The 140524-nt window shown below is 43.6% G+C and overlaps 13 protein-coding genes across 22 annotated transcripts in view; 5 read left to right on the forward strand and 8 right to left on the reverse strand.

Annotated features, from left to right (window-relative positions):
• pola1 (polymerase (DNA directed), alpha 1) overlaps positions 1–8540 on the forward strand; it is a 105720-nt gene extending 97180 nt beyond the window's left edge. The window contains 1 exon segment of the mRNA XM_048266946.1: positions 8382–8540. Coding sequence (XP_048122903.1) covers positions 8382–8521 — 140 coding nt within the window. The 3' untranslated portion in view covers positions 8522–8540.
• Positions 8541–13104: 4564 nt separating this feature from the next.
• On the reverse strand, positions 13105–20815 carry arxa (aristaless related homeobox a). The gene is made up of 5 exons (XM_048266431.1): positions 20558–20815; positions 19470–19989; positions 17722–17767; positions 15871–16196; positions 13105–14621 (listed from the first exon to the last, which is right to left on the reverse strand). The coding sequence occupies exons 1-5, from the start codon at positions 20742–20744 to the stop codon at positions 14372–14374; spliced, it is 1329 nt and encodes a 442-aa protein (XP_048122388.1). The 5' UTR covers positions 20745–20815; the 3' UTR covers positions 13105–14371.
• An 8534-nt stretch (positions 20816–29349) lies between these two features.
• On the forward strand, positions 29350–37774 carry hgd (homogentisate 1,2-dioxygenase). The gene is made up of 14 exons (XM_048266965.1): positions 29350–29476; positions 30418–30489; positions 30614–30702; positions 30950–31055; positions 31958–32017; positions 32370–32461; positions 33147–33181; positions 33313–33392; positions 33560–33659; positions 33909–34030; positions 35886–35990; positions 36886–37012; positions 37135–37316; positions 37455–37774. Exons 1-14 carry the CDS (start codon positions 29462–29464, stop codon positions 37596–37598), a joined length of 1329 nt encoding a protein of 442 aa, XP_048122922.1. The 5' UTR covers positions 29350–29461; the 3' UTR covers positions 37599–37774.
• A 381-nt stretch (positions 37775–38155) lies between these two features.
• Positions 38156–39728, reverse strand: ndufb4 (NADH:ubiquinone oxidoreductase subunit B4). The gene is made up of 3 exons (XM_048266970.1): positions 39523–39728; positions 38797–38940; positions 38156–38298 (listed from the first exon to the last, which is right to left on the reverse strand). The coding sequence occupies exons 1-3, from the start codon at positions 39697–39699 to the stop codon at positions 38236–38238; spliced, it is 384 nt and encodes a 127-aa protein (XP_048122927.1). The 5' UTR covers positions 39700–39728; the 3' UTR covers positions 38156–38235.
• A 425-nt stretch (positions 39729–40153) lies between these two features.
• c16h11orf65 (chromosome 16 C11orf65 homolog) lies at positions 40154–43024 on the reverse strand. 3 transcript variants are annotated; one of them, XM_048266966.1, is made up of 10 exons: positions 42965–43024; positions 42564–42607; positions 42241–42367; positions 42059–42151; positions 41887–41940; positions 41578–41787; positions 41339–41472; positions 40934–41104; positions 40568–40623; positions 40154–40397 (listed from the first exon to the last, which is right to left on the reverse strand). In XM_048266966.1, the coding sequence occupies exons 2-10, from the start codon at positions 42593–42595 to the stop codon at positions 40204–40206; spliced, it is 1071 nt and encodes a 356-aa protein (XP_048122923.1). In that variant the 5' UTR covers positions 42596–42607; positions 42965–43024; the 3' UTR covers positions 40154–40203. The 3 variants fall into 3 exon arrangements, with proteins under 3 accessions (XP_048122923.1, XP_048122924.1, XP_048122925.1); XM_048266967.1 differs by lacking the exon at positions 42965–43024 and adding an exon at positions 42858–42941; XM_048266968.1 differs by lacking the exon at positions 42965–43024 and adding an exon at positions 42728–42831.
• An 888-nt stretch (positions 43025–43912) lies between these two features.
• On the reverse strand, positions 43913–55468 carry zmp:0000000991 (mucin-12). Its single transcript, XM_048266941.1, has 5 exons — positions 55274–55468; positions 53052–53185; positions 52202–52352; positions 49204–49246; positions 43913–48800 (listed from the first exon to the last, which is right to left on the reverse strand). The coding sequence occupies exons 1-5, from the start codon at positions 55387–55389 to the stop codon at positions 44298–44300; spliced, it is 4947 nt and encodes a 1648-aa protein (XP_048122898.1). The 5' UTR covers positions 55390–55468; the 3' UTR covers positions 43913–44297.
• An 8182-nt stretch (positions 55469–63650) lies between these two features.
• On the forward strand, positions 63651–71511 carry chodl (chondrolectin). Its single transcript, XM_048266942.1, has 7 exons — positions 63651–63954; positions 66746–67058; positions 67570–67727; positions 67993–68043; positions 68430–68519; positions 69576–69672; positions 71154–71511. Exons 1-7 carry the CDS (start codon positions 63855–63857, stop codon positions 71236–71238), a joined length of 894 nt encoding a protein of 297 aa, XP_048122899.1. The 5' UTR covers positions 63651–63854; the 3' UTR covers positions 71239–71511.
• Positions 71512–75280: 3769 nt separating this feature from the next.
• On the reverse strand, positions 75281–78231 carry lyz (lysozyme). The gene is made up of 4 exons (XM_048266628.1): positions 77938–78231; positions 77534–77689; positions 77194–77269; positions 75281–75459 (listed from the first exon to the last, which is right to left on the reverse strand). The coding sequence occupies exons 1-4, from the start codon at positions 78068–78070 to the stop codon at positions 75381–75383; spliced, it is 444 nt and encodes a 147-aa protein (XP_048122585.1). The 5' UTR covers positions 78071–78231; the 3' UTR covers positions 75281–75380.
• A 2537-nt stretch (positions 78232–80768) lies between these two features.
• On the reverse strand, positions 80769–113106 carry abcc13 (ATP-binding cassette, sub-family C (CFTR/MRP), member 13). The gene is made up of 24 exons (XM_048266947.1): positions 113102–113106; positions 110918–111005; positions 110012–110073; positions 109737–109875; positions 108791–108957; positions 106369–106546; positions 104747–104995; positions 103910–103975; positions 98928–99065; positions 97055–97201; positions 94032–94116; positions 93307–93358; positions 92281–92341; positions 91334–91553; positions 90721–90875; positions 89898–90053; positions 88834–89039; positions 88339–88465; positions 87464–87565; positions 86559–86702; positions 85149–85307; positions 84390–84556; positions 82496–82690; positions 80769–82247 (listed from the first exon to the last, which is right to left on the reverse strand). The coding sequence occupies exons 1-24, from the start codon at positions 113104–113106 to the stop codon at positions 82127–82129; spliced, it is 3189 nt and encodes a 1062-aa protein (XP_048122904.1). The 3' UTR covers positions 80769–82126.
• A 926-nt stretch (positions 113107–114032) lies between these two features.
• Positions 114033–118894, forward strand: zgc:112408 (uncharacterized protein LOC550260 homolog). Its single transcript, XM_048265927.1, has 7 exons — positions 114033–114145; positions 114234–114343; positions 114778–114847; positions 115657–115739; positions 116241–116444; positions 117129–117263; positions 118676–118894. Exons 1-7 carry the CDS (start codon positions 114079–114081, stop codon positions 118862–118864), a joined length of 858 nt encoding a protein of 285 aa, XP_048121884.1. The 5' UTR covers positions 114033–114078; the 3' UTR covers positions 118865–118894.
• A 2738-nt stretch (positions 118895–121632) lies between these two features.
• lipib (lipase, member Ib) lies at positions 121633–128304 on the forward strand. 3 transcript variants are annotated; one of them, XM_048265924.1, is made up of 10 exons: positions 121633–122034; positions 123452–123831; positions 123940–124048; positions 125167–125268; positions 125784–125873; positions 126023–126190; positions 126287–126376; positions 126488–126596; positions 126755–126928; positions 127671–128304. In XM_048265924.1, the coding sequence occupies exons 1-10, from the start codon at positions 121974–121976 to the stop codon at positions 127756–127758; spliced, it is 1371 nt and encodes a 456-aa protein (XP_048121881.1). In that variant the 5' UTR covers positions 121633–121973; the 3' UTR covers positions 127759–128304. The 3 variants fall into 3 exon arrangements, with proteins under 3 accessions (XP_048121881.1, XP_048121882.1, XP_048121883.1); XM_048265925.1 differs by having other exon boundaries at positions 123455–123831; XM_048265926.1 differs by lacking the exon at positions 121633–122034 and adding an exon at positions 122546–122590 and having other exon boundaries at positions 123455–123831.
• Positions 128305–128525: 221 nt separating this feature from the next.
• On the reverse strand, positions 128526–138423 carry zgc:112982 (uncharacterized protein LOC503771 homolog). 6 transcript variants are annotated; one of them, XM_048265919.1, is made up of 11 exons: positions 138325–138415; positions 137061–137107; positions 136330–136956; positions 134928–135605; positions 131040–131209; positions 130830–130926; positions 130652–130712; positions 130230–130360; positions 129882–129990; positions 129229–129343; positions 128526–128995 (listed from the first exon to the last, which is right to left on the reverse strand). In XM_048265919.1, the coding sequence occupies exons 2-11, from the start codon at positions 137099–137101 to the stop codon at positions 128982–128984; spliced, it is 2043 nt and encodes a 680-aa protein (XP_048121876.1). In that variant the 5' UTR covers positions 137102–137107; positions 138325–138415; the 3' UTR covers positions 128526–128981. The 6 variants fall into 6 exon arrangements, with proteins under 6 accessions (XP_048121876.1, XP_048121875.1, XP_048121878.1 ...); XM_048265918.1 differs by having other exon boundaries at positions 138231–138410; XM_048265921.1 differs by lacking the exon at positions 137061–137107 and having other exon boundaries at positions 138325–138422.
• Positions 138424–138970: 547 nt separating this feature from the next.
• The window catches only part of LOC125309487 (MAP7 domain-containing protein 2-like), a 17675-nt gene continuing 16121 nt past the window's right edge, over positions 138971–140524 (reverse strand). The window contains 1 exon segment of the mRNA XM_048266451.1: positions 138971–140504. The gene's annotated coding sequence lies outside the window, so the exon portion shown is untranslated.

The following is a 140524-nucleotide window of genomic DNA, read 5'->3' on the forward strand; positions in this document are numbered from 1 at the left end:
GGGGGGGGGGGGTGGGGGTTGGGTTAAGGATGTTCAGCTCCTCGAGTCGACAGCCCTAATTCAAGCGACGGATTCAATCACGGAACGGCGCGGAATGCAAAGCGCTCCAATCAGTTTGAGGGAGCCGAAGAGAGTGAGCGAGCGAAAGAGAGAGGGAGAGAAGCCTCCTCTTGGCCAGTGAGCGAGCGGGCGAGCGAAAGAGAGAGGGAGAGAAGCCTCCTCTTGGCCAGTGAGCACTCAGTAATAGCGTTGGCTGTGTTGATTGAAAACAGTTTTTAGATTTTGGAAAATGATAGGGCCAGTAATTGGCGAGAAGGCAAAAGGATAGCCCTTCATAAATAATAGGACATGGAGCATATATTTCGCCCCTGGGCCCCGGTCTGAAGGGGGATCCGTCCTGAGCGCCGCTCGTGCCTGAGCCATTGGCGGCCGGCGGCTCCTTACCCACAATCCTCTTTGATTGATGTCACTTGATTAAAAAGGACCTCTTGGACTAGGCTGATATATTTCTTTTTTTTTTTTCCTCCTGGACCGTGCCAGTTGTGGCCGACGAGGCTGAAGAAGGCGAAGATAAATATAATGTGTAATCAATAGATGACCACTCAACACAGGAAGGGCTGGAGGGGGTGGCGGGGAGTTTGGGTGCTAACATGATTATAGACTTGGCTTTTCCTTCTGAATGTTTTATTTCTTTACTTTTTCTTTTGTTGATTCCGTCAGTAATTGGCGATTGTTGTTTTTTTTTTATTATTATTTATTTTATTTTTTTCTGACTGCTGTGCCGCTGCCTTATCAGCCCAGATGATTTATGCGACCTTTCAAGAAATCAAGTATTTAAAAATATATATATTTTTGTTTGTTTGTTAAGAATTGATATTTGGTTGATTTTGTTAGTGATGACAAAAGATTTCCAAGGAGGGTGGGTGTACTCTGAATAGCTCCAAACCAGGCCATCTTCATGACGTTTTGACATTACATGAATGGGCTCTAACACACCCAAGTTAACATCACACACACACTCACTCTTTCACATATATTCACTCTCACTCTTTCTCTACTTCTCTCCTCCTCACTCCACTTCCCTTCCACCGCACGACGCCACGCTGCACACATTACGCATGCAGCGCCCTGCGCACACCCTGTGTCAGTCCAGCAGGTCTCAGACTGGGATAACAGCATTGTAAGTTATTGGTGTGGGATTAGCCGCTCCGTGGTGGCTGTGCATCCTACACAGAGAGGTAAAGTATAGCCTCAAAGGTGCTTATCCCCCCGCACGCCCCCTCGTCTGCCGCCGTGATGCCACGCATTACTGCATTACCGACTGCAGAGATACGGCTGTTCAGCGGTGAAAATTGCAAGAGCGCGTTTTAGCCGTTCACGCCTCTGCTGCCCGGAGGTTTCCTTGGGTTCATTTAGACCCCAGGGATGACCCGCGCGCGGCTGGACATCTACTGGCTTGACTGAGGCATCATGTTGTGTGGCTGCCTCCTTTGCCTGTTCTTGCCTTCACCTTCTCTGGGTCTTCACAGCACAACCTCGCCAGCCTCCGTGAATGTTTTTTTTTTTTTTTTATATATCGTACCCCCGTGCTCAACTGTGGAGTAGCACGTTTGAGTGGCGCACACACACGGGAGGTAGTGTGGATGTGGAAACTGTTGAGGCGTCCGTCCTGGTGGTTTTCCACAGAGAATGTTCCAGCCTCTGAGTTTCGGGTCCTCTTGATTCATGTTGATGTTCTTGACCATAGACACACACTGACACACACTTACACACACTTACTTTGTTTGTGATGGCTACTGTTTTGGTACTGTTGCATAAACACTTATTATTTGATGTAATCAATAGTCCTCATTGTGAAACAATCAAGTGTGTTTAACCCCTCACAGCAGTGTTGGTGGTGGTGCTGTTTTGAGTTTTTATTGTGTCGCGTTGTGTGACTAGTGATTCGCTATCTGCCATGCTCAGTGTACCAGCTAACAGTGAAAGCCCACAGAAGAACTCGGACGACAATGAGGAGACGGAGAGTAAAACGCGTACAATAGAAGACTGCGTGGTTAAAAAAAAAAAAAACTTACGAGTTTCAAACACACTCCCAATACACACAGACAAACGTGTGTATATATACACACACACTTTTGTAGAATTGGTGCAGAGTCACAAACGCATACCCTACCCCACCCCACTCCCCATAATTCTACCAAACTCGCTCTGCACCGTACACCACCCCCCCCCAACCCCAACTCCACTCAGGGACGTTTAGTGTCGTATCTGGCAGATTTTCTGTCTGTCTGATGAGCGAGGAATTGCTTTTAAAGTGGGCATTATGCCAGACCCGGCCACACAATAGAAAAACCAATCTCTCCCCCTCCACCAGCACCAGCACCACCCCTCCTCTCCTCTCCGCTCCGCTCCCCGTCCTATTCTGTCTGCTCCGCTGTTATTGTGGCTTTGAATGGATTTCTGGTGCATTTAGCCCGATGGAAGATGGCCGAGAGTGGGCGCTGGGCAGTGCTGGCCAGGGGAGGTTCTGGGGGGGAGGCAGGGGGTTGCTTGGCGCTAGCCACAGGGTTCAACAGGAGGGCCTGGAGGGGTGAGCAGTGGTCGTGGAAAATAAATGACGTCGGCCTGATGGAGTTAAGTCCGGAGAGGTGTTACGATTACTCAGCGCTGGAGACTGAGGTGGAGTGACCGCATCAAGGTGTTGGCTGCGCTTCTCTGTACTGTCCAGCAGGGGGTGTTTTGAAGGCTGTGGATCTCAGTCAGAGTGTTGAAGTAATGAGGAGGTTGTGAAATGGTGTGTGGTGAACGCATGATTGGTTTGTATGTCCAGTCAATGTCTAATGGTGGAATTGCCCTCGGAACGGCAGCTTTGTAACTATCTGTACTGTTCACCCTCTTGCCTGCTACTAGTGCAAGAAATGCTCCAGGCTCTGAGGAGTTATAACGCCCACCTCTCCCCTCTTTATCTCCCTCCCCCCCTCCGTCCTCTCCTCACGCCGTCCCCATATAGAGGCCCTGGAAGGCAGCCATTCCCACCATTAGAAGGTTCTGGAAGCGAGCCAAAGCGCTGACCTCCACTCATCTCCTCCGCTTGTTTTCGCACGCAGACTTCCAGAGCTGCATCGTATAGCCTGCGCCTACTGGCAGGATATTGAGCCGTATGATTGGCTCTCAGGCCTGCTCGTCTCTCTCTCTCTCTCTCTCTCTCTCTCTCTCTCTCTCTCTCTCTCTGCCAGGGAGGACATCAGAGCTCCTCACAACTGGCCATCAAGAGTCGCAGCTTCATATTTACTGCCCTCATCAACAGTCGCAGTGGGCTTGTCTTCGTACAAAAAATAAAAAGAAGCCAGAATCACCTAAACTCACTGTGTGAGTGTATACACTGTACACACGGGGTGCTCATTTGTGTGTGTGTGTGTGTGTGTGTGTGTGCACGCCGGTATGTGTGTAAAGCGAGAGATTAGATGCAGGCTGTGGATCTGATCTACATGTAGACTGCGGTCCACCGCCTGATTGCAGCCACTGAGTTAAATGTGGAGGCAATTTCAGCCCCTGTGGGAGTCCTTCCATAATAAAACATTTTCTTTCCCTTTTGAAAAATTAGATATCCCATATCAATGACTTCCAAATCATGTTGAACTCTGATTTCATTCTTTCATGAAGAGCAATTCATCGCTCGCCTTTTTAGTCATACCCTTTAACTCTTCCACTCTGCACACACTCTCTCTCCACCTCTCTGTCTCTCTCTACCTCTCTCTCCACCTCTCTCTCTCTCTCTCTACCTCTCTCGCTCTCTTGCTCTCTCGCTCTCTCTCTACCTCTACCTCTCTCGCTCTCTCTACCTCTCTCGCTCTCTCTACCTCTCTCTCTACCTCTCTCGCTCTCTTGCTCTCTCGCTCTCTCTCCACCTCTCTCTCTCTCTCTTGCTCTCTCTCTCTACCTCTCTCGCTCTCTCTCTCTCTTGTACTCTCTCTCTCTCGTTCTCTCTCCACCTCTCTCTCTCTCTCTCTCTCTCTCTCTCTCGTTCTCTCTCTCTGGCTCTTTCTGAGTTCCTCAAGTGTGGGCAGTGTGATTACGCACACACAGTAATGTAATTTCCTCGCATTTATAAAATAAAAATTGTCCTTTATCAGTGTAGGGATAATGCTCAATTTGCCAGCTAGCTCTTCCACCTCTTCATGGTGGAATATGCTTGCCCTCCCCTTCCTGATCACCCCCCCCCACACACACACACACACACAAGACATGAGACACACACTCACTCTGACACACATATATACCCCCCACACACACACACACACACACACACACTGCCAGCTCCAGAGCTGATGGAAAATCTGCGGGTACGATTGTCAAATCAATTATTCATTCTGTGCAATTACACTCGCACAAAGAACTTTTCTCCGCTCCGAGTGATGATTAAATTAACAGCTATTCCAGCTGCCTGATAACATCTAATAGAATATTCATAAGAAGCCCAAATGGAATGTATGATCTCCATTAACTTCATCATGCTCACTTAATTACATGCTTGTTATTGTATTTACACCTAGTTAGAGCCCACGGAGGCTGATCCACTCTCTGTAGCAGTGGCAAAGCACGCGGACCGCAGGGCGAGGAGAGCCGGCGATCTTAGCGAGGTCCCCTCCACTCATCACTTTCCTTCTCGCTTTCTTTCTCTTGTCTTCTCCTCGTCTGGGCTTTCTTGCTTTCTGTCTCTTTCATGTGTCCTCTACCTCCAGTGCATCTATTGTACTCCGGTCCAATAACCCCCCATTCATACATACTCTCTCTCTCACACACACACACACACACACACACACACACACACACACACACACACTTTCTCATGTTCTCTGGCAGTTTTAGGAATGCTATTTATTTTAAATACGACCCCTGCAGGGCCACGGGCGGAAGCGAGGTCTCTGACAACCTGCGTGGCTTTTAAGTTGCTCTCTTATCCATTCCACACACCGTGATTGAGGGGAGAAAAGGAGTGAAGAAGACTAGCAGGAGAGGGGTGGGGGGTGGAAGAATTATTTTCTCCCTCCTTTCAAAAATGATGACATGATTGCTTTCGCTTGATCATGCACCATCTTTTTTCTCCTTTCCTCCCCCCCTCCACCTCCCCCCTCCCCCCTCAGGTAAATAGTCCCCCCACCCCCCCTCCTCTGCTACACAAGGTACTGTTCAGTGTATTCTCTCTCTTTCACTCGCTCACTATCCTCACCCGTCTCCCTTTCGCTGGAGGTAAAACACTTGGTAATGGTTGCCGATGCTGCTGTGGGTATGCTGCTGGTGTGCGGTCTCCTGTCCCAAGAGAGATCCATCTCCCTTCTTCCTCGCGCTTGCAGGATTAACCCTTGTTATCCACAGGGTGGTCAGCCTCGCTCCACTCAGGTGGCACACCTGCTAATGCACCCATTTGACAAGAACCAGCGAGAGATAAAGAGCACGAGATCGCAATAGCGTAGCAATGATGTGGAGGGCAGGGTCAGACGGGAAGATAAGCCATCGCCCTGCTGTAGAGAGAGGGACTTGGAAGGGATTATGATATCCATCAAATCTTGCAAACCCTCAACATGGTGGTGTCACTGGTGGTGTCCTACAAGTCAGTTGTCTTTTGTGTGTTGTTTTGTGTCTTGTTTTGTGTGTTGCTTTGTGTCTTGTTTTGTGTGTTGCTTTGTGTGTTGTTTTGTGTCTTGTTTTGTGACATGGTGTGCTGCACACAACAAAACTTCTTCTTTTTGTCCCCAGAGTGGATTTGTTACCAAAGAAGCCATTTTAATTTTTACCCTCACCTGTTTGATGACGTTAACAAGCAATACAATGCAGGATACATACAATATATGCCTCCAGGCTGCACACAGGGACTGTCTCATCAAGATGGGTTGGTAGCCAAGACAGATCCCTTGTATGCAGGCTTATGTTTATAGTTTTGTCAAAAAGCACGCTTGTGTTTTGGTTCCGGTTGATACAGTAGTGTTCAGTCACACTACGCTACTATCAGACCACCAGATGTTATGGGTCTCTTCTGAAGAAGTTCCATGTTTTGTGATTTTGGGCAGGACTGCTGTATGCAGCATTGGAAGTCATGCTCTATTGCAGTGGTCACCAACCTTTATGAACCCAAGATCCCTAACCTCGCCCTGAACAAAGTCAAGGTCTACCATGAAGCGTCAAAAGAGAATCAAAGCTAAAATACTTCCAATTTAAGGTCTTTTATTTAGGCAAATGTATCAGGTCAAAAATAGCCTATCAACGCCATACATCCTCCACCCCCTTATAGGCTACAGGCATCAATGAGATAACAACACTTAACATAGTCTTTATATATGATTTTCTAATGGAGTAGGCTAAGTGTCTGTGACAACTGCGTCATGATAAATTTGATAATGTTTGATCGCTGTTTTGGTATGAAGCATCTTTCACGTAATGAATCGCACTCTAGGAAGTTAAAGTAACCGTGAAGTAATGTGGCCAAGACCTACAACGGCATCTCCGTGTCTGTAGCTGTCTGTGCCGCGTAGGCTACTATGCGTGTCGATTGCATTCTTCAAATAGAGAACAAATTCCTGACAGTTCCTGATCCTAAACATTCGTTTTCTTTTTCTGTCAGTTAGCAGTTGATATAGAAGCACATAATTTGACTTAAGCAGTGACAAGTCCTGTTGCGAGAGGGAGAGGAGAGAGCATACCTGCAAAGTGATGCTGTGCGTGTGTGTGTGCGTGCGTGCGTGCGCGTCTGCATGTTCGGTTCAAGTCAGATGTTGGTCCATCTGGTCCCGCTTTCACGCCGCTCCATTATTAGATTAACGTTATCAGACAGCGCTGTAAAATATGTGCAGGCATTTCTCGCATTATGATGGCTAGAGTTGCGGGTTTTGAATAAATCATGCGCTATACCCACAATTCTGCGCTGATTTTTAGGCCCTGTAAACGTTGGCGACCTGCAGGAATTTGGTGACTGACTGTGTTTTTCCTGTTATTCTCGGGACCTACAGTCCTAAAGATCTACAGGTCTAAAGATCTACAGGTCGATCCTACAGTCCTAAAGATCTACTGGGCAAGTCCTACAGGTCTAAAGATCTACAGGTCTAAAGATCTACAGGTCTAAAGATCTACAGGTCTAAAGATCTACAGGTCGATCCTACAGTCCTAAAGATCTACTGGGCAAGTCCTACAGTCCTAAAGATCTACAGGTCGATCACGATCGACGGGTTGGCGACCACTGCTCTAGTGTAATGTGATGTAGTGTGCAGGACGGCTGCAGTATTGGAAGTCATGCTCTAGTGTGATGTGATGTTAGTGGGAGACCTGAATGCTGACATCAGTGGGTTTAGCGGCGTCACCACCAGTGGCACCAGTGTCCTCAGCTCTCAAATTCTAGCCCTGGATCTCCCCGACAGAGCTGCTGCTCTTGCAGATTACCCAGTCCGACAGAGCTGCTGCTCTCGCAGATTACCCAGTCCGACAGACAGGACTCTCGCAGATTACCCAGTCCGACAGACAGGACTCACGCAGATTACCCAGTCCGACAGACAGGGCTCTCGCCGATTACCCAGTCCAACAGAGCTGCTGCTCTCGCAGATTACCCAGTCTGACAGACAGGGCTCTCGCAGGTGATGAGCGGCCGCGACGCCAGCTGACTCCGAGCTGCGGCCTACGGCTCCTCCATCAGCTCTGCTCTGTAATTCATGGCCCCCCCAGTGTGTGATGGCCCTGGGTATCGACCCGCGTGCCTGGCCTCGGAGCCCCCTGCCAAGTGGCATCGCGTGTTCATCCGCACGACTCGGCTGTGTCTTGGTCTTTCCGGGCCTCTTTCCTGCGGCCATCGCACTTAGCGGATCGCCAAATCTGTATTGATTCCTCCACTCTCTCTCCCCTCCATCCCTGGTCCCGATGAGAGGAACTACCACGAAAGCCCAATTTCTGAGATGTGCTCGATATTGAGCATGCGCTTGCTTTCTCTCCAACTCTATTCAGGGTGGGACAAAATGTAGATACGCCAATATATCATGACTTCTTTTGTGATGCCTTGTTGATATGCTGCCACCAAATATCAATATTTTATACTAATATATTACGTTCATGTAACACAGCCATATTCATGCATAAACATAACCAACACAGAAATGTGCAAATCTGTTTGTTGCATCCTAAAAGTGGTATTTTTGCTCATTTAAAAAAATATATTTGTACATTTTTAAGAGGCACTAAGCTAAAACTCTGTACACTTAGTACAGGATTTCAATGTGAAATGAAGTGAAGAGATACATAATTTTGCCGTAATGTCTCCTGTTCTGTTCTGTGACATATTTGCATGCTCTGCATCGTACATGTTTACATATATTGCTCACTGGCGTCCTTGTCGTTTTCAGCGATAGCGAAGGGCCGCTGGGCGCTGGAGCGTCAGGCGTATAAGAAGCTAAAGGACGTGGTGGACCGCGCCCTCGCCTCCAGCAGCTACTCGGAGGTCAACCTGGCCAAACTCTTCCAGGCCTTCACCGCTCTCAAGTAGCACCGCTGCGTCTCTCTCTCCCCCCTCTCTCTCTATCTCTCTCTTCCTCTATCTCTCTTTCTCTCACTCTCACTCTCTCTTTCTCTTTCTCTCTCTCCCTCTCGCTCTCACTCTCTCTTTCTCTCTCTCCCTCTCTGTCCCTCCCTCCCTCTCTCTCCCTCCCTCTCTCTCCCAAACGTGTGGGCACCAGGCCTGATGTGCGGGTCTGGACTCCCAAGCCTGCTTTTACCTCATGCTGGTGAGACTCAAAAAATCAGAAAGCTCACCACTCTTGTGCTGTCACCTCAGGTTTAAAATTCTGTGTATGTATATAACAAAAGTTATAAAAAAAGTTTCCATTTCAAGGACTGGGTGCTATTTTTATTGATGAAACGTCTCAACAAAGCCTCCCTTAATCCCTTTCATTTTATAGAACCGACCACATGAGGTTTGAGTAGAATGACTCCAGTTCTCGGCCAGTATCTAATCTGAATTAGGTCATCCTTGAGTGCCGTGGACTATTAACCAGCCGTGGCATTACCCTCTCCTTTTGTGTTATTTAAGGAACTGCATAGTATGACCACGTTCGGACGAGGCACATGTGAATACGCTTGGGGGTCGCAGGTCATGTTCTAATGGCGGCTGGGTGCGTAATGACCACATCTCCAGCCATCTTGGGCTATTTGAGTCCAAATCAATCACCTTGACCCCTCCCCCCACGTTCTCATCGTCCGTCTAGTTCTTCTCACCCGTCTCTCTTTAATCGGCGACGATTCCCTGGCGAAACTGGCTCGTCATGAGAGGATAAAGACCCTCTCAGGTGGACCCCCTCCGCATCACCCGTGTCACAAAAAAAACCCTATGCACTTTCCCCCCTACACACACACACACACCCCTACGTACCCCGGGAGTGTCCAAGGGAATATCAATCACGACTAAGTTACGGGCAGATTGGAGCTCGCGGGCCTGCTTGATGGGATCTGTGGATCCCTGCCCTGTAATGACATCTCATCACATAACCCCCCCACACACACACACACACACACACACACCCCCACCACTACCACTACAACCCCAGTCCCATTCACTGGCCAGCAATTAGCCAATGACACATACAATACCCACAATGCCTTTGATTCTGGAGATGTTTCTTCCAATTTTACTGTGATTGGACCCTTGTTTGAATGAGTCTCGTTTGATGCCTTTGGGCTTTTTGACTAAAGGCAGAGGATTGAGGTGGTGGCATTTGGGTGGTCTCTATGGTCCAGCAGGTGTCTGAAGTCATATCTATGTCAAGTATTAGTGTGTTAAGTTAGCCCTTTGTTGCTTTTGTGGGAGGAGGTTTTAATGTCGTGTGCATTTAATGTCTGCAATGTTTTGTCCATTTCTACATTTATGTTGCTGATTTGTCTTTGTTTATTCTGTAGTAACCAGATTGTGTTGATAAATTGTGTAATATGTTTTGATATATGAACTTAAATAAAAATGGTTAGTATTGTATCTGTTTCTCTGAATATTCACTTTTTTTCTGCAATGAATGCATTTTAGAGTGCCCATTCCAAGAAAATACATTTTTATAGCGCCCTTGGTGTGTAATTTGGTGTTTGGAAGTCACTTAGCCTGGGTAAACCCAACCAATTCTGTAAGTGCATTGTGGCTGGTGTCATCCAGACTAGTGGATAGTGTAGATTACAGAAAAGTCTGTATTTTGATGTATTTAGTCAAATAAACGCTAAAAAATATATCAGACTTAAGGAGTTAGACAAGGTGACTGGCGAATGGCGCACACCTTGAAAGACTCCACTTAAAATCCGAAAATGAGTCGCGACAAAAGAGAGGCCTTGTGTAGGGTATTCAAATATTTTATTTATTTATTACTTGTGTAGCCTACCTAAGATCTCGTCGGTTGTGAGCTGGTATTGTACTTAACTTCAGATGGACTACTAAATTCCCTTTGGCACTTTATAAGATTAAGTTATCAATTAGGCCTACTCTCGGATTTCATGCCCAACATTCCTCGAAATCGGCCAGCGCATTATCACGCGGGCGAGGCTGTTTCCAAACTACAGCACTCAATAGCAATAAGGCTTTGCATTCATTTCAGCACTAAGCTAATACGAACAAATCGTTTTTGTTATGCTAAGCTTTATTGCCTGTCTTTTTGACCAGAATAGTTGTGTTGAGCAAAGCGATGGACAAGGTAGTCTTTGATGAGGGAATTAGTGGCCTATTCTCCCCCCATTATTCATAGCGTCGTGGAATATGTAAGTACCCGAGGTGTCAAAAGGAGAAGCGGTCCTATTGCAAAGTGCTCCCCTTGTTCGCCTGAATGGGGGGCTATGAGATGATAAACCGCTTAATACACCGAGCTAATTGGATGAGGGTAAAAGAGACGGGGGAATTACGGCCAGGCAAAGGAGGACCGAGTGCCAGTGGCGAACTATTCAGCCTTTTCACCGTGATTTCTCCTCTATATGACTCCAAAGCGAGGCGAGGGGCTCATCAAAGCGCCTTTAGAGCGGGTGCTCCGCCTGTCTCGAGCCGTGTCCGAGAGGAACTGGGGTTTGATTGCCCAGTGTGCCGAAGCACAGGCCGGAAGAATTTGAAATCAACATCGAAATCAAACATGGACTGAGTAGGCGATGGATTTGGAAGTAACACACAGGGCGCTTTTTATGCCTTTAAAACGTGGCTCCTGCTGCCGCACACAGATACGGAACGGGTAATATTTAACTTGTAGGCCCACCTATTGTGGGATATAATGGGAAATATTGGTTAGTCCACAGAATTTACATTTCTACCGTTGCGTTTATTGTTATAGGCCTAGCTATGATAACTATGACTATTGGATTCCCATTCATTAAACAGTGAGCGGAAAGGGATTAGGCCTACGTCTCAAAGTTGTCTACTTTTTAATTTGCCCTATAGGGCCCGCATATCCTCCATTGAGAAGGACATTCCCCAGATGCTATGATCAAATTGAGTTGCTATTCATTAGAAAAAAAAGTTCACAATGAGATTAAGACATTCTGTGAAATCTCATAAGCGTCCAACAGGAGCACGCACCAGTGGCCTTGGAAGAAACAAAATTGAGTGCCCAGCGCTCACCTACTGAGGGGCTGTGGCAGTGGGGAGAAAATTGCTTTCTGTAGGCTAATATTGCTCCCTCTGAAGTCCACAGATTTTAATGCCGGCCGTGTGACCGTTAACATTGTCTCGGTGCAAGTCTGAAGAGTAGGTTATCCTTAATGAACGATGTTTACGTGCTTAATGTGCAGATGTGTAATGTGTGTGTGCGCTCACACCCAGAGCTCAGTGCGTCCCCTTAGTCGCTTTATTTCCTTTCTCCTTGATCCTGCTTGTGTGCTGCGTCGAAACGAGACGGATTAACGGTTGTAAAACAAGGAAAGAGAAAGCTTTTCATTGGACTGAGCAATAAAGAAGAAAATTAATCCGGGAGGTAATTTCACGCGATTTGGTTCAGCACCATGGACGGGTCAAATGGGGAAAATGACGGCGTTGAAAGGAGCGCATTGATTGCGGTAATGGCATCGCCTCTCCTGTGAGTTCCAACGGAGAGGATTTGGGAATTAAATTGGGAATCTGAAAGAAAGACTTGCTGATAAACTGGATGTTACTTCATTAATGAGAAAGAACTCACAGCAACTGAGTTGGCATTACAGCTGTTAAAACCAATTTAGGGCCTTGAAGAGTTTTGAAAGCATGTTTTGTTAACTGTCAAATAAAATGGTTGTATAATTGAAATCCGTCGCTTGTGTGTAGTATTCACACGTTCAGACTCTCTTCTATGGATATGGTGTGTTATTTAGGCTATCGTTCAAGGTCATCAAAGAGCTCCGCTGTCCTATTGCTGTGAAATTCTTGTGTGTTTGCCAATATGTCTTGTATTCAACAGCAAAATTTGCCCACGGCCCCACTTTGATGTTGGATTGTAATGTCCCTCATAGCCACCCCACCACAGCTTAATACGCACACTATACCTTATCGATCCTTCCCTTTAATAGGCTACAGTCTTAAATGGTGTATCGCTATAGACAGATTTAAGATTGCTATTGCTTCTTAGTATAATGACACGGCTTTTGTTAACCTTACTTGATTTTAGTTGATTTCCTTTAGAGTAGGCTATAAATGTAAAGAGGGTCTAATGTATTTAAGTAAATACGCAACTAGGCTACATCATTCCAGAAGAAAATGCATCCTCAAACGTCCACAATGCTTCTTTGCTGAAACATAAAGTGGCAAATGTCTAATATTTCACTATGCCTGGACCAAACATTAAAACACCTCTCAACATGTTTAAATTAGCCTGTGGTGAACGTTTAATATTTAAAAAAATAAAATAAAATACTGGCTAATTCATACAATTGAGTGATGACAGTGTGGTCAGAATTATGCATCTTATTTCACCTTGGCTACTGAACCTATTTTTATTATTACCATTTTAAAAGATCTGCTTCAAGAGTAGTGCCTAAATGAGTACCACAAATAAGGAAGTAAATCATGTCATCCTTATTTGGCCTGCATCGCTTCCCAAATAACATTATCTGAATAAATGTGCAAGAGACTGTGGAACAATCAAAAAATTATGTCACCAGTTTTTATTTAGTTATAGTTTATCAGGCCTAAGCCAGAGTCATTTACACTCACTTATCAATAAAGCAACCTCTCTTCTCCATCAAAATGCTCTTGAGCAGAGAGTGAACATAAATTATAGTCTAAAAACCTAATATCTCATTAACATAGGAGCTTTTCTACTCAGAAACAGTCATACAATACTACATCAAGTGCATCTTTTTCAAACTTTTTTTCTCCAAATATACAAGACTCTGTTAATTTTTTTTCTTTCTTTTTTTTTCTTTCCACTTTGCATTATTATGTACATTTGCTCATCACAGTTGCGTGAGTGAGGCTGTGTATTTACTCTAAACATCACATCATCTCTGTCTTATCTGTCAAATAGGATTGCAATATAGCATAATCAATCCAATTGGGGGTTTTAAAAATAAAAAAAGGTCCAAAAAACAGTGTATTTAACCTACACAAATGCTCGACAGGTCAGTTGGACAGAGGTCGGTGTGGAGACCTAAACTATAATGATGGATCGACTGACTAAGGCCCGAGGAGAGAGTCTGGAGAAAGTCTGACGTGGTGACTGGGTTTCCCTTTGGTATATTGACCTCTGGTGCACAGTGAACAAAGAGCACAGGTCAGCCTGATGCCTGCTGAGGTGAGGCGTACTAAGATGACCTCCCATGTAGCAGTACACTCCTCACCCCACCTCACCCCCACCCCCGTGGCCTGAGGGTTCCTGGTCTGTTTGAACACTAGGTCTCATCAGGCTAGATGTATTTGTGAACACACACACTAAGTACATTGCTAACAGGAAATGTTCAAGTCTATGGTGGGTTATAAAAGATGTGTGTTGGGGGGCGGGGGCTGGTTGGTGATGGTGCATTATGGGTAACTGGGTTCTGGGGCCGGTGGCCCTTCTCGCCATGACATGCGTGCTGGATTTGCACAGGCCAACCAGAGGTCTCCCCTGGCAACAGGTTCACACCACAACCTGTCCCCCCCCCCAGGAGAGGTCAGTTCAGAGAGTGGACTGCCCGTATGCGGTCTCTGTATGTTGGGTGGGCAGTGGAGGTCGGATGAAGGATGGATGCCATGGCAGGCTGGCAGCTCTCAGCCTCTAGCTAGTGCCAACTGCAGCTCAGTGTTGCTAGAGTTTCTATGGATTTGGTCTTGCTTTAGTTTGGAAGGAGGTTTAAGGGAAAGAGGGAGGGGCGGCAGGGTGCAAGAGGGTAGGTAGCGAGGCGTGGCAGAGGTCCGGTCCGGTCCGTGGGGCCCGGCTCAGCACACCTCCTTGCCCGCGGCGCCGGACGGCAGGATGTTGAGCTGCGTCAGCTGGGCCGAGTGCTCCTTGGCCTTGAGCCGGAGCGCTGCGATGCTGGAGGCCCGTCGGTCGGCCGCGTGGGAAGATGATGGGTCCGAGGGGAGGGCGGGGCCTGGCTGGACCTGGCTGTCCACGGGTGGGACGGGCTGACGGAGGAGAGCGGCCGCAGTGGAAGCATTAGTCAGGGGACCCATACTGGAGAAGAGTCTGGGGGCAGGCAACAGCACAGCACAGCACACACACACACACACACCATGGTTAAGGTTATGGCTCTGGGCACAACACACACACCATGGTTAAGGTTATGGCTCTGGGCAGAGGCTTTGGTCCGAACCGACATTCAACAGTAACAATGAACATTATTGTCAAAAAGGAAACAGTTGAAAGTAGTCCTATATCCTGTGTAAAACATCAAATAATAGTAAAACTGCCTACCCTAATATTTTTTTCCAGTTCCACAACACCTTGACCACACATTAAAACACCCCTCGAAAATCCCTCAACCTCTCAGAAGCACCATGTGCATAACATATTCATATAAAACATTTGATGGATGTCATACAGAATATATTGAATATTAATATATTTAATGCATTAGACACAAAGGGAGCTTAAATACTTTTTAAAAATATATATTTATAGCTTCAGTATAACTTGTCGGTTTGAGGTGTAGGGTTCCAAAAAGTTGTACAATAATAGAATGCAATGAGTTGCTTGAATTATAATACCTTCACAAAACACTGAAAAGTTTTCAATACTGAGATGTCTGTCACTTTTTGACATTGTAGATAAGGAAGATTTTGTGCTATTCAGTCATCAATTGGCAGAGCTGAAATGAAATTGTAGCTTGTTCTCTTTACTTTGAATTTTATTTTTATTTTAATATGATCAGTTATCAGATGTTACACGAATGTGGTGACCCTACCACATTTGGTATGGTTGGCTTAAAAACCCCTTTCCGCTCCCTGGTCCTGTGAGCAGGTGTTGATCTGTTGCTGGCACTTGTAATGTTTTCTCTGATCTAGAGCTTAAAATCATTTAACACTGCCCTGGGAATAAATTGCCACCTTCTCCAGCAGCTTGTGTCTCAGCATCAACCACTTGCCAAATTAGCTTCTTCGCTGCCATAATCTAATTTTGCATATCAAAGAACACTGCTGTAGCAGCTTCCTGTACACAGGAACACACATCCACACTCACTCAAAACTGAATTTTCCCTATTCGAATGCAGTTTCCTTTGAATGCATTGAACTGGAAGCGGTAAATACATGCCACATCAGATGGGTGACAAAATGAATGCACAGGTTTCCAAGATTGAGTTTTTCAATATTTAGGATATGGTGGCTTGCAAGTGGGCAAAAGTTACATAAACTGTAGGCCTATTCACATGAGTGAGGAAAAATACCTGTGAATGGTGAATGGCATATAACCAAAGCAAACACATGTAAGTTCTTACCTCCCAAAGGTGGGCCCGATGAAAGCAGGATGTCTAAACATGGCTGTGCCCAAGAAGGTGCCCAACCCGAGGGGCGTGGCCGGGGGCAGGCCGGAGCCGTTGTGGGGCGGAGCCAAACCGGGGAAGGCAGCGGCAGCCGCTGCAGCAGCCGTCCAAGCCGACTCCAGCGCGGGGTGGTGATGTGGTGGGAATGGCCCCCCCTCCAGGTAGTGGCTTAGGGGATGCGCTGCTGCCAGGTGTCCGGGGAAGGGGAGGCCGGGCGGGTGGGTCTGCACCCCAGCTTTCTCGCGCTTTCTCCACTTGGCCCGCCGGTTCTGGAACCACACCTGGGAAAACCAAGTCAGAGTTGCTAGTCAGGCATAATGTTAGCCATTTATAGTAGGCCAAAATAATAATAAATTATTATTAATACATAAATGAGGGGTAGGTTTTAGGTAGGCTAAATGTAATTCATAATGGACAACAACATGTTGCATACTATATAAAAGTTCTAAAAAGAGGTGATATTTTTTAATCATATATTTGAATAAATAATCCAAATGTATCTGGGAGCAGAAGCATAAGTTCCTCGCCTCAGTAGTCTACCCACAATCTGTGGCTCCGTTTAATGAGGTGACAAATAGGCGGAAAGTCAGCAGTAATTACACAGGGTCTAACCCACTCCCTTCTGGGCCGTTAGCTTAAGATCGCTAATTAAAATCTGGTTTAGACAGCCCCAAAACGGGCGAGGGTGCAATAATTTAGAACCATGTTAACAAAAGATCGGGAAATAACAACTAAACAGAGTCTACTAACAATTAATGCGCTTTAAATTAAATTCCGCATGTGACCTCCAAAGGCTATTTAACTTTCCCACGATCTACCCCCCATCCATCCAAAACTGCTGCAGTTTGTAGGTCTACGGCCAAAAGCATGGCCCGCAGGCAGGGACTGACAATGGAGAAAATGTCAATAGTAGGACAGTAAGTAGGGACTCGGGACTATGGAGATATATCTCTCCTCTAACACCCACTCCCCCTCCCTACTCTCTCCAAACACACTTGCTTAAGCGCTGCCCTGTTTGAAGCTGTTTTGTATTGCATGGCCCCTGGGGAATTTATGAGTTTTATCACCTCCAGATTGAGCCCGTTAAGTGATTTGTTCACCTACGGCCCCAAACAGACATCTGTTGTTTTATGTGTTTGTACTGTCTCTCTGGTTATGAGAGTTGGTCTTGAACATGCAAAGCACGCCGTGAACAGACAGAGCGGAGGGGGCAAACACCTTTAATAGTCTCTCATTCGCTCCAAGTGCAAAGCATTGGATCAATGCTGGTCTATTGCAATCACAAAATGGGAAATCAAATAGCATTATCCTGCTCCCCCCTCCCTCTCCCTCGCTCCGGCGATGAGAATTCAAACACCATTTTCTCCCTGAAATAGCCATGTTTGCTCTCACGCTAAGTGCGCTTTTATGAATCAGGGGCGTCCGCGTAATTGCCACTAAAATGTCCGCCTTATAGTATTTAATAACTTTCGATAACAGGAAAGAGTTTTTCAGCATTTATGGCCATTTAACAAAGTTTGGAATAAACACTTTCACTCGTATGTGCTTGTAAGATATTTCCTGATAATATCCATTGCCGGTGGATGTTTGTTCTCCCTGATAAAACTTTACAAGGGAAGTGTCCGTTAATAAACATGACATTTAAAGACGTCATGTTAACTCCAGACCACAATTTACAAAATAAGTGCGCAATACGTCAGCTATCTGATGTTCTTTATTTGAATAGTTAAGTGTCGTTAACAACGGGCTGCAATGCCTACCGATTTTATGCAACAAATCAAACATCAGCAACAAGGCACTGCTTACTTGTACGCGTGCCTCCGTCAGGTCCAACCGCATCGCGAGCTCCTCTCTGTAAAGAAATAGAACGGAGGGAAGGAATAAGAAAGAGAAAATAGGTTTCCGCGCGCGCGCCTTTAACTGAGATCTTGCAATTTTACATTGACAATGGCAGAAAATTGTGCCGGGCAAATTTGAAAAGCGTAAATGTGGCCAGTAATTTGATGATAATCGAAATAGTATGGTGTATATTGTTAAATGGTGCACTTGTGCATGGGGCTTTTTTCCAGGCGCATTGTAACAACATAATGGCTTGAGTAATGACTCTTACACAGCGATCAAGCGTTTGCTGAAAGCATACCTGTCAAATTGATTGCATTAATCTGCTACGAATGAATCGATTAAAAAAACGCCAATGAACTTGATCAACGTGCACGGAACATTTTGTTAAAATGGAATTTGGTGTGTTGTCATCTATTAGCTGCCTTATCTAAAGTGTATCGCCGGTATTATATGGATTATTTGCTTATCCGAAACGCGATAAGACGCACCACCTGTTCGTTCAGATTGAAAACAAAAACTGTCTAGACATATCATATAATCTTAAAATGTTTACCATGTTTATGTCCATATAGCTAAAGGTAACATAAACACCTTAGAGTATTCAGACCATGGCCAATTATTGTGCTGCACCCAATTGATGTTAGAAAGATGCTGCTGTCATCAAATGCCAAGTTGCATTGCATATTTCATTGCATACTTGCATTTAACAGTGTACATACATTTTTTGCATGCGTTTTGGCGCACATTTTCAATATTGTGAGACACAAAAATTGTGAATCAGTAAACGTCAGTGTTACAACTAACAAACGCAAGGCTGCAGCCTTTCAGATAACAATAACAGGGTATCTGCCACGACTCCTCATACATACTCACTGAACTAGTGTTCACACGCTACACACTCACTGAACTAGTGTGTGACACTATTGTTCCAAAAGTAACCTCGCAAGTCAGGACATTGTCCACAGTGTCTCGAAACCTCGTTATAGGAAAAGGCTGTCAGGAGATACATGATGAAATGACAGGAACAACGACTAATTGGCCCTAAGATGGTCATATCAATATCAGTCATGACAATACCGCACACATAGTCTGACATAAAACGAGTTAGTGCACATTTGGCGCTATTGTTCCCCTTCCATAAGAGCTTGGGTTGAATGACATATTTTGTTCCTGCGCATTGTTGTAGTGAAGTAGAATATTACACTGCCTCTGATTTCTCCAAAACAAGTAACCCAAGTGAGAGTCCAAGAAGCCCATTCAAAAAATGTGCTTTTATATATAGGCCTATGATATCATTACATATGTGTAAAATCAATTTACTCTATATTACCATTTTGTACTTAATTATCACCTCCATATGCGGCCTGTAGTATAAATACGCGTAAGATGTTTACTAAAATAATTTCTAGGCCTATAAATTGCTCACATAATTCAGGTTGTGTAATTTTAAAAAAAAGTTAAAATAATACCCTTAAAATAATACCCTTAAAATAGGACTATATACAATAGAATATTGTACACGAAAATAATAGACACGACATTGGCCTGTTTCACATTTGTGCTGCATTTATGCTTCTGTTTGCGTCATTCTTAGAGCTAATCTGAAAATTAGTCGGTTATTATTTCGATGAAAAACAATTGTCGATTCATTGTTTGATAATATTGTGCCGGTTCTAGCGCAATTTGGCGTCCACCTTTCAAGTAGGGCCTACCTTGTAAACACATCTGGGTAGTGAGTTTTCTGGAAGGCCCTCTCCAGCTCCTCGAGCTGGTAGCTAGTGAAGGTAGTCCTGTATCTTCTCTGCTTTCTCTTCATCATCCCCTCCTCCGAGTCACTGCCCGCCGACAAACAAACGCTGTCCTCGCCATCTTTAACATCCCCATCGTTTTGTAGACTCTCTTCGTCCTTCGGAGAGAGTTCCGCGTCTCCACACGTCTCCTCTTTCACAGCGTCCTCTTCGAACTTCAGCGTGCTAAGTTCCACAAGCTCTTCGGACCCGTTCTCTGCACCTTGCCCTTCCTCGTTGTGACTGAAAGACGCATTCTCTCTGTAGGATTTGCTGCGGCTTATGCTGACTTGTGGGGCTTGGTTGATTTTGAGGTTTTCGCAGGCCTGGTCCAAAAGCCGCTCTCTCTCGACACGCTCTGAGTGGTCATGATAACCTCTGGAAGTGTCAAGGTATCGTCCCCCAGGACCGTATAGCCGGCGTAGTTTTGGTGGCAGGTGCATGTCTGAATAATAAGAATAGTCTAGAATTATATTTAGCAAAAAGAATCCCATGCAAAATAGCCTAACTAAATTCCATATGGAAAGAAAAATCGCTAATGGTTTGTAGTTTGTAGGTTTTTTTTTCCTGTGATCAAGGACTATGATATTGGTAATGGGAAAATTTATTTCCAACTATTTTACTGCAATCCTAATAAATAAATAAATAAATAAATAAATAAATAAATAAATAAATAAATAAATAATGCTATAGGCTGTACTATTCCACGTGCAGCATTTAAGCTTTCGTGGACACGTAACAACAAAAAAACGAAGACTGATACAGTAGCCTACTAAATCTATATTTCAATTTCGAGGTCTCTGCAAGATAGCTTCGTAGATGACATTTCCATTCTGCTGGTAAGCTGTCAGAACTTGTCAAACGTGTCACGCTGTTAAAATCTGTGGAAATAAATCGACCGCGCTACATCTTGCTATTCTACAATAGAAACATAAAATCTAAGACATGAGCCTTGTGTCTTAAAGCGTTGGAATTGGCTTGTTGAGGTAGTGCCATTAGTTCTGCGATCTTACCCTCAGCACCTTGGTCGTTCTCCGCTCTCGACGGCAGCGCTGGCAAACTTTGTGCTCCAAGCAGTCTGACTTTGCACGGGCTTTTCCTCCCGAGGATACTGTCTATGCAGTACGAGGAGAGCAGTGTAGGCGATTTGCTTTTGCACTCGCCTCTGTCGTGGACGTCTTCGTGGTACGGACTGCTCATTTTGGTCTCTCTTTTCTCAGGTGCAGTGGGTATTTGAAGGAGTGAGAAGCTTGTCTCGCTCGCTCTGTCTCCCTCTCGGACGCTAATAACATATGCCGTGAGTTGCTACAGCTGCGTGCTCCATTCTGTTACATTGACGTGTATCGTCAATCTGATTGGTTCCCGGGGGGAAAGGGCGATCTTTATGTATTTTGACATTAAGGTTCATTTACACGAATCGAGCTAATCGAAAGAGGATTGTCCAAGCGGAGCATTAAACTATTCTTTCGTTCAAACTTTCCTACTAAAATTCACCAGCTTCAATAACACATATGCTCCAGTGGGGTTTTCTAAAGCCTACTGAAATAAAATGTTTTATTCCATTGGATATAACGCTATTCTGCCATTGCCATTTCTTTACATCACATATTTTACAATTTATTTATATTTTATTTGAATAAGATAAAAGTAGGCTATGTAAATATTATTAATAATATAATTATTTTCATTTTTATTGTTATTAGTAGTAGGCCTATCCTATTTCATTTATATTATTCCCATAAAAGTAGCCTATACCAAATGTGAAAAAATAAGTTAACCATGTAGAGAAAATAAGGTCATTTTACTCTCATATATATATTGAATCACAAATAAAGGTACAAAAATGTGATGAAATCTTTATTTTCTCCTGCTTCGTGATGTAGATGTTACATCCATTAAACTAGCAAACCTGTGGTTTGCCCATGTTTAGAAATGTATGGCGCTCAATTCATCCAAACGCAGGTATAATAGAATTGTCTATGAATTATAGACAAAAACATGCAGAAAATATCACATGGCCTATTGTAGCCAACCATCCGCCATGAAACATCACTCTCCCGACACACGTTGACGAAACACACACACACACACACACACTCACACACGAACGCACCTAGCACACTAATTGCCTGGCCTCTTCGAAATTGTTGTGGCGATCAGATAGCCTCAGATGATTGACTTAAAAAGTGAGGGCGGCGGTAATGGAGCCTGGTGATGCCGCAGGTAGCAGGACACGCTTAGACTGAAGATAGATTGAGAATGTAATTTTAAATGAAAGTCCATTTAACCTGCTGTGAATGGTGTGACCCCGAACATCGCTCAAAGCCTTCACAGCAAAAAAAAAGGATAATTTTCTGAATTCAATCCCCAAACTCCAACAAGCTGCCATTTGGGCTACTTTTTATATTTTCTTTAGACGTTGTCAACTTTGTAAGAATGAAAACCTAGGCCATTGAAAACATAAATGAGATATAATGGCACGAAATGTCTTTAGTTCTGGTGTGTTAACTTGCCATATGTCAAGATGTCTTTTTTATATTGCCTTTGTGATTCACTTACAGAATTTGGCTTTTTCTTTACATTACATTACATTACATTTGGCTGACGCATTTTTAGCCAAAGCGACTTACAACATGGTAAAGTTTAAGTTTTAAAGCAATTCTCAACAATTTTAGGACAATTTAAAAAACGGTAGAGTACAGTAAGAATAAGTGCATCAGTGAGTGCTGTTTTTAACAGTGACGTGTCAGTTTAAGACGGCTGGTGAGTGCTAGGATCAGCAAGACTTGTTGTAAGTGGTGCTATGAGAGGAGATGTTCTCTAAAGAGCTGGGTCTTCAGGAGTTTTTTGAAAATGGAGAGGGCTGTCCCTGCCCTTTCTTGTAATGTCCACATATGGCATAGACATTTACAAAACCGGTGAAATGTGTGGTCGGAGAGACGAATATGGAAACATATCTTGCTTTGTGTGTAATTAGGAATCTTGGTTATCAGATGAAACATTATAGCAAAGGATGCATGTCTGCGTGTTACTGCAAATAATGTATTGCGTTTATTGAGTCACATTTTTTGTTAGAGCAGTTGTATGGAGATCAACAGAGTAATGGCAATAATAATAATATAAAGCGTTTTTATGTGGTCACAAACAGGCGCGTAATACAGACGGGTATTTAAAGTCGCTATGTAATTTGGGGCCACAATTTGATTCATTTGTACGCGCACTGTTATTAACCCAAGAAAAGAAATGTCAGCGACTATTACCGCCAGCAGGACATCCGCGCTTTGTTTAAATGCACTAATTACACGCATACATTGGGGAAAGCGCAATTTCCACATATTCAATTTTCTGTCTATTTAGTGCGCCACATGTGGATGAGCAGTTAGGAGGTGTCCGTCACTTCAGCGAGCCCCTATTACCGGATGCTACCGTGTGTCATATTTTCCCAACAGCCTAACTTGATAATTTCCACAATAATCTGCTGATGTTTGGTGAGGCATTGTGTACGCAGTGGCGCACAACAGAAGGTTGTGGTCAGGCTTGTGGTTGGCCTCATAACGCATCACAGGCATCTAATGTGGTGGTGCATGCTCTCTCCACAAGATGCTCCAGAGCCAGGCAGTGGCCGAGGCCACATTTATGACTGCAAGATCAGTGTGTTGGTGAAGTGTGTGTGTCTGTGTTTTGGGGGATTGGGGGGGGGGGTGAAGTTGTCCCAACTTCTGTGATTGGGTCTACCTTTCACCTAGCGCCATCTACTGGCTGACCATAGAGGTATTCATTATCGTCAAGCGCTAATGGAGACCTGACGGGTGTAATGTGTCTGACAGTAATTAATCATTAACTGGTGGAAAAGTTTGTGTCTAAATTTTAATTACACATCTTTCCATTGATTATCCCTGATTTTAGATAATTACTCCTAATTGCACATTAATTAACGCATTTTTAACTGTCAATTTGGCTGTTACCCATCACGCTCCTGTTGACTTGTTCTAACTCCTACATCAGATTTATGTAGGTCCATACCCGAGTGTGTGTGTGTGTGTGTGTGTGTGTGTGTGTGTGTGTGTGTGTGCGCCTTCTATCAGGGCTTATCCACTGGCATGACATAATCATCAGAGCTCCTCGTTTCATGCGAGCACCGGCCTGTGCAGAGCACTCTCATCATATGGATCGCGGACGCGCACCGGTTTACCGTGGGCGCTTTGATGACAGCCCCGCACTAGAGGCGGCATGTCTGCTCTCAAGTCGCTGTGGCATAATTGGATGCTGCTCTGGTTTAAAGTGCGAACAAAAAAGACGAGCTTTTAGACGCGCGCGTAAGCAAAGTTAATTAGTAGTTATTAACACCCAACATAATGAGAGTGCGAGGGAGTCAATTTAATGACTTTGTTAGTCCAAGTTTAGAATGGCATGCATGAAACGGAACGACAATAGCAATCCCATACGTGGTGATCATCAGTAATTTTCAACAGTAATACGCGCTAATAAAAACAAAGGGCTCTAATTTCGCAAAACTGACTCGATAATTTGAATTTATGCAAGACAAGGGCATTTAGAAAAGCGATGTGCGCATTTAAGCCTATTAGCCTGTGCCGTCCTCGGTGTAAAGTGGAAAACTTCGGGCAACGCCACAATTTAGACCCCCAGAACCCTTCACTTTCAAAACAATAGTCCTAATGAAATGATAAAATTGAAATGGATTCATTGCGTAACGTTCAAGCGCAATAGTTGGCCTATTTCAGCATACTTAGTTTGGCCTCTTTGTGAAACAAACAAGTGTGCCATTGTAATATGCTATGTTTCTTATAACCAGAGTAGGCCCCTATGTGGGGTTCAGAATAATTGCCTTATGGCCTAATAAGGCATTACGTACTGGGACGCTTTATCATTTGGGTAGACTTAATCATGTTCCTATAGGGAAGCCTTTGCTATTTGCGCCGTGATATAGCTACATCGCATTCGTTTAGTTCCGGGATATTGCTTTCTGCTTAGCATTCTTATTGATTTTTGCAACATGAAGCATGGAATGGGCTATCTTAAAATGCATTCAGGTGAGTAGGTCACAAGTAGGTCATTCAGGTGAGTAGGTCACAAGATGAGTGGCTACCAAAGCTGACCATTTTTCTCTCCTTATGAGCTCTGATCATAGGGGCACGAGAGCTCTCATATGATGCCATATCATAAGGTTTTGACACGTGCACCGTGGTCATAGTTTTACGGCTGATATGAATGACTTTTCCCTTCATTGAATAGGCTATTAAAATAAGAATTCTGAAATTTAAGAATGACATTTTATTTCTATTAAGCCAATCATCCAAATATATGCAAACTAATATGTTTTTCTCTTGATCTTATCAAGACCTATCGCTCCCACTTGAATATGAAGAAGTCCATTTATTTAGCAAGCATCAATAACACTCTCAAATACCGCAATGCAAATCACAGTTGATTAGGACAAATTAAGGACTTCGCTGATATCTGACCTTGTCTGAGTTTTATGTAAATGATCGAAAATCACATGATGAATAAAATTCATTTAAATATTCAGAGATTCACAAAGAAATGTATTCAAGAAAGGCAAATAGACTGTTCATTGACCTAACCCCCGGGTATTCGTAAACCCTGGCATGTAGAGCAGGGTCATTTGGACGGAACAGTGCGCAAGAAAATGCCGTGAGAAGGTCCTGCTTTTGTCACATAGGAAAACAGCTACAATGCTATTATTGAATGTGTTTAATGAAAACCATTTAGTCATTTGGCCATAACTTTCAGTATGAAATCACCATCACATCACCATAAAATCTTAATAATTAGAAACAGTTCAACAGCCCCAACATCATCATGTGTATGTTGATGGTATAAGGAAACTGAGAGCACAGAAAAAGATTTTACTGACACCTTGTGGTACAATTATGCCACAAGTTAATGGCTTGTTGAGACCTCATCTGTGTTTTTAACCATTTTTCGGCAGTTTGAAATAGCAACTTTAATCAGTTATAGCCTATTTCTCCCAGGCAGTTTGAAATAGCAACTTTAATCAGTTATAGCCTATTTCTCCCAGGCAGGTGGGAACAAGACACTCAACATGTTTCAGCGAGTGAGGGAAGACTTTGATGGTTTAGCGAAGCATGCCATGAAGGGGATTCACTTCTGATGGTTCCAGATACTTATCACCAATAACAACCCCAGTGGTTCATCAGACATCATCTCAAATGAAATTAGTTTCCCGCCATGCGCTGGGATGTCAGCTCTGGTCTGCAGCTGTGATTGTAATGACGGTGGTGGCAGCGGCTCTCTCTGGGCAGAGGGGTTCGGAGGCAGCAGTCCGGCCCTTAGCTATTGTCCCAATGTGATGCCAGTTATTCTGCTCCACCTCTTCTCTCTCTCTCTCTCTCTCTCTCTCTCCCTCTCTCTTTGCCCAGATCCAGACACACACACACACACACACACACACACACAGACACACACACACACAAACCGTCAGTGTTGGAGCTCCCTTAGTAATCAAATTCATTTTGTTTCTCTGTTGCTGGCGGATGAGGAGCGGTCAGGGGTGGCTGACAATATGTAAATACACAGTGAGCGATTGTGAGTGTCCGTGCATGCATTTGTGTGTGTGTGTGTGTCCAAGCTAACTTGAGTGAGCGCTGCTGAGAGCCGCACCTCCGTGGCGATGAGAGCAGTCTTAAGACCAAAGGTGTGGTACACGGCGCCAGGACCAGGCCACCTCTGGGAGGGTCGAGCTGGACCACAGGGGAGGGGGGGCAGAGGTGCCAAGGGAGCATCATTAGGTTCATGGTGGTCCTGTATAGGGGTGGAGAATTTGACTTCTCTTCGCCCCCAAAGACCTATTTAGTGGAAGAAAAGCAATTGGGTTGTGGACTGCAGGTTTGATCTGCACGATGGGAGGCAGTGCAGCCGTGCAATCTATATTGGATTTATTCCTGCTCCATCTCCAGGTGTGTGGCGCCCCTGCCGCGAGGAAGTCATAACAGTAAATTCTGAGACACTACAGGGGTTATCATGCCAGAGTGAAGATGGATCAGAAGTGAGAGAGAGAGAGAGAGAGAGAGAGAGAGAGAGAGGGAGAGAGGGAGAGAGAGAGGGAGAGAGGAGAGAGGGAGAGAGAGAGAGGGAGGGAGGAGGGGGAGGGGGAGGGAGAGAGGGAGAGAGAGAGGGAGAGGGGGAGGATGTTTGTCCCAGCATAGTGCATTTCTCTTCTGCGCTTCCCTCTCTCCGTGCCACCATGTTTTCTTCTCCTCGACAGCATGAGTGAGTTAAGCACATGACCTACCAGGCACGTAATAAGCTTGAGGCCTCTGAGCCCCAGGTGGATGGTGGCGAAATGCAATCATATTATGCATGTTTAAATGGAATACTTGCAGGCCGGGATTCTCAGTATCTCCATCTGTAAGTGTTGACCACGTCCACTAAGGTCTACAGGCCTACCCTTTGTGATGACCAGTTGACGTTTGTCTCTTTGCATGCCATCTGCAGTGGCTAGCATCATTTATCATCGGGAAGCTTTCAAATCTCCCCCCTTATATCAGCAATCTCCCTTTGTGCAGAGCCACTGCAAATCCCTTTGATGAAATTGATAAAGCCCCTGACTAACTACCAGCAACAATTGCCAATAGACCGCAATGAGATTTCCATTTCAGGTGATTATGTTTGTGTGTGCGCATCTTTTTCATGCCTGTCTTTTTCTTTGTTTTGTTTTTTATTTCTTCAAAAAAAACTCCACATCTTTATAACCAAGCAATTCCAAAGCAATTTTCTCAGTGGGTGGAGAGTGTAATTTTCTATTCTGTGACATTGTGATGCGTAAGAAACTAGGAGCTGTTGATAAAAGGCGGCTTGAAAGTGTGCGTACAGTGCTTTAATGGCCTGAGTGCGCGCAGGGGGAGGGAGGGGGAGATGTCATGGAGGGCACCATTTAATGACTTCAGAATAATGCCTTTCTCATTAGGGCGAGCACGGAGAAACTGCCAGGGCCTGAACCGTGAGAGCGGAGCGTGCCGCAACAGTCTTTATCTTCATATTAAACCATTTGCATAACATTAGCGCCGGCTCAGGAGAGACTCGGACGCCGCGTTGCACTTCATTTTAAAAAGGGTATAGTGGATGTCCCTGAAAATCTAATCAGCGCTAAGTGGACTAAGCTGGTGAGTTGGTGTGGAAGCAGGGTGTTAAGAAGGTGAAGGCACACCGTAGTCTGGGAAGAGGCCCACCTACCGCCCAGACCAACATGCACTGCAGCGGCCACTTCTCATGTACTGTCTAGTGGCTTTTAGTGATAATTATTAGACATTATTATTACTAATTGAGGTTGAAATGTCACTGGATTTAAAATGGGTTGAACTTAAATGGACATAAGCCCGGGGAAGGTTAAGTAAATAAGACAGCAGCCAGTAGGCCTGTGTGTTGACCCCCGCTGCCTTTACCTCTCCGTACCCTTTCTTCACTTGGATGTGTTTTCTTTCCTTATTCTGTCTCTCTTTGTGACCTCAATTGGCTATATATAGGGACTTGTGTTATAGCCTGCAGAACCCATGCATAAATCATAAGAAATGCATAGTTTTGGCCCACATCATAGCCAACTCTAATCTGACCAGCTTTGACTGGTCACACATAGGGGAGAAAATGAGACCCACAATTGTAAGCGACTCTTCCCTCAATCGTTTGTCTGCAAGCACCCTATCATGTGTCATATGCAGTTCAATCGCATATCTGTTCTCCATAACGTTTTCATTTCTGTTTTCCAAGCGTTCTGTCCCTCAGAAGCACATACAAACACACTCAGGATTCCATCAAATAAGATGGCGGTAAAATTAAAATCAGTCATTTTTACCCCGAGGAGCGGATCAATTTCCGCAGACTGGGTCGAGATATTTTCCGGCATTAGGCTTTCTCGTCTTGAGCACAGCACCTAAACTGCCTGACAGCGGGAGCTCCGGCACAGCTGCACGCTTCACTAGAGAACAGTTACTTCTGCCGCTCCGAGTTTATTTGCGCCTCGCTATGGGAATTGCCATCATTTACCCCGCCAACCTACCAGCCAGTTCAGTACACCCTCCCTCCCCTCCACCGCAAAGATGCAGAAGAATTATTTTTAAAAAAAAATGGCGGAATAGAATACAATGAAACATGGAAATTGCTTCCTCGTGATAGAGTCTATTTGCTATTTGTCTATCGCCTTTTTTCATTTATTGAAAAGAACAAAAATGCATTGAAATGGAGGCCAGTGTTCTGTCTTGGCAAACATACACCAACAGGCCTAGCATATAAGGCATCATATGGACCCTTTCAAGAGAGTTCCATTATCAGCATCATAGTTGGCCCCACAAGACTTCCTTTTTAACATTCCATTTGTTATCTTAATGCAGAGGAAGTAGATTGGGGCCCAAATAGAACGTTCAAGCATTGTTTTTGTTTTTATTGATGAAAGGGTCTATAAGCCATCATCATCACTTTGCGCCACAGTTTCACTGTTACCCATAGCAATGTGCGATGATTTCAACCAACACATCATGCACATGCTAGTCAAAATGACTAGAATGAATAAACACAGTGGCTATCAGCACTTCGTCACGTAGGCTTGGTACTAAATGAACTTTAATCTGACCATATAAGAGTAGTGAATTTTGTCTTGGACAGAGAGCAGGTCAATTGTTTGCCCACCGTTTCAGTGACCACCAGCCCGCCCCACCCCCGACGCGCAATCCAAAACCTTGCTCAGTTTACGTCACGAAGCATGTCTGGATTCAATTAAACCCATATTGAGAAATAGCATATATTTACCCAGAGCCTCGCTCAGGCTCTCCTTCGCGTATTCACGGAGCAGCGGGCAACTCGTTGAGAGTAGGCTGAAGGAAAACTTCCTGCAACTCTGCTGAAGTTTAACAGCAACGCGCACAATGGCCAGTCTTACGGTAGGTAGACTATTACAACGACACACTGATCGAACGCTTCCTGCATACCTTTTTAAAAGGTGAAAGATGCTTTTACAACATTAAACTGCGACGTTTCATCCAGAGTTTCATTCTGTTGCATTTCATTTCTCCCATGCTTTTTACAAATTTCTGTAATTTAATACCGTCTTGGTCATACATAGTGCAATCATATGCCTCAAAACGAACACGAGTATTTGTATTGTTATTTGTAGAGTTATGCATTAATACACAATAATACGTTGTAAAGGGAAAGTTATTCATAATAGTTAGCATCCAGAATGGCTTTGAAGTTGATCATCTGAGGGGCGTTCCCAGTAGCCAATCAGATTGCTGGAAACAACAGCTGCCCAGATGTCAGGCACGCACGCCTTGTAGCCCAGGCTAGTTATGTACAAATCTTTCCTTGTCTTTGCGCAGCTAAACATCAAACCTGTGTGCGTAATTGAACAGTTGCACAGAAGCTTCTTTGAGTTTGGTATTTGGTAAAAGAGACTATAGATGTCAGTTGTTCCATAGTAGTCAGTGAATTACAGACATGCCCGTTTGGATATGGTATTAACAACACTGTTTGAATGCTCTTTTAGATTAGTTTTATAACTTAACAGAGCCCTGGATATGTACAGTAGGTTACTTTAGATCACACATACGATGCACTTGAACCTATATGTCTGACCTGTTGTGTATGTATTGAAAACAGCTTTTGGAGAGATACTTGCAGACCCAGCATGACTCAGCGAGATTTTTTTGGTTTTTGATGAGGCCAAGTTGGGCTGCCCCTCAGAGCCAAACCTCACTGTGCTCACAATTGAACTATAGTGGCCTGCATCCTCATAGCCATCACTAATATCATACACTTGTACTACACAAATTACACTGCATACTGCCTGCTTCATGAATTATTCTGGATTCTTGACTTTTAGTACCTTAGTGGCTTTGGGAATGAGTTTGCCTCTGAAGACCCTCGTTGTCCTGGAGCTCTACCTGAAGGCCAGGTAAATGCCAAAGCTGCTCATCATTACCAGCTCCTTCCTCCCAATCTTTCAGTCCAAAACCTCTATTTGTTACAAGCAGTCTTGTTTGAGTCTTCTAACAGAAAACCTTTCTATTGGCTTCTAGAACAACCCCCAGGTGTGTCCTTACGGGCTCTATGCTGAGCAGCTCTCAGGCTCGGCATTCACCTGCCCGCGGTCCTCCAACAAGAGAAGGTACTCGCCCAGCTCACACTTACTGTGCAGGATGCTCCTATCAGTGTCTTTCATTTCATTTTCATTATTGTAAGGACACTGTAATCAACAATATTTTATTGTAAGCACACTGTAATCAACAATATTTCATTATTGTAAGCACACTGTAATCAACAATATTTCATTCTTGTAAGCATACTGTAATCAACAATATTTCTCAGCCCTCTTGAGTCAAATATTTATATTTGGTTGTTGTTTTTGTCCTTAGTTGGTTGTATCGTATCCTGCCATCTGTTCGGCACAAGCCCTTTACAGCGATGAAGTGTGAGGACCTAACCGAGAGCTGGAATGAGGTTGACCCTGACCCCAATCAGGTAGCCACAGGCCTGCTGGCCATTAAAGGGACACCAGGCAACGTTTTCGTGTTAATTTATCATCTTCGTATGGTTAAATGACTCATTAGAGGGCGAATGAAGACTCTCTCGCCCGCCCCTACTGCCTGTAAGAAGAATATCCCACTTGCAAGTTTGGTGTATCCTACCCTCCGACCGAAGCAGGATCAGTTTACATCCTGCATACAGCACAGAGGCAGGTTAACGAAACTCGATTGCGATTGTTGCAAACGTGTGTATAATGGCAGAGCCGGCGAAGAAGCAGCGAAAACCTTTGACGGAAGATGCAAAGAAAAGGAAAGCGAGGGGGAGTTTCGTAGAGAAAAAGCATCAGGCTTGCCTGGTGTGCCTTTAACATTCATGGACAATTCGCTGCTTGCTATGTCCAAGATAATGTTCCCCCTTCACATGCTTAAGGATACAAGGATACAAGGATAGAAGGAAGTTTATTGTCACATGCATATAGTTACTGGAAGTAAGAAATGCAGTGAAATTATGTCTGGTGTCAGCCTATTTGTGCATTTATGGGGGGTAAAAGTGCAGTAGAAGAGGGGTTTAGTAGATTAAGGGCAAGGGCTGCATAAGAAAGGTGGGGGAGGATTGGGATTGGGGGGGTGGGGCACCAACAAGGAGCACCCAAGAGCAACAGGGGCAAGGAAAAACTCCCTTACCAAGGAAGAAACCTTGGGCAGATCCACGGCTCAAGGGGCTAACCCAACTGCCAGGGGTCTTGGTGTGTGTGTTGGGGGGATGACAAGGAAGATGGGATAGTGTGCTGTGTATGTGGGGAGAGGGCAGTGTGCAATATGTGTGTTGGAGAAGCTTCCTCATGAGACAACTCAATTCCTCAACAACTCTGCTGTGCTCTGATTCATGTGCCATAGTTGCGGTGGTTGCCCTTTATCATTCCCAAAGCCTCAGAAAAGAAGGTGGACTTTGTGGCGGTAAGTACAGAATTTATACTGTAAGTGAAAATGGCTAGGTGTCAGATCAGTCCTTATTCCACAATATGTTTCTTTATTCCAGATTCAGACTAAATCTTAAACATTAATGTAAAAAAAAAACTCCATTTAGTGCATGGGGATGCCATAAGCAGATCATGAGTTTTGATCCAACAGCACATGCAGGGCGCAGCATTTGTAATAGAATTCCCCATGAAGTCTTGCCATTCACTGTTTGCTTGTTTGGTGTCAGCCCTTGTGCATCTGCATTTAGCTTCATTCCTCTGTGTTACTGTCTGTGGTACCAGGGTCTGCATTTAGCTTCATTGCTCTGTGTTACTGTCTGTGGTTCCAGGGTCTGCACACCTTGTGTGGAGCAGGTGACTCCAAATCCCGAAATGGAATCGGCATTCATGTGTACGCCTGCAATACGTCCATGACTGACAGGTTGGTGTTTAGAAAGCAGTACATTTAGTATTAAGTGTGCCACATAGATGATATGTCTTTGATACACAGGGCCCTAATTTAGTAGTTAAGAGGGCCCCTTTAAGTAGTTAAAGGCATAGTGCACAGGCACTCAATGAGTAAAGCTATCTTGGGCAGGAACTAAAGCTATCTTGTGGCAGGAACTAAAGCTATCTTGTGGCAGGAACTAAAGCTATCTTGGGCAGGAACTAAATCTGTTTTGGGCAGGAACTAAAGCTATCTTGTGGCAGGAACTAAAGCTGTTTTGGGCAGGAACTAAAGCTATCTTGTGGCAGGAACTAAAGCTGTTTTGGGCAGGAACTAAAGCTATCTTGTGGCAGGAACTAAAGCTATCTTGTGGCAGGAACTAAAGCTGTCTTGTGGCATGTGGGAACAGTGAGCGGACCCACCTATGTTTGTGCGTAGGATCATTACATTTGCAAATAGATTTTGCCACGTTATCAATTTAGCGTTAGTTAGACTATATTTAGATATTGCCCGTCATTTTGATTAGGGCCTGCAGTGTTTTTTGTCAGTAGAGACCAGATATCAACATACATGATCAGATGATCAAATATGCATATTGTTAACCAACATATCCTCTATGTCAAAGAAAAAACATCTTTTTGATTAAGATCACATGACGAATCTGTTCTTTCCTTTACAGCTGCTTCCAGAATTCAGATGGAGACTTTCTGATCGGTAGGGTGGAACGTTCATCTGAAATAACTGTATTACCCATTTGAATTGGTGGTTGTAAATGCTATTGATTTTGACGTTTTGACCAGATGTGGACGGTATGCACAATTCTAAGATTATATGTGTTTTTCCAGTGCCCCAGCAAGGTGAAGTCCTCATCACAACAGAGTTTGGGAAGATGACAGTTGAGCCCAATGAGATTTGTGTTATCCAGGTAAGGCAGTCTAAGAACACAACAGAAGCTAGTTCATAACATGAAAGATCTCAGGAATGCCTTCTTAAGTAGGCCTATAGCTTTAGTGTTTTTAGTTACTTCCTCACAGCCTTCATATCTTATTTGTCTGGCTTTAATAATCCATCAGGATTTCTAATGTTTTACAGCAAGGGATGCGGTTCGCTGTCAATGTGTTCGGAGAAACCAGAGGGTACATCCTGGAGGTCTATGGTGCCCACTTTGAGCTCCCGGATCTGGGGCCAATAGGTGATCATAGCACTGTGCTGCAAGCAGAACATACACTCCAAAACACAGTAATCACACCACTGAATCCAATGGGTACTCATTGTATTGATGCCAATAGGTGATCATAGCACTGTGCTGCAAGCAGAACATACACTCCCAAACACAGTAATCACACCACTGAATCCAACGGGTACTCATTGTTGATGTCAATTGACACTGCCCAGGGGCCAACGGGTACTCATTGTATTGATGTCAATTGATACTGCCCAGGGGCCAACGGCTTGGCCAATCCCAGAGACTTCTTAACTCCTGTGGCCTGGTACGAGGACCGCAGAGTCGAGGGATACACCATCATCAACAAGTATCAAGGGAAGCTCTTCTCTTGTCAGCAGGTGAGAGATATTATTTTACCTGTCACAAACACAGTGATGTTTTCAAAAAATGTTTGAAAATAAGTGAGGGTTACGGTGTACTGTTCATTCTCTATTCACGTTATATGTTTGTGTCAAGTTAGCAGAAGCTGTAACAAACTGCAGATATGAAAGGAATGTCTGAAGCTTTCTCTATAAATAACAAATTGAAGTGAAGTGAATAAAGTGCACTCACGTCCATCTCCTTTGGAAAGATATGTTTTGATTTGGTCTACATATTTGTTTGCTCTGTAATCTAACTCTGAAAGAGTGAGTTTGACAATAGGAAATCTGACAATCCTTTTGTGGCTAAATTACCTTTAATTACTTAACGCATCCTGCTGTCTCACTGGATACACACATATCTTTTCATCGGCAAAACGTTTCCTGAGTTAAGCATTAATTTGAGCATATTTCACTCTGAAATTATTTTCCAGAGCGTCCTGTTGTGTGGATAATTTGATTGACTTGTTATGGCTTCCAGGAGAATGTAGAAACAGAGTCGAGAGAGCGGCGGTGTTCTTCGCCACACACTGGGCACGCAGTGTCATTTTTCATTACCAGAAAAAAAGGCGTCGGGGGTGCGTGCAGGACCTCAGTCACCTGTTAGCACACAGGATGCCCGAATTGGGGAGTACAGGCTGTTTTCCCCTCAGACTGACAAGGCCCTCCCTCTCCCACAACAATGCAGCAGGTTCGCAAGCCCCATTGTGGGTAGAATGCTTTTGCCTGGTCCTGCTGTTATTTTTTCTCTCCAACAGAGAGCTGAAATTGCTCAAATTAACTTATTATTTGCTTGACTGGGCCAATATGTTTGTGTTTTGTGTTTGGGAGTGATTTTTTTCTCTCCCTCCCTTCTCTTTTAATCTCGTCTACTGGGAGTTATCATCGGAGTTGTTATGCCTGTGCGATAGCGAAGGCTGAGGTCTTGTAAGCCCGACGGGGAGCAACAAGTTTTCACTTGTGGGAATTTATATTATTGTATACATAATTCAATTGTCAGTGTTTTGTGTGGTTGCCTGCATCTGTACTTTCAAACACAATTGCAGGGCCTGTCGCTCAGATTGAGCGGCGTCCATGTTTGTTGTCAGGTTTATTTGAGTATGTTCTGGGGAGTCTGGTAACGACAGGGGACTTGGGGGTCAGAGCTGCAGGCAGTCTCTCTTGTAATGAATTGTATTGATTTTATAGCCACCATTCAATGTCTCTTCAAAACAACATTATCAGCAGAGGGTTATATAAAATTGCAGTGCCTATAACGATCAAGATCAATTTTACCACATCACAAAAGACTTTACACTCCCAATTTTTTTTAATCCCCCAACCTAAGCAGCAGAACTGCAGAAAGTTTGTGAAAGTATAACATTGTGTAATCTCAATCCATTGCTGAGTCTATTGTCACACATAACCATACCTCTCGTTTTTTTCTGGGTTTCTTACATATTTTAACCTTTTTGCCGCTATCTTCCCGTTTTAATATTTTCCCGTAAAATATCCTCTCATAACATTAGCCCTACCATCAGACCTGTCAGTCTCTGTACTGTTGTCCTGTTGCTACCCTTCCAGAGGAACAGATGTTTTCAAAGCATCGTTTTTGCTTGTTTGAAGGCGACCTTAGAGTGATGTTGGCCTATTTAAGATAACAACATGGTTGTTGTGAGAGCACAATTTGACGCCAATCTGTAAGCAAAGTCAGGTTAGAAAAAATATGACCAGGGTTAGGTTATGAACTGAGAGTGATGCTTGGTTCTCTCACTACTCTGACTGCACCTACACTTCGCTGCTGGGGCTTTCAAGTGTGTCTATTCCTTATGTGTTTAGTTATTTTATTCCACAGGACTTCTCTCCCTTCAATGTGGTGGCATGGCATGGAAACTACACTCCCTACAAATACAACCTGGAGAATTTCATGGTCATTAACTGTGTGGCCTTCGATCATGCCGTAAGTCTCAGACAGAGTGACAAACTCTTCCTGAATAATGTACGGTATGTATGGAGTATGGTTGTGTGGCCATTAGCCAATAAATTGTCATCCATTACACTTATCAGCAAACAATTAGAGTATTGTTTTAGTACTTTACATTACATTACATTACGTTACATTACATTTAGCAGACACTTCTTGACCAAAGTGACTTACATGTCAGCTATAGTACAAGAGATCACATTGTCCCCGGAGCAACTTGGGGTTAAGTGCCTTGCTCAAGGGCACAATGGTGGAAGCCGGGAATTGAACCACAACAACTTTCAGGCTACTGCACGCTAGCCCAGCTCCTTAACCACTACACTACCACAACCACCGTACTATCTGACAATAAACCAAGTATCTTTGGGTATGGCACATGGATGTTACCATGAAATTTGGGCATAAATGGTCGACATTTTCCACCATTTACATACATGTAATAGAACAAACAATAGTTGATTAGTCAAGAGAATAATCGGCCTACTGGTTAGGGCTTCGGGCTTGGAACCGAAGGGTTGCCGGTTTGATCCCCGACCAGTAGGAACGGCTGAAGTGCCCTTGAGCAAGGCGCCTAACCCCTCACAGCTCCCCGAGCACCGCTGTAGCAGGCAGCTCACTGCTCCGGGTTAGTGTGTGCTTCACCTCACTGTGTGTTCACTGTGTGCTCACTAATTCACGGATGGGATAAAAGCACAGACCAAATTCCTTGTATACGCAAGTTTACTTGGCCTAGAAACCTGATTTACATTTTACAATGAAAATAATCCCCAGTTGCAGGCTTGCATGGTTCTATTTACTCAAGCACACATCTTCAGTTATGTTTTATGCGTTTGTGAGGTTGTGATTTGATTTCCCCTATCCTTAATTACAGGACCCATCTATTTTCACTGTGCTGACCGCCAAGTCTACCCGTCCAGGGGTTGCCATTGCCGACTTTGTGATCTTCCCTCCTCGCTGGGGTGTGGCTGACCACACCTTCCGTCCCCCGTACTACCACCGTAAGCATGCACATCTCAGTCACATCTCACATGTCTCACATCTCATTTCCCCTTTTTCTCTTAATATTCCTCCTCCACAACCATGGAATTCTGTGTCAGAGCTCCCCCTGTCAATGTTCCAGGGAACTGCATGAGTGAGTTCATGGGCCTGATTAAGGGTCACTACGAGGCGAAGGAGGAAGGCTTCCAGCCAGGAGGGGGCAGTCTCCACAGCATCATGACCCCACACGGGCCAGACGAGGACTGCTTTGAGAAGAACAGCACAACTGTGCTCAAACCAGAGAGGGTTGCTGAGGGAACTATGGTAAGGATATCAGGCCTGAAACTAAACTGCTCCAACATTGGAGCTACTGCATTGTGGGATAGCAGTCCTCAGATGATATTTTACAAAAAACCTCTTGGTGATGGTACTACTGAGTTAAAGCGTGTTTCCTGTTTTCAGGCCTTCATGTTTGAATCATCATTCAGCATGGCGGTCACCAAGTGGGGACTCCAGACATGCCAGCGTCTAGACAAAAACTACTACAAATGCTGGGAACCCCTCAAGAGCCACTTCAATCCCAACTGGAGACCCACTAGCAAGTAGAGAAACAAGCGAACAAGGAGAGGGTTCATACAACGCTGGTTTGAAAAGAGGAAAAACAAGGAGTGTGCAACAGGAAGAAGCAGATTTGTTTGATCAGTCACTCCTGTTTTTGCCTCAGCTGCATCTGATTGTTTGAAGTAAAAAAAGAATAAAAGCATGCTTTATCTGACCATAAACTTCCCCATGTCAATTCTCCATTAAAGATCAGCACTACACCAATAATAATACAGGTTTATCTCAAACATTCTGAATAACATGGAAAACATTCATATATTCTAGATTAATTTTACAGAAATTAAATATTTCAAGCCTTTTTTTGTTTTAATTTTGATCTTAATCTTGATAATTACATTACATCGTACAGCTCATAGAAATAAAAAATCCAGCAGGAGAGCTCTGATCAGCTGATTAAATCAAAACACCGGCAATGGTTTCCTGAGCCTGAAATCTCTCAGTCTGGGCAGGGCATCTTATTTTTTTTTTTAAGATGTACCTGTACAGCACACCTGTTACCTTGCTGTAATAGCAATTTTGAAACAAATGACAAAAAGTCAATGTAATAATTAATTACGTTTATTCTGACAGTAATAGACTTTATACACATTTAAGAGACATGTTTGGACCTCGATGGTGTGGATCAGGAGGAGATCTTGTATGTTCGGTCATAGGTTCCGGCTTTGATCTTTTCCTCTCTTTTGTCCTGAAACAATGATTAGGCAAGGTTAAGATGGTTGCAAAGAGTCATTTCACACACAAGTAAACAGTGTCATGAATCAAACATTCCATGCCATTAGGTCTTTCATTAAATTTCATGTTGTGTGTGTGTGTGTAAATGGTGTGGAACTTTCCAAAACCGTATGGTACCAAGGCTTAAAGCAGGAACATTCCTGTGCCAAACGTTATGACATTTTAAATCTCAATATTGACATCTTTTACTACCCAGTCCATGACAGAATTCCAGCACAGCACCTGAGAAATGTAAGCCCTGATTAATTCCCTTTTTCTCCCATTTCTGTCCCCTTGATTCCTGTGTTTTAATGTGTTGTGGGTGTGGTGCAGAGCGGCAAGACAGGTGAGCAAAAACAAATAGTATACAACGACATTTCCAACAACCAGACGACAGACATCAACCTGGGCAACTTTAGTCATAACTTAAGCCAGATGAACATGACATATACACATAATTGGGAACACGTACCCTGTCCGTTTTCAAAACAGCGAACCAGAAGAAGAGGGGTACCACTCCAAACAGTGCCCCCAAGAGTGATGTTTTAGTGGTGGGTCTGAAGTGTGTATATACGTTGGTTCTTGCATAGGTCCAACGAGTGAGGGCAGGATCTTCCTATATAGACAAAATACAAAAAAAAATTGCACTTCTGTATCATATAATCTGCAATAACAGTATGCAAATGTCACAACACCTCACTCGTTAGAATAAATACATTTGGCTTACAGTATATTTGCTCACTACATAAGGATGAAGCCATTGCTCCAACTATAGTCTAGACCGCGTTTATCCTTGTAAAATTAGCTAGCAGTCTCTTACAGTTAACGGTAAGATGACCATCAACATAATAAACCTACGTGCCAACATATCCTTAATTATTTCAGATACCGTGGTGTTGACGTTGACATGATGTGTAGCTAGCGCTAGCACATGCTAACGTTAGCTACCTATCGATAGCAAGGTCATGCAAGTTAACGTTGACGCTTCACGTTATGTTGTTGCAGAACAGAATAATTCTCCAGTATTGCTGCTTACTTCTTTACAGAAAGTATGGAAAATCCAAATAATTAAACGTCACCGTGAAGAAAATACTTGACATATGAAATGCAGTTAGCTGTAACCGGCTAGCAATTTTTGGTATATTTGCCTCAACACAACCAACGTTAGCTAGCAATAGCAGCTAGAGTATGTCCTTACAATAAGCTCTTTTCTGAGAGGATTGTTCAGCTGTATCTGATACTGCCTCTTCAGGTTAGCTCTCAGAGCTGCCCTTTCTTCTTCAGCCCGCCTGTACTCTGGAGAAAGGTTAAAATATTCCGCTGGATCTAATGTTCTTGGCCGAGAGGCCAAGGGTGCCTCTTTGTAATCCGCCATGATGGCATTGAAAGTAGTGGTCGACAGCCTTCTGCGATTGGCTTATCTTCTTCGCGTTTGCCTACCACTTCTCGCGTTGAAATGTCACGCAGTTTTCAAAAACTACAGTTAGGCCAGAATCTTTGGTTAGGCTTATGTTTAGAATATTACCAGAGCCCGTCTACGGACATTCTCTGATATTACTTAAAATATTCTGTCTTTTAAATCACCTTTCACCGGATTAATTTATCTGACGTGGCTATCATGTCGATTATAAGGGCACTGTATTACACAGGCACCACTGAAATACACATTTCTTACATGTGCAGGCTAAGTGGTTCAAAATCATAATTTACATTTCTCAGGAGCATTTAATAAGTTATGTCTGTCTGAAAAAGGGTGCATGGATTGCTCTGTAAAAAAAAATCCATTCCTTCGAAATAACTTAAGATTTGAATGAAACAACTCAAAAAGATACGCAATTAGACTACTTCTTTAATTCCTTTTATGCTGTCACAGTGAAGCTCAGTTGTTGATACAGTAGCGTCCAGAGCTTGAATTCCCATATGGCATTCGGACACAATCTGATGAATGGTCAGACTTGATTATGTTTGATATTTGGGGGTGAAGGCCACTGCTGTTGGTTACAAACTGGCTGTCCTCCTGAGTCAGCTGGGAGGCTTCACAGGGGTTATGTCTGGACAGCAACAGTCTCTCATCTGTAAACAGCAAGACAAAAAAAAGTTCACTGTGTTTTTTGGCCAGCAGGGACTGCTGTGGCACTTCTTAAAAGATCACTTTCTCATGACACCATGGAGGAATGTAGCATAAAAAACAGAGCTAGGTGTAGATGAACATAACATGCAAAGTTTTTAATAAAAACTGATACCTTTCACATATTCAGATGACTGGCTACTGCCTATCGTCTTCCATCCATTGATATACCTGAAGAATTGTAAAATGTCCTGTTACTGCCATCAAGACATGCATGCATTATACAACATTAAGCATCATTAAACCTTGGTGATTTAATCTTATTTTTATGTTATAATGTTTATGTATAATAGTTAGTGGCTAATGATCATAAATGCAATCATAACATGTAATTTCCATCTTTTCAATGGTTTTTACTTCATGTTCAAAGTTCTATAAAAGTCTCATTACACAAAACATGGGCTAACTTGTTCAGTTACATAATAGAGCTGCGCCTTAAGAGCCACCCAGTGTTCCCAAAGAGGTTGTTTTGACACATTACTCGTCAAAGTTGAGTGCGTTCGTCCACTCCAGGAGCTCGTCCACCTCCCACTCGGCTATGTGATCTGCTCCCAGCTGCTTCACGACACACATCATGCCATATGTAGATTTTTCCACTAGCAGGGCAGTCTCTTTGTGCCCAGTCCGAGCACGTAGGATACCCTCCTCATACCTGCATGCACAATCCAGTTCATTCATCTTGGGGCAATATAACTGGATTATCTTGGCAAATAAGATATGATTAAGTATTAGAACTCAACAGAAATACATAGCTACAAATATATTTCAAGATATTTTCAACATGTAACAACTGACTATGCTATATTCCTAACACCCATATAAAAAAAGTACTGAACTGTGCTATGATACTCTTGTAAATGGCTGTGGTGACCTTGCATTAACTCACATTTTTTTAAACCACTCAATCTTCCTCAACTTCTTTCTCTTTTCAACATCTTGCCATCGTAATAGTTTGGTATGCTTGTACTCAAACTTCTTTGCACTGGTATCTTGTGTGATTGTATCACCGAAATGACTAATCTGCATAGAAAACATACATTTGAAGTGGAGCATAAGCAACAGAAATTTATAAGAGGTTTACAAACACAGAAACCCTACTAATATTGGAAGAAGACACAAACCCACCTTGCCTGCCAGCACTCTCCATCCATTATTTTCCACACGCTTATACCAGCTTGACCTGTCATCATGGACAACTGGATGGTGGTTATGTCTCTGTCGAGGAACAAGTTGTCTCTGGGCCTCGTGGGTGTAGTCTTTGGGACTGCTAGCACACAAATCCACTACAGGGCGATGAGTGAAGATCTTATAGTAGATGTTTGGTGGGAAGGTGATCTAGTGGGCAATGCATAAAATAAACCATATTCCTCATATGTGGAACATTTTACCTTGGGTTTACATTTTCCTCTACAATGTAAGTTAGGTTGTACTTACGCCACCCAATCTAAAACGGATAAAGACCCCTGCCCCAGGATCAAGAATGTCTGCCTTTGATGAAGAACAATCACATGATAATCAATGAGTAGGCTACTGTTCAGTAATAATATATGACAAAAATGTGTTAATTTCACATATAATATTAACATTTTGTTTTGGCCCCAGTTACCTCTCTGGGATTGACATGTTTCAGCAGAATATGTGGGAGTCCCTGGTTATGGAAGTTTATAAGTTCCCGGTAGTACTTGAAGACTTGAATATCCTACGTAACAAAAATATTTGTCTATAGTACAAAATATAATGTTGGAAAACGTTATACTTTTGGAGATAAGAGTATAGGCTGATACGTACAACATGTCTCTTCCATGATCTCTGTATGACTCTGATTGCTTTGTCACGCTGAATCTCATATTCTGGAGGGTCCAGGGTGCTATTCTCCCCAGATGGAATATCTTTAACTGGCGATGACTTGGGAGCACTGCAAAACCGCTTAATCGGTTACAAACCTGCACACATCTAGGGCAGTATATCTTCACAGACTGCATGAAGAAAGAACAAGACTACCCTATAAATCAGGTTATGCTCCCTTTCTACTCATTATGATGGGTAGGCCGTTACATGATCCAACAAAATTGGCCTGTTAGTGTATTACAATAATGGCTAATGATGCTAACCTTTCAGCATACTTGAATTTTTTCTTCCTCATGGTTGCAAAGACCTGAACAAATAAGAGAAAACACATTACCCCGATGTGTTCATTAGACATAGATATAGGTCGAGGTTGTCAACCTGCTCTACTGCACAGTGACACCCATGCATTGTTTGGGTAGGCCGATACCTTCCTTCCCTCGAATTACTTTGCATATCCTTCAATGTGCTGGCTCAGAGACACTTTTCAGACAAGCAATGCAACTCATGGAAATAAAACATTAACATAGTTCAGAAAGTATCAGGTTAACAAAAAGGACCTTGACCCTGAAGAAGATTAGCTGAAGTTTGGTCAGCTTAGCTACTTCGTGATTTATGCAATCTATCTGTAGGCTAGTTCTTGCGCTGTTCTGTAACGTTAACCTACCTTGCACACCGAACGCGCTGTTTGGAGTTTCAGGAAGTCAACCGTTTCCAAGCTTTTGTTACCTTAGCAACTTCTCCAAAAGGGCAGCATCAAAATCCATTTGAACAAAAGTTAATGTAGGCTGATGTATTAACGTGTGTCATTTTGTGTTTACTTAAACATTTTGAAGTTGACTTGAAATTAAAACTGTTTATTAAAACCTTTTGTTCTTCAAACTAGTTTTGCGCAATAATTTGCTTTGGATAACAGGACGTGTCTGCACACTTCCATGACTTTGCCAGGGGGGGTTGGCAGTCTCTGATAGCTACCAACTGCCATAATCGGCATTTGCCATTTTTAGAGACAATTACATGACTGCTTGAACCTGTACTTGTTTTTAGCCTGCATGTTGTTGACGGCCTATTCACTGTTCTGCAAGTATAGCCTACAGACCCACCAAGCCTGTATGAAAAGCTCTTTCCATTGCCTTTGTCCTCTGGGAACATTGGGATGAGAACTACAATGACGTGTGCCTTCCACATTAGGCCTATCACTGAAATCGTTATTTTGAATGAATAGTTTAAAGAGTACATCATTAGACCACACCCATTCAAACCAGTTTGAAACAAGAAGAGCTATTTGAGAGTTTGGGATGGCTAGCCTACAATTTATCCCAAATAGTGTAGAAAGTAGGCTATATTGCTCTAAAATGGGCTACAACAGTTTATGACATCAGGTTTTGTTTATAATGTAGGCCTACAAAGGGGAAAAACTAGTGTGGGAACAGTTTGCTTTTATGACACATAATGACATCATCATATACATGTTATGGGAGGTGCCCTTTAGGATCATTTTCCTGCCATGACCCACCCACCTCTGTAAATACAATTTGAGAGTTGCCTTAGATACCAGCAACACACATGCAACTGAGCACTGAGGAGTACGTTAGAGATATGCAGACTAGCTAGGTAATAGGAACAGGTTGTATTAGCAGGTTGCATTATGGTTATTACAGTCAAGAGAGGAAACAGTTGACATTTCATTAAAATTGTATTAATATAAACAAAAGTAAAAAAAAAAAATACAACTTGATGCCCCATGGGAAATTGTAGACTAATTCATACAAGTTTTGAGACATGTGGCTATATGGTTTTAGGGGGTTAGTTTGAAAACGGGTCCAAGAAAGGAAATATTGCCACTACAGTTCATATATTTTATTACTTTTATCTCAACATACAAAATCAATTTAACTCTATAAAATAGCTCATCAAATAAATAGCCCATCAAACATTCAGTGGAAATAGAATGGGTACAATACATTCAGGGAAATAATTCCAAGATCAAACCTAGAATTCTAGAGCTCTGTCTCTTCCCCATTGTCATCGTTCAGATAATACTCATCGTCAGTCGTAGTGGAGTCAGAATCTGACTCTTCAAACACTGACAAATTGCAGGTGTAGTTCTTGGATGGTAGGAGCCCTCTGGGCGACACGCTGTCAGGAGAAGAACGACTGCCCTGAGAGGAGGAGCTTGGAGCTCGGGACAGACGCCTGGTAGTGGGTGAACACGTGGGAGATGGCGGAGGAGTTGGCTCACTTTCCCACAAAAATGAAGTTCTCTCCAGGCTAGCTGGGCTCCAGACTCGGTTAGGTGATTCGTTTTTCGGTATCTGAAGGGCTATAGGTGTGCCACTATGATCTGGGTTCAATGTGGCCTCCTGAGTCATAAGGTCATCCAGGGTCATGAGGTCAGCAGCAGATGTGAGGTCACCGATGCTGCTGGCCCTTGAGCTTGACCTTGAGATACGCCCAGTACCTGAGGGTCGACTGGACTGTACACTACTAACAGAGATGGACCGTTTGTGGTTCAAACCATACTTAATGTCTGAGCAAGAGTATAGCTCTTTGCTAGGCAACAGTCCCTCTTCATCCCAAGCACTGCTAATGCTATGGTCATGCTGTGGTTCACACAAAGATGTCGTTTTTCTCCTCGGTTTACTTGTGCTAGAGAAATTCCTGTCAGTTTTTACATCCTCTGAATAAAAGTCTATGGGACTGCTGGAGTTGGAGGACATTTTGGAAGTTCTCCAGTTGGCCGGAAGGGTGGAATACTGGTTGACATGCCTGTTGTTTAGTTTTTGCTCTTGTTTTGTTTTAACGTGACCTTTTGGTTGAGGTACTTTGAGAAATGACATCTCAGATTCCTTACTTTTTGGTGGCTTTGGTGGTTTGGTTGCTATCTGGTCATGTATGAATAGACCAGGACTGGTAGCAGAGGCAGAGTGGAAGTGACTGTCTCTATCTTTTGCCTGATCACATGACTCTAATCTGCCTTGGCTCCCTGGTATACTCGGCCCACTACTGGAAGCGCTCTGATGCAAAGATGTGTCCTCTGTCTTCAAACTTGCATCCCCATCTCGATATTTGACAGTAAATGACATCAATCGATCTAACATTTGGTCCATTCTGTTGCCAAAAGAATTTTTCTTGGTTTTCTCTAAAGACTGTGTCAGTGGTTTGTCTTCCTTCCGGCAAGAGCTGCGGTCTTTCTGGTTCTTTGAAAACAAACTCCACTTTTGGCTTTGTGAATCTGATACATCCTTGCTCTTGTGTTTATCCACTTTCTGACCGCTGCTATCTGATTGGTTAAGTTGATAACCCTTTTTCTCAGTTTGTGTAGGAAATGCTTTGCTAACATTGTCACTTCTGAAAACCGGCATCTTGTCATGTTGTTTATGAGTCTGTGTTTCAAAAATAGAAACAGAAGCTGTTGATTCCGAGGGGCTTAAAGTTATTCTAGGAGATGTGCACTTACTGTCTTTGGCATCTGAAATGTACTTTGAAGTAGTTGAAACAGGCTGGTTGGTGCATTGTTGAACAAGTCCCAGAGTGTCTACCGACATAGATTTTCTGAGTGGTGCTGGTGCTGGTACTTGCGATGGCTGCTTGCCAACAGTGTTCAGCTGTTCCTCAGATAATTTCACCAACAAGTATGGTGAGCGTAAGGTGGACACAGTTTCTGAGGGGTTTACTGTGCTATCAAACGAGGCAGACCTCAGGCTTTTGGGATTCGATGGAGAGGAGACACTACCAGGTGTCTGCCTTGCAGAGCGGAGGCTGATATAAGGCGAGAGACTCATAGGGGACCTGTCATTCTTTTCAGAGATAGAAGAAGAACCAGGTACAGAGGTCCCAGTGGAATCTGTCTTTGAGATGGACCTCTGCCTGTCATGTGTACTAAGATCAAAACTAAATTTTGAGACGGGACAGGAGGTATGTGCTAAGCTGGATTCAGAGCCCTTCCTCAGCTGTATGTTCTTGTCTTGTGGTGGTGAAGAGACAAGAGTCTCTCTTCTTTGCGACTGAAGCAGTGAAGAAGGGGGTGTAGGTGAGGTGTCTAAAGCTGGGCTGCTAAGCCTGAAGGATGAGAATGTGGTTGGAGTGTGGACTGGGCTTGATTCAAACTGCTTCAGCGGTAGGATTTTCTCTTGTAATGGTGGAGACACAGGAGTCTCTCTTCTTTGCAACTGGGGCAGTGAAGAAGGGGGTGTAGGTGAGGTGTCCAAAGCTGGGCTGCTAAATTTGAGGGATGAGAAAGTGGTTGGAGCATGTGCAGGGCTTGATTCAGACTGCTTCAGCTGTATGGTCTCTTGTGATGGTGGAGAGGGAGGAGTCTCTCTTCTTTGTGACTGGAACAGTGAGGGAGGTGGCGTTGGGGAGGTTGGTGAAGCAGGGCTGTTAGGCCTGAGAGATGAGAATGTGGTTGGAGCACAGATATTACGTTTGGATCTGGCTGGAGACAGAGGATCTGGTGACTTAGATGGACTCTGGGACAACTGGGACTGCTTCCCAGCTGGGGCCAGATTTTCCACATTCTTTTGCCACAAAGGGGATATGGCAGCCCTCTCAACTGGGGAGCGATTTTTATCAGCAGCGGATATATAGTGTGGGGTGTCTGTGATGTTTGTCTCTCTGATAGACAGGGGCTTTGGGGCGTTTAGCAAGCTCTGTTGCACCAGTGGAGCTGTATTTGTGGAATTTCTTAATGGCAAAGGTGAAGTAAGGTTGGTTGACAGACATAAAGAATATTTTTCCCTCGGGGATACTGGGGTGTCGATTTGGGGACTTTCAGATACGGATGCCGTCTTTGACCGTCTGGACATAGTAGGTATGTGAACCGTCTGGGCTCGTTGTATTCCATTATTATTTGATCTGGTATATCTGTCGAAATTGGTTACATTTCGTGAACTTGCATCTGTAGAGCTAGTTAGTGCGTTCAGGTTTCTTGATGCAAGGCTGTCATATACCCTAGGGATTCCACTGTAAATACTCGAGGAGTACGTTGGTGCTGTTCTTCCCTCACTGTCGTTAGTCAACATGGTTCCTACTCTGTTGTTGTTTAGAAGGTTTGACACATTACTTAAAGTATTTGTACGCCTCAAATTAGAAGTGTGTGAGGGTGTACTTTGTAGCAGACTATCTCCTTGTAACGTGTGTTGCCGTCTAAGCATGGATCCAGGGGTGGGACTAAGTGGAGTGTTTTTCAAACCATCCAGTTTGTTGTATTGTGGGGAGGTAGTTGTCTGCTCTCGGTCTGAATTGGAAGTTGTGTTAGATGAGCTAGGTATTTCAATATTATTGTTAGGATAAAGAAACAGACGTGGCCTCAAACTCTCAGAGGAGGTTGACAAGGAAAAGAACTCTGATGTCCCCTTTGGTTTGTTTATCGGACTAGAGAGGGGCTGAGGGGGACTGAGGTGTGACTTTGCCCTGTTCCTCTGTAATGTCACATAAGACATTGGTTCGGACATCCTTGACACATTTTTATTTTGGCGGTTAAGGGAGCTGTTTGAAGTTATGGGGTGTGTTTCTGAGGGTGTACCTGTACTTTTGGAACTCAAGTTCATCTTCCTGAAGGAAAGTAGTAGACTGCCAGTAGTGGTAGGAGGGGAGTTCATGCTGGAAAACTGGCCTGGTTGACTAACACTCCTTGACCAGTGGAGGTCCAGAGAATGGGGAGACACAGGTCTCAACACTGTATCCGCTGGTGAAGTTAGTGGGTGGACAACCTCTGTTTTAGCATCGGCCTTTCCTCCACCCATCCCTGCTGAAAAGGCCCTTGAGATGCGGCGCTTTACAGGCCTGTTGTTCCTCAAGTTGAACAGATTGCTCGGTGAATCAGTAGAAGTACTGCTGGTCATGGACAGGGCATTCTCTTTATTGCTCACCTCTGGAAACACAACCTCCCTGCCAAAGAGAGATGAAGGCACATGGACTTCCTGTCTTCTCCTCTGCATTTCCTGTTCTGTAGCGTTTAGGCTTACATCTGCAGCACCCTGTTTCTGTTTCCTGGACCGGGCGCTCCAATTAGGGGCAAATCCGGTCACTACAGAAGACGTCAGCATGTCTGGAGCCTGGCCGTGCTGCGAATGGGTCACAGCAGAATCAAAACTCTGTGAAAAGGGAAAGATGATGTCCTCAGTCTGGTCCAAGAACTTGCATAAAATTGGTTGACAGTCACAGTTGGACTTTGCACTGGAATCACTTTTCAGTTCGTGTGGATTAAGTTGTCCTGTTTTTGTCACATTGCCCGGAACGGTAAACTCTGTGACCCTAATTTGTATCACTTTCTTCATATATTGTGCATAACGGTCTCCTGTTTCACCTTGTCTCTTTAAAATGACAGTGTGTTTGTCTTCTCTTAAATCCAGAGGAGAGGTATGGGATCCAAAGGCATTCTGTGATTGACATGACGTCGCCCTCTCATTCTCCAAATGTAATGTTGTCAGTTCCTCCTTAGCTGTGAAGAGTGCAAGTTCACTGCCAAAACTTTTTTGAGGAGTCTCTTCTTTATTTCCCTGTCAGGACAGAGTACATAAAATGATGTCATGTTTGAGAAGTGACTCAAGGTGTAACCTTGGAAAGCAGTTATAAAAAGGCAGCGGTAATTCACAGCAGTGAGCAGCCAGGCAGCCAGGCAAGCAGACGTAGACTGATGACTATTTTAGTGGGCTTCCCACACCCAGCCACACCACTTTGTAAATGCAATCACAGCCCTGCCTTACCAGACCTGCCCACTAACTAAGCACACACAGATGGAATGTGCCATACTGATCAGATCAGCATTTACTCTGTGTCAACAAAATAAGGGTCTTATCTGTGCATTTGACACATAAATCATGTTGCCATAACCAATGAAAAGCGGTTAAAAATGTTAACGATAACTGATGTTTAAAACCACAGTGTAAAATGACAACTTACCTCTGTGTTACTAAATGTATCTTGTTGCTGTTGAGTCTCCTCTCTGGTTAAAAAATAAACAAAAAGTCAGTACAATAATCAATCCACATAATCAACATATACTTGTGGGCTGTGGTTAAGCTAAGTGGTTAGGCTAGTCGCAGTAGCCAGAAAAGTTGTGGGTTCAATTCCCGCCTTCCACTGTTGTGCCCTTGAGCAAGGCACTTAACCCCAAGTTGCTCCGGTGACAATGGGCCTTGCATGAAATATGTACGTCACTTTGGATAAAAAGTGTCTGCTAAATGAATAAATGTATGAATAAAGGTTGCATAGTGTAGTCCAGAAAGTAATACACATCTAGTTCTACATACTGTGCAGGAACCAGAGTTTAATGGAGGAACTGAAATTAGATGTTACTCTTTGGCCTTTACCAATATCAACAAAAATTATGCCTGCGTGGGAAAGGGATGACTTATGTAAGCTGTTTTGCTTCAGAACATCTGTACTTTTAAAGCAATGTATGGGAATTTAACTGAATCCAGACAAACAAGACCATCTGCATTCCAGCCTCCCGCAGACACTGTGCCAGAAAATGATAGACAGCTGCATTCTAGGTCCCAATTTTTAAGTCAGTGATGTGTGACCATTCAGTCAGTTTTGTGTGTAAAGTTACTACACATGACAACATTTAATACACATTTATACAAAAAATATTGACTGTATCTAAAAAGCTAGTGCTTCAGATGCAAGTACACACTTCCATGACTGCTCATGAACAGGTGATTTCTATATATGGCATGTTTCAATTAAGGCAGTCTGTGCCTGAAGAGATACGTAACGTCCAAAGGCCATTTGGCAAAGCGCTGCGGTCATGACTGATATGACAATGTAATGGTTTCTTACACAAGGAATGTAACATGTCTAATGGTTATCATTTTAAAATGATGTCAGAACAACTGGCAGCCAACTAGTGTATTGAAATGCTCAATCTGTGCCTAAACTAATTTGTCTGTGGTCTGATATCCTCTCTGAAAAGGTTCATATCTGTTGAAGGGGCATTCAGAAGAATGCCCCTAACATGGACAAAATCATTTAGCATTTACATAAACAGTTCTCAAATACATATGTGATGTGATCTAGGAAAACCCTTCACATGGTGCACTCAAAAATCCTTGATTTTTGCTCTGTTTCAACCCTCTTTGGTAAAATTTCACCAATTTAAGATACTGATACCATCCTAGCAACATTCTGGACAGTCCCCTAACAAAATCCTGGATACCATCCTCCCAAAATCTTGGATGTTGTTAGGATGGTATATCATAATCATAAGTTGGTAAAATTGCACCATGTGAAGGGGTTTCCCAGATCGCATCTGTGTATGTCTAACCATCCAGCCAACCAACCATTATGAATGACTGAAAGGTCCTTATTCTAAAAGCTTCTTGGATGCATAAACAGGTATATAATGCCCTCAGCCCCTGCACCGGTTTGCAATCACGATTATTACCTTCTAATGTGTAATAGCTGAAATGTACTAAATGTATCAGATGAGATTATGTCTCTGACAACAAATGACATGAATACATCCACTCCACTGCAATGATCCACAGTGCTATTGTTAGACTACCTGATCAGACATCATAAACAAAATGTCTCTGGTCTGGGTGGACTACATGCCATTAGTTCAGTTACAGTTTTTTCTGAATGCTTAAACACATTTTTTGTAACTATGGCTTTTTTTTTTTTTGCAAAACTCTACACACAAATGGCAAAACCACTCACTGAGTTCGCAAAACTAAAAGCACAAACACTGCTTTGCACTCAGTTTGCAATTTTGTAACACACACTTTGCACAACTGTAGGCACAATGGCTATTATTTACACTATTTTGCCAACTCTCTGGCACACTTTCTCATGTGAAAACTGTTTTAGATAATTAGTTCACTTTGCAATCAGCCTAAGCACTATAAATAAGCCACAGGTAATGTACAATGGGTACGATGGAGTGAGCAGGAAGAGTGAGAAGAGAAAAAACAGACAAAAAAATCAGTCTACATGTGGGGATATTGTCATGTCAGGCCTGGATACGTCATTCCAGAATATATTTTTCCCGGTGCCTTGGACTAGGACATTGCATGTGATGTAGACAGAATTTTGAGAGAGACGAATCCGATGTAGACTGATTTGTTTTGTCTCAGTGAAATGCTATTTTGTGTTTTGACTTGGAAAAACACACTTGTGTTTGTTTTGATGTGTGTAAATAAACACTAGTACTTGAAGTTGGGATCCCTGTATGTTTACAGAACTATGACAAAAGTATGACCTCAAACTGACATAGTCTACCTTGTGCACAGAGAAAGCAAAAGCCAGATGTGTTTTTTATTCATACCATCAGTGTGTTGTTGGCACATTGTGTGCTTACTATTGTGATGGCTTGTGTTTACTGTTAGATACTGAAAACACCATTTTTTACGAAGGTGTGAAGAGTTAAGCAAGGTGTGTTAGCTTTTGCAAGAGAACTACAATGTTTTGCTGATTGGGTGAGAGGTTTTGCCATTTGTGTGTAGAGTTTTGCAAAAAAAGCCATAGTTACAAAAAATGTGCTTAAGCAATCAGAAAAAACTGTAAAATAGTACAACTGATCGATGCTTCCTGTTAATTGGGTTAAAAAATCTCAGATTGAATTTACAACCTCAGCAAGTGTGGAATGCGATTTCTGCATGGTTCAGTTCCTTTCCGCTAATGACTCCAAGAATTTCTTTTTATAATATATCTCACACTGACTGATCATCACTCTGGGAGCAATAAACAAGATAAGTATAACTACACTATAATATCTATAACATTTATGTTTAGTTCTGATTGACAAAACAAAGCCATACCCACTGTATGTGCCATCTATGGAACGACTTCAGTTTCAAACAATTTGACCTTTTCATAAAACATGTTCCTGTGATAGGACTTAAAAACAAATGATCCTTGGCAGATGTACATTTATGTATAGACAAAGAGAGCTCACCTGAACGTTCCACCTAGCGCTGCCTGGTCTTGTTCTATTAAGGTGTGGCCTAATTCAAGGATAGAGCCACACGTTGGTTGAGAAGGTTGAGTTTTATCTGGGCGAAAAGTTGGGTTGTCCTCCTTGATTCGTACAGTTCCACTTAGCAGTTCTGTTGGAAAAATGATTAACCTTATTATTTACTGTTTTACTTCCTTCTGCTGGAAGTAACTCTGATGTACTTCCTGTATTGCATCACTGTTATCCCCACAGTGGAATCAGTAATACGCTGTGCATGTGTTATTGTCAGTCAGAGCTCATCTGGTATAGATGGATGCTGTAGATAGATAGATACTTTGTTGTCATTGTACACAGATACAACGAGACATTGTTTGGAACAAACCTGAGATGCCCACAGATAAGCTAAAAAAGACTAAAATACATAAAATAAGCTAAATAAATAGATAGTTACACATGATATGCAAATTACACTTGTACCCATAAAAAATAATTTGCAGTGACTAATATGTTTACACTAGCATTTCCATGTGACCAATTATGCAACATATTTCAGATCTGTAGGTATGCTTCCTAACGACTAATACACATGCAACATATTTCAGATCTGTAGGTATGCTTCCTAACGACTACTACACATGCAACATATTTCAGATCTGTAGGTATGCTTCCTAACGACTACAGTTATGCAACATATTTCAGATCTGTAGGGATACTTCCTAACGACTACAGTTATGCAACATATTTCAGATCTGTAGGGATGCTTCCTAACGACTAAGACACATGCAACATATTTCAGATCTGTAGGGATGCTTCCTAACGACTAATACGCTCTATGTGCACTTGGCCTTACCTGTATCTGTGGGCCTTTCAGTGCTGTGTGACAGCTCTGCAAGGGATTTGCTTCCAGGCTTATTTTTATGGTTCAGATCACGCTGGTGTCCGCCTTTAAGCCTCCGTTCCACATCCCTTATGTCCCACAGTCTTCTAGAGAACATACAGAACGCGTGAGCCAATCATTTTCAAGGTTAGTATTTCCGACTACTGTAATGAGACCACTGCAGTATCGTAGGCCCTGCTGTCCTATGACTGGCGCAATAATATTGGGCAAGCCATTGGAGAGTTTGATCCTATGTGTCTTGGCCTCTCGAGTTCTTTCCCAATAATGGCAAGCCTGTGGCAGGTAAGGTAACATCGTAAGGTAGTTTCATTTACATATTCAAATGTCTCAGTGCATTACAGTGTGAAGTAAAAACTGACAGACAAAATAAACTTCATACTCCAATTCTAGTTACTGCAGAAGGCCTAGGGCCTACTGCCACTGCCAAATGGTTCAAATCATTTTTTTCTTTTAAACATGTTTAAACCTTTATCTTCAGAGAAAAAAATGCTTGGCCAATTAAAATAATATTATTGTGTTACTGGCCTACGAGCCAGAGGAAGGGTGCATGCACACGATTTACCCACTGGGAAGGTAACAACTCATTAGCGATAACTAAATACACTCTTATCATGGCGGCGCATTAGCCTGGGTGTTCCCATGCTGCCTTGCGCGCGATTTGATTCACGTTGCTAAGGCAGCCTGGAGACCATGGAGCAAATTTTCGCCTGAGATAGGGAACCAATCACAGAACAGGGGGGAAAGCAAGACGATGATGAGCTATGCACAGACGCATTTGATAGACATCCGTGGCACCCAATAAACGGATCTGGACATTTTTTTCAAATACGAGAAAATGAATGTTTGGTTCCCAGACCAGGTCTCATTGAGAAGTGGTGGCGCTAGCCAGGCTAGCGGGGCATGTTAAGATTAGTTCGAATAAGGTGTGTCATTAAAATGCCAGGCTGAATCTCATGTTGAGGTCTTTTACTAATAACTCAGATAAACACATACGTAACTCATGCTCCTAGCATCTTCACGAATGTAACAAACTCCCAGAAGTTCAAGCTTCACGGAATGACGTCACCAGTATTATGCGTATGACAACTGATAAACATTCCATCGCATCACAAGGTGTAAACAATAAGAATCTGTTATCTCCTAAGGGCTATCTTCTTGATAAAACAGAGTCTTGTACAGAATATGTTCAGGGCTATCTTCTTGATAAAAACGGACTCTCAGAGACCTTTACATTAAATGTAGGCCAAATTGACGGTTGGAATTAGCCTGGCTAGCGCCACCACTTCTCAATGAGACGTGGTCTGGGAACCAAACGTTCATTTTCTCGTATTTGAAAAAAATGTCCAGATCCGTTTATTGGGTGCCACGGATGTCTATCAAATGCGTCTGGTTGGAATGGCAAAGAGCCAAAAGCATGAACTGGACTGTGAGAAAATACTGATAGCGAGAAGGATTATTCTCTTTATGAGTCGATATTACCAGCACAAATGCAACTGGATATAAAACAATATTGACAATAATTTTAAAGGTTAAAAAAAGATTCACATTGAAGTCTGGGAGCTAATACTGTAGGCTGCTCCAGTGTGTGGGCATTTATTCTTTAATTTACGCCAAAACGTATATTTGTCCTGGCACCTGGCCTCAAAAACAGGTTGGATGTGCACGCAACTACTCTGCTGAACTTCATTTTTAAACAGCTTGTGGTTGGCACAACCAACTTGGCTTGTGTTGTTTGGCGCAGCTGTCAAGTTGCTGTTATATAAAGTGGGTGTTGTCAGTTTGAGGATAAACCGTGAGAAACTTGACATGAATGTTTTAAAGTCCCAAATGACGCATTTATCGACAGTAGTCCATATGTTTTAGAAGTGTGTTGATCACTGGGCTATCCTTTTTGCCCCAAACGTGTCCGGAGTGGCATAACGATAACGTAAGTTCTAGGTTTCATGCCTTACGTTTGTGCGTAACAACAATTGTAGACTACATGCGTATAGTTAGTTTAGCAACTTATTGAACTGATAAAGTTTAGGCAACGTTGTTGGTAACGTGGGTTATCTCAACGATATTAGGCCAGGCCTATCTCCTTTATCACGATTGAGAGTGATTCAATAGTCGTATGGGAATAGATGAGATATGCATGTGATCGTTTGCCATCACCATAGCTTATTCTCACTTACCTTTTTCTCTGAAAGGCTTTCCTACGAAAATCCTTCTGCGGAAGGAAAGCAGCTGGGAAGTTCGCTTTCTCTGTCTCCGACACACTGATCTCTCTAATGAATTCACCCGTTGACATCCTAACGTTAAGCTTAGCTGCACCTTACCAGGCTTGTTCGGTCACCTCCCGCTCAAGCCCTCGGGCGTGTTTTCGCAGCGTCATGGGCTGTTAGATATTATGACTACAGTAGGCAAACTTTAGTTCAGACTATTACATTCTTTACGCCTGACCTATGCTGCGTTCATTCCCCCAGTTGAAGGTTGACTGAATGCGCATCGGTTATGTAAACATGTGTGCACTTTAGACCGAATGATATCCTCACAGGGATAACAGATTCATAAACCATATCTGATAATGCTACAAGAAGGAGCTGTAGAGTAGCGAAGATGTTGAAGTCGACAAGGGAAAGAGTTTATCATTCCAATTCTGGAAGCTTTTGCATTTTTGGCCTATTCTGTCTTTGTCACATTTTCCATACCTTGAAAAGCTACTTTACTATGTGTCTCACTGTCTCCAATAATCCATTAGGTTACATGACTGATGGGCGTGGACTATTCAAACATTAGGCGAGTTAGTCATTAGTCTAGTGCAGAGCTATAGTCTAGTGCATGTTCAAAGAATGACGATTGGGGGCGACGTTGCACTAAAATTGCTATTCCGATAGGCTATTCCACACCGGGGACCTACAGCCTAAAGGAAACTGCAGTAGGCCTAGGCCAAAGTTAATTGCAGGTAGATGTTTAGTAGTCCAGTCTGACGTGAATAGCCACCGCATTGAATACTGTAAAACGTTACATTATAATTAAGCAGTTCGCAATATGCGCAATATGTATTTACTTAGCCTAGATCACTTGGAGCTGCTTTCTCAATTTTGGAGAACAGTTGGTCTTTTATGACAGGGACAGGAGACTCTTTAACCTCTCAATCCCACAGCTGAATATCGACTCAAGTCAGAAAATCAATTTTAATCAGGATTTTTTTTTTTTTGGATGTGTAATGAAAAGTGATTGTTTGTTCTGGCATCTTGGCTAATTGTGAAGAGATTAATGATGAGGACTGCTCTTTTTGTCAAATAGCTGGTAGTCATTAATTACCCTTATTAACTCACAGTGGGAGAGGCAGCAAGACTTGGACGACTGCTGCAGCACTTCAACACAGTGCACACACACACACACACACACACACACACACACACACACACACTCACTCACTCACTCATACACACACGCACACACACACACACACTCACTCGCTCACTCACTCACTCACTCACTCACACACACACACACACACACACACACACACACACACACACACACACACACACACACACACACACACACACACACACTTTGGTACACTCAAGGACTGTATATACAGTCTATGGGTACACTCATATTGACGGAATTTAACTGACATTTAACTGACTTAAAGGAACATTTCTTCAGAATGTTCAAGTGCTGCAGAAGTATCACTATATTGCTCTGTAACAGACTGCTTAATTCTTTTAGATGTTTTTGTTTTCCATGTCTTTGATGTTGAGCAATGTTTTACAAGACATTATTGTATTGTATTACACTGAATAATACTCCCCAAAAGCACGGATTAGTATCTATTTTCTAGGGATTAACCAGTCCCAAAAATGCTGAGTTTTTATGGTGAAAAGACTAGGCCATCGCTCTATAGGTGGCACTAGTGACAAATGTTCAGTGGGTTGCCAAGAGAAGAGGTTTTACATATTTCATAAGCTGCCTGTCATCTACTACAAAATTACTGCCCATCTTATGAAAATACATTGTCTCCCGTAGAGAATCTGACAAGGCCAATTCATAACCGTGGATTGATTTTTTTAAAACTGTGTGGCCACATTAAGGCAGGTCACTCAGAGCCCATTTTATAGTGGTTAGCATAATCAAGTTTTTACGTGTTCCCTAAAATGTAATCATGCAAGGCAATCACAGAAGAATCTACATTTACTGTGCGAGAAAGAAAATGGATTTTGGACAAATCATTTTACTCACAGTCTGCATCATTTGAGGGTGCAGTTTCAATTTGAGTTTACTTATTACATACATTATTACTTATTACATTTATCATAGCCAGTATATTTATACAGTACCATAGCCAAGGAAAGACAGTCATACAGGATGTGTTTTTGACATAGTTCATAGACTGTTATTCAATAACACTAGTGGAGGCTCAGATTGATGGCACATTTCATATGAATGTCACATAAAAGGAAATATCTGATAAATACAGTATTCAATGTACATAATACATATGTGATGAAATGACTATAAGCATAAAAGTCATAATTAGTCTTATAATACACTATAAGCATAAAAACAATGTGTTTTTGAGTTTGATAAAAAGTTATAAGTTTGGTGCCAATTCTCAGTAAAAAAAACCTGTGTATAGTAAAACAAAAAAAAAGGTTTTATTCACAGGAAGAGTTGATAATCTGCCTGGTTAGTCTATCTTCTCTTATTCTGTTGGTTGGGCCCTCAGATAGGTGTTAATTTAATACATCCTCAATCACTCACAAGTTAATAAAAAGTGTCTAATAAAAAACTGGCCTACAATACGAGGCATTATGTTTTGTTGACAGTATGAATCATACTATTATTTTATTGACAATATGAATCATACTATTGTTTTATTGATAATATGAATCATACTATTATTTTATTCACATTTATATTTAATTTTGTTTGGATGTTCATTTTTAAGCTTAAGTCTATCTGAAGTAGAAGAAATGCAAGGAGCTAAATGTTGAATCGTTACACCACAAACCATGTAGTGTCATCGGACTCTGGATCCCATAGAGTCCTGCTCTAGAGCCACTAAACATAATTGGGTTTTATTATTGTATTGAAATCCCTGAAAAGTTGTGAATTCTGCAGAATGCAATAAATAGCACAATAATCAGATGCCATACACATATACTGGAACAGTTACACATCTCTAAAAATGTCCAATTCAGCCATCATTTGTACTAATGTTTTTTGCAGTCAGAGATATAAAATATAAACACATATATGTGTTGGGGGGGTCATTTTCTAGTGCTCCAACATCATTTCTGAACTTGAGGTATATCCTGCAGTTTCTTTTATCCATTAAACAACCAACTAACTGAATTAATGAAGAAATAATCTAATTTTGCCTCCCCGACCCAATTGCTCTGCTTTCTCCTGCTCTGGCTAGGAGCCCTGCATTTGAAGCCCCTGGCTGGTGACTGAAAGGTTAACTGCAGGCAAGGGCAGGCTACAGTATTGACTATAGGGTAATTACGCTTAAGTGGTGACTGGCAGAGGTAAATGGCAGTAACAGATTATCTGTTTTGAAGAGATGCATTCTTAGAATCAATAAGAGTCCATTTGTGGAAATGGAGCAATTTGGGGGAAAATACACCCCTGTGCCTAGCTCGCACAGTACCCACTCCAACAGAAGTGGCGTGCCATAGTAGTTTCTATATATATAAGAAAAGAGGAAGAGAAAAGGCAACTCTACGAAAACATGCTTCATTTATTTGCTTGCTGCAGACGAATGGGAGTAGGTCTATATTTTGCTCTTCTCAGTGTGTAGGAGTTGGTGAGAGTGTTTTTCAAAGACCTTCAATGAGCAAATGCATATTTAGGAATAGTAACTGAAGACACCCCAATATGTGCGTATTTTCCTTTTGTGTGTGTTTGGGGGGTAGATGTGGGTGTGTGTTTGTTTGTTTGTTTGTCTGTCTGTCTGTGTTTAATCAACTGTGTGACATCTCTTTCTCAACTGTGAGTGTTTAGCTGACATAAACGCGTGGCTGGTTTCACAAGTCTCTGAGCTGGATTATCTGCGTTTACCCCATAGCCCACACTATAGCCTAAATACTGATTGAATTAGCCCTGAGCACCAGTCACCGGCTGATGTCACCCCTGGCGGTGCGAGGCTACAGGGAGAGGAGCTAGCGTTAGCGGTATGGTGAGCTCTCTAAGTGATGAAGAGGAGTGGAGCTCCGCAGTGCAGTGGGTCTCCGAGGGGTCATAAAGAAGGCCCATTCATTAGCCGGAGACTTTCTCCTGGTTTTACTGGCTTGTCCCTTTTTTCACTCTTTTTTTCTCCAGAGGTTCACGGTTCATCCTCCTTCTCGGTAGCCTCCAGAAAAGACTTGCAATGGCGCCGGGTTAATCAAACCGTTGCAGTTAGTCCTAATGGCTTACAATATGACGATACACAAGAGCCATACTTACAGGACCTAACTCTATCTCTCAATCAGTTTAATTGACATCTGTGGGCCCACACCGATGAGCTTCCTTCTCTGTGGAGAGAGGTATTAGTTTACTCCTGAAGTGGCCCAGAGCTAGCATTCCTCCATGTTTGGGGTGTGAAATGTGCATTATAAGGCGCTAATCCACATGGAATGAAATTGGAAACTATGATAACAAAGGCCTACAAGTGAATTATGGGATACAATGATACGGGTCAATGACCACTTGGGTCGGACAGTGAGCCTTGCAGAAGAGGCATCTGAACGTGGCGGACACATTGGTTACTTTAATGGATGTCTGGTACTTCCTTTTAATGCTGCGCCTCATCTCCCATCGCCTCGGAGCAGCCCGTTAATCCAATCAGCGAAGAGCGAGGACTCACTTTCCCCAGCGGACTTCAGGGGCCCCTCGTTTGTCTCTGCCAGGGTCAGCGGCGATGGCAGGCGTGTCTTTCACACTCACCCCTCCAGCCGCCATTCTTCATCGTCTCCCCAGCGCTGCCTTATGTCTCTTCTGGGACCTGCGGCTCAGCCGTCCTGGGGGGGGGGGGTGTGGGCGAGGGCAGACAGGAAGAAGGGGCAGTTGATCTGAGGAATAACCCATGGGTCAATACTGAGAGATGTATGAACCAGGGGTGGAACCATGAAGTTGGTTGAACAGGATTGACGTCTCAGTGGTGCTGTGGGTTTGGTGATATTAGTGATGTTAAAGGCCTTTAACCCTCACGAGGGCCTCAGATCTTTGCAACATTTTGGCACTGTGGGTTTGCACTACTCCACATTGTAGTTCTCTTCGAGGTGTATATGGTGGTGTCGTGGGCCTAAATTCTATGAAACACAGATGAAGTAGGTGCCTGCTGATAACCCTTAGTGATATGCTCTCAAAAGCTGTTTTTGCCCACAAAGGTTGCTTTGTTGGTGATTTTATGTTTGATGGTACATAGGCTTGGTTGCTTTGTTGGTGATGTTATTTTTGATGGTACATAGGCTTGGTTGCTTTGTTGGTGATGTTATGTTTGATGGTACATAGGCTTGGTTGCTTTGTTGGTGATGTTATGTTTGATGGTACATAGGCTTGGTTGCTTTGTTGGTGATGTTATTTTTGATGGTGCATAGGCTTGGTTGCTTTGTTGGTGATGTTATGTTTGATGGTGCATGGGCTTGGTGGTTGACTGGCTGCAGTTGGAGATCCTCTATCTATAACACTAGGATTTTAACATCTCTCCTGTGAATATTTGAAAAATGTGATATGTGATATGTGATATGTGATATGTTTCAGCCAATCTGTGAGAGAATGATTTACCAGTGTCATCAATAAATACACTTTTAGCTTTAGACAAAATTATTTCATAGAAAAGGTACAAGCAGGGAGATTGAAAGGAGTGAGGATTTAGTGTGCAGTAAAATAGTGTCCATTTCCTACATTCTGCAGGTAAGACCAGACTATTAGAATTGTTTTAGTTTAAGGATATTGTTTGGTATGACCTAGATTTTTCACTGCAGAAGCACCACTTGTTATTTTTCCAAAAGATATACTTCAGTGAATTTTTAGGAGACACATGAAAGAATGGTGAAATGGGTCCTGACTTATTACTGTGTCCTCCAGGTCAGGACCCCCTCAGGTGCAAGCCAGGCCACTCTAACAAATCTATCTGACAAATACTCTTTCACAGGCAAACGCTCCACGCCAGACAAGTCTCTGGCCTCAGCACCGAGGGTTGGCCAATAAAAGTGTCTCGTAGACACAACAATGCATTTAACCATAATCACTTAAAAAGGCTAGACTTCCCACCGGTGAGCGCACAATAATATTAGATGTCTGCCTGGCCTCATGTAAGTAAATCATGATCCAGGCCGGCCAGGGTAGATTAAATACACCGCTGATTGTTTTATGTGGACAAAGAGATATTGGTAACAATAGACAGGAAACACCATAGAGACAGCCTGATGGTGCAGCGGGGGCCGCTGCAACGGAAACAGCATGAGGGGGGTGGCTGGTATGCAGCCGTGGACGTTATTGATGGTGATGCTCTGGCCGGGTCTGTGGTGCGGGATGCTTGCAGCCTCAGCAGAGTCAGAAGTCACCTGGCCCAGTTATGGCTCACTTTCTGCAAGCTGGCTTCCTCCCTCCCCCCCCCCCCTCGCCTCACGGCATCACAACGCACTCAGACTCCCGGTTTTTGTGATTACCCGACATTTCTTTTAGGCCCCCGCCCCTTCCTCGCTGCCAGCGTTTCCTGCCAGATCTCTTTAATAACCATCCAGATGAGGGTTCCTGTAATAATGCAGCTTCCGTTTTTATTGATAATGTGTCAGAGAATCTCTTAGTGTCGTTATCGAGCACACAAGGCAAAACTGAATGGCATCAACTTCAGAGAAATAACTGATCAATAGCGAATAGCAAATTAAGTAATAGCATTTCTGTGTCGATGCATATTACAGCACAGTTAACAGCCCTGGATCGGCATGGCTCCACAGCCAGATCAATCCGCACGCGGGGCAGGTGTCTGGCCATGACAGCGTAATTGGCCATCAGAGTGAAGGAAGCGGGCAGGAACAATGCCCACAGGCCTCAGTAGACTCGCCAGGCCACTTTCAGACCCATGCTGGGCTGATGAGGGGGCATTGTGGTCTCCCCCACAGGGCAGACGGGCACAGCACAGTGGCCGCAGGGGATGAAGAACTGCTGCTAGTATTATGTGGGACAAAATGGAAGGTGGAATTGGGAGCCAGAGGAATCGGTGACTTCATAAAACATTAGGGAAGTTACTCTGGGTGAAAATGATCATTTGAGGTGGAGCTGACTGCTGATTGGTTGATTGATTGATTGATTGATTGATTGATTGACTGATATACATCTACATCTAATAAAACCAGAAGAGATAGATAGGCTATAATAAAATACAAAGCAGAGAATAGATGTAATACTTTCAAATGGGCTACGGTCAGTAAGCGCCAGGCATGCCAGTTTGAGGATCAAAAGATGAATCACTGCGTTTTCAGTTTGTATCCACTGCAGGCATGAAAATATTTATAATATAAATATTTTGTCCACCTGCCACTGTGGCTGGTGGATTCCAAAATCGACCAGCCACTCAACTTTTCTGCCAGCCACTAGAGATACCATGACCAAAATGATCACGGTTATCGGTATTATTGAGATATGATTAAAATGTGCTGATTTTTTTTTCTAATCCTACCACCAATGTTGGACAGAGCTCATAACTGGCCTGTTCTCCACACACAGTAACAAGACTAAAGGTCAACAAAACAGCTTTCGTATGCCATAGTGTCATAAAAGTGGTGTGGCTCCTTTAAGACAATCATCTGTCATCATCATCTGATTTTAATATTTACAGATATCTAGTCTATATTTAACATTTAACATGTATTTTCTATTTTGTATACAAACACAAACAATCCCTCTGAAACAGTGAAGGCACAGTGCTGCCCATGCCAGCAGTTTCTTTGAAGACAAAAGGAATTTGTGAGACATAATGTAAGGATGGCGAAGCATCGATAGATTTTCTATAGATCTATAGATCGATAGATCGTAGAACCATATTTAAATGAATCATATTTGATTTTCCAAATGCAAGAATAAGAGAGAAAACCCCCACATGCAAGCAAACCCATCAAAACCCACATAAATCTAGGAATGATGCCGTCTCTGCCCAAGCAATGATCTAATCGCATGAAGTATATCAGTTCAGGGAATTCCTCTCATTCAACGGTTCCTGGTAATGGCAGGTTAATATATCCTCATTGAAGAAGACTAGCCAACCATTTTAAAAGGGTACAGCGACTTTTGGTTTGTGAGGATGATACACGATCTAGCCTAGATGCCATGAACTCAAATATGTAATTTCACAGTTTTGATATGCATAATTGCCAAGCTCACATGCTCAGTCGTGTTTTGAGGTTTAATGAAATAGGTGGTGGAGACGCGGGGTTACAGCTGTGGCCCTGGTCGATTAGCTGCAGGCGAGCCTTGGCAGGCACGAGGGGGGAGATCAATAAACGTTAGAGTCGAGTGGTTGAGCGTGCTCGCAACGTTGGGAACACATCACACATCCGACAGCGCGCGGAGAGAGGGAGGAGTGACTCTGCTTCGCCTAAACCTAGAGCGCCCCTCAAACTGACAGGCGAGCTTTATTCAGGGACACCATGTCTATCCCCGAAACTGACAGCCAGAGTGGCCACTAGTGAACAGGAGACAAAGGCATTCTGAGCCTCAGAGGCCGTTTGTCTACGTGTGCTCAGTTGGCGGCTCACGGCGTTTTGAGTGTCTTTTATGAAACTCTGGAGGATGCGCGTGGACATGATTGCTATTCGAATTTTGTCCGGGTTGAGCGTCCTTGTCCTACATGCCCATGGCGCGAGAGTTGTAAGCGGTGAGTCGAAATTAATTACATTTTAAACTCGAGGAAAAGTTTAGCCTCATGGTGAGACTGCAGTTAGGCATACCTAATGCATAACTTATTTGGTATGGCTAAAACGCAATACGAGTGTCTAAAAGGGGAAATGTTTTTGTCAGATTTTGTCAATGAGAAATCTAAAATATTAATTGAAATATAACATGCAAAAGGTTTTAATTAAGTTGTATGGTGAAGTATCCAAAAATTGTAATGCACTTCTGGATTAGAATTATATCTAAATTCTTAAATTTACCCATTGTGCGTGTGTGTGTGAGAGAGAGAGAGAGTGAGTGAAAGTGTGTGTGTGTGTGTGTGAGAGAGAGAGTGCGTTCACAGTTGATTGTTTGACGTGACAGAAATCTTTGAACAGTTTTGTGCAAAAGTAAGCAATAGTACATTGCAAGGCAGTGCAAATAGTGACAACCAAAGCTGAGATCACCGGTATTAAAGAGATGTCTGGAAGGCTTTGACATAGGACAGTGGCGTTGAATGATGGGGTCAAAAGTTTAGGAAATGGTCAAATGGAATTGAGGGATTGAGCATCAGCAAAGAGGGAGGAATCGGAAACAGAGGAAGGAAGCAAAGAGATGAAAAAGTGGGAAGTTGGTGCGTAAACTGCTGAGTCCAGTCCTCCTGCAGGACCCGGCCCATTACCGGACCCAAAGTGATGAGAGTGCAAATCTGGATCAGGCAATTATTTAAAGTACCTCCTGGGCAGTGAGCTAATGTTATTATTAGAGTTTTAACAGAGTGTGTATTAATCACGGTTATTATTCGCAATGTGCTGCTGTAACCCTGGCTTTTTATGAGGGCTTGAATTGCCCTCCGCCATTACCAGTGGATGAGCAGTGAGGTGGTTAAATTCTCGGCTCGGCTACATGATCATATAAAGCTATGACCAGCAGATGAAGAATGCTATGAGCTCATCAGCGCTATACCTTATCCGTCTGCCCTTGCCATGCATCCTCTTTTAGAACCTCTTTTTTGCTTGTCTGTATAAGGGATGTATATCCAAAAGTAAATCCTGTAAATCCTTGACTGCCTCACAAAGGCTTGAATAACATTGCTTGGAGCTTTATTGAGCTTCTGTTTTGTATTTGCTTCCTCTGTGTTGTCTGTCAGTCCACATTCACTCAGTATTGTGAGAACAAGTCCAAAAATGTTACAGTTATTGAAATGGTATTCGATTGGATGGTAATGGATCAGTTATGATTAGGATGATATTGTCTGCACCCAAGCAGCCTGTCAGAGATGTTCCACTGAAAGGATATATCAAGAAGGACTTTCAATGCACTACATTAAAACTCTCGGCAAAACCGGATGATTTAGTCTGAATTGTTCTACAGGCTATTGGATGGTTAAATTCTGGATGGGAGAACGATAACTTGTTTAGCCCTGTGACTCTCATGGGTCAGACAAATTGGGGAGAAAAGATCATCATTGCTCAGACAAGGCATGAAGAGGTTGAGACAGGCAGCGTGCGCCCCAGAGCAGCGCATCATCCATCTACATTTGTTAATTAGCGGAGTTCTTGGACCAAGAGGCAGGACTAATGAATGAAATACTCTGGCTTCCGTGCATGACTGGACTGAAAATATGCTGCTTCTGGCTCTCTGCATCTGAATCCCAACTTCAAACTTTGTTGCCTGACTTGTCTGCTTATTGTAGAGTAAAATATTCAATAATAGAATGGACTGCTATTACAAAAGACATATTTTATATTAGATTCCACTTTATTGTCATTGAGTACAAGTACAAAGACAATGAAATGCAGTTTGCGTCTAACCAGAAGTGCACAAAAAGCAGAAAAGTGCAATGTGATATACAAAGTATAGACAGGTGGTGCATAGACAGGACAAGAAATATAGTGCAGTGTAGACAGTAGTAGGCCTATACAGTTGGTTTACAGAAGGTGGTTTACAGTGATATAAATTAAATATGTGCAGTCTATTAGCAGTTACCTTATAAGAGCAGAATAAATATGGCTATGTAGTATGAACAAGGTATGATGTGTGACGTGCGCATTTTCACCATAAAATTTTAGTGAGAAATTTGAACTGTGATATGGCAATGTGAAAACTCATAAGCCATAACTCAAATTCAAATATATAACGTATATAATATGTCTACATTATAACAACTTTATTCTAATGTGTACACAATATAACAACCATATTCTAATAATAATATAGCAACCTTATTTTGATGTATGTATATAATATGAAAACCTTATTCTGATGTATGTATATAATATAACAGCCTATTCTGATATGTATAACATAATGACCTTATTTTGATATATATAACATAACAACCTTATTGCAGGCCAGATATGTGATATATATATAACAACCTTATTGCAGGCCAGATATGTGATATATATAACAAGCTGATTGCAGGCCAGATATGTGATATATATAACAACCTTATTGCAGGCCAGATATGTGATATATATAACAAGCTGATTGCAGGCCAGATATGTGATATATATAACAACGTTATTACAGGCCAGATATGTGATATATATAACAAGCTGATTGCAGGCCAGATATGTGATATATAAATAACAACGTTATTACAGGCCAGATATGTGATATATATAACAAGCTGATTGCAGGCCAGATATGTGATATATAAATAACAACGTTATTACAGGCCAGATATGTGATATATATATAACAACGTTATTGCAGGCCAGATATGTGATATATGTAACAACGTTATTGCAGGCCAGATATGTGATATATATATAACAACGTTATTGCAGGCCAGACCGTGTGCCATGGGGGCCCAGAGCAGCCGTGCTACAAGATCGCCTACTTCCGCGACATGACGAGCCGCGTGGCCTTCTGGGAGGCGAGTCAGGCGTGCGAGCTGGACGGCGGCTCGCTGCTGAGCGTGGACAACGCCGCCGAGCAGCGCCACGTCGAGTGGCTCCTGCGGGAGATCAGCAGCATCGCCGACGGAGACTTCTGGATCGGCCTGACCCGCTCGGACGGCGACAGCACCCAGGAGCACGCCGGGGTCACCTCCTGCCCAGACCTTTACCGCTGGACGGACGGGAGTGTGTCGGAGTTCAGGTGAGCGGCGGTGGCAGGACGATACACAGCTGATGAGAAAAGAGGAGACCAGCAGAGATTCCTTACGGTCATTTGGAAGCTTTTAAACGACAGACACGCATTGGTTGGGCATATTGTACACAGCTATCAGTTTTGTCAAGTGGGACCTGAACGTTGGTTCCACTTCTGTGGGTTTGTGTGCATGTGATTGGTTGATTTATGCTGTCTTCATGAACCTGTTGTGATGTTGCTGATTGGTGATTGGTTGATTTATGAAGAACCACAGGTTCTCACAGTTCTCACAGGTTTTCAACAGTTCTGAATTTAAATAGATTTGGTGATTATTGTGAATGTCTGCACACTTACATCACTTATGCTACCCTAACATTCCTGTGTGGTGGCATTGACATGGCGATCACTTATGCTACCCTAACATTCCTGTGTGGTGGCGTTGACATGGCGATCACTTATGCTACCCTAACATTCCTGTGTGGTGGCGTTGACATGGGCGTGTCCTCTACCCGTCTCTAAGGAACTGGTACTTTGACGAGCCGTCGTGTGGGGGCGAGGCCTGCGTGGTGATGTATCACCAGCCCACCGCGCATCACGGCCTGGGCGGAGCCTACCTGTACCAGTGGAACGATGACAGATGCAACATGAAGCACAACTTCATCTGCAAATATGAGCCAGGTGACAGAGAATATGCAGACGTCTGAATAAACATGACATGTGACGCTTATGTCCACTTAGACTGCTTCAGACAGGGTTGAACACAGTGTTGGACAGTCCAGAAATGATTAGAACAAACAGCCGCATTTCTTCTTTTGTATGTTCCATTCCAACAGATAGAAACCAGTGTCAAACATTTAATCACACATGCGAACAGACACATCCACATAGGCACACACACACACTCATACAAAACATTATGACAAAGTTATCATTTCTGGTCTAGAGAGCCATTTGGTGAAGGAACAAGGGGACAGGCCTGGAATTCGTGAAACAGGTGAGAGGCTTTCCCACTGCTAATATTACAGACAGGATTACGTAACATACACACCTGTGCCTTGGAAAAATGCTCTTCATGCCACACCTGTACACTTGGACTGGCAACATTCCTGAAACAGATGAAATAGTTTGGGGGGAAACAAATCCCCATAAACCTTAAACAGCCACGTTGTTGGTCGTTTTGAATAATAGTGATACTATAATGAATTCATTTATTGTAATATAATGTATTATGATGATGTAATATAATGTATTATTAGCCTGTAACCTGCTCCATGCTAGTAAATCTTACAAGCATGTTTTCACATTCTGTCCAAAACTCTGGCTGAAACACACTGTTGGTATAACAGGAAGACATGTTTACAAATGTCTATGCATTCTCAGACGCTCACGCATCAGAGGAGTCTGCGAACACGAAGCCAGCTGTGGATGCGGAGGACGGGGAGAGTCCAGTGTTAGTGGCTGACCCCTCAGGTAACACATGAGAGCACCATGAGAACGCAGAACAATTCCTAATCTGACCGCTTATGCGCTCCAAATCTGAACGGTTATGCGCTTATTGCTGGTGCTTTCTCTGAAATGTTCTCCAGTGTTAGGCAAACAAATAAATACCATACTTGACAGTGACACACTGTCCATTCTGCTATCACAAAAGGCAAAAAGGAAAAGAAATGTCAGAACTAATGACATGTATCCCTAGAATGTGCCTCTAGCAGATCTGGTTAGATGTTTAGCTTTCGTCACTTACTCCATTTAGTACTTTCAAGTAATTATGCATCCCATTCTAGCACACACAAGGCATTTGCAGTTAATTAATGTTATAGTGTTGTTAGGAGTGTTAGGATATAGTGTTATAGTGTTGTTAGGAGTGTTAGGATATAGTGTTATAGTGTTGTTAGGAGTGTTAGGATATAGTCGGTGTGTGAGTTCACAGAGTCCAAGAATCTGTTTCCATACGAATCTGAAAGAAAGAAAGGGTCATAAATAAACAGCCATAGTCTAATAAATGGCCTGCAGGTTTTACAAGGCATTTTAAGTGGATGTGTGTTTTCAACATGGCCTGGTTTCTCAGGCCTTACTCTTTAAATATTATTGCATTAGTCCACTTTGATGTAGAGGGTGTCTCTGTCTCAAATGGTACGTAGAGCAAGTAGTTCATGAACACTAAGTGCAGTTTATTGGTTTCTTTGAAAAGGTTATGTTATATTATACCCTTTTCCACAAATTATGAGAAATCTTTCTTTGTACTTTTAAATAATTCTAGGCTTTGAAACCCATTTTAACGCCACAACACAGGCTCCCTTGAGGAAGTCCTAAGTAGAGTACTTGAAGGGCTCTTCTAAAGAGGCAATTAACAAAACAATTCCATTGCAGTCACTTCTAAGCCTAATAAATGAAACATAGGGAAATTATAGTCTGCATTTCCTAAAATGAACCCACAAGAGCCCAGCTGTTCAGAGAAAACATATTCACCACAAACGCTTGCCAGTGTGTGTGGAATGTGAACGCAGCCCTGTGTTCCCATGCCAGGTATGTTCCTGGTGTACGTGATCATTCCAACCATTCCGTTGCTGCTGCTCATCTTGGTGGCGTCCGGGACCTGCTGCTTCCAGATGCTCAGCAAAAGGTGATCACACGTTTCCAGGACTGACATTTTATAATGACTCAAAGTGTATTTTTTCAGGTACCCTCTTTGGTTTGCTTCTAATTCATTTGTTTTCAGTTAATACAAGAAGGCTCTTATACCTGGAATGAGTATAGCACTGAATGTTAAAGAAAACAAACAATTCCCTCTCGCTCTTTTTGTCTCTCACACAGACACACACAGACACACACACACACACACACACACACACACACACACACACACACACAGTTTATTGCGACAGTTTTCATTATTTGTAATCTCCTGGCTTACAGGGGTGCATTTTAATGGCATGTGCTCAGCCTAGCAGCTGCAGTGTATGTGTGTGTGTGTGTGTGTGTGTGTGTGTGTGTGTGTGTGTGTGTGTGTGTGTGTGTGTGTGTGTGTGTGTGTGTGTGTGTGTGTGTTTATGTGTGTGTGTGTGTGTGTGTGTGTGTGTGTGTGTGTGTGTGTGTGCATGTGTGTGTGTGTGTGTGTTTTTTGTGTGTGTGTGTGTGTGTGTGTGTGTGTGTGTGTGTGTGTGTGAGTGTGTGTGTGTGTGTGTGTGTGTGTGTGTGTGTGTGTGTGTGTGTGTGTGGACTCAGTGCTGCAGCATTACAACATGCTGGCTTCATGTCTCAAAGCTGCAGCAGGGCAGTCTGAGCTGTGTCCCGCATCGTATCGCCACATCGATATCTGGACCATGAAGCCAGACATGTACGGACTGAACTGCTGAAGCAAGCCGTTCTCCAGCAACCTCCCTGTGCCCCCACTCCCCCCCCTACACACACACACACACACACATCAAGTGGAGTCTAGTCTTCCTGATGGGGCATTACAAAGCACTTCATTTGTGTAATTTATGATGTTTATTAGGCCCCTGCTCAGTCAGAGCGATGTCTTTTTAACATATTTTCGATCATTGGTCCAGGCAGGGCATCTCCAGACAATGCATTTAATCACAGTCTTAGGCGGCCGGGCTGCCTGCATTAAAAGGCTTGCTGGACCGCGTTCAACTTGCCTCCAGATGAATCGTCTCTCGGGCTTTAATAAATGGGAGGTTCCTCCTTTACAACGTGTGCCACTTGTACCTGTGTCACGGTGCAGCCATCAGAGGAGATGGAATGGCACAGGAGGTCTGATGTGTTGTGAATGCACGCCACCATGAAATGGTTTGACAAGAGTCTGCCTCAGCTATTTATTCGGCGCAGCGTTTTTCTACTGCGTTGCAGTTCCAAAGTACAATTCAGCCTTTTCTATGTATTTGATTTGTAAACAGGGCGTAATGCCACCTTAATGGAGACAGGCAAATGGGTCTTTGAGCAGCAATTTTTCAGACCAAAATCAGATTAATTTATTACCCGTGACAATAGTGGTAAAAAAATGCTTGTTTGAGTAAGATTTGCCAACTGCCTAACTGCCTGCATAGCAAGGGCTTGATGACTTTTGGATCAAACGTTCTCTTTCTTTCTCTCCCCTCATAGCAAGCCGAGGACCAAGACAAGTGTCAATCAGTCAACACTTTGGATCTCCAAGAGCCCCAAGTCTGGGAGTGCCATGGAGGTGTGAGGATGTGCGTGGAGACGTGGCGTAGGAAACCAGCACACCGCTCCTCCTGGGGGCGTGTGGACGAGACGCTGTCGTCCACTTTGTGCAACATGCCGCTTGACCCCTCCGCTTGTCTGCAGACCAGTGTGTTGTCTCGATGCGTAACTGACCCCTCCGCTTGTCTGCAGACCAGTGTGTTGTCTCGATGCGTAACTGACCCCTCCGCTTGTCTGCAGACCAGTGTGTTGTCTCGATGCGTAACTGACCCCTCCGCTTGTCTGCAGACCAGTGTGTTGTCTCAGCGTGTGTTTTGTCTGCAGACCAGTGTGTTGTCTCGATTGTGTCTGCAGACCAGTGTGTTGTCTCGATGCGTAACTGACCCCTCCGCTTGTCTGCAGACCAGTGTGTTGTCTCGATGCGTAACTGACCCCTCCGCTTGTCTGCAGACCAGTGTGTTGTCTCGATGCGTAACTGACCCCTCCGCTTGTCTGCAGACCAGTGTGTTGTCATGCCCAGTGTGCCTCGATGCGTTTGACCCCTCGCTTGTCTGCAGACCAGTGTGTTGTCTCGAGTGACCCTCCGGTCTCGTGTCTGCAGACCAGTGTGTTGTCTCGAAACTGGCTTTGTCTGCATCGTAACTGCTTGTTGTCTCGGCGCGTAACTGACCCTCGGCTTGTCTGCAGACCAGTGTGTTGTCTCGATCGCGTAACTGACCCTCTGCTTGTCTGCAGTGTTTTGTCTCCGATCGTCTCGAGCGTGGCAGCCCCTCTGCTTGTCTGCAGACCAGTGTGTTGTCTCGATGCGTAACTGACCCCTCCGCTTGTCTGCAGACCAGTGTGTTGTCTCGATGCGTAACTGACCCCTCCGCTTGTCTGCAGACCAGTGTGTTGTCTCGACCGATGACCCTCCGTAGACCAGTGTGTTGTCCCTCTGCTTGTCTGCAGACCAGTGTGTTGTCTCGATGTGTAACTGTCCAACAGTCAAGGTCCACCGTGACAAGTGATTCCATTCTTCTGTGTAAAGCTGCATGTTTTTAATCGCATTAGTGGGCATCACATCAGCATTTACCTACAATACCCCTCCACCTGCCATCCATCCACTCATCCGTATTCTCTCATCCATCATCTCTCTCTGTCTCTCTCTCTCTCTCTCTCTCTCTCTCTGTCTCTCTCTCTGTCTCTCTCTCTCTGTCTCTCTCTGTCTCTCTCTCTCTGTCTCTCTCTCTCTCTCTCTCTCTCTCTCTGTCTCTCTCTCTCTCTCTCTCTCTGTCTCTCTCTCCACTGCCTACTCCCTTCACACATCTTGTCTTTTCTTCCTCTGCCGTGCCGTGCGTATCTCTCCTCTCCTGGCGTGAGGGGGAGCTTTGCCTCCTTGTGCACTCGGTTGCTAGGGGAGGGCTTACACTAATTGGCAGCGAGCGCAGGGAGGGAATTAATTACAGTAATTAAGACGGATGCAAATAGGATGGAGATAAAACAGGGGGATTAAGAGTCCAAGCTGACGCAAATAGGGTCACTGCTATTGAAGACTTTGATGAACACAGACATACACACACACACATATATAGACTCAAAAAGAAATGAAACTGCACCAAAAGTCAAACTCCAGTCAAAAGTCCACTGTGTGTTGTGTGTGTGTGTGTGTGTGTGTGTGTGTGTGAGAGAGAGAGAGAGAAGGGGTGGGATTGATAGAAAAAAGGGGAAACTCTCAAGTGCTCTTCCTATGAAATTTCAAAAGGAGAGAAGGAAAAAAGGAGAGAAGTCTCTTCAGACACATTCATCTCAAAGCAACTGTGCCCATGGTTTGGAAAATGAGTTTCATAGTAATTTGTGACATTTCTAATATAGTATTTTAGGCTCTATAGCAGTGATGACCAATATAGTATTTTAGGTTGTATTGCATTATGAACAATCAGCTGATATATGATCCCATTAAACAGTAGTAAATGTTCAAAGCATCCACGGTAAATAACGGAAAACTATGAAACACAACCTACATTCAAAAGAAGCATTTCACGAGTGTGATATTTTTAGTTCTCAAACACAGACAATATTATACAGTTTTGCATGTGAAGCTTTGTGAAATTCATTTCCATTTTCAAATATTAACTTCTATTTTGTATAATTGCATATATTTTGCATAAACTCTGATTGTTTAAATTACCTGAAAGTATTTATACAGTATTATAATCCATAATGTTACACATAAAGTAGAAATCCGGCAAGTTTTCACATAGATATCCATTTCTCAAGGTCACCGAGTACTGTCGGTACGCGAAAACCCGAAAAACAATCAGTTTTACGTAGCTCAAGTTGCTACAGCCAGCAGCTAATGCAGCGAGGCAGCTACAGCGCTACACTCTGGGGGCATGTACATGAGAGATCATAGACCATAGACATGCCCCCAGGGTGTAAAATCGATTGTTTTCGGGGGTTTATCGACAGTAATACTGTATAAATACTTTCAGGTAATTTAAATAATCAGAGTTTATGCAAAATATATGCAATTATACAAAATAGAAGTTAATATTTTAAAATGGAAATGAATTTCACAAAGCTTCACATGCAAAACTGTATAATATTGTCTGTGTTTGAGAACTAAAAATATCACACTCGTGAAATGCTTCTTTTTAATGTAGGTTGTGTTTCACAGTTTTCAGTTATTTACCGTGGATGGAAGTCATACCTCCGTTCATTCATGTGTTAACGACTATCTAAACTTGAACAGAAACAAAGGGTCATCACCAAGGGCCATCACAAAGGGTCATCATGAACCCAGATCGTTGCTTGAACTGGGTCAGAGGAATCTGCCAACTTGGAAGTGTTTAATTTATTGGAGTGTGTGTGTGTGTGTGTGTGAGTTAAATAATATTTATGTTGAGAGAAAAAAAAACGCATAAAGATGCGCAGAGAGAGTGCAGCTGTTGGTTGTGCGGATGTTTAGATTGCTGTATGTTGCTCTGACCCTGTTGGTTGAGTGTTTTATATTCCTCCTCCTCCTCCTCTTCACCACCTTCTTCTGCAGCATGTACAGAACTCCAGGACTCTTTATTGTCGGGGGGGGGGCATAGAAAAGGGATTATTTTTCACTTGTATCTCCTTTTGTGAACATGAAAATAAAAGTGCTTAGTGTGTAGAGCGGCTGATTTTCGTGTCAGAGTCAGTAGACATACTACACACACACACACACACACACACACACACTTACATTAAAGTTGACAGAAAACAACATAAAAAAGACATAAAGACAGATCACATAGATCTGAAGGGGTGACTGCACACATTCACATTTTCTCTCCTTCTTAGTGATCATATTCTGTGCCCCTCGCCATGCCATGGGGTATTTATATGTGTGCCCCTCGCCATGCCATGGGGTATTTATATGTGTGCCCCTCGCCATGCCATGGGGTATTTATATGTGTGCCATCATGGGGTATTTATATGTGTGCCCCTAGCCATGCCATGGGGTATTTATATGTGTGCCCCTCGCCATGCCATGGGGTATTTATATGTGTGCCCCTCGCCATGCCATGGGGTATTTATATGTGTGCCATCATGGGGTATTTATATGTGTGCTTTTTCTCAGGCTGCAATTAGCAATACAAAGCACTTAAAAACACACTGGTAATTAGCGAACCAATTAAACTAATCAGTCTTTTGCTTCGACAGGAGAGCTGGCGTCACACACACAGGCTCGGGTAATTATAGATATGACGGTAATCACTGCCTTTGAAGTGCAGGGGGTAGAATTAAAGAAACATAGCCTTTCCCATCTGGAGAAGAGGTTGATTCTCTCTAATGAGGGAAAAAAATCGATTCAGAAAGACACATAAATGTTCATAAATGTTAGTATCTTACATCACTGGTTTTGAAAGCAGTGTAGTCTAAATATTGAGGAGGGTGTTAAAAATGACGAAATTGAAAATGACTGATCAATGAATCCATGTCTCCAAGATAATCGTCCATAGTATCAGCATTCATCCCTAATTGATACCCCTAATTGAAACATTTTTTTAGTAAAGGGACACTGTGTTCACAACGCTACAAAAAGAATAACTTCTGTCTTCAGTGAGAAATGCTTTAATGACACGCAATAAAAAGCACCATGCACAGACATTTGCAGTAGGTGGATCAGTGAAAAGCACCATGCCACCACAGTGTCCTTCAACTGTCCTTCACAAGGTCACACCCTTTCACCCAGCGTGTCATCTTGCGACCGTCGCAGTAATTGGTCCAGGTGTCCCTGTAGGCGAAATAACTCATGAACAGGATTCGGTAACATCAACTAATACATCAATCACAACAGTCAGCCCAGAACTGCTGCAGACGCTCCTATCACCCCGTATTATCCAAAGTGAAATCAAAATCCAACATCTGAGCCAGATCTGAATGATCATGTAGGAGGAACAGCCTTTTCTAAAAATGTTAAAGGAACACGCCAACTTCTTGGGAAATTAGCATGTCTGCCGTCTACTCCAAAGTTGGATAAGAGGATACACACTCTTCTCCTCTGGGTGATACACACCCTTCTCCTCTCTGTGTGTGAGACATACATTTGTGCAATAACCCAGTTTTGACACTGTAATTCATGTCGGGGTCAAAAAAATCAACTCTCTAACCTTTTACGGGGCAGCCGTGGCCTACTGGTTAGCACTTCGGACCTGTAACTGGAGGGTGCCGACCAGTATGCACGGCTGAAGTGCCCTTGAGCAAGGCACCTAACCCCTCACTGCTCCCCAAGCGCTGCTGTTGATGCAGGCAGCTCAATGCGCCGGGATTAGTGTGTGCTTCACCTCACTGTGTGTTCACTGTGTGCTGTGTATGTTTCACTAATTCACGGATTGGGATAAATGCAGAGACCAAATTTCCCTAACGGGATCAAAAGAGTATATATAATTCACTGGAAGTGGGTTGGAGCAGTTAGCCTATCCTATAGCTCCCTTTTATATATAGGCTAACTGTTGGCATGTTCCTTTAAGTACTGTACATCAGACAAGTACTTTTTAAGTTATATGGGTGGACTAAACACACACACATACACACACGTATGGACACAATTACCACAGTCTACAGAGGAGGGGGGATAGTGAGGGCAATTAGGACAGATACTGGGACTTCACTTAACTGTGGAGTCTGTCTAATCACTAACTATTTTTATTGCTGAATTTAATAAGTATTATTATTTTACTGACACGTGATGTTTCAGTAGCTTGGGTGAACCCAGACAAATCTGTGAGCGCATTTGAATTTGCTCTGGAGGTCCGTTTGGAGACCCTCCCATTCAAGCTGAATTCCAAATCACCAAAACCCCAGGAACCAATCAAAACCACTTATCCGGTATGGGGCGGGCTTTATATAATGACAGACAGAGTGTGTTGAGCAGTAGCGGAACTGCTGATGATGTCAGCAGTAAACAACATAGACATTCATTTGCTTCGGAATTGAGTACACAACTGCATTTAACCTTAGTTTGGCATTGAGTACACAACTGCATTTAACCTTAGTTTGCAAACGATTTGGTAAGAGTTTAATGTACCAATTTAAGTTTAATTTCACTGCTTGGAAATCCAAAGTGAGTGGAGTGTTGGTGTTTTAATTCTGGCCATAAGAATTTTCCATTATAAATAAAATCAGGTTCCTAAGTCAAGTATTTGTGTATACAAGGAATTTGGTCTCTGCATTTATCCCATCTGTGAATTAGTAAACACACAGAGCACACAGTGAACACACAGTGAAATGAAGCATACACTAACAAGGAGCAGTGAGCTGCCTTGCTACAGCGGCGCGCGGGGAGCAGTGAGGGGTTAGATGCCTTGCTCAAGGGCACTTCAGTTGTTGATGTGGGCATGGGAGAGCAGTGCTTAAACACTTCCCCTACCCACATTTTTCCTACTGGTCGGGAATCGAACCGGCAACCCTTACAAGCCCGAAGCCCTAACCAGTAGGCCACAGCTGCCCCCATATGACTTGGACTTACCAAGCCTTCAGCCCATCCTGCTCCACGATGATTTTCAGGCAATTAATAGAAGCCACCAAGTCATCGTTCAGCAAATCTGTTAAAGAAATACGAGTAAAAATGTTGAAAATAACCCTCATTTGCATGGACCTTTAAAGTGTTGCTTTCAGACAAGTCTTTTAAGGAATTCTCTCTCTTTCAATCTGTCTTGCAGAGAGGGTTAAAGCAGAGATTTTATAATCAAGGATCTTTGTGTCTTGACTCAAGCTTTTGATTAAACAATGAAAAGCAATATTTTACGGAATGTTTAAATGTTCTGTAACCATAGTAATAAAAGTAACAATAGTCTGTGGAACTCTACCTGCACAGTTCACTTTGCACAGATTCTTTCCTCCAGGGGTTCCATCATCACACCACTTGTAACTGTTGATCTGGAAAATTCCGTAGTCTTTCCCCACATCGGCAGATCTCACCTTATGAGACTTCCACTTGGTCTCCCAGAAGGCCATGCACACATCTACAGAGTATACAGGCCGAGTCAAGAATATACTGTGCATAACTGACAAATTTCAAAATGTCAGTCTATGTCAATCTGACACATTCCACAATTAACATACACTCACTGGGACAAAAAACACTGAATAATAAATTAGATAAATGTCTATAAATATGTTCATCAATAGATCCATCCATAGAAACAATGTTCAATTACACGAACCACGCACATGTGTAGTGTAATTGATTTGAATGCATAACTCTACTCACAGTTGCCTAAGGAATGTCCCCCAAAGCCGTCAAGGCCTCCGGCTCTGAAGATCTTGGCTACTTCACAACGCTGGAAGCGGCGTGACAAGCACAGGGGCGCACACACCAAAGCCATCAGCACAATCAGCCTCATGATGTGTGGCGATGGCTAGCTGGGATTCAAAAGGATACAGCTACAGGTCTGGCTCTGCTCTGAGGAAGGCACAGCTACAGGTCTGGCTCTGAGGAAGGCACAGCTACAGGTCTGGCTCTGCTCTGAGGAAGGCACAGCTACAGGTCTGGCTCTGCTCTGAGGAAGGCTTCCTGCTCCATCCTTTATATTGGGGCAGGGGAGGAGGAATGTGGCGCAACAAAAACACTCAAAGTCAAAATATACACCTTTCAAAACAGAGAAAAGGGGGACGTCTTTTGTTTTGTTGTGTGTCTACATGTGTGTGTGTGTCCTTACAGGCATTTAGACATCATCGAGGGACTTTCTACTGTGACAGTTGAAACAAATACTTTCTACTGTGACAGTTGCAGAAGTTGAGAAACATTCAGCAACAAAGTCTTTCTGGTTGCCATATTCTAAGCCTATAACCCTCATTCAATTACTTATTTGGTAATAAGTCAGATTACAAAACAGACCTTGCCAAAACTCTGGTTGTGAAAGGCTAACAGAAAATAACACACAAATAAAATGTTGTAAGGAAAAAGAGAAGTTCATGGCCTTTTTAACCAATACTTAAAAATGGTTGGAATTGGCTGTTAATGGAATATGACAAAAAGCTGAAATTCAGTCAGCTTGATATCATGGTAAATGCTATCCTGTTCACCACATACTCTCTCTGCCTAATGTTTCTGTTTCTGGCATTTTTTCCACACATGTTCAGTCAATATCACTTTCATTTTAGCATCAACACTCTGAATTTGTTCTGCAGCAACTGAGCTAGTTGCACTGCAAAAAATACAATTTAACAAAGTGTTATTAATCTTAAGATTAAAACAAATCTAGTTGGTATTGTTTCTAGTATAAACTTACCTAGCACTCTCTTAAAAGATCATTTTGACTTAATTTAATACAACAAAGTCTTATCAAGAAAAATTTGCTCAATGCACTGGCAGCCACATTTACTTGTTTTAATGATGAGATGTCTTAAAATAAGTCAAACTCTTATCAAATTAAGTCAAATGATTTTACGAGAAAGCGCTAGGTAAGTCCCTTTATACTGAAAACAGATTTTTTTGATCTTAATATAAGATTAATAACACTTTGTTAGATTTTATTATTTGCACAATATAAGATGAATAACACTTGGTTAGATTTTATTAGGTTAGCAGTTTTTGCAGTTTGTATGTGATTAATAACACATTTTATTAGATAAGCAGTTTTTGCAGTTTGTATGTGATTAATAACTCTTGGTTAGATTTTATTAGATAAGCAGTTTTTGCATTTTGTACTGTATGTTCGTTGCGGTTCTTCATGACCCACAGCATACGGTGGCACGAGCAGCAGCATCTGCCCCACATTCGAGCCTCTGTCAGTGCCCACAGAGTTTAATTCAGTTTGATTCTGTCAGTGCTCACAGGGTTTAATTCAGTTTCATTCTGTCAGTGTCCACAGGGTTCGATTCAGTTCCACTCTGTCAGTGCCCCTATTCCCTTTAACAGATAGCGGCGCAACTTTAAACAGCGCATCAGTATTTTCATAGTCAGCGGCACATTTGAAGGAATCTGCAAGAACGTATGGAACAGTTGCACTTGTCTATTATGGTATTTGAACTCATTGAGTCATTGGCAAAGTGAAACTAACTTCACTGTGGTGTCAGTCAACGACACAACAGTTATAGGCCTACACAGTTAGTTACTTTCACTACTGATTGACAATGGGTTACCATCGAAAACAGCCTGGAAAAAGCTTACCCCAATAATGTTCGAATGACTGAATAAAAAACATTTTTCCTGCAGTCTCGTGACAGTGCGTCTTCAGCTGTGCTTCATATTGCCTCTCCATCATTACCAACCTACACATGATGGGGAAGAACTACTCATTGTGAGATGTATTTCGTAATATCTTTATTCTGTTACCCACTGTAATTGTGTAATTTGTAATATTTTGTCTGGTGTGCATTTGTGGATGAGAGAAGCATGGTGCGTTGTGCACCCGCCGATATCACTGTTGATAATGCGCACTTAAAAAAACATATAAACAACTCACCATGGACTTCTGACCAAGTTTCTCTTGGTCAGTGGCATTATGTCTTTTAGGTTGTACGATAGCAATTTTTAGACAACATGCCAGATCCTCTCCTTAGGTCGTTAATTGCCACACCCCTTGGTGCAAAAGAGATGCGCAAAATACAAATAAGCTTTGCGCTGGGAAAATAACCCGTTTTCCACCATGCGCCAGGTCGGAAAATAGGAGCCAATGACTGTTGAAACTCAAATTAGTATCTATCTATACATGGAATTTTCAAATTTTATACAAAGATATGTGTTCTAAAGCCAAACCCATCCTCATGTCAGTCTGTATGTGTGAGCTTGTGTTTGTGTGTATCTGTGTTTAGCTATGTGTGTTTGTTTCAGATACTAAATTGAATTTCCCCTTGGGGATCAATAAAGTATCTATCTATCTATCTATCTAAATGCATACTGTAGTATTAATATTTATAACGGGACAAGGGTGTACACTGTCCTAAGGGTACGAATATGTCTGCAAGTGTCGATCATCGGGGTCCAAGCAGCAAGGGGCTGACCCCTTGGGCCCAAACCCTTCTGCTCCTTCCCTGTTAGCCTAGTGGCTCCACAAGCTCAAACTCTGCAGCATCAGACGTAATAACATCACAAGGATTTTTTTACAGGAAAATTGAATAATGTGCTTTAATGCTCAGACCAGTTATAAATAAGTTGTAATAAATAACAAACAAAATCATGAATGGTACAGTATATACATTGTAACATATTACATTTGAAGTCTAAAGATAATTTTATACAGTGTATAATAATTTAGCACTTACCATAATATTGCTTGTATAAAACTGAAAACCTTTGGAAAATGTAAAAGATCTGTAGCATTTGAGATTGAGATTTCAAATGAAATGTCTAGTCCAGTGTTTCCCAACCTTTTTTCCTTGAAGGCCCCCTTGGCTGTGTCTAAGAGTGCCCCCTACCCGAACTCCTTCCCACATACACACACAAAAAGAATAAAGCGATTAATTACAAACTTATAAGTTCAGAGGTCAGAGGTAATAAATAGCTACATGAATTTAAATGTGGAAAAATATGTTTTAATTTGGATTATACAGAACTTTGATTATCCAATTGGGTGTGTTATTGGGATTTTATACATTTAATGTGCGCAAATATAATTTTGGTTATCTTACAACCTCAGCCCAGGCAACATTGTGCGGACCCCCTGCAATCTCTATAATATATATATATAATATATATATATATACATATATATAACCTCAGCCCAGGCAGCATTGTGCGGACCCCTTGCACTCTCTGGCGCCCCCTAGTGGGATCTGCGGACTCCAGGTTGGGAACCACTGGACTAGTACTTGCACTGGCACAAGTGCTGCATGGCACCTGACTTTCATCATGTTACTGTTACTGCCTGTCAGAGCGTACAAAAGTCAAATGAAGAAGTATTCAACTGTCATGGCATGAATTTAGGTACATGTGTCCCAACTAGAAAACCACAGTGCAGAGAAGGGCATTTTTATTCATCAGTGATTGTGCTCTTGTGTGTTATAATGTGAAAGCTGCCAAAAAGCTGAATGTACTTCACTCTAAACTAAGAGCATTCAAGGCCTCTTCCTACTGGGAGAATGCCACAAAGACATTCCAGTCCAGCCTCAACAGACCTGAGAGGTGTTAACATGCTTTGAACAGAGACAAACCTTTTTCTTTTAACCTTTCGATTTGAACGTTTTTGTGTAAACATTCCAATTTCAAACTATTCATCCGTGTTGGCACGTGTTCACAACAAAAGCAAAATAAAAAAAAAGCGCCACACATGTTTGTTTTTTTTTTTTTTGCGAATGTGAGCACACCTCGTGCTTCAGTTTGAGGTAGTAGCAGCCAAACAGTGGTGTCCACATGAATCACTTGCTTCTCTTCCAGCTGCCGGAGACTCTGAGCGCATCAGTCTGGGCTCTCGGAGTCAAAGCTGCATTCCTCTGAGTGCATCAGTCTGCTCTTGGAGTCAAGGCTGCGTTCCTTTGAGTGCATCAGTCTGGGCTCTCGGAGTCAAGGCTACGTTCCTCTGGAAGACGTTGGAGGCCGTGTCAAAGTCTACCACTCGGCCCATGTCCAATACCAACACTCTGCAGTCACAGACAGGTACACGACCACATGTATTTGTCATTATCATACATCATTATAAGATACTTTACACATACACAGACAGGTACACCACAACATTTATTTATTTGCGTTTTTGTTTTTGAATGACCAAGGGAGGCAAGAGAAAAACAGTGTACATGATCTCACTATCTTTCAAAGGGTCGTTTACATTTTATGTGTGTGATGTGTAATTTGATATGTTCACGCATCAGTGAGCGAAGCCACTCACCTGTGTTCGTCCATTACAGTGTGCAGATTCTGGGTCAAGGTCAGGACAGTGCACTCGGAGAACTCTGTGTGGATGACCTGCTGGACCAGACATTCTGCCTCGGGCTCCACGGAGGCCAGCGGCTCCTCCACCAGCAGGACACTGGAGCCCCTCAGCAGCGCTCTAGCCACACAGAGCAGCCTCTTTTCACCCTGACTAGGACACAACACACACACTACCCTCATTAGACACAACACACACATTAGCCCTACTGGGACACAACACACACATTACCCTCATTAGACACAACACACACATTACCCTCACTGGGACACAACACACACACACTACCCTCATTAGACACAACACACACATTAGCCTTACTGGGACACAACACACACATTACCCTCATTAGACACAACACACACATTACCCTCATTAGACACAACACACACATTAGCCTTACTGGGACACAACACACACATTACCCTCATTAGACACAACACACACATTACCCTCACTGGGACACAACACACACATTACCCTCATTAGACACAACACACACATTACCCTCACTGGGACACAACACACACATTACCCTCATTAGACACAACACACACACATTACCCTCATTAGACACAACACACACACATTACCCTCACTGGGACACAACACACACATTACCCTCACTGGGACACACACACACATGACCCTCATTAGACACAACACACACATTACCCTCATTAGACACAACACACACATTACCCCCACTGGGACACAACACACACATTACCCTCATTAGACACAACAGACACATTACCCTCACTGGGACACAACACACACATTACCCTCCCTGACGCAACACACACATTACCCTCATTAGACACAACACACACATTACCCTCCCTGACGCAACACACACATTACCCTCATTAGACACAACAGACACATTAGAGTGGACATCAGAATTATAGTGTAAGTAAGTAAGTATTTATATAACACAATTTTCATGCATACAGTATAACACAAAGAGCTTTACACAAAGATATTTTGAAATTATATTATTATGTATTATTCACTATATTTTTATTATTAGTGTTGTTGTTATTATTATTATTATTATTAGTAGTAGTAGTAGTAGTAGTAGTAGTATTATATATTTACTATATTATTATCATTCATTATTTACTGAATTATACATTTATGTTGTTGCATTTACAATATTATATGACTTTTGTCCTTCAGTTTAAAATAACACACTTTAGTTTAATGTATGGTATACTATGGACCATACAATATGGTGCGGTATAAGACACACAGAACAATGCTATTGTATGTAGAGAAACAATCATCTTTTTGCCGTTACATCATCCAAACAATAGAAATAAAATGTCAGAAAAAATGGTTGACAAACATGACGTGCTCTGGATAGGCCCTTTTACACACCTTTGTAGGACAGGTAGAGTATGACGTCTGGCAATCATCGACTAAGCGCTCTTAAAGCGAGCTTTGCGCATTAGATCATTAAATCACTGACTAAGCATTCTTAAAGTGAGCTTTGTTTACAGGGCCTTGAGTGCAGTGCACTGAACTCTGACTAAGGCCCATGTTCCAGAGCACTTTTACTGTTCTTTCTATTTCAGTGGCGTGGGTGCTCACGGTGAGGACATATCGCCTGTGCGATATGTTCTGACACACCCACCCTTTGAGCCAGCTAATTAAGTCGTTGCTCCTGGTTAAAACTTTCACCAAGCCAGTTCACACAAAACACGGGCAAGGACATCCCAACATCTCATCTTTCATTTCCACCCATGGCCATTATCTACAAACTAACCTGCTTGCCCCCCCCCCCCCCCCCCCCTTCAGACAAAACAGGTGACCAGCCTCACCTGACACCTGTGTTTAGGGCTTTTACCTGAGACTGGCAGCGCCATCCTGCATTGGGTGCAGCAGCTGTCCTGGCAGCACTTGCACTGTCTCCTTCAGGTGGCACAGATCCAGTGCCCACCATACCTGGGCGTCAGGAAGCATCCTGGCTGGGTCCAGGTTGGCACGCAGCGAGCCTGAGAACACCACAGGCGCCTAGGCAGGGGAACAGAGCACAACAAAACAACCACATGGCAGGCTGCATGAGAAATGTGAACTGCACACACACACACTGCACCTTCTGTGGCCACACCCTACGGACGAACTTCTGAGCCGTGCCAAGACACACCGCCACATAGCGCCAGCGACACACCCCGCTGTGAATACGTCCTGTCAGCATGTTTTCAGAAGTGCTACAAGTGTGTGAAGCACAAACATTTGCCGTGCGCTACACAAGGAAGGATTCATTGACACAGACTACAAGGTGCATTTGAGATCAAATAACATGCTATGTCAACTCACACCCCTAATCAAAATGACACATACCGGTACTCAGACCTCAGATCTAAAAGAGGAGCCCCTGCCAGTATGTAGAGGCCAAGGCTGCACCAGACATTTGTCTTCTGATTCAATGAAAACAAATATACTGTTCTCACACAATTACACTTTGTACTCAATAATTTGGCAGATACTTTATTCCATCACAAACTGCATAATAAAAAAGGTGTAGAATGTAGCTATACTTCAACTCCCTGAAAGCTGCAAGCATACGTTCGGCCTCCTCTCCTCGCGTCTCGTCTCGTCTCACCTGAGGGATGACATTAATTCGGCGCCGCAGATCCTGCAGGCCCAGACAGGCCACGTCGACTCCGTCAATCAGCAACGTCCCACTAACGTCCTCTAGCGTCCGAAGCAGGCAGCTCACCAATGCCTCCATCCCAGCCCTCTCCCTGCTCAGCACGGCTACCTGCAGGTGGGAATGCAGCCACATTGTGAAAAAGGAGTCCTCTTTTTTCCCCCCACGACTACCTTTGGTAAAACTGCCTTGTGACACACTTGCATGGACTGCAGTCAAACACTCATCTTTACTCTATTCCAAGTTTATGGCTGTGTATGGGTTTATGTCGTATGTATGTGTCTGTATTAAGGTGTTGATTTTAACTGTGATTGGGTTAATGGTACAGACCACCACCACCCCCACATTCCCTATAATGGTTTAGCCCAGACCTAATTGGGTAATTGCCTAGCCTATTTAAAGGCTCATTTCACACGGGAGACACAATAGACTGGAGGACACATGGGAGAGCCAGGGAGCCAGGGCAGTTAAATGTTTGTTTGTTGTCATTTAAAGTTAACCCTTGCTTTTTGTGAGGCAAGGGGAAGGTAGATCCAAAGTTGCAAGGTTGCCTTGCTTGGACAGGGAGCCTAGAAAGGTTAGGTTCCTGGTGCCTAGTTTAATGGCATGGTACATGTTTTGTTTGTCTACTGAAGATCCCCGGATTTCATGTTTGGACTCTAAATTGTGCTTCCTGGATCTGCCTGTTTGTCTATGGACTAAATAAATTATATTTTTGTACAACATGCAGGTGGGAATGCAAACATACAGGTAATGCAGGTACATCTAAACAACATGCAGGTGGGTATGCAGCTACATCTAAACAACATGGCTGTGGAAAATTAGCAAGAAATACGACAATGATGCTTGGCTTTATGTGAAGAAATGCTAGCATATAGCTCACAGATACTAGGGACGAAATTTTAACAGAATGCCAAGGTGTGTTGCACTTGTTCCATTCCAGTGGTTTATTATGCTATGTTGAAGTGGTATATTTTCCAAATTAACAATTTGAGGGTGAAAAGTGTGAAAGAACAGTTTTGGTATGATATATGGTATGTTTGTAGTTCTTTCAATTGTCCAGTTGCTATTAATTCGATACATTGACACATACAGTACAATCACTAAACATAAATACTATATTTTGAGGTACACAAACATAAGTAATCTCTTTCCCTCATTGTGAAACTACCAAGATTTAACATTATTCTCCCGTGGAAATAGACTCTGGAAGAGGACGTGATCATTCAGACCATACTCATGCAGTTACTGGATTGCGCTCAGACCATACTCATGCAGTTACTGGATTGCGCTCAGACCATACTCATGCAGTTACTGGATTGCGCTGAGGTACTGAAGCAAAAGTGAGGCAGTCCACAGCACCTTCTCTCCTCTCTGTATGTGGAAGGACAGTCCCCTGAGCGCTGGTAGGTGGCCGTCTGGACATTTGGTCTCAACGTTTCTGAACTCGATCTCTCCCCTCTGTGGCCAGCCAGGGGGGACTCTGCAGGGCAGCACCCACGGGGCCTGTGGGAAGGTAAGGATTTTCTGTCTGATAAAAGGTACTCCGAGACCATAAATCTGACACAGCAATTCTGAAGGACTCTTATCCTAACAATGGATTATTCCTACCGCTGAAATCAAGAAGACGCCTATGTAGTCACAAAACCCAATCCTCTCCCACCTTTCTTATGCAGCCCTTGCCACTTAATCTACTAAACCCCTTCCCCCCCCCCCCCCATAAATGCACAAATAGGCTGACACCAGACATAATTTCACTGCATTTCTTACTTCCAGTAACTATATGCATGTGACAATAAACTTCCTTGTAAATGGGAACTGCAGATAGGGCTCCTCTTCCTCCCCTTGAGGTCAGTGAGACAAACCAATAGAACATGAACATGCTCGTTCTGTTGTGGGTTCTACAGAGGATACAATAGATATAATGTCCACAGCAGGCCTTGGGCCACTTCAAAAGACGGAACTTACAGAAGGACCAGAGCACACGAATACTGGAACCGGGCTTTAATGGTGCTGGTGAGTGGTGATGTGCTCAACGTCTCGGCGCTCACAGCGTCTTCATCAGAGTCAAAATATATAGAATATCCACTCTTTTGATACCAATAGTGTGATGGCTGTCTCAAGAGCATGATTGATCCAACATAATAAACTGAAGGATGAATACAGAGGATGGCTACGACACACAATGTCTATGGTCATTTTTGCAGGACCTTCATATTGTTTCTGAATTAGTATACAAATGTACCAGTGCACCATTCCCAAAATACCTCTTTCTCCAGATTCGAATATTCAGCCACTTTCCTCACAGACAGCATGCAGTCATGAACATCAGCGGATGCCTTTCTACACTGGTGAAAAACTCCCCGCATCTGCAAAAAATCCAATTTAAATCATACCTGTGGCCTTGTAACATGAATAAGCATCTGCAAAAAATCTTCAAATCATTTTGCTGCTCTTATTTTTTCATTATTATATGTGCCCTCTTATTTACTTATTTGCTTACTTTTTTGTTTACTTGAATGTTATGTTTGTCTGTGGACCTAAATTGGTAAAATATGTCTTGTCTTCACCGTGGGATAGTGAGAAACGTAATTTCGATCTCTTTGTATGTCTGGAACATGTGAAGAAATTGACAATAAAGCTGACTTTGACTTTGACTTTGACTTGACATCTGCAAAAAATCCCTTTTAAATCATACCTGTGGCCCTGTAACATGAATAAGCATCTGCAAAAAATCCCATTTAAATCATACCTGTGGCCCTGTAACATGAATAAGCATCTGCAAAAAATCCAATTTAAATCATACCTGTAGCCTTGTAACATGAATAAGCATCTGCAAAAAATCCCATTTAAATCATACCTGTGGCCCTGTAACATGAATAAGCATCTGCAAAAAATCCCATTTAAATCATACCTGTGTGGCCCTGTAACATGAATAAGCATCTGCAAAAAATCCCATTTAAATCATACCTGTGGCCCTGTAACATGAATAAGCATCTGCAAAAAATCTGATTCAAATACCTGTGGCCCTGTGACATGAATAAACATTGCTGCAGGTCTTGTTTAACACTAGCTACCTACATACACTTTAGTTAAACGTCTTTCCACAAAAAAACTTGACACAAATGCTTGTAGTACTCACCCTCAGTGTGTACAAGAGCGCCAGGCCCACAATCCCAGAATCCACGGTGTCGGCACTGTCCATCAGGATGACAGTGACCAGGAAAACCAGGACCCACAGGATGGCGTCTAACCGCAATGAGACCCAACTGCACCAAAACCAACGAGGTTTTATTATGGCATAAGACAGTAATCAACACAATGTGTATGGTACACACAAAACATCCCACTGCAAACTGTGTTTGTATTCATCTTACATCCACTACAGTGAATGAAGGTGGTGTTTCTGCATACCAGGTGAACATCTTTAATCGCATTTAATCACATAAGGCAAACAGTAAACAGATAGCTGCAGATCTGCTACGTTCTGTAAAGATAAGCTGAGGGTAAATTGACCAGGTAAAAGCAGGCAAAATAACCTTCTAAACAATATGTGAAATTATTTTGAACTAAGAACTAAAGCATTGCTAATGATGAAAGACAGGATGACATGAGCTAACTGAGCTTGGAGTCTAACCTGGCCATTATGATTTTGTTGAAGTGGCACACCAAGTGGTCATGGAGCGTCTGGTGGTGGTCACTCCGATCTTGATAGCTGAAATCTGCAGAGTTGACGGCATCACCATTCTCATCGCGCGGCATCTCTCGAAATAGAGCTTTCACGGAGAGATGAGAGGCGATTTCCAAACACTTCATGCGCCTCAAAACAAATGTGTACTGAGACTAAGAACAGTGTAAAGAGAAATCACAAAGAGCGACACTTAAAAGAGGAAAGGAGAGAGACGTGTAGACAAAAAAGATGAGGTAGAGCAGAGACTTTATAAGAACTCTCTGTAAGGTTAGAACGCCACAAATGCCCAGACAGACCCTTCTCCAAATGCCTGCCGTAATGAAATCTTTTGGCGCCCCCTACTGGCCATAAACTGCAGGCCTAATATTAACCCACAGAAGGGGCCTGTTTCAAACGCGCTGTTTACTTTACTTTAATTGCATTGAGACGGGCCCATAGTTAGATAAATGCCTTCTTATAACCAGCTCAGTCATAAACTGAAAAGTCAGTTGACAGTGAACACAGTGACAGTGTATCCTAATTGTTTAGTGAAATTACTGTGGCACTTCCCTTAAGCCCAGCAGACCCCCACCAAGACAGATATGCCTTACCTGGACCCACACACACACACACACACACACACACACACACACACACATACCTGCCTTACCTGGACCCCCAGACACACACACACACACACCTGCCTTACCTGGACCCACACACACACACGCACACACACCTGCCTTACCTGGACCCACACACACACACACACAATCGGCCTTACCTGGACCCCCACACACACGCACACACACCTGCCTTACCTGGACCCACACACACACACACACACCGGCCTTACCTGGACCCCACACACACACACGCACACACACCTGCCTTACCTGGACCCACACACACACACACACACACACACGGCCTTACCTGGACCCCCCACACACACACCTGCCTTACCTGGACCCACACACAGGCACACACACACACACACACACACACACACACACACACACCTCCCTTACCTGGACCCACACTAGGAGTATGAGAAGAGGACCAGCTGCCAGGATGAAAACGGGTGTTATGACCGAGATGAGAAAAACAACGGCACACATCTCCAGCTGGGAGTGCGCCCAGACGTGCAGGCGCTCAGGGACCTGATGCTCAATCACATACATGTCCTGGACGAGAGGGGGAAGAGACACACGGGCTTCAGTAGGAGTAAGTAACGGGGCAATTCCATGGAAAATTACGTTTTTTGTAACATCCATAACGCCAATAAAATGTGATGGTATGGCATGATGTGAATGATTACATGAAATTTGAGCATTTGCTATTTTTGGCTGAAGAATGTACATGAGAAAAAATGCACAAAAAATGAATGTTACCATTCACATCATACAAATGCCAAGGCATTTCACTGGCGTTATGGATGTGACAAAAAGTCCATTTACATTTGGAAGACACTGTTTTCACTGACAGACACAGAAGATCAACATCATTGTGTTAGCTTTACCACTTTCACCACTTTAAGTCACCACAACTCAGCTCAAAGCCCAGAGCAGATGTAAAATAATATGTATATGTATACATCATTAGGTGGGCTTGCGTAAGACTAGCCCAGATAGTGAGACTGGCTCTCACCCGTGTGAAGGACTGCAGCACGCTCTGGGGCAGAGTGTTAGTGAGACTGACCCGTGTGAAGGACTGCAGCACGCTCTGGGGCGGAGTGTTAGTGAGACTGACCCGTGTGAAGGACTGCAGCACGCTCTGGGGCGGAGTGTTAGTGAGACTGACCCGTGTGAAGGACTGCAGCACGCTCTGGGGCGGAGTGTTAGTGAGACTGACCCGTGTGAAGGACTGCAGCACGCTCTGGGGCGGAGTGTTCCGGAAGAAGTGGAGGGGGAGGTGCAGCACGTCAGACAGGAGCCCACTATGGAGTCCACCTGCGGCCCTTAGAGAACCCTGGGTCAGGAAATGGGCAGCCCCACACACAAGTATGGCTACAACACACACACACACACACACACACACACAAAAAGAGGGAGAGAGAGAGGGGGCAGGAGGAGAAGAGAGAGGAAAACAGATTTTTCACATTAGCTTCCGCCACGCCCCCTTTCATGACACCACAAGTGTCCAGCCCCCTTTCATGACACCACAAGTGTCCAGCCCCCCTTTCATGACACCACAAGTGTCCAACCCCCCTTTCATGACACCACAAGTGTCAGTCTCTTCACTATCCTAGCTGAAAAAGGTAAAAAGACCCAAAAATAGACTTTAAAAAAAGAGAAAACTCTTGTCTTAGACACCCCTCAGAAGCCCCCCACACACACACACACACATCCACCTACACACACACACACACGCACACACACACATCCACCTACACACACACACACACACACACACACACACACACACACACACACACACACACACACACACGTCTGGTATCTCTCACCTTGCAGCAGCCCCAGCACTGCGTACAGAGAGAGGCGTGAGTCCCTCAGCTCCGTCCAGCCCTCGAGACCCTGGACCTCCTTGGCATCGCTGGTCCACAGGCCCAGCAGCGCGTCCTGTCCGACCGACACCAGCACCAGGCCCAGCTGGGCCGCGAGGGCCAGCCCCGCCCAGCCCCAGCCGAAGGCACGCAGGTACCCTCGCATGTCTGCTCCAGATCCCTGGTTTATGGTTTATAAAATATGTGTCACTTGTTAAAGTTTTAACAAGTCCAATTTGTTTTTGTGAAATAGACCTTTTGGGTGAATACCAATAAGAATACATTATACTCTCTCTGAATGTGTATGCCACAAAAACTTGATTAATAGCTTTTATTTTTTATATTTTGCCTTTTATTTGCTTTTATTTGCTTCAATTGCCGAACTAAACCTGCTTTTACTTGGGACAGGCATTTATATGGGTCAGGCCATTAACTAGGAACAATTAATCAGGAAGATGTAGGAACTCATGGACTCAGGAGTTAACACTGCCTGCTTTTCATCCGTGCAAAATGTGTGTTTTACTGTAAGCACTAACGTCTACTCTAACTTTTGTGTGTTTTTGATAAGGTTAAGAGCATTTCTACAAACAGAAAACCCAGACCAGACTTCTAATTGCCTCTATCTGCCCAATCCTGTAGCCACACCAGGACAGTAAAAGAGGCATCTGCATCTATGTGACAGGGACTTGGCTTTTAAACGAGTTTTTATGGTGCTTAATATTTGCTAATATAGTAATAGATTGTAACAGATGGCAACAGATGATTAGGACACGGTGTATAATGAAGTTTTTATGGTATTTAATATTTGATAATATATGGTACTTGATATTTGCTAAATAGTAATAGATATGGACTTTTTGGTGAAGGTAGCAGATGGCAGAAGATCTCAGCTTCTCATTTATACTCACACTGGTGGATGCGCGGTCCATCTCCACTTTGATTTCACTGAGCTGGTCATCTTGGCTGCTCCTAAGTGGGCACACGTAAAGAAACTGAGCTGGTCATCTTGGCTGCTCCTAAGTGGGCACACTGAGCTGGTCATCTTGACTGCCCCTAAGTGGGCACACTGAGCTGGTCATCTTGGCTGCCCCTAAGTGGGCACACTGAGCTGGTCATTTTGGCTGCCCCTAAGTGGGCACACTGAGCTGGTCATCTTGGCTGCCCCTAAGTGGGCACACTGAGCTGGTCATCTTGGCTGCCCCTAAGTGGGCACACTGAGCTGGTCATTTTGGCTGCCCCTAAGTGGGCACACTGAGCTGGTCATCTTGGCTGCCCCTAAGTGGGCACACTGAGCTGGTCATCTTGGCTGCCCCTAAGTGGGCACACGTAAAGACAAAGAGTTGTTTGCTTGTTTGTCCTGGTCTGTGTACGTTCAGCACGGCCAGATCATGGCTCTCTGTCCTGGTCTGTGTACACTCAGCACGGCCAGATCATGGCTCTCTACAGAGGATCAGGGCTAAATGAAAAGCCAGACCCTGCGCTAATGCTCTTAGCATCACTGAGTTTATGCTGAGGATTAAACCATCGTAATTCAGCATCGCTGGCCCTGCTATTCCACGCCACGTCTGGCCTCGTGGGGCTGAATAGTCTCAAGGTCCTGCTGAGGCCTCTCTGTCCAATGAGACGGCTCCGTGCAAGTTATTCGCCCAATCAAAGTGCAGAGATTAGCTTGGCAGCGGACCCAGAGTCATTTCATGAGGTTGCATGTTAGCGCCAACGGCCAGAAAAGCCATGTCATTCCGGTAATCACGTTAGATAATGACCAAACGACCGCCGTGGATCTAGCGGAGAGTTGGCAGGGAGGACCAGCTCTCCAAATTACACAGATGAGAGAGGGATGAGCAAACAATGGCAGCCACAACAGGTGCAGATGTGGAGGGAGAAAGGTCATGACCTCTGTCCAACAGCTGGTTGGAAAAATCCCTTTCACCCACCTGTACAAAGCCTCCGTCAGGCAACTCGACGATAGGCTTAGTTCAGCTCCATCTGCGTACAAGAGGACATCCATGAAAACACACACACACACACACACACACACACACACACACACACACACACAAACACACACACAGACGAACACAAGCACACACAAATGCATGAAATCTCTCTCACACACACATACACATCCAAATGAATTTAATCACATGCACACACAACATACAGGCACGGACAAGCCAGTGAAAATATATGAACACACACTCTCTCTCACACACAGTCACACACACACATACACTCTCACACACTCTCTCTCTCACACACACACCTTTTGCAAACACATACTCACAGAAAGGCAGTAATGAAATAAGCATTAATGCAAAACACACAATTCAGAGACTGGTAATAAAAAAAACTGCTTCTAAATAAGCAGCCTGGAGGTCATGGGTCATGAGTCCAGATTAAGCCATCTGCCATCCATTCACTCCTGCACACAGCATTCACTCCTGCACACAGCATTCACTCCTGCACACAGCATTTAGGCCATTATCATTGTTATGTGTTGGCAGTATGGTGTGACCGTATGCGTTCAGACTGTTGATGTTTGATCCATACCCGTTACAAACCCCTTTGAACCCCTCTTTCCTAATAGTCACGCTAACATAAACCAGTGAGGAGAAATGTTCACGTTACATTGTACATCTTTGGTGATCTTGCATTTTACCTGATGTGGTGCCTGGATGGCAACAGTCTAAGTCTGTGGTCTCAGTGCAAAAGATGCTCTCCAGGTGGCACAGTGAATGCTTCGCCTGCAAGGGGCAGCAGAGTCATTTGCAACAGCTGACTAGAGTGGCAGCATGTAACGTGCGTGCGTGCGTGCGTGTGTGAGCGTGCGTGCGTGTGTGAGCGTGCGTGCATGCGTGTGTGTGAGTGTGCATGTGTGCGTGCATGCGTGTGTGTGTGTGAGTGTGTGTGCGTGCGTGTGTGTGTGTGTGTGTGAGTGTGCGTGCGTGCGTGCGTGCGCGTCGCGTCGCGTCGTCGCGTGCGTGTGTGTATTGTGTGCGCGTCGCGTCGCGTGCGTGCGTGCGTGTGTGTGTGTGAGTGTGCGTGCGTGCGTGAGTGTGTGAGTGTGCATGTGTGCGTGTGTGTGTGTGAGTGAGTGTGCGTGCGTGCGTGCGTGCGAGTGACTACAGTGGCAGCATGTAACACGTTTTAACATCATTTTAACCAGCTCTCTACGTTCTCTAGTCCTGAATAAACAGCTTCTATCAAACCTACAGTATCTTGCTGCAGTCACTGGTCATAGGCATATGTGACTGGCCTGCATTAGCACTGACACATCTAGATTTAGACAGATTTAGACAACCTGTGTAACACTCTTCCAGCTAAACTGAATAGTGTGTTTGTAGTAATGAGTTGGCTGCTGTGTGTGTGTGTGTGTGTGTGTGTGTGTGTGTGTGTGTGTGTGTATATGAGGGGCCGTCTAGGCCTTAATTCATACTTGGTCTTACACACACTATCATAACCTTGCACATACACCACTATACTCATGCACACTCACTATTATAGTCATTTTACATGTATGTATGAGAGGGTATAATTAGTGTATGTGAGAGAGTATAGTAGTGTATGTGAAGGAGTATAGTAGTGAATGTGAGAGAGTATAGTAGTGTATGTGAGAGAGTAAAGAGTATAGTAGTGTATGTGATAGAGTATAGTAGTGTATGTGAGAGAGAATAGTCGTATATGTGAGAGACTATAGTAGTGTATGTGAGAGAGTATAGTAGTGTATGTGAGAGAGTTTGGTAGTGTATGTGAGAGAATATAGTAGTGTATGTGAGAGAGAGTATAGTAGTGTATGCAAGAGAGTATACTAGTGTATGCAAGAGAGTTTAGTAGTGTATGCGAGAGAGTATAATAGTGTATGCGAGAGAGTTTAGTAGTCTATGTGAGAGAGTTTAGTAGTGTATGCGAGAAGGTATAGTAGTGAATGCAAGAGAGTATAGTAGTGAATGTGAGAGAGTATAGTGGTGTATGCGAAAGAGTATAGTAGTATATGTGAGAGAGTATAGTGGTGTGTGTGAGAGAGTTTGCATGAAACGGAAGGGAGTTTGCATGAAACGGAAGGAGTTTGATTTCTCAGTTCCTGATTGGTTTGTCAATGTCACTTCTCTCTAGCTAGCCAATTAAAATCAAGGAAGGGGCAGGACCTACACTGTCAACAATGTTCGTGTAGACCTAGTGGTGGAGGAAAAAATCAACCAAGTATGAATTAAGGCCTAGACGGCCCCTCATATGTGTGTGTGAGTGTGCGTGCGTGCGAGTGACTACAGTGGCAGCATGTAACACGTTTTAACATCATTTTAACCAGCTCTCTACGTTCTTTAGTCCTGAATAAACAGCTTCTATCAAACCTACAGTATCTTGCTGCAGTCACTGGTCATAGGCATATGTGACTGGCCTGCATTAGCACTGACACATCTAGATTTAGACAGATTTAGACAACCTGTGTAACACTCTTCCAGCTAAACTGAATAGTGTGTTTGTAGTAATGAGTTGGCTGCTGTGTGTGTGTGTGTGTGTGTGTGTGTGTGTGTGTGTGGTGTGGGGCCGTCTAGGCCTTAATTCAGACTTGGTCTTACACACACTATCATAACCTTGCACATACACCACTATACTCATGCACACTCACTATTATAATCATTTTACATGTATGTATGAGAGGGTATAGTCGTGTATGTGAGAGAGTATAGTAGTGTATGTGAAGGAGTATAGTAGTGTATGTGAGAGAGTAAAGAGTATAGTAGTGTATGTGAGAGAGAATAGTCGTATATGTGAGAGAGTTTAGTAGTACATGTGAGAGACTATAGTAGTGTATGTGAGAGACTATAGTAGTGTATGTGAGAGAGAATAGTCGTATATGTGAGAGACTATAGTAGTGTATGTGAGAGACTATAGTAGTGTATGTGAGAGAATATAGTAGTGTATGTGAGAGAGTTTGGTAGTGTATGTGAGAGAATATAGTAGTGTATGTGAGAGAGCATAGTAGTGTATGCGAGAGTATACTAGTGTATGCAAAGAGAGTATAGTAGTGTATGCAAGAGAGTTTAGTAGTGTATGGGAGAGAGTATAATAGTGTATCAGAGGAGTTTAGTAGTCTATGTGAGAGAGTTTAGTAGTGTATGAGAGAGAAGGTATAGTAGTAGATGCAAGAGAGTATAGTAGTGAATGTGAGAGTATATAGTGGTGTATCTTGAAGAGTATAGTAGTATATGTGAGAGAGTATAGTGGTGTGTGTGAGAGAGTTTGCATGAAACGGAAGGGAGTTTGCATGAAACGGAAGGAGTTTGATTTCTCAGTTCCTGATTGGTTTGTCAATGTCACTTCTCTCTAGCTAGCCAATTAAAATCAAAGGAAGGGGCAGGACCCACATCAACAATGTTCGTGTAGACCCTAGTGGTGGAGGAAAAAATCAACCAAGTATGAATTAAGGCCTAGACGGCCCCTCATATGTGTGTGTGAGTGTGCGTGCGTGCGTGTGCGTGCGCGTGTGTGTGCGCGTGTCTGTGTGTGCGTGTCTGTGTGTGTGTGTGTGTGAGTGTGCGTGTGTGAGTGTGTGTGTGTGTGTGTGTGTGTGTGTGTGTGCGTGTGTGAGTGTGCGTGTGTGCATGTGTGTGTGTGTGTGTGTGAGTGTGCGTGCGTGCGTGTGTGTGTGTGTGTGCATATGTGTGTGTGTGTGTGTGCTACCTGAGTCAAGATGGGCGAGAGGTTCGGGAGGTGGAACAGTGGCGGGCGCAGTAGCCGGAGGAGCCAGATGGAGGTGAACACTTGTGCTGCGGTGAGAACATTCCCATCATGCATCAGGACAAATGCCCCCAGGCTGGACAGACACACCTGGGAACACAGTGGAGGCATGTTTACTGTAATAACTATCATTACTTCAACATCACATACCACTTAAGGTCTTTTAATTCTTTCACAATGTGGTCCGCTGTGTTTACTTCAGATCAGTGTTTATCATAGTGTGGTCCGTACACCATTAGAAGTCCATGTGTAGATATGGTCAAATATAATGTTTTTTGTATCAGTGTTCCTGTTCCTGCCTATGTGTGTGCTCCACAGTAGCAAATGATGATGATGATGATGATGATGATCTGTTGATGATGAACTGTTTTCAATATTGCATCAACTCGCATGTAAATTTAAACAGTAAAATGTCAAGATCATGGATTGGTAGTTTAAGACTAGGTCAGTTAAAAGAAAATCAAATGAAACCTCTGACACAACAAGCAAGCAAGGAGAAGGCGATGAGAATGATTCAGGAGCTTTGCCATTGAGCACCGTTCATCCTGTTAAGATGGCCGCAGAGACAGCAATGACCATGTTGGCTATGCTATTTGTAAAACGGTCATTTCATTAGGCTGTAATATACAGTTGACCTAAGGCTAAGGATATGAACTAAGGATATGTAGGGAGTTAGGTGTTTTTTTAATTAACTGGGTACCGTGTAAGCGCTAAATGGTGTTACTGTATTATACGGCTCTTCACAATGCTAGTAGAACGCTCCATTGACTTGAATAGGATTTCCCAACGTTCTACGGTAAAATATTTTTATGTAATTACCGCTGCAAACATATAATTACCGCTGTCAATGGCAACGGGTTTTGTGCTACTGATTTAAGTTTTTAATATCACTCCGCAAGTAGTCCGGTCACTTCTTGCATTGGAACTTCATTCAAAAGTGAAAGCAGACGGTTGATCAGCTGTGTTCTAAAGAATGTTTGATTCAAGTTCAGCGTGTGTTGCAAACTATTTGTTTCTCTGCAAAAGCCACCACGAAACGGTAACAAATAAATGTAAAGAGACATATCGTGGACGTGGATTTTCGTTTTGGCAAGTAGCCGTGTAATAAGCGGGATAATGTATAGAACGCCAGTCATTATTGGGAAAATAAGTCCCTTCAGGCTTAAACAAGACTCCTCCGCTGTCGTGGGGTCAGTTAAGCCCTGTCGGGACTTATTTTCCCAATAATGAACGGCGTTCTATACATTATCTCTTACTTATATTGACGCCAAGGGGGATAAATATGAACTTTTCATCGTGTTACTTTTGGTGCTACATGGGGCAACATGTGAGCAATATTACAGGGAAACCACATAACCGGTTCCATGTGTTCCGATTGGAACTTCTCACAAAACTAATGATTAAAGTTCTCAAGAAACTTGAGGGTGTTAGAGGGAGTGTATTGTGTGTGTGTGTGTGTGTGTGTGTGTGAACAACCTACACATTACTCATCTTGCACTGGATCATCTTCCTGAATCTCAATATTCTGATCACAACAAGTCTGGGCAAATTACTGTATCAGTCAGCATCAGTCAGAGGCTACATTCATTGTTTTGCACTTATGATGTCATCACAACTACAAAAATACACGCCTATAAAGTATTTTGATCCAAAATACGAAGCCATTTTCTTCAACTCAAAATACAAATGACAAAATGCTACTTTGTATTTGAAATTAGTATTTTAACTACATCATAATATCATCAATAATCATATAACATAAATACTGCCCATCCCTGAGAGTAGCAAGTAGAGAAATAAGAAAGTGACCGCATACCAGGAAGGGCTCACACACGCGGCTCAGCATAAGAAAGGCCGTCAGATATCCCAGAATGCTTAGCGTCTCCAGCTCTCTCTCTCGTGCCGCTGTCACACGATCCTGGAACCAGGCCTCCCAGGCCAACTGCTTCAGCATCTGCACTCACACACACACACACACACACACACACACACACACACACACACACACACACACACACACACACACACACACAACGCATGCAAGGAGGAGAGATGCACAGAGATGAGAGAATGAGCAAGCATGTCATTCTGATGAGTGACAGCACTGTATTCACACAGGGATGGAGATGCACACGCACACACACACACACACACACACACACACACACACACAAAGACACACGCACACTGCACACACACACACACACACAAAGACACACACACACGCATACACACACACACACACAAAAAGACACACACACCGCACACACACAATAACACACACACCGACACACACACGACGCGACACACGCTTTTTGCACACAATAATACCTATCACACACACACAAGGCAATACACACACACACACACACACATTACGCTACACACACACAAAGACACACACAATATGCACACACACACACACACACACACACAAAGACACACATACACACACACACACAAAGACACACACACACAAACACACACTCACATTGCAGCTGCATACCAGAGTGGAATCATTCTTTCTATGGCTTTGAGTTGTAGAATGGGTGAATGCACAGAGGGCATTCTTTCTGTCTTTGAAAAGCCTCTTATATTGCCATTCATGCCAGCAGAGGTTCTGGCTCCAGTGGTGCTTGGCATAGCCCATGAATCTGGGCACGCCCTCAGTTCTGCCTGCTTGCGCTGGCACCCTTGTGTGACTGCCTACACATTCAACATGAAGAGAACCACTAGTGCTTCCAGTTAGCAGAGAGAAAATGGCAAGCCTCCCAAACAAGCCTCCCAAATGCACTCCGACTGGGGTGAATACGCAAACAGTGAGGAGCGTGTAATCTTTTTTATTTTCAGATGTCTTCTGTATTAAATTTGCATCTATTGTGGATTACAACATCACTGTGTGTGTGTGTGTGTGTGTGTGTGTGTGTGTGTGTGTGTGGGCGCTCTGTGGGGATATAAAAGCATCCCTGACCCCGGGAGGAATGCTAAGTGGGTCAGGCAGGAGGGATTAGAATAGATGGAGCAGAGGCTCAAGTGTAGCGTGGGCTAAGCAAGAGACAGGACCAGCAAGAGACAGGACCAGCATGGGCTAAGCAAGAGACAGGACCAGCAGGACCAGCATGGGGTCAGCAAGAGACAGGACCAGCAAGAGACAGGACCAGCATGGGGTCAGCAAGAGGCAGGACCAGCAAGAGACAGGACCAGCATGGGGTCAGCAAGAGACAGGACCAGCAGGACCAGCAAGAGACAGGACCAGCATGGGGTCAGCAAGAGACAGGACCAGCATGGGGTCAGCAAGAGGCAGGACCAGCAAGAGACAGGACCAGCATGGGGTCAGCAAGAGACAGGACCAGCATGGGGTCAGAAGAGGCAGGACCAGCAAGAGACAAGACCAGCATGGGGTCAGAAGAGGCAGGACCAGCAAGAGACAGGACCAGCATGGGGTCAGAAGAGACAGGACCAGCATGGGGTCATGGAGGCAGGACCCAGGGCTCATGGAGGGGAAACGCATAAGCAGGATATGACCAATGAGACACTACAAGCAGAGGTAGTGATTAAAATAGTAAAGACTGTTAAAATGATACGTAAGATGATTATAGTCACCTCATGTCAATGGTAGTTTTAATGTATGCATTTGCCATTTCATTGTGTTGTGTATTTACAACATAAGTATACTAATAAAGGTCCGCAGTGCAAATTCAGAAATGGTAAAGATGTTTTAAATGTTTAGTGGCAACCTTCTAAATGTAATAATTAACATACAGTAATTTCTGTATTTGTTTGAATACAGATAATTTGCATTCATTCATTTTGAAGAGACAAAGTAGTCATTCCTACATTTGTTTCTAATACAAAACATTTGAATGCAGTTGTTTGGTTGAGAAGCTGTTTGGTTGTTTGGTTAACACACAGATTTTCAAGTGTCAAAGCTTGAGTTGTAACACAGATAGATATTCCGAAGCCCAAACAGCAGCAGAGTGGAGGTGAACAACAACAGCAGAGTGGAGGTGAACAACAGCAGAGTGGAGGTGAATAACAGCAGCAGAGTGGAGGTGAACAACAGCAGAGTGGAGGTGAACAGAATAACAGCAGCAGAGTGGAGGTGAACAGAATAACAGCAGCAGAGTGGAGGTGAACAGAATAACAGCAGCAGAGTGGAGGTGTACAGAATAACAGCAGCAGAGTGGAGGTGAACAACAACAGCAGAGTGGAGGTGAATAACAGCAGCAGAGTGGAGGTGAACAACAGCAGAGTGGAGGTGAATAACAGCAGCAGAGTGGAGGTGAACAGAATAACAGCAGCAGAGTGGAGGTGAATAACAGCAGCAGAGTGGAGGTGAACAGAATAACAGCAGCAGAGTGGAGGTGAATAACAGCAGCAGAGTGGAGGTGAACAGAATAACAGCAGCAGAGTGGAGGTGAACAGAATAACAGCAGCAGAGTGGAGGTGTACAGAATAACAGCAGCAGAGTGGAGGTGAACAGAATAACAACAGCAGAGTGGAGGTGAATAACAGCAGCAGAGTGGAGGTGAACAGAATAACAGCAGCAGAGTGGAGGTGAATAACAGCAGCAGAGTGGAGGTGTACAGAATAACAGCAGCAGAGTGGAGGTGAACAGAATAACAGCAGCAGAGTGGAGGTGAATAACAGCAGCAGAGTGGAGGTGAACAGAATAACAGCAGCAGGTGGAGGTGAATAACAGCAGCAGAGTGGAGGTGTACAGAATAACAGCAGCAGAGTGGAGGTGTACAGAATAACAGCAGCAGAGTGGAGGTGAATAACAGCAGCAGAGTGGAGGTGAACAGAATAACAGCAGCAGAGTGGAGGTGAACAGAATAACAGCAGCAGAGTGGAGGTGAATAACAGCAGCAGAGTGGAGGTGTACAGAATAACAGCAGCAGAGTGGAGGTGAACAGAATAACAGCAGCAGAGTGGAGGTGAACAGAATAACAGCAGCAGAGTGGAGGTGAATAACAGCAGCAGAGTGGAGGTGAATAACAGCAGCAGAGTGGAGGTGAATAACAGCAGCAGAGTGGAGGTGAAGACAGAATAACAGCAGCAGGGGAGGTGAATAACAGCAGCAGAGTGGAGGTGAATAACAGCAGCAGAGTGGAGGTGAACAGAATAACAGCAGCAGGTGGAGGTGAATAACAGCAGCAGAGTGGGTGTGAACAGAATAGCAGCAGCAGAGTGGAGGTGAATAACAGCAGCAGAGTGGAGGTGTACAGAATAACAGCAGCAGAGTGGAGGTGAATAACAGCAGCAGTGGAGGTGTACAGAATAACAGCAGCAGAGTGGAGGTGTACAGAATAACAGCAGCAGAGTGGAGGTGAACAGAATAACAGCAGCAGAGTGGAGGTGTACAGAATAACAGCAGCAGAGTGGAGGTGTACAGAATAACAGCAGCAGAGTGGAGGTGAACAGAATAACAGCAGCAGAGTGGAGGTGAATAACAGCAGCAGAGTGGAGGTGTACAGAATAACAGCAGCAGAGTGGAGGTGAATAACAGCAGCAGAGTGGAGGTGAACAGAATAACAGCAGCAGAGTGGAGGTGAATAACAGCAGCAGAGTGGAGGTGTACAGAATAACAGCAGCAGAGTGGAGGTGAATAACAGCAGCAGTGGAGGTGTACAGAATAACAGCAGCAGAGTGGAGGTGAATAACAGCAGCAGAGTGGAGGTGAACAGAATAACAGCAGCAGAGTGGAGGTGAACAGAATAACAGCAGCAGAGTGGAGGTGAATAACAGCAGCAGAGTGGAGGTGTACAGAATAACAGCAGCAGAGTGGAGGTGAATAACAGCAGCAGAGTGGAGGTGTACAGAATAACAGCAGCAGAGTGGAGGTGAACAGAATAACAGCAGCAGAGTGGAGGTGTACAGAATAACAGCAGCAGAGTGGAGGTGTACAGAATAACAGCAGCAGAGTGGAGGTGAACAGAATAACAGCAGCAGAGTGGAGGTGAATAACAGCAGCAGAGTGGAGGTGAACAGAATAACAGCAGCAGAGTGGAGGTGAATAACAGCAGCAGAGTGGAGGTGAATAACAGCAGCAGAGTGGAGGTGAACAGAATAACAGCAGCAGAGTGGAGGTGAACAGAATAACAGCAGCAGAGTGGAGGTGAATAACAGCAGCAGAGTGGAGGTGAACAGAATAACAGCAGAGTGGAAATAGAATAGCAGCAGAGTGGAGGTGAATAACAGCAGCAGAGTGGAGGTGAACAGAATAACAGCAGCAGAGTGGAGGTGAATAACAGCAGCAGAGTGGAGGTGTACAGAATAACAGCAGCAGAGTGGAGGTGAATAACAGCAGCAGAGTGGAGGTGAACAGAATAACAGCAGCAGAGTGGAGGTGAACAGAATAACAGCAGCAGAGTGGAGGTGAATAACAGCAGCAGAGTGGAGGTGTACAGAATAACAGCAGCAGAGTGGAGGTGAATAACAGCAGCAGAGTGGAGGTGTACAGAATAACAGCAGCAGAGTGGAGGTGAACAGAATAACAACAGCAGAGTGGAGGTGTACAGAATAACAGCAGCAGAGTGGAGGTGAACAGAATAACAGCAGCAGAGTGGAGGTGAATAACAGCAGCAGAGTGGAGGTGAACAGAATAACAGCAGCAGAGTGGAGGTGAATAACAGCAGCAGAGTGGAGGTGAATAACAGCAGCAGAGTGGAGGTGAACAGAATAACAGCAGCAGAGTGGAGGTGAACAGAATAACAGCAGCAGAGTGGAGGTGAACAGAATAACAGCAGCAGAGTGGAGGTGTACAGAATAACAGCAGCAGCAGCTGCAGACACAAACCTTGATCTCCGCCAGCATCTCTGTCAGCAGCGCCTCCCTGTCCTCTCTCACTGTCATCTGACTCCTCTGGAGACAGCAGAGCAGCACAGGTGTTAATGTTTACATGCCATGCACTGGCGCACATCCAATTACACCCCCCAAATTTAAAACCTTACACAGGCACCGGCCCATCATGTTTTGTAGGATCTGGCATCTAAACCAAAAAAGATAAATAGAAAAATGACCGTCCTTCGGCCAATGTGCTGTGACACAGCAGAAATTACTCCCCCCCCCTAAACACACACACACCATCACCACCCCCATAAAAATACAATTTAGTCCCCCCAAACACACACACACCATCACCAGTTTAGTCCTCCACCCGTCACCTCTCCTCTCTACCACCTCATCCCAGCCCACCCGCCCCCATCTCCTCCTCTCCTGTCCTCCTCCTCACCCCCCCTCCATCACCACTCCTCCTCTCCTGTCCTCCTCCTCCACCCCTCCTCTCCCCAGCCCTCTCCTCTCCATTATCTTCATCCCACTCCTCCTCTCCTCCCCCCCCCTCTCTTCCTCCTCTCCTCCACCCCTCCTCCTTACCTCCTCCTCTCCCACCCCACCCCTCTCCCCTTTGCCCCACCCTCCTCTCCTCTACCCCCCTCTCCTCCACCCCCTCTCCTCCACCCCTCCTCCTCTCCTCCACCCCCCTCCCCATGGCTCTGCTTCTCACTGACCTTCAGCTGGCTGGCCCTGCGCTCCACTGACCTTCAGCTGGCTGGCCCTGCGCTCTACTGACCTTCAGCTGGCTGGCCCTGCGCTCTACTGACCTTCAGCTGGCTGGCCCTGCGCTCCACTGACCTTCAGCTGGCTGGCCCTGCGCTCCGCTGCTGAGTTGAGCGGTATGAGCAGCAGCAGCCCGGTGAGGCCCACCAGGGCGGCGGGGCCCAGCTCCCGCCAAAGCAGGCCCAGGCACAGTGCCACGCGCAGGGGGCAGGACAGCAGCAGGGGCAGGGTGCCCACCAGACCTGCCACCCTCTCAATGTCCCCCGACAGGTGGGCGGCCACGCCAGCACCCTGGTGATGAGAATGACTGGAAACACATGAGAGCTGTTGTTTGTTGTTGTTGATGTTGTTTTGAATGTGGAGGAATGGAGGCAGTGAGCAGATTGAGATGAATTGAAGGGAGGGAGTGAGTTGAGTTGAGTTGAGTTGAGTTGAGTGGTGGGTGAGTGTGTAAGTGGTGGGTGAGTGAGTGGTGGGTGAGGTGACACAAGAGAGAAGAACAGAGGGTTATTTTAGACGAGTGGAAAAGCGGCCGATATCATCATGCATTACAATGGCAGGCTGTCAGATTAAACTCTCGCCTCAGTCATGCTTTGTGATCTCACTGCACTCAACATCAGTGGCCTCATACGCAAAGCAAGAAAACCGTCTTGACAGAAAAGGGACAGTGAGAAGGTAGACTGACACGCGTCCACTCACTCTCTTAGGAGAAGATACATGTGTCCACTCTCTTAGGAGAAGATACACGTGTCCACTCACTCTCTTAGGAGAAGATACACGTGTCCACTCTCTTAGGAGAAGATACACGTGTCCACTCACTCTCTTAGGAGAAGATACACGTGTCCACTCTCTTAGGAGAAGATACACGTGTCCACTCTCTTAGGAGAAGATACACGTGTCCACTCACTCTCTTAGGAGAAGATACACGTGTCCACTCACTCTCTTAGGAGAAGATACACGCGTCCACTCTCTCTCTTAGGAGAAGATACACGCGTCCACTCTCTCTTAGGAGAAGATACACGTGTCCACTCTCTTAGGAGAAGATACACGTGTCCACTCACTCTCTTAGGGGAAGATACTGAACCCGAGATATCCGTCCTTCGGCTGAGACGTTCAACTGAGCACCTGACTCATTGTGGTCATTAAAGATCCCATGGCACTTATCGCAAAGAGTAGGGGGTTCCCCGGTGTCCTGGCTAAATTCCCAATTTGGCTCATTTAATCTGGCCCTGTAATCATCCCCCAGTGTAATTGGCTCATTCACTCCCTCACTCAACACCTCCACCCAGCGTTCTGGTACATAATGGCTGCCACGCTTCATCCAGGCGGGTGCTACTGGTTAGGGCTTCGGACTTGTAACCGGAGGGATGCCGGTCCGAACCCCGACCAGTAGGAGCGGCTGAAGTGCTCTTGAGCAAGGCACCTAAACCCTCACTGCTCCCCGAGCGCCGCTGTAGCAGGCAACTCACTGTGTCAGGATTAGTGTGTGCTTCACCTCACTGTGTGTTCACTGTTCACTGTGTGCTGTGTGTGTTTCACTAATTCACGGATTGGGATAAATGCAGAGCCCAAATTTCCCTCACAGGATCAAAAGACTATATATATACTTATACTTATACACATTGGTGGTGGTTAGAGAGATTCCCTCTTCACAAGTTGTTGTAGTTGTTGTGAGCAAGACAGCGTTTGCGACGCACCTTTCTGTATAGCATCCCAGTCAGTGCAACTTGGACCTTAGCCTCGGTCATCCCACTGTGTTTCTCACAGAGCTGCTCAACAAGAGATTGGCAAACGACGATGCCAACCAGTGCCAGCATGTATGTGCGCCCTTGCCAGTCGTACACTGCCTGGTTCTCAATGAAGAGGATTATCCATCTGCAGGAATTAGATGCGAAGAGAAATAGAATAAAAAGAGATTAATATTGAAAAGTTTAGATACATACATCTGGACTTCTGAATTAGCATTGGATCAGTGAGTAGGTGTAATTAGCTATGCAGTATCACTGTAAACGGGTTGACACTTCACATTTCACACTGGTCTAAACACTAAGCCTGGGGACTCGTACCACTGGCTCCGTATATGTCTGTCCTTGTCTCATTGCAGCACCTTTTTTTTATCAAAGTCACCAGATGCCTCTGAAGCCCTTGGCTGACTGCATCATTGACAACTCTAGTCAAGGACGGAATAAGAGTATGCTTTGAGGGAGACACTAGAGGACATTTCCTCAGGGTAAAAACAGGAACAAATGAGGAAAGTCTGCATGCACACCCACCCCCCACCCCATCTCCCAAAACAACTCTTGTAGATGGGGATGTTTTAGGGATTCCTCAGCTCAGGTGTCAGGTGAGATCAGCAGTCTCATACCTGAGGAGGAGTCGATAGGGGTTGATGGGGGAGGCTTTGATATCACTGCTCTGAACACCAGTGAGTAAGGGTTGTTAAAGCAAGTAGTTATTTATTCTAAAATAACAGCTTCAATCTCATTTGGATGCTACACACACTTACATGCCGAGTCTGATATTGCCGATGCACACTTGAAACTGGTATTGAACTATGTAACGTTGTTGTCGTGGGTGGGAGAGTAACCGTTTTTATCAGGTTTTAGACTAATTGGGTAATATCCCCTTAGCGCTAAATGGGTACCTAAATGCTCAGGTGTCTGATCGCTTTAAAGGGAAACCAGGATTAGCTATATTTCCCCCTCTGCTGGATAAATTGTGCATTATGCTATTTCAAACTGTGGAAAAAGGTAACGATAAAGCATGGATTTGTTTACAAGCTAGCGAATGGTCAGCATAAGTTTGGTAGAACTATGTGGATGTTACAAGGTAAGAAACACGATTTAAAACGAGTTTCTTGTTTCTCACTTCTCTTTCCGGGACGGTAGTCTCAATGTTGCAAGGTTGGTTTTCCGCCTGGGGACGCTAGGGGCAGCGGGGAAAGTCACCATTTTCACCGGAACAGGTCATTTAACCATCCAAATGATTTCTAAACGGGTTTATTACGTTGAAATAGTTGCCAAGTTCTCCTTTAAGATTGCAGGGATGCTCAGGTGTATGTCGCTTTAAGGTCGCGGGGATGCTCAGGTGTATGTTGCTTTAAGGTCGTGGGGATGCTCAGGTGTATGCTGCTTTAAGGTCGCAGGGATGCTCAGGTGTCTGTGAGACACAGGTCCCATACCTGAGGGGTTGTTGACATTGAGGGGTAATTCGGAGGCTGTTGAGGGCCTATTTGGGTGCCTTTGTTATTAGCAGTCTGTAGAGGAGAGGATGAGGGTGGTTCAGAATGAGAGGATGCTCAGGTGTATGCGAGAGGTCACAGGTCATACCTGAGAGCCAGGTGTATGTGAGATCATGGGTCCTACCTGAGGGCAGGTGTATGTAAGAGATGGCAGGTCCTACCTGAGGGCAGGTGTATGTAAGAGATACCTGAGGGCAGGTGTATGTAAGAGATGGCAGGTCCTACCTGAGGGCAGGTGTATGTAAGAGATACCTGAGGGCAGGTGTATGTAAGAGATGGCAGGTCCTACCTGAGGGCAGGTGTATGTAAGAGATAACTGAGGGCAGGTGTATGTAAGAGATGGCAGGTCCTACCTGAGAGCAGGTGTATATAAGAGATGGCGGGTCCTACCTGAGGGCAGGTGTGTGTAGGAGATGGCAGGTCCTACCTGAGGGCAGGTGTATGTAAGAGATACCTGAGGACAGGTGTATGTAAGAGATGGCGGGTCCTACCTGAGGGCAGGTGTATGTAAGAGATGGCAGGTCCTACCTGAGGGCAGGTGTATATAAGAGATGGCGGGTCCTACCTGAGGGCAGGTGTATGTAAGAGATGGCAGGTCCTACCTGAGAGCAGGTGTATGTAAGAGATACCTGAGGGCAGGTGTATGTAAGAGATGGCAGGTCCTACCTGAGGGCAGGTGTATGTAAGAGATACCTGAGAGCAGGTGTACATAAGAGATGGCGGGTCCTACAGTACCTGAGGGCAGGTGTGTGTAGGAGATGGCAGGTCCTACCTGAGGGCAGGTGTATGTAAGAGATCCCTGAGAGCAGGTGTATATAAGAGATGGCAGGTCCTACAGTACCTGAGGGCAGGTGTGTGTAGGAGATGGCAGGTCCTACCTGAGGGCCAGGGGAGCCAGCAGCTCCAGCAGGTCTGTGAGTAGCCTCAGGAGGCCCACCTGGAGCAGGGACGGGGAGAAGGTCAACCAGAGGGCGTGGAGGAGGCGGAAGCCCTGGTGGACAGAGCCAGCAAACAAGAGCCCCTCCGCCTCTGCCCCGTCAGCGTTCTACAGGAGAGAGAGTGGACCACACGGACACTAAGATACACATTTACAGTCAAGCCATATGGACACATTACACAAGTCACATGTGTGACTGCTCTGTATCTGTAGCACTGCAGCATTCATGTGTGGTTGTGTGGTCCGATTCCACTTCATGTCGGGGTCCTGTTTGCCTTGTGCAGACTCATTTTCCGATAAGGACAATACATTATCCCTTAGTTAATGATGAACAATACATTACCCCTTACTTAATGATGAACAATACATTACCCCTTACTTAATGATGAACAACATGTAGAAAGAGCAGATAATGTGGACAAAATATGGATTGTGTGAGAGAGATGGAGAGAGAGAGGGGGAGAAAGAGAGGGAGAGCAGAATGAGGATGGATACAGATGGGCTAATAGTGTGTATGTGGGAGTGGGGTCTATTGAATAATAATAATAATAATAATAATAATAATAGTGTATATGTGGGAGTGGGGTCTATTGAATAATAATAATAATAATAGTGTGTTTGTGGGTATGGGGTCTATTGAATAATAATAATAATAGTGTGTTTGTGGGAGTGGGGTCTATTGAATAATAATAATAATAATAGTGTGTTTGTGGGAGTGGGGTCTATTGAATAATAATAATAATAATACTGTGTTTGTGGGAGTGAGGTCTATTGAATAATAATAATTGGCGATTCAATTTCAGTGACATTCAATAACATTATCTTCCCCCAAATCTGTCTCGTTTAGTTCATTTGCAAGAGTTGATTTGCTGCCAATATTATTACACCTCGTCCTTGCCAGCGGCCTCCTCCTGACCCTTCCAGTGCTGTTGGAAAGTAGAGCAGACATGCTTGGCAGAGTCCTCCTCACTCACTGGACTCAGGTCCTCCAGCTGCAGTGGCCGTCTCTGGCCCACCGCCACCACTCTGTAAGCCATGCAACAAACAAACAAACAAACAAACAACAACAAACATTACACCTCAGTGCCCCACTGTTCAAAAAGCTCTAACAAGTTCACACAACGCATGTTATTAAAGGAGGAGAAATTATTAGTCTACCTACCTGCTAAACCACCAGTAAGTGATTCGACTCAAAAAGAAGACTCCTTTCTCCCGTGGCTGGTTCTGTAATTTATATGGTAAAGCAGAAGACACAGTGCAGCTGGATTGTTAAAGGCACACCAGGCAAGCTTGATGCTTTTTCTCTACGAAACTCCCCCTCGCTCGGTCTGAAGCTTTTTTCCTTTTCTTTGCATCTTCCGTCAAGGGTTTTCACTGCTTCTTCGCCGGCTCTGCCATTATACACACATTTGCAACAATCGCTAGAGTTTCGTTAGCCTGCCTCTGTGCTGTATGCAGGATGTAAACTGATCCTGCTTCGGTCGGCGGGTAGGATACACCGAACTTGCAAGTGGGATATTCTTCTTACAGGCAGTAGGGGCGGGCGAGAGAGTCTTCATTCGCCCTGTAATGAGTCATTTAACCATATACCAACTTACGAAGATGATTAACACGAAAACGTTGCCTGGTGCCCCTTTAAACTGTAGCCGGCATTTCCAGAAGTTACATCAGAATTAGGTTGTCAGGCGTTGCATTTCATATGATTGTTCTATTTCAATAATCTGCATCTTAATGTTTAGAGCAGGATGTAAGACAGCCTCTAAGGTTTTTATTCCCTGCATCCAAAAATCACAATGTATGTCTTTGATCTGACTACTCATTTCATAACAATAATGTGTTTTAGCTTTCTAAACTAAACTGTTGCAAATAATGTATGTGCATCGCACTGTAGGTCTGCAGTGTTCTGTACACACAGTGCGCACAAATTAAACATTCAATATACAGTCAACAAAGCACCTCTGTCTCACTGGGACGCACCTTTATTTGCAATAAGCCCATTGTGTGGGCGCCTTTTGAATAAACGCGCACAGCTCGCAAAACAGTATAAGCGGAGGAAAGTTTCTCTCACCTCGTGTCCATTTACCCAGCTTCTGAGGAGCACATATTTGAGGAAATATGCCACCGCCAGTTTGGTCAAGGGTGTGAGGAGACAATAGCTTCAATACCGTTGAATGCTACACAAAGGACGTGGCTGGACAGATGTAAGGTTTAAGAGTACTCTTGTAAGAATGAATAGCAATTAGCGTTGCGTTCCAATGCCGTGTAAATTATTTCCCCGTTTTCAGTCATGTGCGCTCGAATAGTTGTCCCGTCTTTCATAGCCGAGTAAAATACAATGATCTACTAAGTGAAATGTGGAATCGCTACCGCATCCAATGGGAGATGAATGCAGCCAGGGGCGTGTTTATTGCCTGTCAAATTTGATGAAGCGCGTCTTGCGTGAATTCGAACGGCAGTGCTCATCTAGGCCTATCCTTAAGATGAGCGCAGTCGTTACATTTCTATCTATCTCTTCAAACCCCATCTATAGGCAACATTGTTTTAGCAAGATATTTATTCAGACACTCACAGAATACTACATTTTGTAGAATAAAACGTCTTTCTTGAAATACTTATCTTTCTTGAAATACCATGATGATTATCAATGTTATGTTACAGCTGATTTATTTCTTGTGAGACAAATAGAAGACATGTCAGAGAAGACGGTTCTTTTGCTGACCTTTCAAAACAATTATGTGAGTGGTTAATTTTTTTTAAGGTTTACCAAGTCATCATCTGTCTTGCTGAAGATTGATGGTGCCTTACATTATAAGTCACAGTGTTGTATGCAAATTAAAACATAATATTGATGTTCTTTCATCGATGTTTGATTGATGAAGAGCAGGCTAGGTCCTCGGTTTGGAAAACACTGCACACAGCCTGCAAATTATGCTGGAAAGACTAGGATACATCTCTGCATTCATGAAAACCTCTCAGGTTACCCTGGGCAGGGGGCATTCAAGTCCAGTACACAATAGTTGTCTGTTTACAGAGGTCATATAGAGATGGTTTTCTCAAAAATATTAATTAGGTGGGTTGATATATCGCACGACTGCCGAGAAGGCTTTGAGTGTGTTAATGTAGTCGGACATTGTTTATGTGTTTACCCCTATTATGAATCATTGGGTTTGGGTAAATAGTAAAAACATATTGTTCTGGGGCCGTATTCACAAAGCCTTTTATCTTACTACTAGGAGTAGCCTACTCCTAAATCGCACTAAAAGATTTTAGCTAGGAGTTTTCTCTTAAAAGTTATTCACAAAGCCTGTCAGACCTACTCTTAGTAAGGAAAAATGACAACTAAACTAGGAGTGAGTCTTCGTTGCTATGGATGACGTCATTACTCATGCACGAGCTTGACTGAAGTGACCACCTTGATTGGCTGATGATTGTAACGCGGGAATGATTCCAAACACCTCCCTTACGATGATGAGTGACAGATGACAGGTCTGAGAATGCGTGCGCTACACAAGTAGTGCGAAGGACGGAAGATGATGAATAACTGAATAAAAAGGCCGAGCCTAAATGAATAAAGAGTAAGGGAAAACAAATAGCCTAGCCTAATGAAACCTAGGCCTACGGATTGATGCAGTATCTTTGCAACATTATTAAATAAATCTGTCACCATAGGCTATGCCTACGTTTGCAAAGAGGAAACCATTTTAATTTGATTCACAATGAAACGTTATATTTAATTTACATGTTAACAATGAGTAGTTTTGGTTGTTGGTGGCGTTATTGCATCCCTTTTATGAATGCAAAATTGTTCCCTCGCGATTGGAAGCTCTTGTTGCCGCATAGGCGACGCATTTCAAAACATCGCAACGTGAAATGCCACAAAAAGCTGTTTGTGAATAGGTCTTAGTGAGTTAGTAGTCCTCTCGACTTCTTTTAAGCTGTCCCAGACTTAGGTGCTACTTTTAGGTCTAAAATGCTTCGTGAATTACTTTTAGTGAAAAAAAAATAGGAGACCTAAAGTTAGGAGTGACACGCCCATTATTTATAGGAGTTGCTCCTAAATTCCCACTTAGGAGCTACTTTTAGCCTTAAAATTCTTTGTGAATACGGCCCCTGGAAAGTATGCACACACATACACAGAGAAAGAGAGAGAGAGAGAGAGAGAGAGAAGGAAACAAATATTGGGAATATTTGTAAATAATTCAATTGATTAAGTGTTAGTAATTTGTCATATCATGGTGGTCTGTATTCTTACCTCATAAATGCTTATGTTTAATCATAGATGTTGTTTTTCTCGGCCATTCTATCAGTCACACAACACATAGCTAAGCTCAGGGTACGTTAGATGAGGACTTATGGGAAGATTTATGTGCGATTAAGTAACAAGGTGGCCATCTGGGACAAAATTAGGTCCATTCTCGGATGTGAGGGAAAACAAGAGTAACTTAGTTTGACAACAGGCTTGTGTAACAAGACAGACACAGAATGCGATTATCTTTGAGAAGATTCTTGTATAAGATTCAATTCAATTAGATGTAGAAAGATTGAATAAAGGTTCATGTAACTCCACATAACTTTTCCCCAAAGGTATTCAATGTTTAAAATACACTTTGTTGAAAATACAGGTGTATTATTAAAGATCATTTGAATTGTTTAACAGGATGGTAGTTTCGATACCACAGATGAATGAAGACCCAGTCAGGCCAATAGTAGGAAAAGTCTGGAACAGTCTGGAACAGTAATTTACAATATTGCACATCAAAGGAGACACAGCATGAGTTCACCTAAAGATCCACTAGCTGCTATAACTAGACAAGGAGATAGTTAGGGTTTAAGTCCCTTATTTATTTATTATATTGTTTATTTATTGAATAGTATAATGTAATTTCTATTCACTGGATTGGTAGTTAGATAGTATTCCAAAGAAACTTTCCATACTGACACAAAACATACAGGTTTATTATCTCAACCATGGTGATACATTTTCCATCACTTCCACCGCGAACATTTAGATATTAGACAACATGGAAAACTCTCACTCTGAAAAATAGATTCAGTGAAGCAAGTTATGTTGCCTAGCGATATGACGCACCTGTTTCCCTTGTTGTTTGGGATGAGAAAAAGGCGGTTCTTGGAAATCAGGTCCTTTTAAAGGCAAGTTTGAAAGCTTGGGATGATTCAGATCAGGTAGCAATTCCTCAGAGGAATTTATCAGCCCCTTTCAAATAAGAGATGCCCCTTCGCAAAGTTGAGGCAGATGTTGATGAAGCAACGGATGAAGAAGCCAACATCAACACAGGTAATGTACTAACTCATGAGATGGTTATAGTGTATAAGTTCTCAGCATTAACGACTGTGCTGAACCTGTTTCTGGGTGTTTGTCTCAGGAGATGATGGATCCTCATGTGGTTCTGCATTGTGCGGGATTCTTCTGACATTCATCTCAATGCTCCTGATCATTGCAACCTTCCCTCTCAGCATCTGGACCTGCATAAAGGTAGCCATTTACACACTTAAAACAGACAAATATCAAAAGTGCTGTCAGAAACAGTGAAAACATTTTTTTTAAAGAGTTTAACCACAGCTTTGTTTTTCTATTCCATAATTTAATTGAACCTGAGACTATGTTTTTCCCCCTTCAAACAACTGCATTAGAAACTACTATACATATTGCTTTTAATTTATACCTTTTGACAATGTCTCAAATTACACACACAACATGATCAGTTCAACAATTTTATGGATTTCTGTACTTAAACTATGTCTTTGGTCCCTGACACCTTGGTCATCTGATCACAGGGTTAATCCTGCACATTTGTGTTTGTATGGGTGCTTCTGTTCAGGCTGTTTACATGTGTCTGTTGGGTATGTTTGTCCACAAGGATGGAGTGAAAAGTTAAACAGTAATTCTGTGATTGGCTCCCTGTGCAGATTGTTGCAGAGTACGAGAGAGCCGTGATCTTCCGCTTGGGCCGAATCGTAGCAGGAGCTAAAGGGCCCGGTGAGCACATGTCCATTTTATTAGCACGGTGAATGAAATAACAGTGCAGGAGGAAGCTTGTTAGGCTGGTCATAGGTGGACAAAGTTTGGTTGACTGGGGAATACAAGCAAAAACTGATTAGTAGAATTAATTATCCATAGTGTCCATTTATTTACAAATGTACATACTGTAATTACACTTGTACATCACCATATTCTACTGCTGTTCATCCTGCACATACATTTATTCTTAACACTATTATAATGTTACTGTCTCTGCACTACAATGGTACTGTTACCACACTGCACATAGCTGTACATACTGTACATATCTGTCTATATGGTTCATACTAAATATCCATATTTATTCAGTTTTTCTGTAATATATTATGTTTATACTGCATATATTTATATTGTTTTTACTACTACTACTATAATTTAATTTAATTTATTTTGCTCTTATAATGTTACTGTTAATAGCACATACTTATATTTAATTTATACTACTCTAAACCACCTTCTGAAAACAACTGTATACTACTGTCTACACTGCACTATATCTTTATATATCTATATATATCTTTTGTCCTGTCTATGCACCACCTACTTTGTATATCACATTCCACTTTTTCTGCTTTTTTGCGCTTCTGGTTAGACACAAACTGCATTTCGTTGTCTCTGTACTTGTACAGAACTCAAAATGACAATAAAGTTGAGTTTAATCTAATCTTGAATCTAATCTAATTAGGATATTTCTATTGATATAAGGATAACAATCATTTGATTGCCCAGATTATAAAGTGTAATAATTGAAAATGTCCACTGTACAGGTATCTTGTGGGTTATTCCATGTGTGGACACTTTTCGAAAAGTTGATATGAGAACAATCTCCTTCAACATTCCTCCTCAGGAGGTAAGTACACAGTATTGCTCCACACTTCCCACTCCACACTTCCCACTTCCCACTCAACACATCCCACTCCACACTTCCCACTTCCCACTCCACACATCCCACTCCACACTTCCCACTCCACACTTCCCACTCCACACATCCCACTCCACACATCCCACTCCACACTTCCCACTCCACACTTCCCACTCCACACTTCCCACTCTACACTTCCCACTCCACACTTCCCACTTCACACTTCCCACTCCACACTTCCCACTCCACACTTCCAACTTCCCACTCCATACTTCCCACTCCACACTTCCCACTCCACACTATCCACTTCACACTACATGCACATGTTCTACAGACACTCCCTGCAAAGCCCAGCAATGAAGACGTAGACTGACCTCTAGTGACTGCTCTTAATCACTGCACCTGTGTCAGTTCTTACAATCACTGCATCAGCAACTCGTATCTGGTGAAACTGTATAAAGATGAACCCGTACTGCGTTCTTAATTCAGGTACTTACCAAAGACTCGGTGACCATAATGGTGGATGCAGTGGTGTATTATCGTGTCTTCAATCCAATCGTGAATCTCACACAAGTGGAGGACGCCAACGTTGCCACGCAGATGATCGCCCAGACCACCCTGAGAAATATGCTGGGCACCAAGAGCCTGGCCGAGCTCCTGATGGACCGCGAGGAGATGGCCGAACAGATGGAGGTCAGTACCCTCGTCCACAATGAGACAGCACAAGAGCCAGGACTGATCCATGGTCAAGGGAAGTCTACTCAACTTTATTTGTATAGCCATGTTTAATAACACAGTTGTAGTAAAGTATATTAATGTACAGTATAAAGTGCCAGTATAAAGTAAACAGGTAAACAGGTAATACAAATAAACAACATAAACACTGATGCAAGTACCCAAGAAGTCAAACAACTCACTGATTAAGTTCTCAGTTGCTGAGGGAGGTCTAAAGTGCAGAGGCCAGGTTCTCAGAGTCTGATAGTTCAACTCTGAGTCTGCCAATTCAACTGTCAACTGTCAAAGTATGCATCTATGTGAATGTGTATGCAATCGTTGTTGAATGAGCCCTTGTAACAGACAGCATGTGGGGAAAACCAGATAAGAGGAAGACACTAGAAAAATCTAATCTAGACTAATCCATGGCAGACCCAGTGTGGATGTCTAGGATTTCACCTCTGAGGTAGACATGCATGACAAATCCCTCTAATGCTAACCTCAAGACTGAGCCACTGACTCACTGTGTCCTTTGAGTCATTCTAAGCCTCTCCAGCCCATAATGTAAAAAGAAAAAACAAATGGCACATTGTTATTCATAAAACTGTGGCAATTTGAAGGCGTGTCCATCTTTGGCCTGCAGTAATGCTGCCTGTCCTGTAGGTGGTGCTGTATGACGCCTCCAAGCACTGGGGCATCAAGGTGGAGAGAGTGGAGCTGAAGGACGTCAAGCTGCCCCAGAGTCTCCAGAGAGCCATGGCTGCAGAAGCAGAGGCGTCACGGGAGGCCAGGGCCAAGGTGGGCGCGCACACACACACACATGCACGCACGCACGCAAACACACACACAACACCTACCAATAAAATCATGCAGGCCTACAAATAATCAAATTATTCACAGGAATGCAAAGATGTTGTCACAACCAAAAAACACATGCTCTTGACACCAGAGGCCAGTACTGAAACCCCCGTGCAAATATAGTGATTAAATGGGTCATCCCTATGTTCCCCGGGTCCTATGTTCCCCGCTCGGGGTTAGGGTTATGGTTAGGGTTTTAAAAAAGGGTCCTATGTTCCCCGGTCCCATACAAAGCGGGGAACATAGGACCCGGGGAACATAGGACCCGGGGAATATAGGTACGCTCCCGATCAAATAGCTAAATGGGTGTTAGTTGGACAGCTGCCACGTCTGGCTCTGATTAGCTTTGCTGCCCTGCATGCTATCTGTTGCAAAACAAGGCCGTTCTCATCAGTCAGAGTTGAATGGGAGCCCACAGTCTGAAGTGTCATAAGAGAACCAGTGGTCTGCAATTCACCTCCTTCATCCGGAGGCCAGAACGATGCTACATGGTACACTTGCCATTACACCTCAGTCCAGCAGATGGTGGTAATGCACTCCGTTTGCAAACGGGGAAAAACGTGGGAGCACAGCAAGGCCTTTAGGACTCTGTTTACACTGGAACTTGAATGTCAGTCCTCAGTTGTAGGTTAAATCAGGTTTTGTAAATTAGTAGATGTTAATGTTTTGCTGCAGGTTCATTTAAATGAATGTAAATGTTTTGCTGCAGGTTATTGTAAATAGATAGATGTAAATGTTTTGCTGCAGGTTATTGGGTTACACTTTACTTGACAGTGTCGACATAAGAGTATTATGACACTGTCATGAACGTGTCGTAAACAAGTCATAAACGTTTATGACATAATGCTTCTGTTATTAAGTGACATTCGGTTTTTGTCATAACAAGTTATGGTTAGGATTAGGGTTAGGTTTAGAGTTATGGTTAGAGTTAGGGTTGGGGTTCATAACAATGTCATGTCACTCTTATGTCGATACTGTCAAGTAAAGTGTTGCCGATTATTTTAAATGTCTTGCTGCAGGTTGTTTAAATGTGTAAATGTAAATGTCTTGCTGCAGGTTGTTGTAAATGTGTAAATGTAAACGTCTTGCTGCAGGTTGTTGTAAATGTAAATGTCTTGCTGCAGGTTGTTGTAAATGTGTAAATGTAAACGTCTTGCTGCAGGTTGCTGTATATGTGTAAATGTAAATGTCTTGCTGCAGGTTGTTGTAAATGTGTAAATGTAAATGTCTTGCTGCAGGGTGTTGTACATGTGTAAATGTAAACGTCTTGCTGCAGGTTGTTGTAAATGTGTAAATGTAAACGTCTTGCTGCAGGTTGCTGTATATGTGTAAATGTAAACGTCTTGCTGCAGGTTATTGCCGCCGAGGGCGAGATGAACGCCTCTAGGGCCCTGAAGGAGGCGGCGGAGGTGATGTCCGAGTCGCCCGCCGCCCTGCAGCTGCGCTACCTGCAGACGCTGTCGGAGATCGCTGGCGAGAAGAACTCCACGGTCGTCTTCCCCATTCCCCTGGACATGATAGGGACCTTCATGAGGAAATGATCGCTGAGATGATTCACTAACGAATGAGATCCGTAAGTGCCATGCATATTAATGAAGCAGGTATAACCACACACAGCTTTTTTTTTTTTTTTTTTTTTTTAATGGATACATGGTCAACGAACTGACAAACCAGAAGTTTAACCCCAGATATCTTTTTAATTAATGTCAGAAGAGACATAGTCCCACACATTGATGAATTAGATGAGAATATGTTAGGTGTTTATTTGTAAAGAAATGGAATCATTCTCTTGCTGATAAATAACAGCTGTAACCGCAGACATGATGTTGTATTTGTTTTATGTGTGTGGTGAAGTGAAGTCCCACACAATGACAAATAAAGAGAAGGTTCTGGAGATTTCCCATAACCACCATCATCCACATACTAACCTGAGACTGTGTTGGAGATTCCATAACCACCATCATCCACACACCAACCTAGGACTGTACTGGAGATTTCCCATAACCACCATCATCCACATACTAACCTGAGACTGTGTTGGAGATTCCATAACCACCATCATCCACACACCAACCTAGGACTGTACTGGAGATTTCCCATAACTACCATCATCCACACACTAACCTGAGACTGTGTTGGAGATTTCATCATCCACACACTAACCTGAGACTGTGCACACTGCCTCTTTTCAACACAACAAAAGAGGCTGAAACAAAAGAGGCTGAACGTCTCAATGGGTTTCACCTGATTAAATAAAGGCCAAATAAACATAAAAACTGTATTAGTTAATGCCACCCACAATGGCCCACAATGAAGTTATATCCATGGTGCAATAGGCCGCAACAAGAGTTGTGGGTGTGATTGTGGGACTCAAAGGGAGAGCGTGATAAAACAAACACCCAAAAATGTCCCCAACATCTTAGTCACTCAACTTCTGAGCCGCAATGCGGGTGTCTAGCATCTGTACTTTCTGTCCCAAATCTTAAAAGGTGGTTTAAGCTTGTCATTTCCTGAGAAATGCTACCTGCTGAATCTTGCTTTTAATATGAAGTTTGGTCATGTCCTTCCCTCCCATGATACTGGATAATGTCTGGTGTCTGTGCTTTATCTCTTCAGGAGAACTGCTAATGCAGATTTATTAAATAAACTTCAGTGTTAAAAGTGTTGCCTATGTACACAGAATCATCTGAGAGAATCTTCCATGGGAATATATTCTACAGAAGTACAGTCCGATTTCTAGAACAGTCTTGTGCCATCATCTACAAATAAAATCTAAAATCCATCATCTTACTGTCTCACTCTTAGCCATGTAGATTACATGTCCTATTGACTTTGTCCAAATCCACACTTATGTGTGGCTTCCTGCCAATGGGGAAGACCAAATAGCAAAGGCATCATCCTTATAATCGGCTCTCCTCCGTTTGATTAAGGTTATCAGTCTAGATGGGTTTGTGGAAACACGTAATCTACCCCTCTGATCTCTTTCAAATCAGCAAGGCCAGCCGAGGTCATGCAATGTAACTACATGGTCAGTAAGCCCCCACAAAATCGCTTACAAAGCAATGCTGTTACTGCAATTTTCAATACTTGCATTTGAAAATACTGTATTTATGCATATGTATTTTTTATGCATGTTTTATCTTTTATCTGTATTAAAGCAACACCAAAGAGTTTTTTGTACCTTAAAATAATGTTTCCAAAATCGTTTCAGTGGTTCATCAACTCGTAACAGGGTGAACGGCACTTCTGCATTCACTTCGCGGCCCTCATCGACTATAACCGCACTATGTAAGTTTGCCAGATCGGGTAGCGGATCTGTAGTTCGATGTAATGAGACATAAGAAACAATCCTGACGTGTCGACATTAAACTCAACATTTTGAGAATAAAGTTAGTTTGGAGAGAGAACGACCGCTCGGGATGATTGAAACATTGCAGTTTTCTTCGAGTGCAACAATGATTAGACATAGACATAGGCCTACATCATGTGGACAAAACATCCTTAAAATGCCATCATATGATAACATTTGTTTACAGTTTCTTAGAAAAAAGGGGTGGCTCATCTGACCCCTATGCTCAACTTACCCCGTTCTCTCCTACTCTAATATATCTGACATTGGATGATTGACACCTGTCTCAGCTAATATTGGTATCTTTTTTCCACATGACCCCAGACACATTTGCATAATGGATTAAGTACATTTGTGTAATCATATAGTTCCTGCTTAATCAGTCCTGCTTAATTTCTTTAATCGCGGCACCCTCTCTCGTGTGCGTACTCTCTCTCTCTCTCTCTCTCTGATCTCCTGTCACGCCGCTGCATGTCCTAACACAGCGTTTGAGCCCCTTGATCCTGCGCGCCATGTGTAAGTCATAGAGATGTGAGTGGCTGCAGGCAGCAGCATGGCGCTCTCTGGCTAAACGCAGCTTGTGCTCGGCCTGTGCTGTGGCTCTATTAATAAACTCGCTGGTGTGGCTGCGGGCTGGCTGCGGAGGAACCACCCTGTGGTTGGAGCCAACAGCGTCTGATGCATACACACACACACTCACACACTCACACACACACACACACACACACACTTTGGGAGTCGGTCCTAGTATGGTCTAATGTAAGAAATTGGAGCGGTACGGAGAGGGTGCCATGCAGACTACGGCAGGAAGGGGAGAGGGGAGGGTGGGGGAGGTATTTTAGGAGATGATTGGTGGTAAAAGGTGGTGGGTTTTATTCCAATCCTGTGGTCTTGGGGGGACTCTAATAACATCCCTCACTTTATTTATTTCTTTGCTTGACATCATCTGAAGTCATCTGAAAGTAATTACGTTCAATATTTACTTTCTGCTTTTATATTTAACATTTCTTGTTGTAGTAGCTTGATTGTGTCAACCTCCGTAGTGGACACAGCCTTTCTCCAGTTCTCCAGACGTTGCCAGAGAATTCTGAGACTCAGTGCAGAGGAGACGCAGTAAGAGTCCACTGATCTCTTAGTCTCCTCCCACTCTCCCTCCTCCTCCTCCTCCTCCTCTTCTCTGTGTCCACTCCTCCGTTGTTCCTCAGACTTTGTGAGTCCTCTCGTAGTTCCTCGTCAGTTCCGATCTCTCTGCCCTTCTCGACCTCTCTCGCCCTTGCTCCGTCCAGTCCGCTCCGTTGGCTATGATGAGGATACTCGCTCTGCAGGTCTTGTGTCTGGTGGGCACCTTGATGCTCTGCAGAGGTAGGTCTGGCCTCTTGTTGACACAATGTTCTTGTTGTTATTGTTGTTATGAGTCATAGTAAATTAGTGAAGTCTAATCAGATATGTCTTGTTTGTCCTGAGATACTGTGTCCAACAGTGTTCATACAGTTCATAGTGCATGTCTTCTTACTGACAAAAATGGATTAATATGCTGAGCATAAACTAACTCTGAAGCAGAAAGGTTAATAGGACCTCTCTTAGATATCTCAGTTGAAATCTATTTGCCTGCGGTCTTCATAAGTAGAGGAACAAACAAAAGCTCCCTGCTCTGTTCAGACATGCTTGATGACCACCTGCCCTGGTCAGTCCAGCAACACCTCAGAATGACCTGTCGCAGACCTGCCGTCTCTCATGAATGAGCAGCACCACATGTGGGCCCTGCAGACACAAGCACAAGACTGAGTTGGGGAGCCCCCTTTAACCCCCGTGTGTTTGTAAACGATAGCCATAATCGGCCCCTGCTGCCCCGGGCTGAGGAGGGGTCAGGCAGGGAGGAGCCGTGGTGTTGGGAACATGAGGATGTGCCAAGCGAGAAGTAGGATGATCTGCTTTTTTATAGCAGCTTGATCCAATTGTGCCTGACTGTCCACGCTAATCACAGACCACGGATCACCTCTAAAGCCCTGGGGAGTGTGCGTGTGTGTGTGTGTGTGTGTGTGTGTGTGTGTGTGTGTGTGTGTGCACGACACCCTGGGCCGCTAGCGGGGATGTCAGAAGTTCAGGTGGTCAGAGACAAAGATATCTCAGTTACGGAGGGGAAAGGAGAGCAGAGGAAATATGAAGAGTGAGACGATGTGATGATGATGATGATGATGATGGTGATGATCATGTGTGAGAGCTCAGTGGTGCCGTCAGCTTAGGAGGATCACAAAGACTAGACGTGAGAGAACTGGGTCGCTAAAACCCCAGTTGACCACTACATCACCAATCTCTTTGTATCAATCTCTTTAGCTGGACTGCGGAAAAGCATAGGGAGAATGAGATGCAATGAGAGCGAAACTGACTTTAAAAGTAGCCAGACATCTTACTTACAAGTCAACTCCATATGTGCTGGTTAGAGCCACTGCTACAGCCTAAATAGCAGGGGTAATTATGCCCCTTCTTCAAATAACTCTCAACTACACACGCACAACAACACAGCAACTCCAGAGATGTCAGCATTGAAAAGAGAAAAGAGAGGTTTTAAACAGCTCAGATGTCAGTAGTGAAAAGAGAGGTTTCGATGTCAGTAGTGAAAAGAGAGGTTTTAAACAACTCAGATGTCAGTAGTGAAAAGAGAAAAGAGAGGTTTTAAACAGCTCCGATGTCAGTAGTGAAAAGAGAGGTTTTGATGTCAGTAGTGAAAAGAGGTTTTAAACAGCTTAGACCAACACAGCTGCTTCCTCTCCTCTCTCAGCAGGTCAGGACAGAGAATGTGACAACTTCACTGACCTGGACTTCCACGATTCGTTCATCGGGACCAACCTGTACGTGAGGCTGCTGCTCTACACCCGAGCCAACTTGGAGTGTGGCCAGGAGCTGTCCCATCATCGCTTCACTGCCCAGCTGCTCTTCAACCTGTCCCGCTCCACGGCCTTCGTCATCCATGGCTACAGGCCCACGGGGGCGCCGCCAATCTGGATCGACCACTTAGTGCACCTGCTGGCCAGGCAGGAGGACATGAACATCGTGGTGGTGGACTGGAACCGTGGCGCTGCTAACCTGAACTACTTCACAGCGGTCACCAACACACGCAGGACAGCGGCCAACATCACAGGCTTCATACAAAGAATGCAGGTGAGCTGCAGCACGCACCCCATGAATATTTCTTTATGGTCCTTAAAAGCTTCATTTTGCCCTTATAGATTTCATTTTTGCTTTGTTCATTTCAACTTTGTGTTTCAGGAGGAGGGAGCATCCCTGGACTCAGTCCACCTGATTGGGGTCAGCCTAGGAGCACATGTGGCAGGGTTCATTGGGGCCATGCTGGGAGGAAAGGTCGGCAGAATCACAGGTGAGAGAGAGAGAGAGAGAGAGAGAGAGAGAGAGAGAGAGAGAGAGAGAGAGGCAGAGGCAGATCCTGCTGGGGGCATATCCAATGTGGGGTGGGGGGGCAGTTTACTGATACTTGGTTTGTACATTTGACAATAAATTGAAAGCTATAGATGTTTCCCAGTGTCAATGGGACAGTTTTACCTGTGTTAAAATTTGTAATATCTAATGTTATTTCATATGGCCGTCAGAAATTACTAAATATTCTGTTGTGTCAAAGTCACATATTTTAGCCTTACAAAAGGTTGTAAAGCGATAAAATTGCCACTTTGGCACAATCTAACTGCGGCATATTTTTAATGAAATGTTTTAGTTTAATATGCTGTGAGAATATTAGTTCCCTTCCTTGTTGTGAGTAGTATATTTCTAGTTAGTGAGAAATATGTTTGTTGGACAGTGTCTGATGGTGCTGACCCCAGGGGGGGTAACATCACAAACTTGGCCTAAGATAAGAGGGGAGGCTACGGGGTTTGTAATATCCTTATCTCTGTTCAAATTAACTGGTTGGATGGATCATTGTTATGGGTGACATCTCCTGATTTCTGTGTGTGTGTGTGTGTGTGTGTGTGTGTGTGATTGTGAGTCTGAGTGTGTGTGTGTGTGTGTGTGTGTGTGAGTGTGTGTGTGTGTGTGTGTGTGTGTGGAGGGTATAAGAAGTAGCCTGGGTGAACCCAGACAAACTTGTTAGCCAATTTCAGTTTGGAAAGGTTCCCATTGACGCACGTTTACGAACTTGCCGTTTTACAACTTCTAGGGACATAACCAGCAGTGAAATTACACTTCAATTGGTGCATTAAACTCATTAAACCAAAGTGCAAAAAAAACACTGAATTCTGAATTCCAAAGAAATAATACGTTCCTGGATTTTTGGTGATTCGGAGACAGATGTCAGTGGGCTCCTTTCCAGACTTTGCTAACAAGTTAGCCTGGGTTCAACTAGCTGTATAAGGGGACACAGAGAAATTGGGCTTGTTACATGACACTGCATCTGAATTTTCTTGTTTTTTTAACCACATAACTCTAAACCCAATCTTTTCTCTGTTCTCCCAGATGTGCTAACGTTGTGTCTCCCTCTCGCAGGTCTGGACCCTGCAGGACCCATGTTTGCAGGAGTGCCTCCTGAGGAGCGCCTGGATCCCACTGACGCTCAGTTGGTAGATGTCCTGCACACCGACATGGATGGTAAGGAAAAAAGAGAGTTACGGAAATGTGGATGAGATTTTGGATTTTGGATTTAAATCTATGATGAATATAATTTCTTCAACCAAATGTATTCTTTCTCTGGTAAGCCCATAGAAATGATAACTATGCAGCCATAATTATTATGCCTTTCTGACTGTGGATAGTTTCTGGCTGCACCATTCAGAGTTTTTTCTGTGTCTTAATTTGCTGCTTGATACTTTAGCGATTGTCTTAAATTGATTATTTAACGCTTTATGCTTTTTAATGACATTGCTCAGGCTAATGAAATGGACATATTCCTTGTACTCTGAGTGATATTGACGAAGAAAGTCAGCTAAACAGCTAAATCTCAGAATGATCATGTCATGTGTTAGTTTACTTATTGTGGTATGAGGAAAAGAGGCTTTTGTGTTCTACTGCTGTGAAGTTTATCTGTAATTGTCAGTTTTGTGGTGTACATCATTTCACCTTCTCTCATGACTTCATGGTTCTGTGCTCTGTGACTATATGTGCAGGCTTCGGTCTCAGGGGGGCTCATGGCCATATTGACTTCTATGCCAACGGCGGATCAGACCAACCAGGATGTCCCAAGACCATCTTCTCAGGTCAGAATCTCACCCGTATACCAAGCTGGGTTTCCTGACTATGGAACCCTAGAATATATAACATTGCAATAAAGAACAGATTCAATCCCCCTAATTCAATTACAAATTTATGTTAAAAAAAAAAAAACTTCTCACATCTTCCCTTTCAGGAAAGGCCTATTTTGTGTGTGACCACCAGCGGTCGGTGTTCCTCTACCTGTGCGCTCTCAACCACACCTGCAACCTCACAGCCTACCCCTGCTCCTCCCACACGGACTTCCTGAATGGACAGTGCCTCCAATGTGAAGCCTTTAAGCCCGCATCCTGTCCAGTTTTGGGTGAGAGAACATTATGGAAATGTGGATTAGCTTTCTTTGGATTTAAAACTTCAATGAATATAATTTCTTTAAGCAAATCTATTTTTTTTCCGCCAGGCTACGACCTGAGTCCCTGGAGGGACAATCTGTTAAAGCTTGGACAGACCAGGGCCTTCTTTTCAACCACGAGCGAACTTCCATACAGCAGTAAGTTGTGTTAGCCTACTCACCCTAGTGGACATGGCGTAAATAACTCAGACTCCATATCTTCTGAGGGAAATGTGCTGATCATCTGTACTGTCTTCTGTATCGCGCCAGAGACCAGCTACAGGGTGGATATCGTCACATGGAACCAGTACCTGCGCTGGGGAGTGGTCATCCTCCGCCTGCACAGCGGGAAAAATGTGATGGAAACCAGGATGGACAAGTAAGTGCTGGAATAACAACCACCATCATCATCATTTTTATGAATTACTGTTATTATTGGGTGGGGGGTCAGGGTAACTTGGGGTGGTTATTCCTATCAGTCCTGATGGCAGGGTAACTTGAGGGTACAATTCTTGTGTTGCTTCCTCTCCTCCTCAGTAAGCTGTACAGATTTGAGCAGTACACATCCACCCGACTGCTGGCTCAGTTCGATGAGGACCTGTACCCAATTCAGAAGATCTCTCTACGGATCGTCACGGGGAATGTGATCGGACCGCGTTACAAACTGCGTCTGCTGCGCATCAGGATAACTCCCCTCAACCAGCCAGCCAGGTTACTGCTCTTCCCTTTACCCCTCAACCAGCCAGACAGACAGGTTACTGCTCTTCCCTTTACTCCCCTGGGGATCAATAAAGTATCTATCTATCTACTCCTCAACCAGCCAGACAGGTTACTGCTCTTCCCTTTACTCCCCTGGGGATCAATAAAGTATCTATCTATCTACTCCTCAACCAGCCAGACAGGTTACTGCTCTTCCCTTTACTCTCTGAAACATCCACAACCTCCACCTCACAACACTTGAATGGTTCCTCTTGCACACGGGCAGCCATGGCCTACTGGTTAGCGCTTCGGACTTGTAACCGGAAGGTTGCCGGTTCGATCCCCGACCAGTAGGAATAGCTGAAGTGCCCTTGAGCAAGGCACTTAACCCCTCACTGCTCTCTGAGCGCCACTGTTGTAGCAGGCAGCTCACTGTGTCGGGATTAGTGTGTGCTGAATGTGTTTCACTAATTCACAGATTGGGATAAATGCAGAGACCAAATTTCCCTCACTGGATCAAAAGAGTATATATACTTACTTATACATACTTAAGTGTTAATACCCAATTATGTAAGTAAGCAGGAAGGTGTGCTAAGACTTAATTATGTGAGTTTATGCAACGAGATAAGGACAGGGAGACTTGCACTCTGCGCCCACGTGCATGTTAAACATTAGGGTTAAGTTGCTTAAGGTAGACGCTGGATAAATGTTTGGCAATAACACACATCTCAACATCTCGTGTTTTGTTTCCCAGGGCGCTGATGTGCCGCTATGACATCGTCATGGAGGAGAACATGGAGGTGTCCTTCAGGCCCATCCCCTGCAATGAATCCAACGCGTGAGGCGCTGTCCGCCCAACGCCGCTATGTTCATACCACTGCCATAATAACAATCACAGTTACCCTTTCTCCATGCATCAGCACAGACAGACCAGACTCTGGGGTCACGCTGTCCTGGGCTCTTGAGAACCAAAGAACTACTACACAGCATATTTTGAAGGTTGATGTGGACCTGACTGACAGCTGAGATGACAAGACTGTTATGAGAAGACTGTGTCTTTGAGCAAAGTCTGCTTTGGAGCCCCTCTTTGTGCCTTAATGTTTCTGCCAATATCCACTGAATCCTTTTTTTCTATCAGTAAATGGATCTAGCAAGGAGAGATCAGGTGTGACTAATAGAAGTCACAAGATGAACCAAACATCACTGTATGGTTGTCGCACACAGTGAGCGATTTGAAAAACTCGAGTGCACTTTATTTAAAATAAATCTTATGGCTTCCTACTTCAAAGACTTTAGTTATGGTTTGTAAACCATCTCTGAGCTTTGTAAAACTTTAAATCTTGTTTTTATTACATGTAAAAAACCTAATAAAATCATTTCTAACCATACACAACTTTTCTGAGCTTATTACGTCTTCAAGTTTTATCAGAAAACGTAAAACCACTTGAGTCTGACCAAAGTAAAGGGGACTTGAATCTAGTCAAGTTCAACCAAAACAGGTCTCAGGCCTTTTCAATAGCAGGCCTTTAAAACCTTCAAATTATATTCTGGGGGAGCCTAGGATTCCGATCCTAAAAGCTCAAGAGCAGCTGAATCACAGAAGATTACGCCAGAGGAAAGAACTGGTTTATTCGATGGGACACATCAAGGCAAAAAAATAAACAAACAAATCATTTTTATATTTTCAGTGTCCTTAAAACAATATAACCTGTAGCGTAAGAAAAGATTAGTAAGTATTGATCAATCTTCAAATCATACTTGGACAAATAAATGTTATTTTCTCTACATTAATCACAAACTATGAAAGACAATAAAACAAGCACAACACATGACACAGGGTATTTACAGTAGGTCCTTCAAGTCTGTTTGATTAAAAAGGTCTCACAGAGCTGAACTATGTTCACAACATGAGGATTTCTTTGAATTGATGTGATGCTCAGAACAGAGAGCGGTTTCACGTTCTATGTTCCGGTGTTCCACTGTTCCATGCGCCTCTTAAGAAAGCGGCAGTGGAACCAGGTTCTCTCCTTTCTCCACACACTGGCACCCCTCTCGAGTCTACTGTTTACCAGTTGGCGCCTTAAGGAACAGACAAGTTGATCAGTTTTAGACATCCTTGGCAAACCCGAAATTGAAAACCGTTACTGTTTAATAAACTTGATAAAATGTGTTATGTTTTACGATACTGACCGCAAAGCACATACAATACATCTCTGTGTGGTTAGAACAGAGCTGAACATGACAGTGCAACAGCCGGACCTCTTTGTTAAAGGTTTGTTTGGTTATCATAAGGCAGTTTAAGCAGTACGAACCGTTGGCATTGTTGTGATACTGACGCCGGTTGGGGCCGGGCTGAGCCCCAGGGCGGTTAAACCTGCGCTTGAAGTTCCGCCGGTTTGGTCCAGGCAATCTCTGACGCATGTCAGGCTGTCATGTAGGTGCACAAGAGATGTGAGAAACACTTGGAAAAGTATGGAGTCCCGAAAGGGAAAAGTGCAAAAAATGATTATACATGTTTCTGGTGAGCACAAGAAACTATCGGCTACAGATAGTAGAAGCACAAATTTGTCCCATGGCCCCTGTTTCTGGAGAGTTTCTGGTGAGCACAAGAAACTATCGGCTACAGATAGTAGAAGCACAAATGTCCCATGGCCCCTGTTTCTGGAGAGTTTCTGGTGAGCACAAAAAAGTTCTGGTGCGTATGCGGAGGTTTCTGCACATGTCCCTTTACATTGTGTAAAATATACTATGATAACTGAAACCATTAAATTGCTATTGGATACTAAAATGACATTCATTGTTCTATTGTTTGTAAACTTTGTAAAGCACATTGTAAAGCTCTTTCGCATTCTACCACTCAAGTGACAATAGCCACCACACAATTTATCAACCTATTCATAACTCTTTGTGTTTATGAGTATAAACATAGTGATCTACTGGAATATTCCAGACACATGAACCTTACCATTTGACCACCCCACTCCCTCCGACCCTCGGGGGCCTCCTCAGCCCAGCGGTCGTCCTCTTCAACACCAAGCCTCTCATCCTCCTCAAAAACAGGCTCAGTTTCCACACTGGAAAGAAAGGAGAAGATGAGTTAAGATAGTTTAAACATAACAAAAATAGCTTGGTAAAATAGTTCAAAGTAGCTTGCAGTTTATTATAAAACTGAAAATATATGGACACAACAGCAACCAGCCTCCCATATGAAATCAATTGTAGTAAGAAGTTGAAGTCTCTCGGGTATGTCAGCACGATTACAACCACTGGGTGGACACAAGTATGCACATATTTTAAGCCATACTATACAAACCTTTCAGGCGTAGCTTGAGAGAAGCTGGCGCCAGTAATGGTGACCTTCACACCCTCTAGACGTTCCTGTCTTCGCCTCTCAAGGTCATAACGAAGGTCACTAGGATCGCAGGTCTGCGGCCTTTTCTGTGCCTGTCAAAGATAATCAAAGGAGTTATGACCAATCTAGCAGGGGATGGAGGTGTCTCATTAAGCAGTGAAATACACTCAAGACAACACAAGCTTCTTCAAGTACTCAAATTCATAGATATTTTATTTGGATGAGATGCAATCAAGTCTCGCCAGTTGCCAATAGGCAGCTGTTTTGGTAACGACTCTGGACCATTATTTTGGACTAACAAGATCAGGCTCCAATGAAAATGAATAGGGAGAGATCCATAGGTCACAGTTTTCGCGCACATTTTGAGATCTCTGCTATCTCACCTGCATGTTCTCAATCTTTGAGAAAATTGGCATTGTATCGGGTACAGAAACTTTTATCCTTCTGCAAAAGACGAAACATCAATAACGTTAGATATAACCTTGAATAAAAATGAATGGACGTACATTCTCGCACAGCACAAAACTACAAAAAGGCCAGAGAACAACGAACAACCCTCACCTGTCCATGGCAGGCTCTTCATCCTCCTCTGGAGTAGCAGTCATAACACTGGAGAAGCGATCGTTCAGGGTGACATTTTCACCTTTAAAGTACATTTCTGGAGAGACAAAAAGAGCAGCAAGATCTAAAGACAGCTGTGACATCTATGGGTTGTGCTATTGTGTTGGTTTTCTCAGTATTCCCAGTAAACAAATGAATTGAGAAAGTAACCTTTGACTTGATGGACCAACGTGATTATCTCCTGGGCAAAAGTCCCAGTGTGCACTTGGGTCTCCCTGAAGGTTCCGGAATGCTCCAGCATAGGCAAGAAGTCCAGTCGTTGCCGACCCACATTGACGAGGTCCAAAGACAGCTGTCTGTCGGAGTTGTGGCCGGAAGAGCTGCTGGTACAGAAATGAAGTTGAAGCAGGAAGTGACATTGGGCCTCTAAAAAACTACAGCTTCCAGTCTGAAATCTTTAATGATCAAGCAGGTGGGCGGATAAATATGATAATCTAAAGCTATGGAGTCATAATGATCATTATCTTAAGTAGCCTTAAGTTTCAACATAGAAAAGGTTGGTCTGACAAGAGAGTCAGCCTGTTATGTTTGAACTGCTTGCTTACCAAGGTCTGCAGGATGAACTTACCAGAGTAGAAAAATATCAGTGTGCTTAAATCAGACAGTGATCTAAATATATTTCCTAGCAACATAGTCCTAGCCAGCAAGAGAAACACAGAAATGGAGAAAACCTTCTCAGGGGAAATAAGGCTCGGCAGTGGTATTTGTGGCTCTATGAATGTTTTTGGTACATTAAAAGTATCAGCATATAGATAATGCATGTCTAAATAAAATGTAAGATTGCATGGAGACAGATTTTTTTTAAAGGAACAGATGACATAGAAGTATGGGTTCAAGAAATGTGTAGTAGGATGGTTTTAATGCTTTTGAGATTTCAATGCTTATTTCCCCCTCCTGGGCAAAGGCAGGTAAAAGATCATGCTTCCCTTCCAATTTTGCCCATCGTACAAATCCATCCACAGAGCGTTCTGGATCCTTGTTCCTCCTCAGTGGGGTTTTCTTTAGATAATCCTTTGGTTTTTGGATTCCACTGAAATGTAACTACTCCTCGTAGACAGACCAGCTAGAGCACTGATCTCAAACTCTTAGCGTCCAAGTGTGCATCTTTAAAACTCCTAACGTCCAAGTGTGGATCTTTAAGACTTTCTCCTCTGAACTGCTGATGAGCTGGTGGGATCTGAGCCACCTGGTCTTTGGTTGCCACCAGATCAGGAGCTTCCACAGAAATGCCATGATGAATCCTGAAACCTGCAGTGTCCGTGTCGATGATGCTGGTCACATTTACAGGTCATGTATGTTTCTCCCGTAATCCAGTAGTTTTTCAGCCGTATGGTTCTTCTGACCACTAGCCGTATGGTTCTTCTGACCACTAGCTGTATGGTTCTTCAGAAGCCCAGAAGAAAGAGGGGGGGAAACTCAGATGTGTTCCTCCTCTGTTGTTTCTTAGAGGTGAAAGAAGTTGACATATTGGCGTTGTGGCTAGTCGGGCTGGTGTGGTTTCTACGCTGCCGTTCCTAATGCCTTGCATTAGAAGTCCTAGTCTCAAACCAGGTAAAATGCACTCTTTCAGCAGGCTGAGCTCACCATGCTTCATGTGCAGAGACTGGAAAATATTGCTGCAGTAACTTATCCACAGAATTTACATTATCCCAGTTGAACTCCTCTTCTTATTTTTGAATGCTGGTCAAGAACCTGGTGCATCCCGTCTTGACTTCTTCCTCTAGACTGTTAAAATGCAGGACAAAATGGGTGCACCCAGAAACAACATTCCTGCTTTAGTGCCACAGCATGATTTCATTTTAAGTGAGGGCATCTGAAACCATGGAGTAAATGGAAAAATCTGTATAGAGCCCAGGGGCAAGTCTTCATACTACTTTACAGTCCCGTTGATTTTATTTTTGGGTGAAGAGTGGAGCCAATATCAAAAACATCCATCGACACTCGCAACTATTGTATTTTTGTCTTTCACTCAAAGTTGTCAAACGGAAGCAACGTTTTCTTCTGCTACAGTAGTGTCCATCTTGATATTGTGTTGAAAATGTTGTGCTTTACTAATCTACAGTTGACAATCCAGTTATAGTTTCACCCTCAGGACTTGTATTGATGTAGTGGTTCTGTATGGGACATTAACAGCTGTTGGAGTGAGAGACACACACATTATTCTGCAGTTTAGTTCCAACTCTTGAAGATTTTCTTGAAGAAATTTCAGATATGCACTGCTCTGTACAGAAGTCAGATTAAGTCTCGACACTCTTTCAACTCTCCCAGCCAGATTTCATAATCCATAGAAAGAGAAGCATCATTGGCAACTGTCAATAGCCAGGAGTCACTCTGGTCCAAAAAGATTAACATGTCAAGTTTCCAAGTCTACGGATAGATTGGCCTTGTACTCAAAATGGATAATGGCCTCTTTCGAAAAAGCACAAACATTTGCAATTCTTCTGCAATTCTTCTTGCATACCTTTGGGAGACATTCTTGTCATTTAGCTGATGTATAACTGCAGAAGTGGTTGGGCAAACCTTTGCCTCAGGAGAAATCCATTCGCCTAGATGATTATCATTGGCATCAAACTCAATGAGAATACCACCACCTGGTGTCTTGATGGCAAAAATAACATGCTGACTTACCTTAAGCCAAGGCAAACTACCAAGGATAAAACAAAATAAAAATAGGCTTACATTAAAAAAATAAATATTTACATGTTTTTCTATATTTTAGGCAAGTGCTGGCATTTTGGTGGACACATCTCCCTTGCAAAACCAGTGCGGAAAAAGAGGTGGGCGGGAAACAGCCCTATTTCAAAAGAGCGTTTAAACTTGACCACTCTGATAGGAAGTCCATTTCATCCTCGAAAATACCTTGTCATGTCAGAAATCCAGACTGATCGTGGCCTCAAGTTCAACTGGTGTCCAAAGAAATTCCTTTTTCACCATGGACACAAATATTGCTCAAATGCCTTAACACTTGTTGAGAATGGAGAGTGAGCGATCAAAGACTCTGCATATGGTGGGTTTCAGAGTGACGAGAGTATATTGATTCCCCAGCTGATACAGAAACTCTCCATCTGCTGAAAAGTGGTGTGCAGTACTGGTTTAGGTCCTCCAGAAAATGTAGCAGTGCCTTACACAATCATACTTGTTCCTTCTTCTTGAGTGAACTGCATCATGGTGAGTGAAATGCAGAAAGGGCTTTTCATAAAACCATACAAGTTTCACACAGGGAGGCCAAAGATATTCAGTCTCATGGACAATCTGGGTTGGAATACTGTTCCCACTGTTTCTGTGTCTGCATCCATCTTCTTTTCATTTCTTGGCACTTGGCAGTCATTCATTCATCAAATATGGATGTCATATCACCCACCACTGTAAGAAATTCATGTCAAGTAAAAAAAAAGTGGAGCTCATTCTTGGTCATGTCCATTTACAATGTCTTGTTAGAATGTAGAGCTTGCTAAAGACGTGTCTACATATTCAAAGGGTGGGCTTAATTTCCTTCAACCTCTACATTCTCATTCTCTAATCCATACTTTACATCTGGTGTTCTTGATTAGTCTGCTGTGGTCATAATATTTTCCATCAAGTCCATAGCGTATTCCTAGTCTTCTCAGTGGCATGTCCTCTGTAGTATTTGTTTGCAGTTCAGAATGACTCCATTCACATGAAATGTGACTTCACTTCAAGACATCATCAGTTATTCACCATCTCTTCGTTTCTTTTTGCGAAAAACCTATAGGGTTACACTCTGCCGTGACAAGAGGGAATATGACTCTGTGTTGTCTGGATGACTTCCTTGAAATATGATGAGGAGGATAGTGATGATTTTCTTTGGATTATGACTGGATCTGCTTTGCCATAGAGAAGTACGTTTCCGCCATTCAATGACTTCAGTCCACTTCAATTGTTCATCCTGTGCCTCACGATAAGTCTTCTGAATTTGAGAAGAATCCTTTTACACAGGATTGTGGGCAGAGCATGATTTAGAAAGGAAGCATGAACTTTCAACCATACCTGATAGTGTTGGAAATGACGAGACCATACCTGTCTTGACCCGCGGGGCGATTCATGTCCACCTTGATCTGGAGGGTTTCTCGTTTGCTCGTATCAGCTCTTGGCACTGCGGGCGTCTCTCTGTTCACGTTTAGATTCCTGTGCTGAAACAATGGCCTTGGCGGAGCAATCTCCTGTCCGGTATTTCCTCTTTGTTGTTTGACATCTGGCCTTTGCTGTTCCCACTTTGCTGGGCCTGAGTAGTTTCCATGGTCCACTCTGTCTGGCCTCAAATCCACATCCAGAGCTGGTGCACCAGTGTGCCGTTCCTGGAATTGATGTGGTAGATCATGATCTTCTAATGACTGCTTTTGCCTTGCTCGAACATTGGGAGGAGGATGAGGATGATGAGGAGGAGAAGGAGGACTTCTCCTCCTCTTAGGGGGAGGCTCCATCCTTGATGACTCTCGCGCATCATGTCTTGGCTCCCTCCTGTGTCTGTCCTGTGGAGGTCCTGCATGTTGGACATGTTCTCTTCTGTCTCCTTCTCCACCTCTGTTCATTGCTCCATGCTGGGAGATACCATGGTCGTGCTCTACAATGACAGGTGCACGGCCTGGACTTCGGCTGTAGGGCTTCTGAGGGCCACTGTGCTCCTCGTAATGACCCATATCTCTGGATCTTTTATCCGGGCGATGGTCTCTAAAGTCTGACCTCTTGGGTTGTAACCTGTGTTGACATAGAGCAGGCAATAATGTTCAATGCATAAGACGTAAGGATTTAAATCGTTTGGATACCTACTAACCCTAGTTATACAATCTGTAACTATTCATCCTACAGCATACTTACCACATGACTAACTGATTACAGCAAAAATGAAGCCATTTCATAAGGGATGTATTGTGGCAGGTACTGTAGGCTACTCTTGCACAATGCCAAATTAAAACTAAAGCTAAAAGACAACAAATCAAATATACACTGATGCATTTTGCAAACTTAACAGACAAATCAAATTTTAAATTAACCATTGTATTATAGTGCACATAAAATTGATAATTCATTCACAAAAGGTATAACTGGGGCGGTAGTGTAGTGGCTAAGGTGGACTAGCATGTAGTAGCCAGAAAAAGTTGTGGGTTCAATTCCCAGCTGCCACCATTGTGCCCTTGAGCGAGGCACTTAACTCCTAGCTCTGGGGGAGACTGGCCCTTGTAATAATTTACATATCTAAGATGCTTTGGATAAAAGCGTCAGCCAAGTTAAAAAAAAGTAAGTATAGTTGATGATACACAATGAGAAGAACAGAGATGTGCGGAAGATATTGGGTATGGGCACTGCTTTCAGTTGTCTTCTATGGGATGCTATCAGTCTTCTTGTCTTCTCGTCTCCTGCGCTGAGACTGGGGCCTTCCGATAGGTCATTTAATGATATGGTGATATTACTCTTCCTGTACCTATCTGAAAAGGGGCTCCTGGCATGGTAATGCTCGTTGTTTTCCACAGGGTAATTTCCATGCTCCAACCGATCCGGCCTCCTCTCTTGTGACCGATTAAATGATCTTCCTCTGGGGCTGGCTCCTCGGGGTCCCCTCTGGCCTCTGCCTGGACCACCCTCCTGCCGTTCATGGTGCCCAACGCCATGCTCGTTCCTGGCCCAGTCAGGGGATGGGCGTCTGTGGTGATGGTCAAAAGCGAACGCCGGTGATGGTTGTCTTTCTTTGGGAAGCCGTCGGGGAGAATGGCCTTGCATTTCGTCAAAGACTTTTGGAGATAACCTCCTCCGCTCTGCATATCCCAAAGGTGGTGGCCTGAGGGGGCTTCTCTGACGATTCAAATACTCAGGGGGCGAACGTCTGGGCTTATACTCCTCTGGTGACGGTGGTCTTCTGTCGCCGTGTGGCATGAACTCTTTGTTGAACCGGCCCCATTCGTTCGGCGGTCCTTCCCTTGACATGCGTGCATCATTCCAATGAGGGGGGCCATGCATCTCAGGAACCCTCCGTGGTGGGCCAGGGACATACTGGTCTGAAAAAGCTCTCTCATCTCGTCTTCCAGGACTCCTTCTATACATTGCAGTGTTTCTGTTCAAATGTAAAACATTTATTAAGTTATGTCAACTTAGTGGGTAAATAATAAGGGTATTAAATGAATAAATTTATGTTACACATTAATTAATCGTTGCTACCTGTAGGAATTAATGGGTGATCTTGAACGTGGTCGTGACATTTGCACCTTAAACCACAAGACAATGTTACGACTATGAAATATAGATTATGTTCTTATCAGTTTGCATCATGAATAGCAATAATAACATAAATGAACAAAGGACAGTTTAATGATGGATCACGTGGTGTGGTGATCAAACTGAAGTAATCCAACCGGAAAGCGGAAACCCAAGACATGGACAAACCTAACAGCATTTGAGAAGTGCACTCATCATGACAGAACGAGTGCTGCATGTAGTGGTGGTGGTGGTCAAGCTAAAGTCATAGGTTTAATATTAGCAGAAACGGTTGAGAAAGGATCTTTGATATTAATGAAATTGTTCATCATAATGAGACAGAGCCACGTGCTTTGTCAAACTATTTTCGTAAACAATCACACACATGTCATGCAGCATTCAGTAGTGCCATGCAGCAACATGGGTCTACTACAAACGTAAAACACCACAACGTCAAAAACGTGTTTTACAATACTCGTGACATACTATCGATAGAAAAGACAACCAAGACTCGATCTCTGAAGCTAGATTGGTTTGGATAAAATTATGCATCAAGTGTCGCACAACCACCCCTATATTATCCTTGCTATCTCGGAACTACCCCTATTCCCGTCGGTCCCGTATTTCCGCCGTCTTGCGTGTATGCGTCACTTAATATCCATTTCTATACAAACCAAGACGGCGGATTCCTAAAGAAACGCAAGCATCCACACCATAGGTGTAGCTAAATTAGCTATGTACCAAAAATTACATTTTACCGTGACTCGAAGAGCTGTAAACAGTGTTGTAAGGCTGCGTGTACACATCCGCTTGGAGCGCCAGTGGAATTTTAATTTAATGACGAGAATTTTCGGTCTAACCGTTCATGTGCAGTTGAAACGGCGTAAATAGGCGACCCATCAGGCCAGCACTATAACTCCGAGCGTGGTAAACAAAATCGGATATTTCAGGCAGTAAATGCTCCCGTTAAGAACCAAACTAGATTTTGTTCAAATCTACACACCTATGGCTACTGAAAAATGTAAGGTTCATTTAGCAAATGTTATCTTGAAGTGTTAAAAAACGTTCCGAACAAAAGTGGTGATAATTGGTGGTGTTATACCTTGCTAACAGAATGAGGCAGGACATATTTACCTAGGCGCGTAGATAGCTCGCTATCTTCCTTCAGGAAGATATGTCCACCAAAAATACCAGTCACTTGAAAGATTTAAAAATAATACATACTTACTATATAATCCAATAATACGCTAATATTAAATACTCTTTCAGACAACACTTTCAGAGTTTCCTTGCTCGGCCGAGTTAACGTTTAGCTCAAGAAGCTTCCGTCTTTTCAGCCCTGACACACTTCCGGTGCAAAAATGTACATTGTATTTACTACAGCGCCCCAACAGTCAGTATGTTTCACTCCACCGATTTTGTTTGTATTCTTCTTTTTACAGTATGTAAAAATATATAATATACAATACAGCACACACTTACCCATGAAAAACGTATCCCTAATGAAATTTGTTTAGGATCAACAAAGAAATACGCTAGCCTGTGTTGTCTAATGTCATACTGAGTTTTCAAGGTCTTGTAGCCTATTTTCATGCAAATAGTAAAACATCTTAAGACAGGTCTACTTGTATGGTATTCTTTTGCTTTCTGTCACAAAACACATCTGCATTATCAAGTTTTCTGCTCCTTTCTAGAATTCCCTAGCAGTAAAATAGCCAACCAGGAACTGTCCTATTCAACAAGTAGGCCAAAACCGTTGCCACAATCGGCTTTCTGAGGTTCAGTAGTTAGGCTAATATTAGATATTTATTTATTTTATGTATTTTCTCCATCCATCAATTAATTTTAAGTCACAAATGAAACAAGACAAAGTATGACCAATCAGTGTTTTATTAATGCTCTCCCCCAGTGCTGAAGCTCCATGCGTGTGTCTACATATTCCACAAAGCAGAAATGAACCAAGTTTTACTTTCCAATATTCAAGATAAAATGTTTTTTTCCCTCTATCATATTTCACAGTAAAACTGATGAGGAGAATTCTTAGCATGTCAACAGTAGGATGATTGGGCGGGAACAGAGGGGATTGTGATCAGATGAAGACAGGTGTCGGAGAGACACAGACACACACAGTCAATCTACCTTTGCAGCCCGTGACACAGCTGTTCACTCTTTCTATGACAGGGAATTCCACCCTGATTGGTCCTAAACAATTGACATCTGGAGGAATATGTCATACTATAAACATTTTATTTGAATCTGCCACCTGTTTCTTAAGGACTTCACCAGTAAATGAAAAACTGCACAAAGCACACATGCTGCGCCCTGACATCCTGCATAGCGCAACATGGACGACAGGGCAGTCTTAACAGGGTAAGTAATGGTGATGGTGTTTTTTCTTTACACATTGTGAACCTTTTCATTTGTGGCACTCTACGAGGCACATTTGTACATTTGTAGGGTTTTGCAGATGTACTTGCAGAGTCTTTCAATGCCGTACACTCTTTTGCATAACCGACTTTGCTCCATGATCTCCCCGAGGCGAGGCTAGAGTCATGAGCAGCAAGAGCAGCGTTTACAGCAAAATATAAAGCGACCGTGAGCAACGGGACAGAGGATAATACAGTGCAACTTTTTACAGTGTTCAAACCACAGACGTTGGTTTCACAGTTCAGTGACAGAGTCTGAAAACAAAAAGGATCGAGGAGCCATTTGTTGTTGTTGTTATTTACAATGATGTGACATGGTGTAATAGTGTATTATGTTATAGTTTTATTCACTGTATGCTTGCATTTTGCATACTTATTAGTCTACATAGCCTTGATTGTGATCAGAAATGCAATTCATGATCATACAGTAAAGTTTTCTCGAGCCATATGATACAACACACCATTGAGACGCAAAATTACACAAAATCACTTCTACAGTGCACTGCAAGACTGCTGGTCAGAATACTCTCAAGACAGCGTAATACATCAAAAGAAATGTTGAACTGCTACAGGACTAAATGGCGGGCTCCTCCATCAAACGCTAGGGAGGAGGAGGTGAATATAGAGTTGCTACAATATATTACATTGAACTGCACAGGCAGCATATGTCGTAGAGTAATCTGAAATAGAACTGCTCTGACAGAGAGGCAAAGCGTTTTTGTGTGTGAGCTTTTGTGTATGCTTTTGTGTATATTGCACGTTGGTCTTTGTGCACAAGATGTGTACAGTATAGTGTATGTTTAAGTGTGTTCTGTCAGAGTGAGTTAACGGTAGATAACATTCAGTGTTTGCTCTTCGCGTTTGCATCTGAGAGGCTTGGGGGCGAGGAGTGGTGGGGTTTTCCTGCAGGTTGGAGAGGTGAAGCTGATTGGCTGATACAGTTCCTCCTCTTCTTCCACTGGCCAAGAGTCACCGACACACCCTGTGGACACAGCGGGAGGA

This window comes from Alosa alosa, chromosome 16 (genome assembly GCF_017589495.1).
Source record: "Alosa alosa isolate M-15738 ecotype Scorff River chromosome 16, AALO_Geno_1.1, whole genome shotgun sequence".
NCBI lineage: Eukaryota > Metazoa > Chordata > Actinopteri > Clupeiformes > Clupeidae > Alosa > Alosa alosa.

What these genes read in the sequence shown, in the direction of transcription:
- c16h11orf65 (XM_048266966.1), bottom strand. Translation starts at nt 42,595, where the DNA reads ATGAGGAAGAAAAAATTCAAGTATGCTGAAAG. An exon ending in GATCATGGAAGAGACATGTT is followed by an intron (nt 42,152 to 42,240) that starts GTACGTATCAGC and finishes TTTGTTACGTAG; the next exon opens with GATATTCAAGTCTTCAAGTA. An exon ending in ATTGAGTGGTTTAAAAAAAT is followed by an intron (nt 41,105 to 41,338) that starts GTGAGTTAATGC and finishes TTGTGCATGCAG; the next exon opens with GTATGAGGAGGGTATCCTAC.
- zmp:0000000991 (XM_048266941.1), bottom strand. Translation starts at nt 55,389, where the DNA reads ATGTCAACGGGTGAATTCATTAGAGAGATCAGTGTGTCGGAGACAGAG. An exon ending in AAAGCCTTTCAGAGAAAAAG is followed by an intron (nt 53,186 to 55,273) that starts GTAAGTGAGAAT and finishes TATGTTCTCTAG; the next exon opens with AAGACTGTGGGACATAAGGG. An exon ending in GCGCTAGGTGGAACGTTCAG is followed by an intron (nt 49,247 to 52,201) that starts GTGAGCTCTCTT and finishes TTTTTTAACCAG; the next exon opens with AGAGGAGACTCAACAGCAAC.
- abcc13 (XM_048266947.1), bottom strand. An exon ending in AGATGCTGGCGGAGATCAAG is followed by an intron (nt 99,066 to 103,909) that starts GTTTGTGTCTGC and finishes GTGTGAGTGCAG; the next exon opens with ATGCTGAAGCAGTTGGCCTG. An exon ending in GATGGCGCTGCCAGTCTCAG is followed by an intron (nt 82,691 to 84,389) that starts GTAAAAGCCCTA and finishes GTTGTGTCCTAG; the next exon opens with TCAGGGTGAAAAGAGGCTGC.
- lyz (XM_048266628.1), bottom strand. Translation starts at nt 78,070, where the DNA reads ATGAGGCTGATTGTGCTGATGGCTTTGGTGTGTGCGCCCCTGTGCTTG. An exon ending in GGGACATTCCTTAGGCAACT is followed by an intron (nt 77,690 to 77,937) that starts GTGAGTAGAGTT and finishes TATACTCTGTAG; the next exon opens with ATGTGTGCATGGCCTTCTGG. An exon ending in GTGCAAAGTGAACTGTGCAG is followed by an intron (nt 77,270 to 77,533) that starts GTAGAGTTCCAC and finishes TTTCTTTAACAG; the next exon opens with ATTTGCTGAACGATGACTTG.
- chodl (XM_048266942.1), top strand. Translation starts at nt 63,855, where the DNA reads ATGAAACTCTGGAGGATGCGCGTGGACATGATTGCTATTCGAATTTTG. An exon ending in GGGAGTGTGTCGGAGTTCAG is followed by an intron (nt 67,059 to 67,569) that starts GTGAGCGGCGGT and finishes CCCGTCTCTAAG; the next exon opens with GAACTGGTACTTTGACGAGC. An exon ending in CATCTGCAAATATGAGCCAG is followed by an intron (nt 67,728 to 67,992) that starts GTGACAGAGAAT and finishes TTTCTGGTCTAG; the next exon opens with AGAGCCATTTGGTGAAGGAA.
- zgc:112982 (XM_048265919.1), bottom strand. Translation starts at nt 137,101, where the DNA reads ATGTCACGACCACGTTCAAGATCACCCATTAATTCCTACAG. An exon ending in CGCCCCGCGGGTCAAGACAG is followed by an intron (nt 131,210 to 134,927) that starts GTATGGTCTCGT and finishes CTGTACCAGCAG; the next exon opens with CTCTTCCGGCCACAACTCCG. An exon ending in GGGAGTGGGGTGGTCAAATG is followed by an intron (nt 129,344 to 129,881) that starts GTAAGGTTCATG and finishes CCTACATGACAG; the next exon opens with CCTGACATGCGTCAGAGATT.
- zgc:112408 (XM_048265927.1), top strand. Translation starts at nt 114,079, where the DNA reads ATGCCCCTTCGCAAAGTTGAGGCAGATGTTGATGAAGCAACGGATGAA. An exon ending in AGCAGGAGCTAAAGGGCCCG is followed by an intron (nt 114,848 to 115,656) that starts GTGAGCACATGT and finishes TCCACTGTACAG; the next exon opens with GTATCTTGTGGGTTATTCCA. An exon ending in AGATGGCCGAACAGATGGAG is followed by an intron (nt 116,445 to 117,128) that starts GTCAGTACCCTC and finishes CCTGTCCTGTAG; the next exon opens with GTGGTGCTGTATGACGCCTC.
- lipib (XM_048265924.1), top strand. Translation starts at nt 121,974, where the DNA reads ATGATGAGGATACTCGCTCTGCAGGTCTTGTGTCTGGTGGGCACCTTG. An exon ending in TCCCAAGACCATCTTCTCAG is followed by an intron (nt 125,874 to 126,022) that starts GTCAGAATCTCA and finishes CTTCCCTTTCAG; the next exon opens with GAAAGGCCTATTTTGTGTGT. An exon ending in CCCCTCAACCAGCCAGCCAG is followed by an intron (nt 126,929 to 127,670) that starts GTTACTGCTCTT and finishes TTTGTTTCCCAG; the next exon opens with GGCGCTGATGTGCCGCTATG.
- ndufb4 (XM_048266970.1), bottom strand. Translation starts at nt 39,699, where the DNA reads ATGGCGGATTACAAAGAGGCACCCTTGGCCTCTCGGCCAAGAACATTA. An exon ending in CTCTCAGAAAAGAGCTTATT is followed by an intron (nt 38,941 to 39,522) that starts GTAAGGACATAC and finishes TTGTCTATATAG; the next exon opens with GAAGATCCTGCCCTCACTCG. An exon ending in CTGTTTTGAAAACGGACAGG is followed by an intron (nt 38,299 to 38,796) that starts GTACGTGTTCCC and finishes TCATTGTTTCAG; the next exon opens with GACAAAAGAGAGGAAAAGAT.
- hgd (XM_048266965.1), top strand. An exon ending in CCCGGATCTGGGGCCAATAG is followed by an intron (nt 33,660 to 33,908) that starts GTGATCATAGCA and finishes GATACTGCCCAG; the next exon opens with GGGCCAACGGCTTGGCCAAT. An exon ending in CCGTCCCCCGTACTACCACC is followed by an intron (nt 37,013 to 37,134) that starts GTAAGCATGCAC and finishes TCAATGTTCCAG; the next exon opens with GGAACTGCATGAGTGAGTTC.
- arxa (XM_048266431.1), bottom strand. Translation starts at nt 20,744, where the DNA reads ATGAGCAGTCCGTACCACGAAGACGTCCACGACAGAGGCGAGTGCAAA. An exon ending in TACCCAGATGTGTTTACAAG is followed by an intron (nt 17,768 to 19,469) that starts GTAGGCCCTACT and finishes ATTTCTTTACAG; the next exon opens with AGAGGAGCTCGCGATGCGGT. An exon ending in ATCGGGCCCACCTTTGGGAG is followed by an intron (nt 14,622 to 15,870) that starts GTAAGAACTTAC and finishes GCCTGCCCCCAG; the next exon opens with ACTCTTCTCCAGTATGGGTC.